This window comes from Schistocerca cancellata, chromosome 2 (assembly GCF_023864275.1).
Source record: "Schistocerca cancellata isolate TAMUIC-IGC-003103 chromosome 2, iqSchCanc2.1, whole genome shotgun sequence".
Classification (NCBI taxonomy): Eukaryota; Metazoa; Arthropoda; class Insecta; order Orthoptera; family Acrididae; genus Schistocerca; species Schistocerca cancellata.
Window position 1 is genome coordinate 193880940 of NC_064627.1, and position 144179 is coordinate 194025118.

Below are 144179 nucleotides of genomic sequence, written 5' to 3' on the forward strand. Positions count from 1 at the left end.
CGAAACAGTCGCAGAAGCGTCGAAACGAAATCCTGTGACACATCCAAAGATACTGAGACTTCGGCCTCTGGCCTGCTTCCAGGTGGCCGATATGCTATCCTGCCAAACAGGGTTCAGATGGCGTCTTTACAGCATTACGTTTTCAACTTCTCCAAGAGAGTACTCTGTGCTCACTATGATCGGACAAACAAGACTGACGTTAGTGGTTTCATGATTACTCCTTTCCTATATAGAGCGAACAAGTAGGGTTTGTAGGTAAATACATTAAGGAAAAACATATGTATGCGGTATACTCTCTCAGGAAAAAAAAAACACCACGAAGGAATTACCCAAATGAGACAAAAATCGGTGAATGTCGCGTACACGTACAGGAAAACAAATGATTACAATTTCAGAAAAATTGGATGATAGAGAAAGAGCTCCACAAATTAAGAAAATTATTAACGCGTTGGTCCATCTCTCGCTCTTATGCATGCAGTTATTCAGCTTAGCATTGACTGATAGAGTTTTTGCATGTCTTCCTGAAGAATATCGCGCCAAATGCTGTACCATTGACTTGTCAGATCATCAAAATCCCCAGCGTTTCCTTCCAACACCGCTATATCCAAGCACGGGTACTCACTGTCAGCAACTACCCAACTGTTAGCAACAAATAACGTCATTGACCTATCTAGTGCACTTCTCTTTCATCGTTAATAGATTTGCTTACATACGCTTTCTATTTTATATTACTCTCTGTAGTATTTGCTAATTGCGAGGGTTGGAACTTCAATAGTGGCAACTATTTATTTACAGCTCGTACAAAATAGATACGTGTTTCAAAGTTTTACTGACCTTCAGAGTAGTCACCAGCATCGTGTATAACCCGCTGCCAGCGGTGTGGAAGTCGCAGGATACTCTTAGCAGTGCCAGTTGTGTTGACCGTTCGAGCGGCTCGGTCTATTGCCCGACGAATTTGTAGCAGTTCTGAAGAGAATGCCGTGAAGTCCTTCCTTCAGTTTAGAAATCGAGTTACGAGGGCTTAAGTCAAGGGAGTACAGTAGGTGGTATAGCACTTAGCAGCCCAATCAGTCAAAAGAAAAAAATCAGTAGCAGCTTGCACTGTACTTGCTTGAGGATTGTCCTGCAAAATGGTGGTCAGGTCCTGCAGAAAGTGTCATCACTTCTATCTCTATGCTGTTCATTGTTGGAACATGACCTACGACCAGCTTAGAGACAGAAGTGATGATACTTCCTACAGGACCTGATCATCGTTTTGCAGGACAATTCTCAAGCAAGTACAGTGCAAGCTGTTACTGATTTGTTTGACTGGTGGGGCTGCTAAGTGCTAAAGCACCTACTGCACTCCCCTCACTTAAGACCCCGCAAGTTCAATTCGATTTCTAAACTGAAGGAAACACTTGAAGGCATTTGCTTCAGAACTGCTACAAATTCGTCGGGCAATAGACCGAGTCGCTCGAACTGTCAACACAACTGGTACTGCTAAGAGTATCCTACGACTTCCATATCGCTGGCAACGGGTTATACATAATGCTGGTGCTTACTTTGAAGGTTATTAAAACTTTGAAACACGTATCTATTTTGTACGAGCTGTAAATAAATAGTTTCCACTATTAAAATTTCCACCCTCGCATTTAAGCCTTTAAAAATAATAGGAAATAAAATTAGAACTTTGCATCAACAAGAGTAAAAATATTTACGAAAATAGTTCTAAATGGTTTAAACGGCTCTGAGCACTATGGGACTCAACTTCTGAGGTCATTAGCCCCCTAGAACTTAGAACTTCTTAAACCTAACTAACCTAAGGACATCACACACATCCATGCCCGAGGCAGGATTCGAACCTGCGACCGTAGCGGTCTCGCGGTTCCAGACTGCAGCGCCTAGAACCGCACGGCCACTTCGGCCGGCACGAAAATAGTTCCCACGTCACTACTTCATGTGTTTACAAAACATTGACATACATATTAAGATATATCAAACTGAATTTATAAATAAAAGAAAGACAATTCTGCTGTCTATTAAGCCCTTAATGACGAATGTCGCGAATTCACATCACAACAACATTGTGCTAATAATTCGAAGATTAACTGTTTTTCGTGCCCGTATGAGCTGAATATTCATGAAGCTACCAACGCTTCTGACAAGGGCTGTACTCTTCTGAATGTTTCAGGTACATCTGAAGTTCCTTAATTTTTTGCTTTTGTCTTTCGTCTAGACGTCCATTGAGTTATTAAGAGGTTAATTTTCTGAATTTGTGTGTGTGTTGAATGTGTGTTATTGTCTTGCATTTACTGTCATAACGGAGTCCATGAGCGACGTACCCGTCAGAGTAACTTGGCGGTACAGCTACAGTTAAAGAGGCAGGGCAGATCTATCACCATCTGAGGAGAAATCTCGCAAGGCTAACGTATCGTAATTGGTTCACTTTTAATCCTAGGGACGGAGATCAGTTTTTGAAGCTGCCTGTCGTGACAGCTTTTCCGGGAATCAATAAAACACACAAGTCAAAGGAAGCACTTCCGAGAACGACGCAGAATGAAAAAATTATTGTATTCGAAATCGCAAGCACCCTTTCCGTTCTCTTACATTTTATTTCGCTCTTCATTTACTAAGACTTCCGAATGATTCATTACAATAGGTGCATCCTCCGCTACGTGCGTCGTTTGCTACGACGAACGAGGCGAAGCGTATCGTTAATTTTCTCCGTTCATTGACAGCTAGCAACAATAGTTATTGGTCTTTAACATTTCTTCGCCGACGACCGCTCTACGCTCACTTTAGAATTCGTAAATATTTCTTGGAGAGAACATTTAACTTTCAGGAATGTGGGAATCGCCATCGGTAAAATTGCGTGACTGAAAAGTGGAGTCACGTTTCGTTCTAATTATCTATTCTGCTTAGCACGGCGTCGCCGACGAACGAATACTGAATCTTCAATCAAAAGTGCAGCGGAGAACATTTCGGTTGCGCGACAGACAAATTCGTTATGAACTTAACTTATTTTTCGCTCCGGTGATAATCACAGGCGACAGGCAAATACTTCCAAATATTTTTCCTCCTGACGAAAAGCTAAGTGAATTAATAAAATCTAGGGATCATCGCACTCCTACCACTTTTTCATTGGTGGACTGAGAAGCGCTGTGCACCAAGTTCCTCGATACAGTACCTTTTTAGATCTCGTGACGTCACGCACCACAAAGATCTATGCCCCCTGTAAAGCATTTAATGAAAGTAATGGCGACACAATTTCTCTGCCGCTTTCGGGTAGTTCACACGGGCTGGAGTACAAAGTGAAGTTCTGGAAATAACGGCCGGACGTGAAAAATGTTCTAAGACATTGTCTGTTCCTTTCCCTTTGCTAGCTTGAAATATAAATACCTTTTAATTAAGCCTCGTTATTTTTCGATTTCTTATTATGTGTTACTTACAAACCACTAAAGTTTCTTTCACTCGAGCAAAAAGCAAAGAAAAATGCACGAATCGAGAAATTATGGCGTGACCGACGATCTGACAATTCAGCGGAGAAAACAGTACTCTGATAAAGTTTTCTGGCTGTGATTTGGGGTCGGATCGAAGTAAGCTTTGCGTGGCGTATTTATGACTAATGGCAATGATTAAAGAACAGCTTGTTGCCCATTATGCGTAACATATACGTAATGCTCGTAAGCATCTATGACAGTGGGATGAGGAGTCTACCCACGGTCACAGTTTCATGTCTCATCTATCTACATAGTCACCAGTTTCTAGGGTTACGTGCCTCAGTCTGTAAAAACGGAACAGGTATATGGACGCTTTGTTGTCCGTCTGTCTGTACGTCCATCTGTTAAAAACTCTTTTTCTCAGTAACGGGTAGACGTATCAAATACAAATTCTTGTCGCTAAGGTCTATGTTCTCCTGTCGGTGTAAGACTTTTAAGCATGTGAGTTAGTGCAACCAAAAAAAATACACCCATTTATGTCAAATATTTTGACACTCGTAAACTCATTCATCAAAACGTACAGGGTATTTCCCGGTGACCGAGAATCATAAAATTTGACAAGAAGCAAGGTTTCACATTGCAAGTAAAGGAAAATTTCCGAAAATTGTTGATTTGTAACTATATCACACGAAAAAATATTTCTTTTGTCATTTGTTATCCGACGTCAAACTCGAAATTAAAACAATCAGTAGTTCTGCATTCAGGCTGACTGGATCGCAGTGATAAAAGTCAAACATCAAACAAGGGATGACTTTATTGCTCGAACGACGTGTTTCGGAATTTATCCATGATCATATTTCCAGGACCGACTGTTGCACGTAAATGTAGTGTTTCAAGCTGTATGTGAAACAAACATGGGACTGCTACGGTCGCAGGTTCGAATCCTGCCTCGGGCATGGGTGTGTGTGTGATGTCCTTAGGTTAGTTAGGTTTAAGTAGTTCTAAGTTCTAGGGGACTTATGACCTAAGATGTTGAGTCCCATAGTGCTCAGAGCCATTTTGAAACAAACATTCGCAGACTATTCTGTGAACAAGAAAGTCATTCCTTGTCTGATCTTCGACTTTTATCATTGCGACAGAGTCGGACTGAATTCAGAACTACTGATTACTATAGTAAAGGTCGCCTGTGTTCTGCATGACATTATTTCACATGTATATTACTGAAATTAAAACTTTATGGAAAATCTTGGGATCCCTGAACCGATATCTTGCCAGTATCCGTGTCGATAACAGGCAAACATTGTCTAGATGATCGATCCTCGGAATAGATGAACTGTTTATATACATAATTAAGATTGTATGGTACCGTCAGCGCGACAGTCTTACTCGCACCTGGCCATTTTTTTAAACTGTTGCCACTCAGACAAAAATGTTCAAATGAGTGTGAATTCCTAAGGGACCAAACTGCTTAGGTCACAGGTCCCTAGACTTACACACTACTTAAACTAACTTATACTATGAACAACACACACATCCATGCCCGAGGGAGGACTCGAACCTCCGGCGGGATGGCCGCGCAGTCCGTGACATGACTCCTCAAATCGCACGGCCACTCCGCGCGGAACTTCATTCCAGATAAACGCGTTGCCTCGAAGTGTTTCTTTCCAGTGATCGGTGAAATTACAATACTACGTTAAAAAATCTGTAGCAATGACACTAAGACAACAGCTTCCACATAATAACACATATGACTTATTAAGACTCGAAGGAACTTTCGACACTCTAAACAAACTGGCAAACGAGGTGTCACGAAAAGTATTGACGGCATACTTGAGTGATTTTCATGATTAACGACATATACCAAATGTGTCCCATTACGGGATACATGAGGGTCTTTCATGATTAACGACATTTACCGAATGTGTTCAATTACCCTCATCCTATAGCGCCTGTGCCTGGACAGGTCGACTTTTCAGTTGCAATCCACCACGTGCAGGACTAGGGGGATCAGGGTACACCAATGAAGACTAAAGCACCGGAATTGACGTAGGTTAGCACAGTAGTTGTAGCTTTAGATATAGATATTAAGTTAGGAACCTGCAGCGACAAACAATCTTGGCCAGCCCAGTGTCAGGGGATACGCTCATCTGGATTAGCTCGATGAGCAGGGCCTAAAGCAGTAGGTTTATATCTATGCTGGCACTCCTGTAACGCTGCAGGCAGTTAGGAATTAATACGTAGGAAGATACTAACAATTAGCAAATAGAATAGAATAATAGCTGTAGTCTGCCTATTATCTTGTAGTATCCTGTCTGTAGCTTACAATAATTAACATAGTACCATATAATAATAAATAGAAATAGTTGCTGAACATCTAATATTGTAGATCAGTTATGACCCACTAATCACTAAGGTGGTGGGTTCCTTTGTATAAATATTGATGTTGAATAAAGAATATTTTTTAACAAAAATTATCAACAAGTCATAACGATTTTTTCTGCTGTATTGTTATCGTATGCCTCACAATATATTCTAATAACGGTTCAAAATGTAGTTTTCCATATAGTAAGCATTTTCCTGATGTGCCTTATTTTAATGAATAAAAACTTCGTCTTTTTTTAAACGGCGTAATATATTTATGTTTTAATTGCGTAGTTCAAAAATGGCTCTGAGCACTACGGGACTTAACTTCTAAGGTCATCAGTCCCCTAGAACTTAGAACTACTTAAACCTAACTAACCTAAGGACATCACACACATCCATGCCCGAGGCAGGATTCGAACCTGCGACCGTAGTGGTCGCGTGGTTCCAGACTGTAGCGCCTAGAACCGCTCGGCCATTCCGGCCGGCTTCTGTAGTTCACTTGAGTTTAGCTACAGATGTGTAAAATAATACGTAGGGGGAATCTCCTGCAATCCTACGTAACCGCCTCACAATACCGTCGTTTTGTTTTCACAGAGGTAAATCACGGAAAGTTCTTACTAAATGACAGTCACGTGGCATAGCATCATTGATTAAACAAATATTCGTATCAAGTCTGTCGTTTTAAGGAAGTATAGAAATTTCTGCTGATGATATCGTAGATCAGAACGTGGTTGCTGTATTTAGAACACAGATCTGATTGCTGCCTTATGAGGAAGTCTCTGACGATTTACGACACTGCTAGGTTTCTACAGCTTGATGCTGCTAAGTGTGGCTGATTACAGATTCAGCACAACGGGGAAAAGATTTAAAAGTTACTAATCACTCTTGATTACGTCAGGTTGGCCCGACTCACCAGCTGAAAGGCAAAAAACGCGTCACCTGGAGACGCCAGTCAGCCGCGGTTACAGCGCTGCATTCGTTTCTGTAAAAGGATTGAAAGATGAATGGCACAAACTCAATCGATACGTAAAACAGGGAATCATGTTGTGAATGTTTAATAATTTCACTATAATTGGTATACAATTTACATTTACAGCGTTATGTTTCCATTAGCGACTACAACTAAAGGGAAATCCCCTCCTCCCCCCAAAAAATGGTTCTGAGCACTATGGGACTTAGCTTCTAAAGTCACCAGTCCCCTAGAAATTAGAACTACTTAAACCTAACTAACCTAAGGACATCACACACATCCATGCCCGAGGCAGGATTCGAACCTGCGACCGTAGCGGTCGCGCGGTTCCATATTGAAGCGCCTAGAACCGCTCGGCCACGTTACAGCTTGAGACGCCCTAGTTTTTCACGCATTTCAGTGTTTATGACATGTCTTGTGCACCGTAAGTCATAGAATAACAATTTGCACATACTCTGGGTGTCATTTGTGGACAATACTTGCAAAATGTATTGCGGATAGTAAAGAAGTAACAAAGTGAAAGATCATGCCTGATGCTAAAGTTTTACTGCATGAACAGTGAAAATGCAGTAAGCAATAAACTGTTTTTCCTTGCAGTAATTTGTGGGGCGGCGGTGTAAAGTTTGTTGGCAGTCGCTAAATGATCTCATTCTCAAATATTGCAAGAATATAATCTGCAATTTGCAGTCTGTGCATTACGCTGCCTCAAGATACGTACACATCTCTTCATACTTTCATACTTCATTTTATCGGGTGAAATCTTTAACGTAAGATTATATCACTTAATGAGTAGATTATGACAGCGTTTTAATTTTTTTAATTTGATCAATAATTACAAGTGCTACTGAAAATCAAATTTTTAATGCCCTTGGAAGCCGTTAGATACACAACCTGCATCTAGGATTTGGTAAGCAGGTGACCTCTTTATCCGTTTAGCAATACACATTCTGCATTGATTCGATCTCCTCTTTGGTTGTTTGCTATTTTTACGTCTTAGTGTTTAGATCCATCCACTCATTACAAAAATATAGCCATTTGCCGTGACCAGGATTCGAACCTGGGTTCTTGCGGCCACAACGCAATGTCCTAACCACTAGACTATCACGGCTGGTCGGCGAGCCGTGGCGTGTGGGCGAACTTTGCTCCGTCACCGCAGCCCAGCTACAGAGCTGCTGACGTATTGCCTACGTCACCCTGCACCGCTACGTCCCTGCTACAGCTGCCTGTGTCCGCACGTCAGACAACATCGTTACAAGTTTATCGTGCAACCTGTGTTGTTGTTGTTGTTTCTTAGGTCTGGTCCCGGTTTTCTGCATCTCCGACGCTAGTCAGTCATGTGCAAATCTTCACGTATTTGGATAGTCATTGCACCCTACAGTAATGTTAATGTGCTTACTGTATTCAAGTGTTGGGCGCTCTAAAATATTAGCTCTCTGTCCCCCACCACACATCGATAATTCTCTCCATTACAAAACTAACTATTCCTTTATCCCTCAGTATGGGTTCTATCAATCTGCCGTCAAGTTGTGCCACATACCCCATTTCCCTCCAATTCAAAATGGTTCAAATGGCTCTGAGCACTATGGGACTTAACTTCTGAGGTCATCAGTCCCCTAGAACTTAGAACTACTTAAACCTAACTAACCTAAGGACATCACACACATCCATGTCCGAGGCAGGATTCGAACCTGCGACCGTAGCGGTCGCGCGGTTCCAGACTGTAGCGCTTAGAACCGCTCGGCCCTCCAATTCGAATCAGTCTCTCTTCATCAGTTATATTCGATGTAGCCTATAAAGCTTCAGCAGTCCTCAGTAACACTACATTAAAGAACTTCATTGTGTTGTCTGTACCGCTCATCGTCCACATTTCTCTTGGATATAAATCTGACCTCAAAACAATTACTTTTAGAAAATGCTTCCCTACACTTAGATCTGTATCCAGTATAAATATAGTCTCCGTTTCCGGGAAAGCTTTCCTTGCTATTGGCAGTCTGCATTTTGTATCCGCTCTACTTCAGCCGTAATCGATTACATTTTTGCCCAAAAAATCAAGCTTACCTTTAGAGCTTCACTTCCTAATCATGTTCACGCTACATCGCCTGCTTTGACTCCACAATTATTCTTTACTTTTTTAGATATTCGAATTAAAGCTCATTTCAAGGCACTATCCATTCCTTTCAAGTTCTCTGACAAATAACAAACATTAAAGTTTTTATTACGTCTCGCTGAACTTCAAATCTGTTTCGAAATTTCCCGTTGGTTTCTTTACTGCTTGGTCGATGTACAGATTGAATAAAATGGGGGACACACAACAACACTCAACATAATCTCTTCACTCCTGAGGTTAAAAAGATTGACAGAAAAGTTCTTTGCATATTTTCCAACAAACCAATTCACAACCATGACACCAATGCAGAAGAAATTTTTTTTTTTTGTTATTCAGTAAGGTATAAATGGAAGTTCACGTGTGTGGACCTACCATCTCACTTATCGTGAAAATGTACTAAACTTTGCTTTGTATTTTCTTTTAATGTTACAGTAAAATATTTACTTTATTCGAAAAAGTCAACTGTGTATTGAAATGTACATAGAAAATAGGTTTCTTAATGCTTACATTTTAGAAATATATGATTTCCAAAAGCAGTTTTTGCTGATCCTCTGAAGTAGCTTCATAAATGAAAAGAAATAAGAATCAAGCGATAATTTCAGGCAAGTAATAATTTGATGCTGCCAGTAAAAAAAAATTGCTTTTTAGTATATGCTTCAAAACTATTTTCCACATAACACAAATAAATATCACATTTGACTCAAATGACTCTTGTCTAGGAATTGCAGCTAGGCTTCCTGCATTTTGAAACATTTTTTCCTTCAAGACATTTTGGTAGATTTTCAACATTGTCAAACCTAATTTCTGCAGTTTGTTGGAAGACAGCTCTTCTTGACTATTTATTCACATTTTCTACATCATTTTCGCTGTCAGATAAATTCACTGTACAAGGATGCCCTCCTCTCCTACCAACTATAGTGAATTATTTGTAATTAATTATAATTTTGTCAAAATGTATTTTGTAGTCTGTCACTGCTGGTATTTTCTCTTTAGGTATTTGAGTGGTCCATAAAATGATTAATGCCGGCCAATTTACTCAGCGAAGGTAATGTCTGTAATATGATAAGAATTTCTCACGAAGATCAGCATCTCCCATGATTTCACTGTAGAGTTTCACTATCATTGGTTGTGGAACATTAACTTTTTTTCCTCTTATCTGCATTATGACCTGAGGTCCAGGTACGAGGACGCTCAGACATGTGTAATTTATAGTATGAACTAAATAAAATGTGAACTAATTCCCGCCATCCTGTCTGGAGGAGCAGCCATTTTCAGCGTACAACCAACACTAAACCAAATACGAATCGTCCTTTAGAAGATTCGGCGATTTAATTTTAACACTAATAATAACTAGGTGGTCCACACTTGGGGACCATAGTTCTACAAGCGGAAAAATCTGCGTATTTGTGGAGGAAAAAAATATCAACGAGGGTCCACATTTGTGGACAGAGAAAACGAAGAAGTTGTAAGTTTTGTGTGAGCTATTGTCATAAAAGGAAAATTTTTAACGTTCACTATAATGTGTTATTCCGTGATATTTTCTGAATTTTTTTGTGTGATCTGTTTGAAGTTCATTTAAGTAATGAAGCAAATCTGTATTCTGAGAAAATACACCGTTGATAAATGAAACCGTGTTCTTCAGTCTTTATAATTTACAACCGCTATGGACCTAGACTACGTAAAAAGAACAAGAAAATTTTTTTCTGTAAAAAATTGATTTAGTCCAGTGTGTGCTGGCAGAAGAATTTTTTATTGAAACGAGTTTTAAGATAAGAACATGGCTACAGATGGAGATTATAAAGTTAATACCGATAAACTTGAAGGGCCTGACGAATGGGCAAATTGAATGGCACCTGTCTATGGTGCTCCGTTCATATGGACGCAAAGATATTGTTGTCAGTATGCGCGCGAATCTATTGTGTTGCCTCGAGGTCCTACTATTGAACAGAAGGCAGCGTATGCAGAATGGCAAAAAAATGACGCGAAAGCAGCAATTCTAGTAACTAATGCGCTAAGCAAACCATTTGGTGCACTTGTGTTGACGTGCAAAACTATGTGGGAGAAACTAGTACCCGATTTGAACGTCGCAGCATGCAACGTTTGAACATGTTAACTGAAAACTTTTTTCGGGCTAAACGCGATGAAACAGAAGATATTAGCATACATGTGGCTAAGCTGCAGAAGTTTTCTGTAGATCTAAATGATGAATTAACGGAGCATGAAGAGAACATGTTGTCTGAAAGAATATTAAATGGTCGAATTTTATCTACCCAAGAAAAGGCGTATGATAACTTTAAAGATCTTTTGGAGACAATAACAGCGGAAAATCAGAGTTCGAATTTACACAAATGGTTCAATTGACTCTAAACACTATGGGGCTTAACTTCTGAGCTCATCAGTCCCCTAGACAACTAAGTAAACCTAACTACCCTAAGGACATCACACACATCCATGCCCGAGGCAGGATTCGAACCTGCGAACGTAGCAGCCGCGTGGTTCCGGACTGAAGCGCCTAGAACCGCTCTGCCACAGCGGCCGGCTGAATTTACACTTTGAAAAACTTTGTACCATTGAACTGCGTGAACGAAATGCACCGGACGTAACTGTATCTGTCGTTTCTAACGAACAGAAAAAGAAGATGTCGAAAGATGGAGTAAAAAAAAATTTCCGTGCAATAAATGTAAACAACTAGGTCACTGTGCAGAGGAGTGTCCACTGAATGCTCCTGAATAAAATAGAGCGTGGCAAGAGGAAAATGTGAGTGGTGACATTGTATTTACTTTATGTGGCACAGGTTCGTCTAGTAGAAATTGTATTGACGTTAATAAATGGTATTGTGATAGTGGTGCTACGAAGCATATCACGCCGAATAAACAGTACTTCGTTTTGTTCAGCGAATATGATGTTCCTGAAGCTGTTTCATAAGGAAAGCAAGGTACAAATATGTTTGCATTTGGTCAAAGAACTATCCGTATCGAAATAAGACGAAACAACAAATGTTTTATATGCCCCAGATGCAAGGGCTCATTTGTCCTCAGCCAGAGCAGCTGCATGTAACGGCTACGAGACAACGTTTGATAGCGAAAGCGTTAGGATTCGGGGAAAAAGCCAACGGTGACATCGTCACGACAGTCTATGTGGAAGATGAGCTCCACATGCTGAATACGCGTGTTGTTAGGCCAGAAAAAGGTAATCAGGTGAGCTTAGTGACATCTTCTGAAACATTACAAATGTACCACTAAAGATTAGGTCAGCAGAATAAATAACAAACAAAGAACATCTTACAGAAACTTAAAATCAATGTAGAAGGTTGTGAGGATGAATTTTGTGATGATTGTGCATTGGGAAAGATGCACAGACTACCCTTCAGACAACGAGTAAATTGCTCCATCGTTACTGCCGAATTGATCCATGCGGATGTCAGTATACAATGAGTACAGAGTATCTTCGAGGTGCTGGATATTATGCACATTTTAAAGACGATTCCAGTAAATTTCGTCGAATTTTCTTTTTGTAGCAAAAAATGAGGTGTACAATATGCTTTAACAATTTTTAAATGAAGCTCAAACCGAAGGTCACGCTGTTGAACGGTTCAGATGTAATAGACGCAAAGAATTTAATAACTGCAGAGTTAAGGAATGCTCATAGATAAAGGAACAATCACTGATTCCTCCACCCTATACTCCTGAACTAAATGGTTTGGCCGAATGTGAAAATAAAACAATTGTTGAAGCTGCACGTTCGATGCTGAATGCAAGCAATCTGGTAAAGCGGACTGTGGGCAGAAGCTTGCAGTTGAGCAGTTTATATTTTAAAGCGTTCCAGAAAAAATTCCTTATGAGCTGTGGGTACAATCAACCAGTAGGAAAACTTGATCACCTTGGAATTATTGGTACAGGTTACTATGCTCACATAAACAAACATTTTCGTACAAAGTTTTATGATAAATTTGTTTTTGGTCAATTTGTTGGGTATCTCAATGACAAAGATGGATTTAGAGTCTGGATTCCTTCCATAAAGAAAGTGGTTTTGAGTCGTAATGTAAAATTTAAGCCAGAAATAGTTCGTAATTTACGTAGCGGTCATATCACATTTGACATTCCTTGGCATTCTGCTTCTGGAGGAAGTCAAAGTGAACAAAACGCACTTGATTCAGAAGGAAGTCGTGTATCAGATGACAATAATATATAGTCAACGGAATTCCTGAAAGCTGAAACACAGGAATTTCTTGATGAAGATAAATTGGAAAGTAGAAGACGATTAAGAAAATCAACCTCGATAGAAAGTGGCGAGTTCTTGAAGCTAGCAAAAGTTAGTGTTGACGAACATAAGGATCAAAACTGTCTTACTAACGTTTTGCAGTCAAGTGAAAAGGAAAAATGGATGCAAGCTATTAATGAAGAAAAAGCACCACTAAACAGAAACAATACATGGATATTAGTAGGATGTCCCACGAATGCCGAAGTATTGCAAAATCGCTGGGTTCGACGTTGAAAAGTAGCAGCTGATAGAAGCACTCACTTCAAACCCCTATTGGTTGCTAAAGGGTATATTCAGCAAGAAGGAATTTATAGTGAAGGTGCATATAGGCCTGTTGCACGTTATGAAACAATTCGAGTTTTGCTAGCGGTAGCTGCTTCAAAGAAGATGTTGTTGAAACAATTTGATGTGAAGGCGGCCTTTCTTGAATGGAATACTTCAAGATGAAGTGTATATTGAACAACCAGAAGGCTTCGAAGATAATGCGCATCGAGTGCGTCTCTTGAAACGGAGTCTCTACGGACTCAGACAAGCACCGTGCCGCTGGAACAAACGTTTTATGGGAGTTATGAACAAAGCTGGTTTGCAAAACACTACTGCAGATCCTTGTTTGTTTTACCGTAAATACAATGGAAACAAACTTTATTTATCAATTTACATTGATGATAGTCTAATTGCTGGCAATGACAGAAGTAGTTACAGCTTTTCTGGACACTTTTAATATGGAGCGATTACGATAGATCAAGAAAAATACACGAAACAAGTATTGAAAAGATTCCGAATGGCAGAATCCAACATGATTTCAACTCCCGTTGTATATGAAGAAAATGGTCAAAATGAAGCAGTTTCGTCCTCTGTCCCCTATGTTTAATGTATCTCTCAATAGCAACTCGTCCAGACACAGCTTTTGCAGTGAACAAAGCTGCTCGAGCTATGGAAAAACCAACCACTGAGAAATGGAATCGAGTGAAATGCATAATTTGGTATCTCAAAGGTACATTTAATTATGGAATAATCTAAGATACGGAAGAAAATATGAGAATTTACAGTGATATTGATTTCGCTGGGGACAAGTGGGCAATACGTTCAACAACCGGCATTGTGGCAAAGTACTATGATGGGACAATATCATGGACAAGCCAGCTACGGAAAGCTGTGGCTACATCTACAACTGAAACAAATTATTTCAGCAAGTGAAGGAGCCAAAGAATTAATTTGGTTACGTCGTTTGTTAAGCGGACTGGTTGAAATGATGGGACAATCTCCAGCACTTTATATTGACTATGCCAGTACATTGAAATTATTAAAAAGCTCTGAATATCATCGTCAATAAAAACATGTTGACGTCCGCCACTTTCATGTTCTTGAATGATTTCTGAATGGTGAAATTATGGTGGAACATATTTAAGGAATTTGGAAATTTGTGGTAAGGTCTTATGGGACCAAACTGCTGAGTTCATCGGTCCCTAAGGTTACGCACTGATTAATATAACTTAAAAAAACTTACGGTAAGGACAACACACACACGCATGCCCGAGGGAGGACTCGAACCTCCGACGAAGTTAGCTGCGCGGACCGTCACAAGGCGCCCGAGACCGCGCGGCTACCCCACGCGGCCATATTTAAGGAAAGAACCTGTTGGTTAATCTTCTGGCGAAGCTACTTTAGCGAGTTCGCTTTAATTTGCTGCGTGCCGAATTTGGTGTGCAGAAAGTCAAGCCGTAACTCGTTATTTATTTGACTGATTTTTCATTTTTGCTCTTGGAGAAAGTGTTGATATAAAAGGAAAAATGTTTTAGCGTTCACACCTTGATATTTTCTGAAATATTCTCGTTTTTATATAATCTCTTTAAAGTTCGTTTAAGTTATGATTTAAAGCAGTACTCTGAGAAAATATACCGTTCATAAATAAAACTGTGTTGTTCAGACTTTATAATTTAGAATACGAGCAAACGCAGCTTAATCTACGCATATTTTAAAAAAATCAGAAATTTATGGTAAAACATTCCAAAAAATTGTGGTGTCCGATTATAGCTGCTAATCCTCGTTTATTGTAGAATCAAGGTACAACTGGTTTCACGGTAATGAATCGCGTATTCAGGTTCAGTCTGCAGCAAAAAACATACGAATTAGAGACCGTTAAGTGAACAGACTATTAATGCTTACTTATGAAGGAGATAAAGAAATATTCACCCGGCTGGATCACATTAAGCCATTAAACCAATACGATTTCCCATCGTTCTATAAGGCACATATCCTGTCATCATCAAATTCAATCGATGTTGAAAAATCTAATTATCTTAGTTCTTTCAACAATCATTGCATTTGATGATGCCAGGATATGTGCCTTATAGAACGTTGGGAGATTGTATTGATTTAGTGGCGTAATGTAATCAAGTCAAGTGAGAACTTTCCTATATCCTTCATAGTAGGCCCTATTAGTCTGTCACGTAACGGCCACCAATTCGTACGTACATTTAACCTTAAGATGCGATTCATTATCGTGAAACCGGTTGTACTTTGATTCCACAATAAACGAGGATCAGCATCTAGACGTGGACTCTACAGTTCTTTGGATTTTAGCACAATTTTTGTCTCAGTTACTAACTTTCACATTCTTTAATTAATAATGACTGCAGCTTGACTTCTGATCGAGTTATGGTTTACGATTTGCCCATTGTATTTCATCCCTTTAAGTTTCGGAATTTCGAAGATGTATTTCAGTCACCAATGTCAAAATTTTTCTCTAAATCTACCCATGTCATTAAAACATAGGTTTTCCTCTCTTCAGTCTACCTTGTAAAATAGGTTCAATATTTTATACACTCTTAGTTTGTACACGACTTGTCAGACACACACATTAGCTCCAACATAACATTGGCAGTCGCATTGTAGAAGGAAATACGTAAACGACGCCCACCTCCTCGTCCTCGTATACTTTACGCGGCAGGCACTGTCATACGGGCTGAGGCAATATTAGTGGTAGGCTGTCGCCGAGGGATACAATCCTGATGCCGCCACTCACCCCCTCCCCCTTTTCCCGTCCCCACTCGGGACAGAACCAGTGTACCCGATCTGTCTGCGTCTAGAGCAAATTTGATTTTCGAGTTTGAGAAAATGTCTTAAACGTTTGCGTTGCGTTTATCTGGAGCGAACAAGCCGGAATTCACTTATATGTGTGAAATGACGTTAAAACTAGCCAGCACACCAGCCCTTGTCGTTAATCGGCGAGACGGATTGGATGAGGAGATGGGTCGCCTCCCTTTATCCCAGAAGCGGCGCATTAATGCGCTCTGTTATTCCGGTGGATTGCTGAAAACAAAATAACACACGTATTACTGAAAGGATCACTCCAGAAGAACCCTTCAGTTAAAATAAGTGACATCAAACGAGCGTATGTAGCACGCTATCTTGTGATGCACGTAGATCAGAAAATGAATTTCCACGAACACATAAGCTAGTAACAGACGAAGCAGAAAAAGTACTACAAAAACTGTTGAGGCTAAATTAAAAACAGTACAAACTACCTGTACCAATAGTACGGACGTACCACCGCACGCTCTTCGAATTAGTACTCAGTTTAGCAGCTAGTACGTGGACACGCAGACTGAACATGGTCACCAACAAAGCACCAGTCAGACGAGGGCAGAGATGTGTGCCACTTAGGATATCTGGAGCCTTCGGCACCACCTCAGATGATGCACTGTCTGTGGTGCTCTGAATATGCCCCGTAGATGTCACGATCAAATACAGAGTACAACGTACTGGATAAGGATGGTGACACACAAGGTATACACAATAATTGGTGTACCGGTATAGACGACACGTCATCTTAAAAAATGGTTCAATTGGCTCTAAGCACAATGGGACTTAACATCTGAGGTCATCAGTCCCCTAGACTCAGAAGTATTTAAACCTAACTAACCTAAGTACATCACACACATCCATGCCCTAGGCAGGATTCGAACCTGCGACCGTAGCAGCAGTGCGGTTCCGGACTGAAGAGCCTAGAACCGCTCGGTCACAACGACCGGCACACGTCATTTTAAAATTTGGTGTTTAGATACATTGCAATGTTAGTGGGATGTAACTGATAACGGACATAGACTGTACGACTTCCACTCTGATACGAAGGAGCGGTTAAGATTGAACCCTATCGACCCCGTCCGCCGTATGGTACATTTCTTAACTCGACACGGATCTTATCCCACACGCATAAACCGCTTGTGTTTGAGACAGGTACCTACTTACACATGCGGGAGAGAGGGTTTCCCGATATACCGTCTTCTTCTGCGGGCAGTACGCATACAACATACTTACAGTATACTTAGACTAGACAGAAAATGAAATACGTAGGGTAAACCTATCTAATGTTGTTATAATAAGGTTCGAGAAGAACAGCAAAACAAATAGTCAATCTAGAAATTATATATTTTACATGTAAGAGACCAGTGCGTTGATCTACAAACCCGTAATGAAGAACATTTAAGAAATGAAAAACTGTCGAAGTAATAAAATGTAGCAAACAAGACGTGCATAGCAATTCTGTGACGATATATACTTAATTTCTTGATAATGTGCTTAATTTCGTGACAGTTTTCTGCTACATTGTTAATGTGGTGTCACCGCAAGATACCACACTTGCTAGATGGTAGTCTTTAAATCGGCCGTGGTCCGTTAGTATACGTCGGACCCGCCTGTCGCCACTATCAGTGATTGCAGACCGAGCGCCGCCACACGGCAGGTCTAGTCTAGAGAGACTCCCTAGCACAGGCCCAGTTGTACAGGCGACTTTGCTAGCGATGGTTCACTGTCTACATACGTTCTCATTTGCAGAGACGACAGTTTAGCATAGCCTTCAGCTACGTCATTTGCTACGACCTAGCAAGGCGCCATGTTCAGTTCCTATAATTACTTCAAGAATGTATTCTGAACAGATCATATTGTGAATCATGTAGCGTCAAGATCGACGTTCATCATTAATGTATTAAAGTTAAGTATCAAACTAATTACGTCCGCTTTCTGAATTCTCATTCCATGTTCCAGATCTCACGTCAGTATAGTTCTTCGTAACACGGTGTTGGCTCTTCTTAATGTTCACTTAACGCATTTTTCTCACATTTTCAGCATAGATGTCACTGTCACTAGTACTTGCACAAATATTACACACAAATACGGTAGAATCAGGTGAATTAATGGACTGACGACTTTCACGGAACCGTCGCAGACAAAAGACAACACTGAATCCACGCGCTTTTAATCTTTCCACAGTTGCGGCTCTCTTTATTACTGGCGCAGATACTTGTTTTTGTTCTATGACCTCTGTCTTCCCTTAGACACTGATATCACTGTGCTGCAAAGGTTACCGGATTATCCAATTAAAGTCCAGGCTTTGGATTATGAAATTGGCTTCCAGTTCACTCGTAAGAGCAAATGGTCTATCAATTTTTTCGATTGTCACATTGTCTGTCACCACCATCGCGGTCTACATGGTTTTTTTAAGTTCCCCATGGAATAGACAAAAGGTTTAGCTGCTTTGTATTCGATCCCTTTTCTTGCAGAACATTCTCATGTGTTCCACGAAAGTTATCAGTTGAACAGGATTGTTTTTAATTTAGCCTTCACACCTTTTCTTAGAAATGGAGCCATTGTTTCTGAAATGGACACAAAACTCAAGCGTTGTTGTCGCTTTCCTAAGCGAATGATTCCGTAATGAGGCATTAAATCCAATTACGACGACTAATATTATAAATATTTTCCATTGGTTATAGAACTGCATATAAGAGTCTGACTAATTAGTTGAACAACTTACTGAATGAACTTCTATTACAGGACCAACTCAGCAAACGACGTACTGGCCTCCGAAAAACAAATAATAAACTACCTGTTCCGCAGATAGCGTTTATTCCCTTTCCCGTAGAAGACATTCCTGCCATTTTTTGTGACGCTTGGAATTGTGTGTAGAAGGCCTGCCATACTTAGGGACAAGAAATGTTTGTGTTTCATGAAATGAAGAAAAATGTCACGGAGTGATGTAGATTTTCATACAGACTTGAACAAGAGACCAAGAACAGTGGGCGCACTTTAAAGCATTAACAGACAGTATTTCAAAAACACCACATGATGAGTTCCTCCGGACACGACATAACAGACATGCCTATATGGCTTGGTTCAAATGGCTCTGAGCACTATGCGACTTAACTTCTGAGGTCATCAGTCGCCTAGAACTTAGAACTAATTAAACGTAACTAACCTAACGACATCACACACATCCATGCCCGAGGCAGGATTCGAACCTGCGACCGTAACAGTCGCTCGGTTCCAGACTGTAGCGCCTAGAACCGCACGGCCACTCCGGCCGGCTGACAACACTGACACTGAAGTGGATGATGACGACGACGACGAAGACGAGGAGGAGGAAGATGAGATGTAAAAGTAAATAAGAGACCTGGAATTATGAATCAAACATACCAAAATGCAATGGAATTGTACGTATCTGTCAAATAATAGTTAAGGATCGTAATTTCGAAGCATAGCATTAGCAGTACCATTTCTCTACTAGTAACTATACAGTATTTTGTTGCGAGTGGCGATCAACAGCTAAAAGAAAACATTACGAGGTATTCACCGCCAGTCACAATGAGTGATGGCACTAACAACTCTCTCTTTTGTCCTGTCATATTTTTTGTATTCTCAAAACAACAAAATTTTATTTATATTTCAATCTCAAATTCTTTACTATTTTAAAAATTTATTTATTCTGCGTTAAATGTTGCAGATAAAAACAAAACAAAAAACTGCGAAAAAGGTAACAAACGGAAACTGTAAAACAGACGATCCGTTTTAAAACATAAAGCAACAGGTCTTTGAATTTGTAGTGCATAAAAATAAAATATTCTGGTGGATCAAACATGTAAAGAAAATCTCTCGGAGAGAAATAGAAGACTAATCTGAGACAGTCGTTACAAGGAGTGTGCCTACAATAATGTTGCTTATCAATTTAAGACTTAAAAGCCCCTGCGCTGAATGTTTGCGTCTAGCTAATAGCGAGCAGGGCGACGAGTCAAAGAAACCTGGGTAACCCCCTCCGCTGTAAGTTGTTCTTTCCAGTCAGCCGCGACGCAGAACGAGTTCCAACCCTTACCCGGGGCTGCGCAGTCAACGCACTGATCCGAGATACCGCTCGCAGGCAGAGGGCGTGGATCAGCAGCGATCGTCAGCTGCTTGTAGAGTTACTCGCCGGCGCGCGCTGAATGTGTGTCAGAGTGCGACCTAAAGCCTGTGTTCGCTCCCCTCCGAGCGCAGAGCTTTTAGCTGCAGCTGTGAAGCTGTACGTAGCTCGCTCTCTTTCACACAGCAGGGCACTATTCTTCGCGTTAATCTTCGACGCTAGAGGTGGGAGAAGAGACGAGACGAGACGACACGACACGGCGAGCCGGCGGTCGGATTTCTGTCGCCGGAAGGCGCTTATCGCCGAGTTCAACTAGTAGGTACTAGACATTGCCGGTCGACTCGTTGGATGGAGCACTAACGTGAATCAAAATCGCATACCTTTAAAATGGACATTTAGTGCATTGGAATGGGTGTAAATCAAGGATTTTCGTTGTCACGAGACTTCGTAACCGGTCACACAGCTACTAAAATTATTGCATTTATTCATTACTATTAGTCCCTTCTTTTAATGAATCCCACATGCACGTTAGTCTTTTCTTTTTAATTAAGCCCCCACGCATGGTGCATTGTCAAACGATAGTACATGTTCCGGGTTTCCCGCAGACAGAGTTATGCTGTGGTACGGATAACAGTTGCACCACTGTGTGACAGCGACAAGAGGCAGTTACGGGAAACCAAAGTTGAAGTATGTGAGAGAGTAAGATTCTTACAGACAGACGTCTAAGTTGCACACAGGTTCGCCGTGACACTCTGGTAGTTGGTTGGTTGGTTGTTTGGGGAAGGAGACCAGACAGCGTGGTCATCGGTCTCATCGGATTAGGGAAGGATGGGGAAGGAAGTCGGCCGTGCCCTTTCGGAGGAACCATCCCGGCATTTGCCTGGAATGATTTAGGGAAATCACGGAAAACCTAAATCAGGATGGCCGGACCCGGGATTGAACCACTCTGGTAGTATCTAGAACATATGCAAAGTCATGTCCAGCCGTACTGAAATGGTGGCAACAATTTGACCAAGGCTCCACTGGCTTTCATAACGCTGACGGGGAAGGAAATTGTCCCCGATGCAAACGTTCCCACAGCCGTCCTCTAATGGCACCGTGACCGAGAGCGGATTTGTGTCGTTGAGGAATTGATCGATTCGCAGAACGCTCTGACGGTTGTTTACAGAGACTTAGCGACTATGTTGACAAATTTTGTTGTGTATCAATGTCACTTTGAAGTGTAGAGCAGCATTCAGTAAGGGTTACTTGGTCTGCCTTAATAATGTGTAACTTACTTTTCGAAGTACCTGTCGTATTAGAAATTAACATTTCACTGGGGAATAAAAAAAATCGTATGTAATTGTACCGCTGCAACTTTCGGAAAAATATTGGGAACGAAGAGATTCAATAAAAAGGGAAAGAAATTCTGAGAAATTATGAATTTCCTTTAACACGGGATACTTATAGCTGCGTTTGCGAGCGTCGGTCCACGTGGATTGGTTTACAGACTGACTGGATATACACTGAAGATCCAGAGAAACTCGTACACCTGCCTAATGTCGTGTAGGGCCCCCTCGAGCACGCAGAAGTGCCGCAACACGACGTGGCTTGGACTCGACTAATGCCTAAAGTAGCGCTGGAGGGAATTATCATGAATCCTGCAGGGCTGTCCATAAATCCGTAAGAGTACCAGCGGGTGGAGATTTCATCTGAACAGCACGTTGCAAGGCATTCCAGATATGCTCAATAATGTTTAAACTCAGAAGAGTATCTGGAGCCACTCCGTAGCAATTCTGGACGTACGAGGTGCCGCATTGTCCTGCTGGAAATGCACAATGAACATGAATGCATGCGGGTGATCAGACAGGATGTTTACGTACGTGTCACCTGTCAGAGTCGTATCTAGACGTATCAGGGGTAGCATGTCACTCCAGCTGCACACGCCTCACAACATTAGACAGCCTCCACCTGCTTCACAGTCCCCTGCTGACACGCAGGGCCCATGGTTTCATTACGTTGTCTCCATACCCGTACACGTGCATCCGAGTGTTACAATCTGGAGAGAGACTCGTCCGACTAGCCAACATGCTCCCAGTCATCAACAGTCCAATGTCGGTGTTGATGGGCCCAGGCAAGGTGGAAAGCTTTGTGTCGTGCAGTCATCAAGGATACACCCCTTCGGCTCAAAGCCCATTTCGATGATGTTTCGCTGAATGGTTCGCACGCTGTCAGTTGCTGACGGCTCAGCATTGAAATCTGAAGCAATTTGCGGAAAGGTTGCACTTCTGTCACGTTGAACGTTGGTCCCGTTCATGCAGGATCTTTTCCGGCCACAGCGATGTTGCAGATTTCACGTGTTACCGGATTCCTGATATTCACGGTACACTCGTGAAATGGTCGTACGGGAAAATCCCCACTTCATCGCTACCTCGGAGATTCTGTGTACCGTCGCTCGTGCACCGACTATAACACCACGTTCAAACTCACTTGAATCTTGATGACCTGCCATTGTAGCAGCAGTGACCGATATGACAACTGCGCCAGACACTTGTTGTTTTATATAGGTATTGCCACCCGCAGCGTCGTATTCTGCCAGTTTACATATCTCTGTATTTAAATACGCATGCCTATGCCAGTTTCTATAGCGCTTCAGTGTAGAAAGTATTCCAGACAGGAAAAGTAAGCTCTACATAGGCTTACTACACCTATCAACAACAAACACCGCTTCGGGGGTTCACCAACCGGCATAGCATAGGAAGTAGAAAGAAGGATACAAGGGGAGAGATGCTCCACCATAAAAAAAACCAAGCTTGCTTTCCCTAAACACGGGTGGAATCGACAGAAATACAGCGTTCCTCCCATTTGTATGCTCTCACAGCCGTAATATGCTGAGCTGTCTGTGCAGCCCTGGAGCTAAGTAAAAGATGGACAATTCTGAACGCACACTTCGGTTTCACATGGTGTGAATTTTGATGCAGATGAAACTGCGACAGTTTGTTGCTATTATAGTTCCTAATACAATTGCAAGACACAGGTACTTCTCAATTTTTTGGACATATGCTTTTCGTATCACGTGTAAAATATTAGGTCCTATCAAGAACAAAGGTGTCAACTATGTTTTGAGGCCAAATGAGGAAATATACTCAAACTGCCGTAAAATAACAGACTACATCAGGAAATACATGCTACACTTTATGGACGCCTATAGAGAATGAAACAAAACGTATTAACGAAGAATATACACACATTCTTCCAAAATAGGAAACAGAAAAAAAAGTGGGCAGTCAAGACAAATGAAGGACTTGAAAGGAATTCAGTTGAACAGGAGACCTAACTCACCGCAAAAATTCAGACTGTAATTCAAGAAATTTAAAGGTTTATGTGAAAACTAGAACAAACTGATAAACAACTTGAGTTTAATGGTCAGATGAAAGGAAAAGATATCATTTCGAGAAAGTGAAATAGTTTCTAAATAGGGGTGAAGCAAAAGAGAAATACTTAATTACCTTGACTTGTCTCCCAGTTGGTTTGAAACGATTTAAAAAATAATATTATATGGAGCAGTCAAATGAATGTGAGACGGACGGAAAAAGTAAGCAATCCTTTTATTGTTTCAAAAGTAATCGCTGTAGCTGTTAATACTCATAAGGTTATTCCATTATGAGACAAGACGCTTAATGCCTTCATGGAAAAAAGTTTGCGTCGCCAGCGGAACCAAGATTCTATACGGTCTCAAATATCATTCTTCATGGTTCCAAAGGTATGGAAATCGGATGGCGAGAGATGACATTGATGTGGGTCCTCCCTCATGTTGCCAAGCTTGTTTCTTGTTTCGGCTGTACTGCAGAAGTTTCACTGGGGAACCCTTACACATACTCCAAACAGTCCCTGATCTCTCCCCATGCGATTTCCATATTTTTGGACCCCAATAACACAGACATTCGTGGCCGTCGATTTGCTTCGACAAAGACGTACACAGCTGTATACAATCGTGAAACTTCCTGGCAGATTAAAACTGTGTGCCAGACCGAGACTCGAACTTGGGGCTCTGCCAACTGAGCTACCCAAGCACGACTCACGCCCCGTCCTCACACCTCTACTTCTGCCAGTACCTCGTCTCCTACCTTCCAAACTTTACAGAAGCTCTCCTGCGAACCTTTCTTTCAGGAGTGCCAGTTCTGCAAGGTTCGTATGCGTAAAATAAATCAAAGGAGGACTATCATTTACATGATTCTAACAGCATTAGCGCTAGATACGTTGAAAAGTGGGAAAGGAGTACGTCGGAATACCATGGCGACAACTAATAATAGAACAGAGAAACCGCCTAGGTGAAGAGCCATGGTATAAGATAAAAACCAGAACACTTACGGGCTGGTCGGTCTTATGCTATTCGCTTCCAGCCGTCTTCAACAGATGGCCGTAGTATCGACACACCGATGTTTACCAACTTAGCCTCCTCTTTTGCGTGCGTCACTCCGTGCTCTGCGCTCTCTTGCTGTCTCCGCCCTAACCGTTCTCGCGGCACTAGGGGTCGCAGCACTCACGTAAATGATTTGGCTCTTATACCACGTCTCTTCATCTAGGCCGTTTCTCTGTTTCATTATGAGTTATCGCCTTAGTATTGAGACTTATTAGTTTCTTACTTTTTGCTGTATCTATCTCGACCGCTGTTGGAATCATTAATGACTGTCATCATATGCTTAATTTTTTGCACACAAGCGTATATAGAGGCCACTAACAGCATCAATTTATTTATTGGCCGGACGAGCGACCGACCAGTCAACCAAGCAAGCAATCGATCGACCGACCAATTCGAGCCAGTGTACACATATTCCGACCGACTGCACTCCGCAATTACAACGTCGCTCTGTTGTGATTTGTTTATATTTTAGTTAATTGAGTTTATGTTCTACAAGATTACACATAGTTTTACATATAGACAAAAACATTGATTTGCCTTGGCTGTTTTAGAGGGAACAATGGCAAAAATGCCGACAGAAAGATTTGGGCAAAGAAGTGGCTAATGCAAGGAAAGAAAATCACTCACGTTCTGTTACTGCAGCCGGGAGCCGATGATTTTCGTAACTATCTAAGAATGGATGAACCGTACATTTCGGAATTGCTAAACATGATCAAGCCATTCTTAACGAAAAAGAATACAGTCATTAGAGAGGCTGTTAGCCATATTACGATTTCCAGCCACTGGCAGGTGTTAAAAGGATCTCAGATTCAGTGGATTTGCCGTCGCAGCCCTTCGTTAGGGTGATCCCCGTCCGTGTTTGCTGCGCTTAAATACTTTTGTTACCGCGTCACGAATCCGCAGCGCCACAAAACGGCATCCAGTCTCGCAGTGGACAGTGGTCATAATGTTTTGGCTTATCAGAGTATGTGATGTTTGCGTGCGTGGTATTCAAGCTCTCTTGCCCTGCAGTTGTCTTTTTGTGGTTTGACTTCCAGAAATCACATACAGTGAAAATAATGGAGCTCCAAATTTCTGTGTATCACAAAAAGCGAGGAGGAAAAATTATCTACAATATAACAGGTAGTGAATCGATTAATTTCTTCAGATATTTCCCTTGCGTATAATAACTATAGCAAATCCATATATGTTCTGCCTTTCATACATTTTGCAACAAAACAGCAAAGATAAAATATAAAGGACAATCGATATTAAAATCGTCACTAGAGTTATGGGGGAAGTTGTAAGCGACAGCTTAATGTAAATAATGCAGTCTACGAAAACTTAACACCTTTGACTGCATCCAAACACTTTGAGAAGCCATTACTGTCGTAATATCTTTATACCATATTTTAATTTCACGTAAAGAAAGCCCCATAATTATTAACTAAAATCATTCCTGAAAGCTGCAAAGGGATTTATAGTTGACTGAAGAAGTACACCACGGTAAAGCAAAATAAATAACACATAAGACATTCGTATGAATGTTATTAATTTATGTATGTAGCATAAAATATGACCTGTAAGTTTAAGAAACTCATTTCAGATTCGAAGAAGAAAGACTACTCATGGTGATTGGCACACACCATCTAATACATACAACAGACAGATAAGAAATGAAGTATTCCGCAACTGTCAGAAGTATCTTTTCTTTTTTTTTTTTTTTTAAAAAAAAACGCACTTCATTCTCCATAGCCGAGGGCTTGGATATAGTCTGACCTCCTTTAACGCTTACTACAATGAACCATGTTTGTTTTAGGAATTAACGTCCATGGAATGTCGATATTTCGATTTTCAGATTTCATTTCCGATAAGCATCTGAAATAAAACCTGAAAACAGAAGTGCAGAAAGCCGACGGCCTTTTATGTTATCCCTGTGCCACACGAAACCATTATGGATTAGTTAAAAAAAAGTAATAAAGTGCTTCATTTCTTGCATCTATATTACTATAATCCTCGTACGATGTGTCGTACAAAGATCTGCAGTTACTGTCTTTCATGTTCCGTCCACGTAGCACCCTGTCATGTGTATTCGAACAGCATTCACACGTTAGCGCTACATACGGCGCAATTTGTTGGATGGAGGGAAAAATGGGTGGGGGGTGTCAGCAAGGAAAGTTCGTTGCTCGGACTGTCAGAATGCCTACACATGTCCAGTTCGACGGTCGATTGGTTCCTGTATTAGGCCCTTTGGAATTACTTTTTAGCGCACTTGGTTTCAGTACTAGCACCTGATGATGGGCATTTGTTAGCCCTAGGCAGGACGTTAATTTTAAATATTCTAGCCTCATAACTGAAGGATTTTTCACATCATAAGGTCTCATACTTCATAGACTTAACCAACTGAAGCACAAATATTAAAATTTCAGTCAACATCTATATCGTAATTATTAGATTAGTGCAGTGTCTACATTTGACAGTGTCTGTAAAGTTCGATGCGCTGTTTCTTCGGCGATACGTGCATGCATGTCCGAACGAACAGACACTGCGAACGGAAAATGTTTTCGAAAACTGTGAATACATTTCATGATCCATAATTTTTGTTTTATTTTTGTGTGGATAAATTACACTGAGGTTGACAAGTCACGGGATACCTCCTAATATCGTGTCAGATCTTTTACCAGCCGTAGTGCAGCAATTCGAAGCAGCACGGACGCAACACGTTGCTGAAGTCCCCTGCAGAAATACTGACCCATGCTGCCTCTGTAGCTGTCCACAACTGTGAGAGTTTCCGGTACAGCATTTTGCGCACGAACTGACCTCTTCCATACATGTTCGATGGGATTCGTGTCGGGCGTTCTGGGAGGCAAAACCACTCTTTCGAATTGTACAGCATGTCCTTCAAACCAGTAGCTGACAATTGTGGCCCGCTGATACGACGCGTTGCCGTGGGAACAGGAAGTCCATGAAGGGCTGCAAATGGCCTCCAAGCAGCCGACGATAACCGTTCAATGGTCGGTACAGTGGGACAAGAAGAACCAGTCCATTTCATCTGAACAAAGCTCACGCCATTACGACTATAGAACCGCAACCAACTTGCACAGTGCGTTGTTGACGACTCGGGTCCGTGACTTCGAGGAGTCTGCGTCACATTCCAACACTTCAATGCGCTCTTATCAACTGAAGTTGGGACACATCTGTCCAGGCGACAGTTTCCCAGTCGTCTACTGTCCAACCGACATGGCCACGAGCCCAGGGCAGGCGCTGCAGGCTACGTCGTGCTGTCAGCATCCCTTGACACTGTGCATCTCGAAATATTTAATTCCCTAACGATTTTCGAAATGGGCTGTCCCATGTGTCTAGCTCCAACTGCCATCCCTCCTTCAAAGTTTCAATTCCCGTCGTGCGGCCATAATCACGTCGGAAACCTCTTCATAAGAATCACCTGAGAACAAACGACAGCTCCGTCAATGCACTGCCCTTTTATACTTTGTGTACGTGATACTACCGCTACCAGTACGTGTGCACATCGCTGTCCCATGACTTCTGTCACATCAGTGTAAAGATATTTTAAAAACATCTCTCGACAACATTCAGTACTGTTCAGTTATTGTCAAATTTTCTCTTTCTTATGTTGTGGTAGAATTTTCGCCTTTGCGTCCATCTTCAACGACAAACAGTGGTCGGCCATAACACTTTCATTCCATCTCTCTTGGTACTTCTTCTCCATCTCATTAATGTCCTTGTGCAAGCGTTCTTCTTGCTCTTCGCTATCATGATACAAATTTTTTAAGCAATTTTCAAGATTTGAGTGTAGATAGCAGAACTGAAATTTTTCACAACGTTGTTGTTGCTGGAACGTGTTTATACCCTAGAACGTTTTCAGTAACAGACCTAAGAGTAATCCGTTTGTATTTCTCACTGTTACATTGTATTCTCAGATTCGTGATCCTGAACTACATTGTGAGCTTGGGAAGAAATAAAAATTCCAGCTTTGAGTTTTTATTGACTGATGAAGGGAATTTCATAGAGAGTTACTTCAACCATCATCCACTCTGTGGAGGACCCCTAATAAAGTGTTTTGTCAAGCTCATTTTGGTGTGTACTGGAGAAAAAGAGACTTCTATGGTCTACAAGCACATTATGCAAGATTTTTTTAGTATCATGAACAAAATGTCTCCAATTTTATCAAACCTTTACACTCCAACGCTTTTGCTTTGCTCAGCTACCATGCTCACATTTTCGTGTACTTCGTTTCCTGACCTAATAATTTTCCTATGGAAATACGTAAACTTTAAATCATAAGCTTTACTCAATTTCTACGTGACAGAAGGAAACTAAGAATAGTTTTAAAATCAGTACGAAAAAGTTATGAACACACTTCTGGTATCATACAGACTGGTGTTATCTAGAGGATGTGTCAAACCAAATTATATAGACTATAGATTCTCAATTGAGAATACTTCCATAGGATATCAATAACCAGATGTTAGGAAGGAGCATTAGCATATAATGGGCGTCGAGGTCACAAGAGACGGAACACAAGCTCATATTAGCTATAGATGAGCAGTTAAACCTCTCCTGTCCTTTTCAAATGAACCATACTGGTCATTAGCGCTCAGGGGACAGCAAGGAGGTATAATTAGTCAACAGCTGTCAAGGAAAAACCCAGAGGCTGCACTGAAGTGGTTCCTGGCAGGTTGAAATCTTCAGATTTTCGATTTTTGTTTTTTTCTTTGTTCTTAATCTATGGAATTTCAAATATATATATATATATATATATATATATATATATATATATATATATATATATATATATATATATATAATAAAAATGGAAGTTGCTACTCACCATATAGTGGATACGCTGAGTCGCAGATAGGCTCAACGAAAAGGCTGTCACAAATAAGCTTTCGGCCAACAAGGCCTTTGTCAAAAATAGACGACAAATGCGTGCACACGAGCACACACAAAAAATGCATGCCCTGCCGGCGTGATCATGTACACTTAACAGTTCTGACTTATTTGATTTTTCAGTCATCCGCCTCCGAGGGCAATTATTTAGGACATAGGTATTCAAGAGCTTTCAAAACAGCTGAGGAAGAGAAGCCATGTGGAGAAAATGTAATTATCACTAAACTGGAGTGCATAGGTCATGAAGAAAAGCGAATGGGTATGAGACTGTGTCGACTGAAAACTGCGTTCAGGGCGAGAAATTAGAAGTTTCCGGAAGATTAAATGGTAAGAAAATACTCACAGAATATGTCGTAGATGAAATTCAAGAATATTCCGGACTGGCTCTCAGGGAAAATGTCAGCAGCGTAGGCGACATGAGAAAAGCTGTATGTGCAATCTTGTTTCCTCTCTCTTCAACAGACGGTAAACTCACCCATGGCCTGTGCCCTCTACGAAGTGATTCATGGCGCAGATACGACAGAGAAGAGCAAAATGTCAAGAAATGTATTCACAAGCCAGCTTTCAACCATAGTGGATGTCTTGAAAGAAACCTTTGAAGATTTGTCAGATGGAAGACTATTGAAGAAATGTCTTCATGGCTGCATCCAGAATCCTAATGAGTTCATCAACAGCATAAATTGGGTCATAATTCCCAAGACAGTGTTTGGCTCAATTAGTATACTGCATTTTCGTCTCTTTGATGCAGTGGCAACATTTAGTAAAGAAATGTTGCAAGATGTGAAGTCCTGAAAAGACTGCTACAAACTTTTCGTCGTTTCACAATGAAACAAATTTATATAAATAAGGACCTAGAGCATGAGAGAGCTGTTATAGAGCTTGCAAGTTGATGTGGAAGAGGATGAAGGCAACCCGTCATGTAGAGCAGGCATGCGGAGACTACTTTAATGGCTGTCTCCCGTAGCTTCTAACTGTCAGGATTTGTTCAAAATTACGGAGTATACTTACTGAGGTACTGTGTATTTTATATCACAGGAGTTTTCTTATTTTGTAGATCTGAGAGAAGTTAGGGCTTCGCATATGCGGAAAAATGTGGACAGATTATTTTTATGTATATATTTTACAAAAATAATTGTTGTCTCAAAAGTAACTCGTATTTTCAGACACTCTGTTAAAGCGGTTAGAAATGTGCAAACCAAAAGTCATATAGTTTTGATAGTTTTGCTACCAAAAGTTTTTGAGAAAAGGCACCTTTCATACGAATAAATTTTATGTTGGTTACGCCAGCGATTCGCCTACCTGTTCGGATTCCCTCAAAGTCGACAGCATCCTGGATGGATAGAACAAAACTAAGAGCAGCTTTGAAATCAGTGTAGAAAACTTACGGAAGTCACGGGATGGCTGGACGGGGATCAGAATCGACGTCCTCTCGGATTGCGAGTTTAATGAAAGGTCGATCGGGTTCTCCTTTTCAGAGATGCTCGTTACCAGACGCTGGACCGTTATTATCTGCCCTTTGAGGAAGTTGCCTATGTCAGAGGATCTCATTTGCGGCATGTGTCGTTACTACAATGACTCCCCGTTAGTCTCTGTTCCATTAATATACTGTCCGCAGCTCGTGGTCATGCGGTAGCGTTCACGCTTCCCGCGCCCGGGTTCCCGGGTTCGATTCCCGGCGGGGTCAGGGATTTTCTCTGCCTCGTGATGACTGGGTGTTGTGTGATGTCCTTAGGTTAGTTAAGTTTAAGTAGTTCTAAGTTCTAGGGGACTGATGACCATAGATGTTAAGTCCCATAGTGCTCAGAGCCATTAGAACCATTAATATACTATACATACCATGTCATGTGCATGCGAAATCAGATGACATTTTATATACGCAGGGTGTCTGCATCAAACGTGTAGGGATGTTACATCAGGTCGTAGGGAACAACTTCTGTTACAGACAAAATGTTCGCTGATTCTTTCCTTTGGCTCTAGGTGTTGTTCTGTATTGGTTATGCCTCTGAAATGTGGCAGGACATCGTACTCTGCTTTGTGCGTATGCAGTGTGTGTTGCCTATAATCCAGTCATCTGCTCCACGTGAAACGGGCTGGGGAGCAAAAACAAAGTTACTGATTCCGGTCTGAAGTGTCATTCTCCACCTAGAAATATTCTTATCGTTTTCTTGTTGAAGTAGGAAGTATGGCTCTGAGCAGTATGGGAATAAACATCTATGGTCATCATTCCCCTGGAACTTAGAACTACTTAAACCTAACTAACCTAAGGATATCACACAACACCCAGTCATCACGAGGCAGAGAAAACCCCTGACCCCGCCGGGAATCGAACCCGGGCGTGGGAAGCGAGAACGCAACCGCACGACCACGAGCTGCGGACCAGGAAGTATGTTGGAGTAGGAAGTATGCAGCACACCTACTTACTAGACCCTACTATTTCTGTGAAATATCGTAGTCCGAGAACCTGCAAATACTAAACGAACCTTAGCGTCAATGGGATATCGTTAAATCAGAGAGTTATGATTGCCACTGCAACCCCAGATTTATGCGTTGCACACGACTGTAGCGGAGGTTCCATCTTCTATTCACGACAGTTCCTGCAGAATCGACAACAAGTAAAACTGGTTCACAATCGATAGTCTTGGTTCTATAAATAGGTCCGCCCGTGACAGTTTTAGTAAGCTTGGCGTGGCTGGCATAAATCTGTTGAAGATACTAAGCTCCTAATTGCTGTAAAACTAAATCATTACCGATTCAAAATACTTATTTTTTTACAACATTTCATAATTAACAGTGAAATAAAATATTTCGTACGGAAAAACACTGGCTTCTGAGAAGAACCACTTCAATTCCCTGTTGTAAATCCTGGTATTAATACCGATCATATGTAACGGAAAAGCACTAATTATAAAACAATATAGAACGTTAATTATGCGTACGATCTATTATTACTAACACGGATGTCTTTTTTTTTAAGAATGAATAAAAAAACAAATGTTTTCCGTGATTTTCAAACAAGCCTATGTCTATTAACTGAAACAACCGGAGCGTCAGTAAGTTTAGTGTTTGTCTTCCCGTCGAAGTCCAGCTCGTCAGAGGAGGAGCACAATTTCGAATTGGGGAAGCACATCGTCCTTGTTTTCAAAGTAACCATCCCGGAAATTACTTTACCACTGTAAATGTCATTGGTTAATACATATTTCACTGGACTTCAATATTGTTTACTTTGTTTACTACAAATTCCATTAAAATGTTATACCTCAAATATTGTATTGCGTGGATATACCGTGTGCCGGCCGATGTGGCCGAGCGGTTCTAAGCGCTTGAGTCTGGAACCGCACGACCGCTATGGTCGCAGGTTGGAATCCTGCCTCGGGCATGGATGTGTGTGATGTCCTTAGGTTAGTTAGGTTTAAGTAGTTCTAAGTTCTAGGGGACTGGTGACCTCAGATGTTAAGTCCCATAGTGCTCAGAGCCATCTGATATACCGTGTATCATCGTTGAAGGTAATTCCTAAACAATGCAATCCTTACGTGAAATAAATTAATTTCTCAGTTTTACACTCAGCTGCAAGATGAACTTTCTGTTGAACTTGAGACAAACATGCCACACTATATTACACGCATGACGCTGCAGACAAAGAAGCCGAAAATTTAACATGCATTCTAAATTCATCTCTTTCACAAACTGTAGTAATAAAATACCATAGCAAAAGAAATATATTTTCTAATACTGGCTTCTCTAATGTTATGCATCTTTGATAAAAAAAACTGTGATGTCCTAGTGTTATAGGCAAGAGTAATGCATTCTCAAACCATGGTGTGAAAATACTCTCCACGTTCAAGTTTGGTTAACCGTCGCAATACCAAGGGGGTGACGTTGCATGACGCCCACGTTTTGAATTATTGTAAACAAGTCAGGTACTTTATATTTTGAAATAATATTTACCGGTTTTCATGAAATTTGTAGCAGAATCTACGAATGTTTTAAAGTTTTGGCTTAAACCAAAATTTAAATGTTGGAAGTAGATGTGACTTTTCACAATGAGTATCTCTCAATATATTCAGGTTCAGGGCCCTACTTACTCAGCAATATTTCTTTAAAAAGTATATTATGAGTTAGTCAGCAGTTAACTACGTTTTAATTTTTGGTGGTGGTGAAGTATTCCCCCACCCCCTTCCTTTGGCAAAACACGTCGCTGAAAATGCGTTAGTATAGCGGAAGGAAACCTCACGAACGACAACGATAGGGTTGCTACGGAGTGTAGCTGACTGCTAATTGCTTTTTGTTAGGCCTGTTGCAACTGAGACGCCGTAGAGACCAGATGAGCTACTTTAATTAACTCAGTGATTGGGTTGTAATTATTTCTCCCTACGAGGATTGTAGTTTGGCTTTGAGATCCCAGCAGTCCGTCATCAAGTTCCACTTTTAATTCGTTCCCGATCCAAGCCCCTGGGGAAACTCGAGTCGTGCAGCGCCGCTCCGGTTGACAATACCGACAATCAATTGACCTGTTCGCCATCAGTTTTGCCACGCTGCACTCCGGTAGCGCCGGCGCCCACCCCTTTTCACGAACCCCCCCGCATCTGGCAGCCACGGGGGCTGCTGACTCGACGTCGTAATTGAAGCCCCGGCCGCTGACCGACGCCCGTCAACGCGCACAAATCGCAAATCCGCCGGCGACCCTCTCGGACAAACTGGCTCTGCCTATTCTTCCTGCCGGGCGACGCCACATGCAGGCGAGGGGGGTCGCGAACGAGTCCCGCGGGCCCATTTCTCCCATTGTCGGCGGCGATGCAAATGTCCGTAAGCCAGCGGCGTCCCGTCGCCGGCGTCAAGTGCGGCGCGGCCAATGGGCGCCACAAAGCGGGGAAGCACAAAGGGCGGCTGGGGGTGCGCGCGCAGGGCGGGGCTCCCGCCGGCCAATGGCGTGCCGCGCTGCGGCCGGCCACCCCGGGTCGCGCCGCCGCCGGGGGAGCCCCGGCCCCCGGTCCGCAGCCCCCGCAGTCAGTCAGTCAGTCACGCAGTCAGCCAGCAGGAGCAGGGCGCGGGCACCGCGAGATGCAGCAGCCGCAGCAGGAGTCGCCCCAGCCACTGGCCGCGATGCACCACTTCGACCCCAGGGTGTCGCCCAAGATATCGCCCGGCGCCTCCAGTAAGTTATTTTCATCTTTCGTGCACTGTTCCGTGTGTAGTTGCTGGGTCACAGATCCATTAGAAACTGAAGTTAATGTTCGTCAACATTTATTTTTCATTTCGTTCTTAACCGACTCTCTGGGCCACCGATAGACAACTTCGACCGTAGAGGCAATCGACAAAACATCAGCGAGAATTTCTACGTGTAAATTACGAAGAGTATTATTTCCAAAAATGTTTGTGTATCCGTACACAAACATTCAGTATATCCCCACACAATATTTCTTGTTTTGGACCACTGTCAAACTGAAACGTTGCAGTTCGGTGTTTTTTGTGGCCCAATAGAACACTGAGTTTACGAATTTATAGCCATGTGTTTACAGACTAAGACATTCAGCTCATCATTACAGAACATTACCTCTTTTGTACCCACGTAAACCGTCGCAATCCATTTCTTCGTTTTTCATATAGATGCATGACATTTAATTGTCACATATCTACGGAAATAATGGTTTTGCAGCTGGAAATTCTTGCTGATGCGCAATGTCTGTGTTCAGTTTTATGCTGACTGACGACCTAGATAACTGAAAGCCGGTTAACGGCAAAAAATAAAATATTATTGTCGAGCATTAATGCCGTTATATCAGTTTTAATGTACTTTTATCTGCTTCTTAACTTTTTTTACTCGATTTCGGCCTCTGCTACAGATTGTTAAAAAAGACTTTACGATTTCGCTTGCAGTTTTCGCAATAATTTTTCATTCGATCGGGGTGTTGCTGTTTCCGACACTTTATACCAGTTTTCATTTTGGTTGCCTGTGGAGATGGGGATCAAAAAATCTTGTTTCGAGATTTGTCTCTCTCCAAAATTTCTTCATCTCCCACCTTTATCTTCTTCGAATCACTTCGTATGTCTTGAAACCATTTGCACCAGCCGACATGTTCAAAAATTCTCCTACATTGTTTATTATTATATTTTGAATTTTTGTGTGTGCGCACCACAGTCTCGATCAATTTGACTACCGACATCTTTAGTACCAGGTTGTTTTAAAATAGTAATGCATTTTAAGCACTGCTACATACTTTGGAGTGTTGTTCAAGCTCAAGACCATAGTATGTGTGGATACAACTTATGAGGATAATATATCCACATTTATTAAGTGCTTGAAAAGAAAAAAATCGAACTAGGTAATAGTGCTTAGTACAGTACTACTATTTTGAAACAGGCTGGTAGAAACGATGTCCTATCTTAAATTTTACTAGTTCCCTACTCGTGAGAACTGGGCTGACTGGCTTAGAACTTTCTTCATTGCAGTCAGATATCCCAACAGGCTGGAATGCCCAAGCGCATGGAACCCATACCACACAGGATATTTGGCCGGTTCAGTTGATTAACAGCAGAACTTCGCAGAAATGCTTCAAAGCCTAAACTGGAAAATGTTGGAAGAAAGATGCCCAGCATCTTCTTTTCTTTCGAATTCGCTACAGTTTTACACGGCAAAGGGGACAGTGAAGAATATACATCTTATAAATAAAAGTTCGTCGATCGTCTGTATTTAGATTTGTTAGGTTTCTGTAAATACTTAAAAGACGTACTATACAAACAAAATGTAGCCTATTTTCCGTGAAATCTGTACTAAAGCACTTCTACAGCACGTCTGACAGCGACATCGTTTCGTTTCATCAGTCGAGTGACAGCATTGTTCTGAAACGACATTTCGACTGTTCGCATACGCTTCATCTTCGAGACAAAATATTAAATTCGTTTGTATGTGGCTTAGTACGAAGCTATTAGAACTATTGACACTAGGCGGAAATGAAATATCGCATCATTGTAGAGTCGGGCCATCCGAGGACAAAGTTCTCGATTCCAGCGTTTCCTCGCTGTTCCCGAGAACTGCTCTCCAGTGTTTGAATACCATACCCCCGAACAAGACGGCCTCTTTCACACAGCGAATAGACTCATGTCGCCAGCACTAGGTTGACGGTTGTCACCGTATTTGTTTTGTATTCTCGGTTGTGCATCCGTTTCCGTTTGCCTCTAGCGATTAAATTTTTCACTGCATATTCTTCGAAATATAACAATGAATGAGAGTACGAAAGAGCATTTTTTTACATATCAGTGGTTTATTTTTACGGTAAAATGTTATTCAAAATACTAAATGTAGAAACAGATGTGGTCTTGCTCCACGTACGTAAAACTGCCTTGTTTAGAGGAAAACACAACAAGAAATCACTCATTGTGGGTGTAGGCACAGTAGACAAAGACCCTTGAACTTAACGAATACGTATGTCTTTCCAGGTGCGTGTTCGAATAATTTTGATTGTCGGCAACTGCATGGTCTTATTTTCCCCTAAAGAACATAGTTTTATCTAATTGAAGCAAAGCCTTCCTCCAAACTGTCGATTTTGTGGATCACTGAATCACGAAACGATGTCCCGACAAACCGCAGTTTCCTCGCACCGGACGGAACATCTCTGCCACGCCACAGTAAGAGTGCTGAACGGCGAAGTCGTGTTACGAGAGTTCGTCCGCTTTGCAAGAATAGCCTCATTACTAAACAACTTGCAACGAAATTAGATAAGAAGCAAAAGCAAAAATTTATCGTGGATCCCTTGCTAAAACTGGAATCGTGAACAATAAACACTGCAAGTACCTGTCGGAAGAAGAAAAGTGTTCGTATAAACATAAATCATATAGTTTTTTCTATAAAATGATTATATACAAAGTACCTCAAGAAGAAGAACTTTTGCTTTGCTCTTTGTTTTATCAATTTCCTAATTGTTAAATATGGTCAAAAAACTTCTGCTTACGTATTATAGTTTAATGTTACTGTGGTCCATGTATTCTAAAAGGCACAAAATATCCTTTCGTGCCCTGCTTCACGATCTCGAGGAAAAATTTAACTCCCGGTGTAACCATCGTAAGCAGCAAGAGAAACACACGCTATCAGTCAACAGAAGGACACATTTATCAACAGAAATAACCACGGCGAGAATCCGTGTAAAAATAACTTCAGATAGCATCGGAAATGGATCAGAAGGCCATTTGACACCGCCGTCCCCTAGCTTCAAACCATTTTCAAAGAGAATCCCAGACGCGATATGTATTTCTGGAACGGCAGTAACGGATGTTTTACTGCCGTTTCAATTATATGTTTTGAAGTGACATGTTCTGACGTGTCATTTACCGCAAATATATCGTTACTGCGTTGGAAAATGTCGAATCGTACCATCAGGACAAATCTGTTTCTACTCAGCTGATAATCCGGTAATATTTCGTCGTGGATATTAGCACAGAAAGCCTACATTCGCAGCGTACCGACCCTAGTGTTCATTGTTATTGTTTCGCCTTAAACTCTCCAGCCAACAACTAGCAGTGGTGCAGTAGTTACTTGCTAAAATAAAAAAAAAAATGAAATGAAAATCGGGAAACAGAAAAATTGATTTCTCTGTAGCAGATGTCAAAAGCGCAGCAGTTCCGATCGTTTGCGCCAACGCGCAGCTATTGGCTGGGTCATGCGCTACGCTAATGTGCACACATACGCTTGTCGTGGGGTAATGATAGAGCATCCAAAAGACCACGAAAATATTCAGCTGAAAGGTACACTTACTATTGCAACCAATCCTTTTGCCACGCTGCTCCTAAGCGATTTTAATTTCACAGTAAACGTACGCCATGAGCCAGGATAGGCCTACTGTTCGTAACAAGGTGCTTCACATATTCTTAAAGAATCATATTCTCACACAGTGAAAAGACTTTTTTATGCAACGCGGCCAGAAACTTGCAAGAGAAGGAGAGATTATTTCCTCCCATACTTAAAAACAGCGTCACTGAAATGAGTTACTGCGTTAATACTATGGTGCATATAAATCCCAAACACGCGTGGGCCGATTGCGTCAATAAGCAACACTAATCTAAAAAGAATAGTTCATTAGATAATACTGTCTGTTTAATGAACTGGCAATACAATATATAAACAAATATAAGTTTCTATGGACGATCTTTTCTATCATGTAACATTTAGGCTTATGACAATAAAAAGACATTCTACGAAATAGATTGTTACGCAGTTCTGTAGTGTCTGCATCTGTGTGTACGACGAAAGTTAAAGCAGAGCGAGGGATTAGCAGAGGTAGGTGCGGGGGGGGGGGGGGGGGGGAGCGAGAACTTCACGCTGTAGGTCACCTATATTGAAACACCCTCTCGGTTCCTCCTGTGCCTCCAACAACTCGACCAATCCATGCATTCATTATTTTCTCCCCTTTGAAGTATGCGGACTTCCATATTCATCATTTACGTTCCACGTTCTTATGAAGCAAGCTGAGTCAGCTATGAGTTTCTGTTCAATTCACAAACGAACAATCAATAAGAACTTTATAGCACACCTAGTGCTCTCAGCAGATGCTTTTGGCAATCTTCTGATATATTACCATCTGTCATACCATTTAGTAGTCCCACACACAGTGACGTTTTGCGTTGGTCGGAATGCTGACTTAAATTCACTCCTTCAGTCCCTTCGAAGAAATCAACGTGTGCACTAGAAAAGAATGATGGAAAAAGGAAGGAAGATTAAGGTTTATCGTGTAGCCAATGACGAAGTTATTATAGACGGAGCGCAAGCTCTGGTTTGACGGTGTGGATCAACAAGCCTTGCAGAGGAACCATCGCATCATACGACGGGAATGATTTTAGGGAACACACGAAGGACTTAAATTCTGACTGTACAAAGTTCACTTAAAACTTGAATTACCTAAATACTAGTCCAGATATAGAATTTGTTACGTTAACAGAAATCGCTCTTTTCAACGACGAGTTATTAGCACCCAATGTCTGAAATGTTATTTCTTTACTTTCATCGGAACCAACTGTCAGACATGTCGGCTAAATCTTCGTTGAGGTCTTAGCATTATCTATCGGCAGTAATTCTGTGCACCGTACTGATATTTCGCAACCGGTCTGTGATCCACAATCCAACACCTAGCTGTTCCTCACTTACGCGTCTCCGCTTGCACTGATTAACAGTTATAGTGGAGGAGGAACCGTCAGCAAGCAAATTCAACGGGATATCCCAGTACTCACTCGCAGACATCAATGTTCCAAAAGTTTTTACAAAGATAAACGAGCGCCCGCCATGTTGGATTCCGTTAAGCAAACAATACTTTGTCTCCCTTCATTTTTTTTCACATTCACTAGAAATCGCAACGAGTCGACTGGCCACAATATCTAAACATTTCCATTATAGATATGGCTTATTATTGTACTAATAATTAAACGAGGTAAAATAACTGCTGCTTCTGTTGTTCTGACCGCAAATAAAATACTTTTAACTTCATCTGTGTCTCGACAAAATAGGATAGGGGTAACAGAACACTTGTGCGATCTATTCTTGAGTAGTGCTCCAGTGTTCGGGATACTCACCAGATCAGATGGAAAGTAGACATCGAAGCAAATCAGAGGCGTGCTGTTAGATTTGTTACCGGTGGGTTCGACCAACACGCACGTGTTACGGTAACACTCCGCAAATTCAAATAGGAGTCGCTGGAGGGAAGACTATTTTCTTTTTCCGCAACTGTTCAGAAGTTTAGAGAACCGCCATTTGTGACTCACTGCAGAATGATTTTACTGACACCGACGTGCATCTTGTGTAAGGAATGGGAAGACAAGTCAAATTAGGGCCCATAAAGTATATAGATAGTCGTTTTTCCGTCACTCCATGCGCGACTGGAACAGAGAAGTGAATCATTAGCAATGGTAAAAGGAACCCTCCATTGTGACCCGTATGCTGCCTTTCTGTCTATGTATATGGATTTAGTATGGAGAAAAATGGTTTATAGGCCTCTAAAATATAAGACTGACAGGAAGTCAGAAACTGTTGACCTGTCTCTAGCGTCAGATACGTTGTTTGCTTTATACGTAGCAAGTGAAGCAACGAGATCGCGCAATTTTAATGCCTTTGCCTTTGAATGTTCGTTGAATGACAACTGTTCGTCAGAATATCTTGACTGCTACCATCACGCTAAGTATAACGTAACTTTGAGGCGAAGTGACGAAAGTTTAATGCCCACCAGCGATCAGTAACTGATTTGCACATCGTGTTTCATCTATGAAGTCTTCTGGTATCATGGGCGAAGAATGTGATACGTTCTCCTCCTGTACGTGATGTAATGCCGCCATTTTACAGCTTATAATTTAATGTGCGCAATGGAATTCATAATACAGAGCTTCCTGACAACACTATTATTAAGTTGTCGTGGCCTCCGTCAGAATAGTACCTGTTTGCCCAAGACAAATGTTGATACGCCTTTGATGTGCTGTTTTACGGACGGCATAATCGGAAGGGAGTGCCGGTCGCCTGTGATGAATGCTTTAACCGCAGTGGGGTAGGTTTCGGCAGCGCGCGTATCGCTGGAGCTGGAGTCGACAACGCCGCTCTGGAGTCCGCCATGACGCAGCCGGCAAGCGCCCTCCATGTTGTCGGCGTGATTCACGCACAAGCGCGTCGCCCCAACAGCAAACCGCAGCCCGGCATCGATCCACGGGGAAGATTCACGACGCACAGCAGTGGTCGCTTCCGGATGGCCGACCAACGGATCCGTGGGAACCGTTTGCAATTTTTGTGCTTCCACATTCGCCTAAAACATCGGACAGAGGACCAACTCTTATCCAGCTAAAAAATAGAAAATGTAATATATATGCATACTCTCAGTAATTCGAACTTCAAGGGACATAACAAAAAGTTCGAATAACTGATACTTCGAATCTACGGAAGATAGACTGATCAAGATAGAATCAGGAAAAAGTCGAAATACGAGTAGGCTCTAGGTCAAGAAATGGTATTCTACTTTCAACAATTTACGTATTTCTTTACAAAAGCAGGCAGAAAATAACAATTAGATCTCAAATTTAAAATTTAATTTTTTGCCTACTTGTTTTTATTTATTTAACAAACTAAATATAAAAGTATCCGAGAATGCATAAGAAAATTTCACTTTTATTCATTTTTGCATGTTGAACAAAATTTTAAAAATGCTTTTAAGTAGTAAATGAGTTTTGCTATTTGGGGAGCAAAATAACTGAAGATGGTCGAAGTAGAGAGGATATAAAATGTAGACTGGCAATGCTAAGGGAAGCGTTCCTGAACAAGAGAAATTTGTTAACATCGAGTATAGATTTAAGCGTCAGGAAGTCGTTTCTGAAAGTATTTGTATGGAGTGTAGCTATGTATGGAAGTGAAACATTGACGATAAATAGTTTGGACAAGAAGAGAATAGAAGCTTTCGAAATGTGGTGCTACAGCAGAATGGTTCAAATGGTTCAAATGGCTCTGAGCACTATGGGACTCAACATCTTAGGTCATAAGTCCCCTAGAACTTAGAACTACTTAAACCTAACTAACCTAAGGACATCACACAGACCCATGCCCGAGGCAGGATTCGAACCTGCGACCGTAGCAGTCCCGCGGTTCCGGACTGCAGCGCCAGAAGCGCTAGACCACCGCGTCCGGCTACAGCAGAATGCTCAGGATTAGATGGGTACATCACATAACTAATGAGGAGGTATTGGCTAGAACTGGAGAGAAGAGAAAATTGTGGCACAACTTCACTAGAAGAAGGGATCGGTTGGTAGGGCATATTCCGAGGCATCAAGAGATCACCAATTTAGTATTGGAGGGCAGCGTGGAGGGTAACAATCGTAGAGGGAGACCAAGAGATGAATACAGTAAACAGATTCAGAAGGATGTTGGTTGCATTAGGTACTGGGAAATGAAGAACCTTGCACGGGATAGAGTACCATGGAGAGCTGCATCAAACCAGTCTCTGGACTAAAGACCACAACAACAACGAACAAAATCTGTCAACATACGCATTTTCTCTTCCCAAAAACGGAGTTATATCTTTTTATTAAATTAGTCTTATCCTCTATGCCAAGACCAACAGGGACACGTACACTATTTGATCAGTAGTATCCGGACACTTATCAGTGGACATTTTATGGGTGTGGCCACACTTCGCCTTTATGACGGCTTGAACTCTCCTGGGGGCATTCAGTGAGGTGTCTGTGTCCGTAGAGGAATGGCAGTCAATTCTTTAAGATCGGAAACCATAGACAATGGTGGTTGGCGAGTTGAGATCTGAAGCGAAGTCTGCCTTCTGACTCATCCCAAAGGTTTTCCATGTGGTTCACCTCTGGACTCTGGGCAGGCTAGTCAAGTTCAAGAATGTTATTGTCGAAAAACCGTTGACTCACATACTTTGCTTTATGATACGGTGCTCTGTCATGCCGACACAAACAGCATCGTCTCCCAAAGTAAGTGAACGATACGCAGTACACAATCCTGTTAAAGGTGAAATTTGATAGGATTGGTAATAACTGCCAACCAATTGCAACCCTTTACCATTGTTTCGACAAACATAAATTCGTCTTTTTCGGAAGAAAAATGGACTCTTAAACTGATGTTGATACTGTAATGCTTTTTGTCTAGTACAATGTGCGTGCCACCCACAAATATGCACGTTGTACTAGGCCTTATGGCTCCAACATCCGTTTTTGTTAGTATGTGATTTTACTAGTGCATTTTCCTTCTGAAGAAGACGAATTTATATTTGTCGAAACTATGGTAAAGGGCTAATAAATCTTTACTTCTGCAACAAGATGGCTATTAGTTCCAATCCTATCAGGTTTCTAAGTGCAGCGATGCTGAAGCGCAGCCATACTAAAAATTTTAGCTGTAAAATGTCTTCATATCCTTCAACATTTACCTATTTATTACGCACAATAAGGGGACGACTCGGACATCCATAGGGTACAGCGCGACTGATCTATTGAAAACCGTAGTTTAAAGTCATCTTCTGTGCGGTGGCATCGCTATTTACAGTATCTCGAGTGTCGCTTATCATTGACTACGGAAATGTGCGGCTTATGAGGAGCTGCTCAATCATTGTACCCATTCTTTGTACGAGGTGCATTCAAGTTCTAAGGCTTCCGATTTTTTCTCTCCGGACTGGAAAGAGATAGAAACATGCGCATTGTTTTAAAATGAGGCCGCGTTCATTGTCAATACGTCCCAGAGATGGCGGCACCGTACGGCAGATGGAATTTTACCGCCAGCGGCGAGAATGAGAACTGTTTTAAGTACTTAAAATGGCGACGTTTTCCTTACTTGAACAGCGTGCAATCATTCGTTTTCTGAATGTGCGTGGTGTGAAACCAACTGAAATTCATCGACAGTTGAAGGAGACATGTGGTGATGGAGTTATGGATGTGTCGAAAGTGCGTTCGTGGGTGCGACAGTTTAATGAAGGCAGAACATCGTGTGACAACAAACCGAAACAACGTCGGGCTCGCACAAGCCGGTCTGACGATATGATCGAGAAAGTGGAGAGAATTGTTTCGGGGGATCGCCGAATGACTGTTGAACAGATCGCCTCCAGAGCTGGCATTTCTGTGGGTTCTGTGCACACAATCCTGCATGACGACCTGAAAATGCGAAAAGTGTCATCCAGGTGGGTGCCACGAATGCTGGCGGACGACCACATGGCTGCCCGTGTGGCATGTTGCCAAGCAATGTTGACGCGCAACGACAGCATGAATGGGACTTTCTTTTCGTCGGTTGTGACAATGGATGAGACGTGTATGCCATTTTTCAATCCAGAAACAAAGCGCCAGTCAGCTCAATGGAAGCAAACAGATTCACCGCCACCAAAAAAATTTTGGGTAACCGCCAGTGCTGAAAAAATGATGCTGTCCATGTTCAGGGACAGCGAGGGCGTAATCCTTACCCATTGCGTTCCAAAGGGCACTACGGTAACAGGTGCATCCTACGAAAATGTTTTGAGGAACAAATTCCTTCCTGCACTGCAACAAAAACGTCCGGGAAGGGCTGCGCGTGTGCTGTTTCACCAAGACAACGCACCCGCACATCGAGCTAAAGTTACGCAACAGTTTCTTCGTGATAACAACTTTGAAGTGATTCCTCATGCTCCCTACTCACCTGACCTGGCTCCTAGTACTTTTGGCCTTTTCCAACAATGAAAGACATTCTCCGTGGCTGCACATTCACCAGCCGTGCTGCTATTGCCTCAGCGATTTTCCAGCGGTCAAAGCAGACTCCTAAAGAAGTCTTCGCCGCTGCCATGGAATCATGGCGTCAGCGTTGTGAAAAATGTGTACGTCTGCAGGGCGATTACGTCGAGAAGTAACGCCAGTTTCATCGATTTCGGGTGAGTAGTTAATTAGAAAAAAAATCGGAGGCCTTAGAACTTTAATGCACCTCGTAACTCCCTACGCACAATATTTGTGCCACCTAGCGTGCTCTTATTACTTTGGAACTCAAGAGAGTGATTCCTTCCGCTGATTTCATGCTTTTTTTATTTTATTTTATTTTTGAACATCCACCCTCCGCGGTGTTCGACGGTCCCTGGTATCAGCACATACGGTCTTGTTTTAGCTGTGGCTATTCGCGTTTACATTTCACAATTACATCACTGACGGTTGACTTGGCCGGCTTTAGAAGTGTTAAAATGGTGCTGACAGTTTTTTACTCGGGTGACATCCAATGGTTAGTCCACGTACGAAATCACTGAGCGCTCCCGAATGACCCATTCCGCAGTTACTGCTTCTGTAATGACAGCCGGCCGGACTGGCGGAGCGGTTCTCGGCGCTACAGTCTGGAACCGCTCGACTGCTACGGTCGCAAGTTCGAATCCTGCCTCGGGCATGGATGTGTGTGATGTCCTTAGGTTAATTAACTAGTTATAAGTTCTAGGGAACTGATGACCTCAGAATTAAGCCCCATAGTGCTCAGAGCCATTTGAACCATTTTTTGTATTGACAGCGCATATACTCACCGCCTCCTTTTATACTGGCAGGTCCGCTTATCGTCGTCAGTTCCACATTACGTGTAGGTGTTCGGATACTTTGCTCAGAAGTGTGTATTTTTGACATTTCAGTAAGCATTTTGTAAGACACGGAACCTCACCTCCCGCGTACGCTTGCTCCATGAATACGCGACGTTTTCAGCAACCTTCTCTTTACGCTTCAGGATTTTCTACTACAATGATGATTGATGACGCAACCCTGAAACTTTTCGCTACATCCTTCTTGCTCACCTCACATTCCACGGCCTCAATTACCTGCTTAATTTCTACAACGTCAAACAATCAAAGCTATACGGGATCCACAAACCACCGTTGTGCCTCAAATAAGACTCACAGTTACCACACACGTTCTCAGAGAGACCAAAGGAGAATTCAATCGGGATTAAGTTGTGTATGAGACTAGTCCTGCAGTCAAATCACGTTATCAGAATCGACACGGGAATTCAGAGATGAGTCTGTCTCTGGGGATAATCCCGTAATTGTTAATTAAAATAAAACATACACAGGCTGCACAAGTGTGTCTCGAACGAGTATTTTATTCTCTCGTGAGTTTATGCAGCTAATTGGCAAGATTTGCGTACAAAATTGCGTAATATCCCTTTAAGAAAATATTAGCAGATGATAATATTAATAATAATTCGATGATTTTCTCCATCATAAATGGTCTTTTTGAAAACCTGCAAATGTGAAGATACTGGGTTTGTTTACATACAATTTTCTGCAACCAGACACGATTTTCTTTTATTCATATTTTACACAACTCGTTTCGAGAAATGCACACTTGAAAATGGGAATCATTTCACGAAACGCGTCCTGTAAAACTGGAATAAAAGAAAATTGTGGCTGGTAGCTGAAAAGTTATTGATTAACTAACGAAATAACAATACGCATTTGCGTTTCTCAGTTTCTGCGTCACCTTACACAAGAAACAGTTCTTTTTAAATGTTCTGCATTATGCATTTACCTGTATTTCGTTAATACTGATTTATGTTCTCCATAAACCGCGCTGTAATTTTGAGGTACTGGTTCTCTGACATCAGCTGCTACTTTTCCGCGTGACGTACTCAGAGTTAAATTTTATCTAATATCTGTACAATTAGACTACACTGATCGTTACTGAATTCAGTAACCATGGATAAGAAATTGTGCTAACAGCTTCTATGTTTTCAGAAGAGCTAACTAGAACAGTGGAATCCAAACGTAGATAAAAATTAACTTCTTGCAGCCAACAAAGAAATTCTGCTTATTATTCTACATAGCTACATAATATACAAAAGAGAGAACGTTGTCTCGATAAATACTTTTTAGAGCTCTTGAAGATGAGAATTAGAATTAATGCGAGGAAAGTACTGTTCCCTGACCTCTGAAACTGCCGTGTTTACACTTTCCAACGAAAGTGTACTCTATACATACAGCAAGGATGTACTTTATTCGATACTCAATAAATTTCAGGCTGTTGGTACATTTTTCGGTCTATCAAAGGTATTTGATATGTGAATCACAGTACCCTTTTAGTAAATTAGAGTATAACGGCGTAGTAGGAAACGCTGCAGAAAGGTTCAGATCCTGCAATAAAAGGTGTCAGTAGGAAAGAGACGCGTATTAAGTAAGTTATTAGGCATCATCCAACCGCGACTGTGACCTCTGTACAGATTCAGTGCAGGTATGCCATCATTGTAGAGAGGTACTGTAAAATGATTTTTCTAGTTGATGATGCTTGGCTGCAGTAAACTAAGAATTATGCGCTCCTCTGCGGATTGAATATTTACATGTTCTATCAGAAATTTGCTATCATCTTGTTAATTAAAATATAGGCCTATAGAAGAGTTCTTGAAAACGCACATCCATGAGAACCATTTCACTTCTGCTCTGAGGGAGGTACAATAGCATTCTGTTTTTCTGAGCACGTATTTATTGTGCATTCTTGTTTTCTGACGGTCTATATCCTGGAAAGCCGGCCGTTGTGGTCGAGCGGTTGTAGGCGCTTCAGTCTGGAACCACGCGACCGCTACGGTCGCAGGTTCGAATCCTGCCTCGGACATGGATGTGTGTCATGTCCTTAGGTTAGTTAAGTTTAAGTAGTTTTAAGTTCTAGGGGACTGATGACCTCAGATGTTAAGTCCCATAGTGCTCAGAGCCATTTATATCCTGGAAAATCAACCATGGCCATATTGGAAAAGAAAGTACATCTAATCTACCAACAGATTAGAATTTTCAGTAATGCCTGTATATTCACCCAAAGTAAACGATACAGTAAAGTGCATTGTAATCTAGAGAAATATTCATCGTAAAACATGGTATGTCTGCAGAGAGGATGTCGAACGGTTAAAACCTTAATGTTCCACTACAAGAAATTATTTTCTGTATCAATATGTTAATTCCTTTCTTTCTAGTTCTAGTCGTTCAATAACCATTTGGGGCATAACCAGAAATTATAAGGAATAACTACGTCTTAGTGTCGTTAGCATACATTATCATGCTGCTACCAACAGGCTACATATAATTCTGTTCCCTTCTACCACTGAAATTTTTCACGTTTGAAGAAAAGAAGTACAATTTCGAAATCAACAGAAGAAAAGGGAGGTACTACGAAATAAACCCAAAAGTAGGGCAATGTATGGGCAGCAGTCCTGTACAGACCAAACGAATATAGCAATCTATTACTTATACCTTTACTCAAAATTACACCAGACGACGGAGAAAAATTGATGAGTACGGATATACCTTGGAACTTCCTGGTAGATTAAAACTGTGTGCCGGACAGAGACTCGAACTCGGGACCTTTACCTTTCGCGGGCAAGTGCTCTGCCAACATTTAATTTAATTAATTAATTAATTTTTTTTTTTTCAGAGGCCAACCAGCTCTCTGACCGAACACACTGAGCTACCTTGCCGGCATTTCAAATTGAACTTCATTCCTATTTATGACGTACGTTTATAGATCTACCTCATTGGACAAAGGTTTTATCGGCAATTGACGTGAGTGTGTTCCATGTTCATGAAGTTCGCCTAGGGCATGGGGACACTTCGAATTACTGTGTCGGACAGAAGAACAAGGAGTTACTCCTCACTCCTGCTCCGCTGGTATGACCAGGTTCACTGAGCGTTCCACACTTCCCAATGCTCAGTATAACATTGTTAGATAAATTACGCATTAAGCTGTATTGGTATCTTTGCTTGACAGGCATATCAGCTTCCAAATGTTAACTTTAAATCCCGACATTTTGCCTTTGGCATAACCGCGGCCATTATGAGTAACGGAACATACTAATCTTTAATCAAAGACGTCGTGGTTCTTCGCTTATGAAAATTATTTATTCTCTGGCACCTAAATCCATGAATTTTATCTATGTCTACCTTAGAAATTTATTTTTATATTGGTTTCGTGCATAAAATGGAGAGCTGATGTTCGAACTACTGAAAAAAGTGTATTGTCCACATCAATAAAAGTGACTTGTGAGACCTCTTTGTCGTGGTTTATTTTGCTGGGTTGGATTCACAGTCGATTAAAACTTTTTTAAAAAATATTGTCGACCTTAGCGTGAAAATTATTTATTTTTAAAATCCGCAGTTGCTATTTCGATCTCCATCCATTTTTATGATGTAGCACTAGTCAAAATTTAAAAATATTAGACACGTAGACCTATATGTCATTATCACACGGCTCGTATTTTAAAGTTTTTTTGTGTGCTGAAGCAAGTAATCTTCTCAGTGTTCCATTTGAAGATGAAAGCGGAAATTTCTGTTGTGGGTTTTAAAAATTAATTTTTCCATTTAAGCTGACAACAAGATATTGAAAAAGTTTTAATCGACTGCGGACGTCCCTCAAGGAAAAAATTCCGTCCCAAAAAGCTGTAACATGGCACTCCTCTATATCTGTACACCATACTTTCTTTAATGGTCGAACATGTACACGTACATAAAACCAATAAGAAAACAAATCTCTGAGAACGAAATACGTAGAGTAAGTGAGCTGCATTGAGGTGCTATGGTCGGAAACGAAAAGTTTCTCTGGCGAACGATACACCATAATATTTTCTGTCTGCTGGGCAATATGGTTCAGAATTTAAAGGCTAGTCTATGTACAGGTCTCGCAGGACGATAGTCTGAACGCATTTAAGGTTAAAGCGTCTCGTTCTCTCTACGTGACACGAACAAAAGGTACAGTAAAAAAATCAGCAGCTTTCTTGGGCTAAAATTACGAGAAAATAGGTATTAAGGCTTTCGGAAATGGGCAGCAAAGTTCCTTCCCTTTCGCTGTGCAACAAAATCCTTAGATTATCACAGTCTCAAAGAATTTCTCTCATAGGTTAAGCTGGCATATTTGAACTGTTAGCAAACTCAGCACAGTTTACGTTAGATCGTGCAATTGTATTTTTGCTGTATTTTCGGAAGTTACAAAGGAGACTACCAATACAGCACCACACTGATGTTGGAGTTGTCGAGACATTACCATTGCTTTCGTTCTAAAGCCAGATGTTCAGCCATCTTAGACACATGGACGACCTTAGCTGACTGAAGTCAGTCAAAGGAATCAGAGGGAGGGATCCTAACTTCCATCTCCGCTTGTCACAGATAGAATAACACGCCCAGCTTCACAGGTAACGGAACCTTGCAACGCCAAAACTGTGGTGAGATCAAACTGTCTAGAATCACTCGTGTCTAGTGACAGACCAGCCACTGAGCCGCTCTGAGCAGACACCGTTAGTGGTTACTGTTGTTAAATCTAACAAGGCGTTCTAACTGTAGAAAACAATTTTGAAAATAATAGTATTTATGAACAACAGAAATAAAAATCTGGGAGAAATATTCTCGGCATACGATAAGAACAAATAATGTCTCAGTGATTCTTACACCAGGATAAGTAGGTAATAATAAGGGACAACCCTAGAGGAAGGAAAACCTCGAATGCGGAGTTACCCTATATAGGCCCCGTCAAAATTGTGCTCATTTGAGACACAGTATTAGTTCAGACTGGCTAAGTTTACGGCAAGTGTTCGACCAGTATATCTTGACACCTGATGAAAATATTTATTCACTTTCAAGGAAACCACTGAAAACCTAAATCAGACTCTGAGCAGACGTTAAGTCCACTCCACCCCAATTTTAACTCAGTGTCATAACCACTACACCAAGCTCGCTGCGTCAGAAAAAAAATTTCTTGAAGTGATTTGTTTGAAAGATGGTTTCACGGTGAAGCCTACAGTTGCCGAGAGGTAAAACAAACTTATTTAAACAAATACGGTAACTTATTTCGTCGGGAATGTTGATGGCCGTTAACAGATTTTTATTATGCCATACGCATAAATGCCTTTTGGGGGTTGAACCCAAATAAATAGTACAGTGTTGAAGGAAAATTTGTGCGGCTGGTCCAGGCGGAGGTTCGATTCCTCCCTCGGGCATGTGTGTGTGTGTTTGTCCTTAGGATAATTTAGGTTAAGTAGTGTGTAGGCTTAAGGACTGATGACCTTAGCAGTTAAGTTCCATAAGATTTCACACACGTTTGAACATTTTTTGAAGGAAAATTTAATATGACGATTATATCACGTACAAGTAATTACGTACTTTGTCTCATAACGACGGGAAATTACATTTTCAGACTGCGTGTTCTAGCGCTACTTGAAACTGTGCACATATTAGACGTCTCTCCTAGGTTATCACGCGGTAGAAAACTGTCAAAACCAATTTTTAAGATAAAAGAGCACTTGCAGTACCCGCGTCTTTTCCGTTGGGTGCTGCAGTTAGTGATCGGTGATTAAGTGTCACGTCATAAGATGAGTTTTAGTATACCATCACGTTGCTCCGTAATTTACTGTTTCGTAAAAGGAGTTGGCTGCTATTTTGTTTCACACGCATTAATTTCAGCTGTAGTATTAGGTCCCACCCTAGGCACAACCTCGAGTATCGATCGTCACATATTCGGAAAAAAATGTTTGTGAATGACAAACTGATATAAACAGGTGTTGGTGAAGTAGTAACTAGAAGGAAGAAAGTGGAACAGAACTGAAACTTTGCAAATAGCTTCCATATTGTAAAGAAAAGTAATATCTTCGTACCTTCCACCGAAAGAAATCATATTCAGCTATTCTCATTGGCTAACGTATAGTATTATCCGACAGGCTACGAACGAAGTTAACGAATTGGCAACAGTGGAATTGAATGGAAGAGTCGCGGACACCGTAAGTGTACGTTGCCGAAATTTTTTTCTTTTCTTTCTAAGAATTTAAAAGCCAGCCTTCTTAGAACAACTGCGTTAACAAATTTGGTTGGCTTTTCAGAAAAGTCGGTTATGTAACTGTATACCAGTTCATTGGAAAAGAAACAGAAAATCGAACCTTCTAACATCTCTGCAGTTTCAATCAAATCTGACATTTACTAAGTCGCTGTCGTTTCAAGTTACATTTAGGTCTTGTTGGTGAATGTACGAAAGAGTAGACCCTATCACCTAAATTATTTTAAAGCCTTTGTATAAATTTTATCAGCCAGAACAGCAGTGCCTACATACAATTTGCCAGTCGTCTAGCAAAGAGAGAATAAATGCGTCTACGAGGTAAGGTCGACGACTATGCAAGGAAATTTAGTTCAGGAGTAAGTTTATATAAAGGAAAATGCGCGAAGTCTGATAAGTTCTACATAGGACAGACGAGACGCAGTTTCCATACTTCACTCAAGGAACTCACATGTGTAAATATCAAAACAGCGTTCGATGCACACGCACATGCACACATCATACGAAACGCAAGACACAGCACTTTGAAGTACTTGTTCGAACTTTCCAAAGACACTTCCAGAGGCACATACCGCAACATACGCGCTGAAAGAGTTGGCCACTACAACGCTTGCGCCAGCCGACGAGACCAGCCCAGGAGCGGAAGCGAACTGCACGCTGTACCTAGTGTGTTCCAGAGCAACGGAAAATAACACCCTCTCTTGGAATACTCGCAAAAAGAACCACCTGGTGTGCAAGACTGAAGACAATATGTTCGAGATGCGAACTGCTGGAATCTCTTCCATTGGATATCAGCTGCAGACACTGGCCAGGATTTTAGTTTACCTTCGTAACTGTTATGTTTCAACACGTGTGACACGTCCTATCAAACTTACCCTCTCCACTTTAAGGGCCCTACAAACACACCGACCGACCGACAAATTGGACGAGTTCAGGCCTTTTGACCGACCGAACGGCGATCGTTCCTTGTCGGTACGTCGGGTGGCTAGGACAGTTCAACAACCGTCCCCACCCCACCCACGAGCCCAAGAACTTATTACCTCTAAAACAGCCAAGGCAAACCCTAATGTTTGGGTCTGTGTAAAACCATGCACGATCTCGTAGAACATTAATTCGGTGACTCAGTGAACTAAGGATAAACAAATGCCAACCGCCTGACAAATGTTCGTCTTTTCTCGCAGCTCACAAGAGTAAATGCTGTTCTAATACACATGACAGTATGCGAGACGGGCGAAACTTTGACAAAGTTTCTGGAGAAATGGAAATGCCGTGTGTCTAGGGCCTCCCGTCGGGTACACCGTTTGCCTGGTGCAAATTTTTCGAGTTGACGCCGCTTCGGTGACTTGCATGTGGACGGAGATGAAATGATGATGCTTAGGACAACACTACACCCAGTTCCTGAGCGGAGAAAATCTCCGACCCATCCGAGAATCGAACCCGTCGCGCTGACCACTAAAAAAAATGGTTCAAATGGCTCTGAGCACTATGGGATTTAACTGCTGAGTTCATCAGGTCCCTAGAACGTAGAACTACTTAAACCTAACTAACCTAAGGACAGTACACACATCCATGCCCGAGGCAGGATTCGAACCTGCGACCGTAGCAGCAGTGCGGTTCCAGACTGTAGCGCCTAGAACCGCTCAGCCACTCCGGCCGGCCGCTGACCACTCAGCTACCAGGGACGGAATCTGGAGAAATATAAAGACTACGGATGTTTGTGGCATGTGGTGCGAGGGGTAGAGCAATATACGAGTAGGGATCGATGACCGTAGTAGTCTGGTCCCTTTCATCCCACAAACCAGCCAATATACGAGTAGATGCAAGAAATGAAGCACTTTTTTATTGTTTTACGAATCCGTAATAGATCCATGTGGCACATAGACCGAATAAAAATCCTCTGCTCTTCTGTAGATCTGTTTTCAGAGTTTATTTCCAATACTTACCGAAAATGAAATCTAAAAACCGAAAAACTGAAATTAAATGGACGTTAACTGATAAAATACACTTGCTTCATTCTTACAAGCGTTAAGAAAGTCCAGCCTATGGTTATAGGTTTGTTTATGGAAAGCAAAGTGGGTGACTTATTTATAGTTCCAACGGTCACTAAATGCTTCATTTTTAGGTATCTATGGTATCTATTGGATGATGTGCATCACCACCATGTCTAGCCTTTCTTCTTCGAATTTTAAATGAATTTCTTAAACTTACAGGACCTCTTCTATGTTACGTACATAAATAAATTTAAAAATGGTTCAAATGGCTCTGAGCACTATGGGACTCAACTGCTGTGGTCATAAGTCCCTTGCATTGCCTTTTCTTTGCCCAGAGCTTTCTTTCGGCATTTTTTTCTGTTACCTCTAAAACAGCCAACCCAAAACCCCCATCTTTGTTTCTGTGTAAAACCAAGCGGTATCTCGTAGAACATTAACTACGTGACTCGACGAGGTGGCGCTGTAATTTCTGAATGCAGTCGGGAGGGTCGTGTCTTGGTTGGTCGGTGCACCGACAGTGGGTATCGTATACTACGAGATACAGGACGATCCAGCTGTCACAACATTTGGGTTTTATGGAACCCGCAACGCCTTCAGAAACCAGGTGCGAGATTTTCATATTCTCTCGCTCGCTACGCGAAAACTATTATTCTTGCAGGAAAAAAAAGAACAGGACCTTCTCGTAGGAAGTTTAATGGAGTTACATTTTGTACTGTGATACGTTTTTGCTGGAGGCCACTGTTTTGGAGTTGAAAGCGTTTGAAGCTCAAAAAAATTGTTTATATGGCTCTGAGCACTAAGGGACTTAACATCTGAGGTCGTCAGTCCCCTAGAACTTAGAACTACTTAAACCTAACTAACCTAAGGACATGACACACATCCATGCCTGAGGCAAGATTCGAACCTGCGACCGCAGCAGTAGCGCGGTTCCAAACTGAAGCGCCTAGAACCGCTCGGCCACACTGGCCGGCGTTTGGAGCTCACTTTTGTACGTTGTTCTTAAATAATTCGAAAATTACGGCCTATAGCGAAAACGTATCCCAGTACAAGATTTAATTGCATTAAATTTCTCACAAAAAGTTCCCATTCATTTTCTTCTGTAGGACTAATAATTTACGCGTAGCGAGTGAGAGAATATGAAAATTCTGTGTGAGGTATGCGAAGGCGTCGTGTCTTGCGTTAAACCCTTAGCCACGGACAGGTGAATCACCCTGTATTTATAATATTTGTGTTTGATATTAACAGTGTTGGATCAAATTTCGTATGTCCCTTTTTTACAGAGCTGGGGACGTTCAGTACTGGTAATCATTGTGAAGACGAATGCGGCAATAGACTGAAATAAAAAATTTAAAAAAAAATATTAGAATAAAATACATGTACCTTTGGTGCCGCGTTCACAAACAATCGTCCAACCGGGTAGAATCGCGCTAATTGTAGCCCGTCGCGCGTGATCGCTTATAAAGAATGCGCTGTAGCGAGCCCTTCGCCAGAGGGCCGGATGCTCGGACAACGCCAGACGGTAAAGCACCACGAATAATCCGCCGGTGTGAGCTTCCGCCGCACCTGTAAGGCCCTATAGCTGTACCATATGCTGTGCGTGGGAATTCTGGGCCCGCGGCGGCATATGCGGGAGGACCGGAGCGCGCCATATGGCCCTGGCTGGCTGGTGCGATGTTCGCAGACTCCCCGTGTATCCATCCGCTGGTCCGTGACCCGCGCCCGTCTGGCGCTTCCGCGGCGATAGCCACTCCCACCCCACCCAACCCCTCGACTGGCGCTCTACAACTTGTTTAACAGCCGTAGGATAAAGTGGTACTGGGTTTCGATAACTTAGGGTACGTTTATGCTGCAGCCTCGCTGTTAGTACGTAGCTTGGCCTACTGGGTCTTACCTGATGCATTTAGCATGAACCGTCGCCGCTCGCTTGGATCCTCGCCAGTCGAGGAAATGAAGTTATTTTGTATTTGGAGCAGCACCGTGCGTCCTGAAACTTTAGCTGCAGTTGGCTGCTTTAAATCGCTACAGTGGCGCTATTTTTGAGAGGGCTGCTCCTCGTTTACGCAATTTCTTGAACACCGCACACCTACATCTACATCCATACACCGCATACTACAGTAACTTTTACGGCAGAAGGCTCTTACCATTGCACAGCATCCTAGAATTTCTCCCGTTACATTTGAGTACGGAGCGAGAGATTGTTAGCGTCTGTCTTTAGACGTCTGCCAGTTCGCGTTTCTCAGCGTTTTCGTGATGCTCTGCCGTTGACCGTGGATCAAACGAAGCTGTGACTCTTCGGGCGACCCTTCTTTGTAAACATTCAATGCCCGCTGATATTTTCATGACGTATCCAGCTTCTTGAACGATAGGGTGTGTAGCACACGTGTTTTGTAAATAATCTACTTCTTAAAGAGACTTCATTTTCTCAGTATCGTATCAAGAAAACCGCCATACGCAGCCACTAATGTTAAGTTGTGAGCTTAGGAAGTAATTTCAAGATAGGTAGCTACAAATGTCAATTTTCAACAGGCACCTATTTCAACGTTTTTACGCAAAGAGCTGGTACCAATGTCATACAGATCACTACTTCACTACTGGATAAGTTTCAGAAATTTTCTTTCACGAATTATCATTTATATTCGGTAAGATATCAAGGCAAAAATCTGCATGCCAGCTCTAGTCTACAGGGGAGACGTGCAGAAAACCTGACGAAGTGTTACCTCTACCTACTGCTCTACCGTAGAAATTTCATTACCAGTACTGGCCCGAATCTTTAGTTGAACTATTTCAGAAATTTTCTTTCACGAATTATCATTTATATTCGGTAAGATATCAAGGCGAAAATCTGCATGCCAGCTCTAATCTACAGGGGAGACGTGCAGAAAACCTGACGAAGTGTTACCTCTACCTACTGCTCTACCGTAGAAATTTCATTACCAGTACTGGCCCGTATCTTTTTAAGTTGAACTATTTCTCGCTCAGTAATGTTTAAAATAAACTGGAAAATTTGTTGCGACTTATAGAAATTTCCGAAAAAGTGCTCCGGATAGTTTTTGAGCTGTTTTTACAACGGGTGAAAGAGCTGCAGTGCAGACGTTCTGCATTCAAAGAATGCCGCTCTCCTATAGTACTCAGCAGGATCGAAGACACTTGAGAAACACATCGTGATAGAGCAGCTTGTGTACTACGGAGGTTTTCTCTGCCTCGTGATGACTGGGTGTTGTGTGCTGTCCTTTAGGTTAGTTAGGTTTAAGTAGTTCTAAGTTCTAGGGGACTGATGACCTCAGATGTTAAGTCCCATAGTGCTCAGAGCCATTTGAACCATTTTTTTTTACTACGGAGGTGCACTCGTTGGGTGAATGATTCCCTTAGAAGACTGGTGCTACTGAGGCCACGTGAATGTTCACTTAGGCGTCACAAAAAGGAGGTGTTATTTCATGAGCAAAGAGACTCGCGAGATAACGAAAGCCCGCCGATGTATAGAGAAATTACTTACCCGTAATAGATTTGAGATATTATTTGCTCAACAGAAGTTCGTAAAAGTGCTAAGTTGTAACCAGTTTATATAACGTACGATCCCACAGCTTCGATGTATTTCGTAAAAAAAATGTTGTTCGTTGTAGGCTATAAAATTGATTTATTTGTTTCATTATTAGCCAGCTGTGCTTGAGAATGACTTCACAGTCGAAACTGGCCGATAGCGCAACAAATAAACGATAGCTTTTACAGTCTGCAGCGGTCAATTTTTCCTTTTCTAGTGTGTATAAAACAGAAATTGTGCCATTTAATTTTTCTATTTTTTGGAAAATCTATGTGCCACAGTTTCGTGTTACAAGCGACGATTTTTTTTTTAATGGTGCCACAGTTCGAACGCTGGGGAGTCTTCCCTGTGCGGCAGATACCGAGTACTTCCGTCATCTTGTTCACATTGGTCAGTTTATTGGCGACGAGACACTGACAGGGCAACAGCAGAGCGTTTCCGTAAACTGAAGACGGGAAGAACATTGGCATCAAAGACACAAACCATGTTCCACGGCCTGCCTTCTCTGAAATGCTGTCCGCCTCCCACCCACCCCTTTGTAGTGCCACATTCTGGGTATGGATGTTTACCCTTCGAACCCATTATCCTTTGTGCTGCGGCGGGGACGGGGATTTCCTGAAAGCGCGCCGCGTGCTGTTGTTTGCCGCCGGCCGCTACTCCACGCGACACCGGACTCCGGGCTTTGCCACGGCGAAAGGCCGTGCCGCGGCGATTGCGGCAGCGATAGCGCGTCGTGAGTCAGCAGCGCTGACCGGGCGGAACACTTCTTGGCTTTCTGCCGCGGTTCCTGACACCAGCCGTGATAGTCTAGTGGTTAGGACATTGCGTTGTGGCCGCAAGAACCCAGGTTCGAATCCTGGTCACGGCAAGCGGAAATTTTTTATGTCATCCGGCAGAAAGCAATGCTTACCGCCGATTCTGTATTGTTTTCATGTGTGGAGCGTAGTAGGATATAGAACAAAATTTGTGCAGAAGAGGCCACCAATGCTGTAGCTCTTGTGACATTTAGAGGTATCTGGTAAATGTTTCTGTCATACTGGCGCCAACTGTACAAAAGAGTGTATTGTAAATATGAATATTTTACAAAAATGTATATACAGTATTTACAGATTACATTTTAGCTAACATTTCGGTAAGTTAAAATGCGAGGTCCAGTGCTTTCAGCCAATTCGCTACATCACTTTTGGCACTTTGTACATCTCGCATACTTCCCAAATCTCCTCCTTGGACGCTCCGTGGCCATGTTCTGAATGATCCGTGTGACATTTGTCACAGTACCAGAACAGGTTTCAGTTTTCCGCCACTGATCAAGCCATAATCTACGTCTTCCACGATTTGCCCTAGTTCTATTTAATGGTACCCATTCGTTTCTTGGTAAATTAAAACCAGGCCAATGTCCACTTCGATTAAACTTAGGTAATCGCGATTTTCAGACGTCCATTCTTCATGCAAGGTCTAATCAGCCTCGATAATATCATTTGATGAGTTTCTTATCAGGTTTCCATGAAGGGTTTCTGGATTTAAATCTGGTTTTATCTGGCGACTGCAGTCCTGATGCAACGTCAGCTGAGGCTTACTGCGACATTTGTACCAGTCTCTTAGCAGAGTCGCTTGTCTTCGGATATGAGGAAGATGCGTGTTAGATAGCGGTGACAAAAGAGTAGAAACGGAATGGTGGATGTCCGTTAATTCTCTATGGAACTGTAACTATGCGGGCGAAGTATACTTCATCCAATTGCATTTTAATCGAATAACGACTTATGTAGCTGTGATATCTTTCGACTCCAAACCAATCTACGAAGACGTACTGAAAAGTAATGGATCCGAATTTTTTATGTGAATACTCTCACAGGTTTTTAAATAAAACAAACGTTGTTACCATCATAAATCTTCATTCTTTAGCCGCGCGGGGTACCCGTGAGGTATAGGGCGTCTTGTCTCGGTTCGCGTGGCTCCCCCCGTCGGAGGCTCAAGTCCTCCCTCGGGCATGTGTGTGTGTGTGTGTGTGTGTGTGTGTGTGTGTGTTGTTCTTAGCATAATTTAATTTAAATGTGTGTTGTCCTTAGTGAAGGATAGATTAAGTGGTGGGTAAGTCTAGGGACCTATGACCTCAGCAGTTCGATCCCATATTCCTTACCACAAATTTCTAAATTTTTCTTAATTTATATACATTTATTTCTCAGTTCAGTCATCCTGCTGGCGATGAACGTCTTCCAACGATATACCAGTTGGTCGATACCGTCACTGTAGAATGTTTGACTTTGTTGACGGAGCACAACCTCACCTCTGCCTGCAACGCTTCATTCCTAGCAACGTGAAATCCTCGAAGGTGATTTTAAGTTTAGAAAACAGATGAAAATGGAATGAGGCCAAGTCGGGACTGCATGCAGGACGATCGGATTGTTGCAGATGTCGCAGCGGTCGTTTGTGACTTGGTGTTGTCATTCTGAAGGAGAAGGTATTCCATTTGTGGATGAACACTTTCAATTCGAAACTCGATTACAGCAGGATGTGTCTCACGCATTGACAGTTCGGTTATTCACCGCCATGTTATACGCTACAATTCGGAACCCTTTAGCGGCAAAGTGCTGCCAGTATAAAGACACGAGGAATAAAGACGTACAATGTTAATAACGTTTGTTTTATTTAAAATGTTTTAAGAGTTTTCAGATAAAATATTAGGAGAGATTATTTTTCGGCATGCCCTTGTACATTTCATCTCGCAAATTAACATTATGCATGGAAGGTATTCCATTAATATTTTAGGAAATCTCCTCTTGAGAGAACTCTTAATTAGCACAATAAGCGCACGTCTTCGTCTGAGGGTCAGATCAGGTTTGAAACTTCGGTCGAAACGAGATTAAACACTGCGGCACTACGCTCGATGCAAAGTAGTTACCGAATTTGAGATTCAGGAATTTGTTACAATCACTTTTAATAACGTCTGCGCTCTGCTGTCCTCTGTAAGATTCTGATCAACATCTATATAAATACTTCGTAAGCCACTGCACAGTGCATGGCGTGGCGTACGTCGCTCCAGTGTTATCAATTCTCTTTCCTATTCCTTTCGTGTATTGATTCAGAAAAAGTGACGGACTATATACCTCAATATGCACCCTAATCTCTCTCACATTATCATCATAATGCCTACACGAGGTATGCGATGATAGCAACATAACGAGGGTCTCACATTCTTCTTCCGATATAGGTTTTCTGAATTTACCCAAAAGGTTTTCACAAGAGCTACATCGTCTTTCTTACAAGGATTCCTATTCAAGTTCCCAGAGAACTTCTATCAGACATTATCGTGCGCTAGTCCGACCTCTAGCAAATCCAAGCGGCGGATCTCAGAATTAGACCATTTTATGAAAATTGATTGTTTGCGGACGGGAACTAAGGAGGGAAAGGAATTCATGACGTCAGCTGCACTGGAATTTTATGCAGAGTCAGCGGCGAGGAGTGAAAATGTCTGCCGGACTGGAATTCGAACCTGGGATCTCCCACTTACTAGGCAGTTGCGTTAACCATTGTACTACCTGGACAAAGTGTTTACCCCAAGTGCGTGGACCATTTCGGTACGCACCTCGACCGAACCAAATTCCCGCCTAGCCACACAGTTTCCGCCCATGTCCACGTCGCACGCTACTTCGAGATTCGCTCAGGAGGTCGAATTTGATTGCCCATTCGCAATGAAGGTGGTGGATTCATAGCCCATCGAGGTGAATCAATTACATGAACGCGTGGTATCTGTTTTTTCAGCGTTCATGTAATAGATGCTTCTGGTCACGCCTGCTTAATGAGGCCCCCAACAATGTAAAAACAGAATTTGTCACTCTAGTGTCTTGTAGGCGATTTCATTTACAGACGCATTCCACTTTCGCAGATGCATTCTAACAAATCTGTCTTTCATACGCATACCTAATGCTGATTTTACGTGATCGTCGCATGTCATACCTCTTGTCACTATTACTATCGCGTCCTCTCTCATTGTTATAGACATTGTAGTGGATTTATCCACAGTTACAGAGAGCTGTCATTTGTCGCACCAAACGCAAATTTTGACCAGTTCATTCTGTATTTGATCACGATCGCAGACTAAAGCACTGTTAACGAATAATCAATCTTACACTGTTGCTAATCCTACACTATCCCGTCAAATGTATCCGGACATCTATTAGTGGACATTAATGTGATGGTGTGTCCACACTTCGCCTTTGTGAGGACCTGAACTCTGCTAGTGACGGTTTCAATGACGTGCCTGAATATGTGTGGAGGAATGTTTGCCCATTCTCCCTCAAGAGCCAAAACTGGCGAAGGTAGCAATGTTAGCCACTGGGTTCTGGAGCGAAGCCTACTTTCTAGCGCCCATCTCATAACAAAAATGTTCCAATAGGTTCAGATCGGGCCATTTCAGAAATGTTATTCTCCAAAAGCCATTGTATTAAAGATGCTGCTTTCTTGACAGGATGTATTGTCATGCTCACACAATCATCGTCTTCGAACTGTTCCTCTGCTCTTTGCATTACACAATGCCGTAAAATGTTCAAATGGTTCAAATGGCTCTGAGCACTAACGGACTTAACGTCTAAGGTCATCAGTCCCGTAGACTTAGAACTACTTAAACCTAACTAACCTAAGGACATCACACACATCCATGCCCGAGGCAGGATTCGAACCTGCGACCGTAGCAGTAGCGCGGTTCCAGACTGCAGCGCCTAGAACCGCTCGGCCAAAACGGCCGGCCAGTAAAATATATTGACAGGTTTTCGTATTTAGTGTTTTCATAGCCACAATAACAGTACCACACCCTAACCACGAAGAACACGCTTCCCCTCCCGAAAGAAAAAGACAATCTCCTCTGTACTTCACTGTTGACACTCCGCCACCCACCTTACGGTGATTTGCGGAGTATCGATGTAGATGTAGGCACAATACATGATGACAGGCAACTGTCTCAAGGCATTCGCCAACCCCAAACGCATCCATCGGATTGCCACGTGGTATAGCATGATTCACCACTCCACATCACATGTTTCCAGTCGTCCAATGTCCAGGGTCGTCGCTTAGCACTGACTACAGAAATACGTGGCTTATAAACAACTGCTCGACCAATTTTTTTAAGTCCCTACCCTGAAGCATTGTGCTAGCTATACTGCTGGCAGCACTCGGGATTTATACGTGTAACAACGACCCAGCGCAACGCTGGACGGTCCCTGTCTGTCAGTACACGAGTTCTGTCTGGTCTTGGTTCAGCTTTAGTTGTTCCTTCACGCTTCCACTTCACAGTCACATCACGACCAGTCGAATTGGCCACCTTCAGAGGTTTCTAATTGTCTCAGCTGGATTTGTTACACAGGTGACATCCAATGACTAGTCCACATTGAAAGTCACTCAGCTCTCCCGACGAATACGCTTCTCTACTGACAATAGTACCTGCCTCCTTTTATATTGGCGAGTCAGCCTGTCGTTACAGTTAGTGATCAATTCCGCATTACGTGGCGGTGTCCGGTTAGTTTTGACCACAATTGAGAACATTACAGGTCCTATTAAGATTCCTTGGGACTAGTCCGATGTTACTTTCATTTCTGCAGAACGTTCGCCGTCCAGTGCAGCGTTCTATAAGTCAAATATTCATTGAAGAAGCAACGTGGTGGAAACAAAAGTGACATAATCATAGCAGAGCGCCCCATCATGAAAATAACCTCCGTATTTCATGCGCTCAACAGAACGCTGCACACTCAGAGAGAGGAAGGACAAAAACAAGCATTCTCATCCACAGACAATCAGCTATGACGTGTCGAGATACCCATTGCACCGGAAAAAAGTTTTCTCTCGCTTACCCCAGTTTAACGAATATCACGCAATCGACACGCATCAGCGTGACGCTGCGTAGTCGGCAGCTCAGGGCGTTCATTAGAGAACAATAGCAGGGGAAGCGCGGCCGACTGATTAACGAGGCGGAGGTGGGCCAGCAGTAACAAACAGCAGCAGCAGTGGCGCTGTTATCTCGGCGGTGGGCGGATGTGGTGTGCGGGCGTACCGACGCCGTGCCACGCGACAGATGCGCGGCATTCCCACGGGCGCCGGTGGGTTCCCACAGGATGTGCGGCGCCGACATGTGTGGCCGGCCACCCCGGCGTCCGTGAGCTCCCAGCTCAGGGGGCGCCCCTGTAGCTGGACCACGAGCGCGGGGGCGGCGGAGCGTGGCGGGGGCGGAAAGGGGCGTGGCGCAGCCACACGGCGACAGCTCTCCTGCCCATTGCGTCACTGCCTTTCACTCAGTTTCACATGCTATTAGAAGTGACTCAACGTAGCCAGTACTTGGTACATGCTGATGAAAAGACACCGACGTACTTGCTTTATTTTTCGGAATTTTCCTGGCTGGACTCTAACCAGATTTAGTACGATACATTTAACTGAAATGTCAACTACAAAATCGACGGCACAGTGGAATGACTCACTTTAAACCAGACTTAGCCAAAATTCGTGCTCCCATGCTGCAATCGCGCTTCCCCCCATCACTGCGTTGTTCCGAGCAGGTATGTGCGAGAGAGACGGCTATATGCTGAAGGCTGTACAAACAGGAAAGATGTGTTTGAAACACAGTGCGACTACTTCCAAAAGGTGAATATTGCAGTATACATTTATAAACAGAATTTTATCACTTGTTCATTTTCTCCTTTATAATTTTCTCGCTACTGACTAGCGAGCCAGCGGGTGTGTTGGCCCTTCCATCGAGCTACAGACCCCCTTGAAGATGTCTCCCGCAGACGGGGACGAAACGTTGGGAATTGAGACAAAATTCATCAACCAACCACGGCATAACAGCCTCGATAATCATAATGGACATGACATTTCCGGCCGTGGAAGTCTACATTTTAGTGTCAAGAATTTCACTGAATAATCGCTCTTTCAATTGCGATGTTGTTTCTCTGTGTTCAGTTATATCCTCATTAACGAACAGCGTGTACATTTTGCTCATTCCCAAAATTTCTATTTATAGTCACATGTCTTCTCTTTCCTGCATAGTATCGTCTCCACTGCTTATACTCTACTGCCATGTTTCTTTTTAATTATCCAACTCTGGCTTCCATACAACTGTAACGGAATCAGCACAGTTATAAATCTTTGTTTTGCGGATGAGCTAAGTGAAAACCGGTTGTCCCAGAGCAGAGACCATGCCTACCATTCGGTACAAGATTTCCTTCCGGCAGGAAACATCTCTGCCACTCAGGGCGTTGTTTACGTCGCGCAAAATGTTATCGCAGTACAGTGTAACGTGATATGTTTTCGTAGCACGTCTTCCGCTACCGCATCCCGATCGGCTTCCGCTGGCACCGGAAAGAGAGCGCTGTCACGGACCGCTGCGTGTCCCACCGGCGGCTACGTAAGTGGAGCCGCGGACCCCGAGAGACGAGCGAGTAGTCTTTAAACGGCGCGGCGCTCCCTGGGTGGACCTGCAGCTTCCGGCCCACAATGGCACCTTCCGCTTCCCTCTTGCGTCCCGGAAGCGAGGACTTTGCTGTCGGTAGCCGCGCGCCTCTCGCAGCCCATTGAGGCAGGCAGCAGGAAGTGCCATAATGGACCGCCTCGCGGCAGCGCGCCGCTCGCCATTTCGTCGCGGCGGCTACGCCCACCCAGACACGGAGCGCGGGCCGGCCGCGCCCACTTGTTGCTGCTCGCCCTTCGGCTGCCGGGGGAGCCTCAAGACCCTCCCAGCTACCTGCAACGCCCTCGCCAGGCGCCCTTCTACCCAAAGGCGAGCGCATCTTGGCCTAAAGGCGTGAGTTCAATAGCAAACCTCTCCTGATTCCACAAAAGCGTACTTCAGAGCAGACAAATAGTGCGCATCGCAGATTCTCAAACTGACACATTGAGAATGGATTCGAGGCAAGAAGAATCATTGGGGCTGTGTTCATAGAATTATCATATCTTTATAGCACAGCCAACCACAGACTGCAATAATGGAGACTATGTAACTTTAACTACTGGCCATTAAAAATGCTACACCTGGAAGAAATGCAGATGATAAACGGATATTCATTGGACAAATATATTATAAAAGAACTGACATGTGATTACATTTTCACGCAATTTGGGGGCATAGATCCTGAGAAATCAGTACCCAGAACAACCATCTCTGGCCGTAATAACGGTCTTGATACGCCTTGGCATTGAGTCAAACGGAGCTTGGATGGCATGTACAGGTACACCTGCCGATGCAGCTTCAACACGATACCACAGTTCATCAAGAGTAGTGACTGGCGTATTGTGACGAGTCAGTTGCTATGCCACCATTGACCAGACGTTTTCAATTGGTGAGAGATCTGGAGAATGTGCTGGCCAGGGCAGCAGTCGAACATTTTCTGTATCCAGAATGGCCCGTACAGGACCTGCAACATGCGGTCGTGCATTATACTGCTGAAATGTAGGGTTTCGCAGGGATCCAATGAAGGGTAGAGCCACGGGTCGTAACACATCTGAAATGTAACGTCCACTGTTCAAAGTGCCGTCAATGTGAACAAGAGGTGAGCGAGGCGTGTAACCAATGGCACCCCATACCATCACGCCGGGGTGATACGCCAGTATGGCGATGACGAATACACGCTTCCAATGTGCGTTCACCGCGAGGTCGCCAAACACGGATGCGACTATCATGACCCTGTAAAGAGAACCTGGATTCATCCGAAAAAATGACATTTTGCTATTCGTGTACCCAGGTTCGTCGTTGAGTACACCATCGCAGGCGTTCCTGTCTGGAAAGCAGTTGTTGGAGGTACTAACCAACCTAAGAAGACACTACTCCTAATAGGCGTAATTGTTTATCTGTAAATGTAATATTGTTTAGGACACTATCGTCTGCTTTCCAGACAGTGTAAGTTGTATGGAGATATGTTTGACAGAAATCGGTCAACAAGCTTCGCTGATAACATCATATATACGTTAGTATATTCACCCCTTCTTCGTTTCTTCTCATGTTTCGCCCGTGACATTCAGTCATCAGTAACAGTTAACTCTGCTTATGTTGCAGGCCGCATTCTGTACGACATTCCTTGCAAGGTGTGCCAGGACCACTCGTCGGGAAAACACTACGGGATCTTCGCGTGTGATGGGTGAGTTCCTCGTGCATTACGTTCCCATTCTCTCACTGCCTCACTGTTGCCAGGAAGAAGATAGTGCAAAATTACATTCGTATAAAATATCCAAAAATATCTAATGCTAAAACCTAAAGTTTAAGAGATAGAAAATAGTGATCCCAACTAATTAATTACTATCTGTTTTGCTGTTTATATCGTCACTTAGAGCCACCGCCAGACACAGGAAAAACGTGTATTCCTTCAGTCTTTATTTCTCGATCTGAACGATATTTTTGGAAGCAAAGGAACCTAAGAACAAAAGCTGCGAAAATGAAACGTTGCTTTGAACACTACAGTGTTTTACCGAGTACGCTTCTCATAAACATAAGACTCTAATCGGTTCATTATGCCAATTACGGGTTCACAAATAGTTTAACACGGAATTCCAGTTACAGATAAGCTTCGCACATTACACACACATAAAACACACAGCTCATAGAACACATCGCTTTGGTTTTGCAGTCTGAAACTTGGTGTTTGAGTCATCACACCTTCCTCCCTAACACCGTTAGCTATCGTCTGCCGTCTCACATAAATTCTCACAACTTTTGCTGCCCACGTCCCTAATAGATTTCCCCTATTTGTCTATTTTAAAAAAGCGATTTGCGTTACCGGTGAAACAGATTCTCAGCTACTTTCTGGACAAGTCCTTCATTGCTTTCTCCTTTTCACAAATGGCTGCTTTCTGAAAAATAATTTGTACAGTATTCACACAGATTCCTTAATATTCGTCTACTGATCTAGCACTTAAGCGAACCGTAGCCGTCTGACTGGTATACTTTCAGCCTGAAATTCTTGAACAAAACACAAGAAGACCAACAGCCTTTTTCAGTCCGTTCGTACACTCTGAGTTAAAGACCCTAGAGTCTTTGGGATGGCGCATTAACATACATAAATAGCCTTTCTGCAAACCTAATCTGCCGACCACTGAGTGGTGCTGTGGTCACAAGTTTTACCGTCCACGCTACTGCTGGCCGGTGATGACAGCTATGATCATTTTTCCAGTCAGACGTAAATTAATTCCTAATCTTAATACGACTGCGTTCCCACGTTTCATCAACGATGGGAAATTTGAATATATAATTACGTAACTGTCTTTTTCGAAGTGATAGCTAAAACTTCGACTATCCCTCTTTCAGCTGGTTTTTAACTCCACTTAAATGTCCGAGCCGGCCGATGTGGCCGAGCGGTTCTAGGCGCTACAGTCTGGAACCGCGCGACCGCTTCGGTCGCAGGTTCGAATCCTTTGTGTGTGATGTCCTTAGGTTAGTTAGGTTTAAGTAGTTCTAAGTCTAGGAGATTGATGACCTCAGATGTTAAGTCCCATAGTGCTTAGATCCATTTGAACCATGTCGGAGAAAGGAAAGGCTGTATCACCCCAATATAGCCATCCCTAGTAGAGTGCTTTGGTATTCCAACTAACATTCGGTGTGAGAGCAGTTTTACTTTAGATAATGTATGTAATCAAGAAGAAACCAGAAACGGTGGAGGACTTATCCGTGGTACACTTATTCTTTTTTTATACGTCAGCCTTATAATACCCAAATCACATTCTCTAGAGATACTCTGCATTTCTTTTTCTGGTGCGGAGATCATAGTTTTTCAGTGCAAACCTGGGCTGCGACAAACGTTTCCTTTCTTCGTAGAGACACATTACTGGGGCAGTTGTGAAATGTAGAGAAATGCTCCATATCTGAAATTTATCACAATCACGTCTGTCGTCGCGGTCATCTGCAAGGCACGATTTTATCAGATTTTTAAAAGTGTGTTTCAAGAGTGAAAACATGATACAAGTAGGCTGTAATCAGTTTATTATCTGTGCAATTAGACAGTTTCAACTGTGGATTGTTGTCAAGAACGTATTTTAAGCATGAAATGAAGTGTGACGCTTAAAATATGTGCTCGTAAATTACCCACGGCTGAAACTGGCTAATTGCACACATAATAAACAAATCACAGTCTACTCGGACCATGTTTTCATTCTCATAATATGAGGTTAGCCTTAACTGGTGCTGCGCCCGTTCCGATGCGGTTCAGGCCTCCCAAAGTTGTCGCAGGTGGTTAGCATCTGTACTAAAGGGTAGTCGTGTGGAGGCTCTGTGACTTCTTTGATCACGAAACTCTAGCCGGGTTTAAGCTTCCACAGAAATCTCCAAATAAGTTATGACGTTCATCGAAGGTATGATTTACCTTTTCAGTACGTTCGTAATGAGGTTTTTGGGAGATGGGGTACGTCCGGCCACTTTTTATAGTTTAATGATAGGCTTGGGTTTCATGCAAGCACTTTTTGTCGCCATGTTTCATTTAAGTATAAGCTGACACCTGCAGTATGACCAGATTTGGACCATACCGGGCAAGCATATTCTGCCGCCGAGAGGCACAGTGTCTGGGCTATGGCTCTCAGATTTTTTTTGAAGTAGCTTCCCATTTGCTGTTAGCTAATTTTCTCAGTAATTATTCCCTGCTGTGAGTTTATGGAGGCCGCGCGGGATTTGCCGAGTTGTCTAAGGTGCTGCAGTCATAGACTGTGCGGCTGGTCCCGATAGAGGTTCGAGTCCTCCCTCAGGCATGGGTACGTGTGTTTGTCTTTAGGATAATTTAGGTTAAGTAGTGTGTGAGCTTAGGGACTGATGACCTTAGCAAGTCCCATAAGATTTCACACACATTTGGACCTTTTTTTTTTGTGAAGTGGCCGTGCGGTTCTAGGCGCTGCAGTCTGGAACCGCGAGACCGCTACGGTCGCAGGTTCGAATCCTGCCTCGGGCATGGATGTGTGTGATGTCCTTAGGTTAGTTAGGTTTAACTAGTTCTAAGTTCTAGGGGACTAATGACCTCAGAAGTTGAGTCCCATAGTGCTCAGAGCCATTTGAACCATTTTTTTTAGTTTATGGTGAGTCTTCTCACAGTGATATTTGTTCGTGAACGACTCGTCCAGTGTGGCTTCCAGGTTTGTAAGTTTTCTTGTGAGTTGCGTGGTGATGCCATTCCAGGTTACATTCAGTTTCGATCTGTTTTGAGCGATGTCGAAGGTTCTGACTAGTGTGTTTGAGGGATTTGATTGACGGGAGTTTCTCCTGTAGTATTCTAAAATGGTGCTTAGAGCACGTAGCAGGTTTTATTTTACCCGCTTCAGTCCGGAACCGCGCTGCTGCTACGGTCGCAGGTTCGAATCCTGCCTCGGGCATGGATGTGTGTGATGTCATTAGGTTAGTTAGTTTAAGTAGTTCTACGTCTAGGGGACTGATGACCTCAGATGTCAAGTCCCGTAGTGTTCAGAGCCATTTGAACCAGGGTTTGTTCTACTTTCTAAAAACTCTTTCCTTGAGCTGTGATGGCCAGACTGTCGGCGTACTGAAAGTGGATCGTGTAACTTGATGTTCGGTTTCCATTGGTATTCGGGTTCAATAGGAGGGGAGCTTGTGTAACAAACGAGGCTTGTTATTAAAAGCGGTGGCTATTTCCAGAGGCAGCAGGACATGACCTTAGGACGCAAGCTGGGCCACCGGAGTATTTTAAGTATATATTTATGTATTTGTGTGTGTGTGTGTGTGCAGGTGCGCCGGTTTCTTCAAGCGGTCGATCCGGCGCGCGCGGCAGTACGTCTGCAAGGCGAAGGCGGAAGGTTCCTGCGTCGTGGATAAGACGCACCGCAACCAGTGCCGCGCCTGCCGACTCCACAAGTGTCTCCAGGCCGGCATGAACAAGGACGGTGAGTTTCCGCAACACGCACCTCAGCATGGGAGCTGTACTTACTGTTGTCCTAGTCATCTGTCTTGCGCAAGTTTCCCCGTATCTCCATAGCTACTGTCACCACCACACACGCCCTGTTGTTCCTGATACTGTATTCAAGCCTGTCTTTAAACACCCTACTCCCCCCGCCCTCTTCCCTGTCAGTTTACTGAATCACCTTTTATTGGATGTCTCAAGATGCGTCAAATTACTCCACCCCTCCGCCGTGCCAAAATTTTTCGCCGTATTATTTACTAAGTTACACGAACTACGCATCTAATCTCCTGCATTGTGTCGTGACACTACATTTCAACTGCTTCTACGATTTCTTATGGATACATAAAAGCTTTTCTTGCTGTTAACGGTGCACATTTTATATCCTACTTACTTCTTCCATTGTCAGTCACTTTGCTGCCCAAACAACGAAACTCGAATGTTACTTTCAGCCACTCATTTCGTAATCTGATTCCGTCACTCAGACTGCACTACATTACCCTTGTTTTAACGTGATTGGTGTTCTTACAGCATCTTTCCAAAACACTATCCACTCCGTTCTATTGATCTAGCATAAATACAATATTATCATCAAATTGTAGTGATCGTATTTCTATCCTCTACTTTTTCATTCCATTTCGAAATTTCTCCTGAATTTCCTTAATTAATTGCTCATTCTAGAGATTGAATAAGGTATCGATGTTAGCAAAGCTCGAATTTAATTATTTCCTTCTATTTTGTAACGCACTCACAGTTTTATACTACCCAATTTTTTGCTTTGAGGTCAGACCTCATCTCTAGGTTTAGCGGCATACTAATTTATGTTATTAAAAAGATATGAATTAATACTTATTGACAAACTGACATTGTGAGCCTTCCAATGGTAATTTCCTTACCAAATGAGCTATCCGAGAGCTTTTCTTAGTCTAACTTAAAATTTATTCTGGTAGTACCTTCCTCTTGCTGTTCCACATTCAACAGAAGCCCTCCTTTATGCCTGAATGTATCTCGATCCCTAGGAATGGGACATGATAATGAAGTTACACAACGCCCTATGTAAGAAAACTTTTACAGCATTTGGAAACGAAAAGGGAGGAATTATCAGTCCGGAGCTCCGAGTCATGGACTGAAGCGTCTGAGGGTGACTCACTTCCTAACGTTGTTGCGGCTAAACACATGAGTCCGACTTTCACCTATTCACCACAATATATTACTTACAATTATGTTTCCTTATATTAGTTGTAACTACTTCACAGAATTTATTCTTTTAGAAAAATACAGGATACATTTCAGGATTTTTCTACACAAGGATGCGTAGTACGAAACAACTGAAAGTATTCGCCTAGACAACATCTTTTCCGATCCGGAGGAGAACTGTCTTGTGAATGCCTTAGCTCCTCTTCGTTACAAAACGTTTAAACTAGCATGAACAGTTTATCATAGCGTTCCGATGACACTGATAACCAACTCCCTTTGTCTGTTGAGTGACATCGTCTTACCAAAACTTTCTTTTTTTTTAAGTTCTACATTACTTTTAATTTTTGTTGTATGAAATTTGAAACCTATGTATTTCTGTCTTCGTGACTCCGCGAACTGAGAAGAAACTTTTCTCCGGAATGGGATATCACATGGCAGATCACACTCTCACGGTAGAACATTCGGTACCTAAACTTTTATCTCTGGTACAGTGCGCTGATAAGACTACATCAGTAACCCGTAGACAATTACTTTCCTGGCATGTTACTTCCGTGTAAAACTGTATTGCTTCACTTTATTCAGACTGTAGGGAGCATCTGCATAGTTGCTCTCAGAAGCACGATACTACAACAATATAATTAAGTTGTAATATCTTTCGGAAACAATAACCATAGCTGACACTGTTTAAAAATTTGGAAAGAAAAACTAAATTTCTTTCAAATCATCGTGTAACTATTATGTGCGTCTTAGCTGTTCGAAGTAATGAGGATTACAACTTCATTCGGATGAGACAGTAAATGTGCCAAATGTGCTACTCATTTACAGTCTAGATAGTGAAACACTTTTAGCTTTTTCAAAGCTCAGAATAGAACTGAAACATATGCCCACCATTTCCCCTGCTGCTTGAACTACTTTACGTAGACCTTAAAACAAAGGATACCATGGACAGATAGTCACAAATGTAACGGTACTGTGGAGTACGGTCAAAGATTTAGAAATGGTCAATACCATCAACATTATAAAACTAGAATAATTTGGCCACATAATGCACAATGAAAAATACTTCCGGATAATTCAAGGAAAGACTGACAGCGGACGTGGTCTAGCACGTCGAATGTTACCCTGTCTAAAAAAACTTCAGCCAGTGGTTTAAACTGAGCACGGAATCATTCTTCAGAAAATCATGAACAGGCAGCAGGCCATGCTACTGATCGTCAATGTTTTGGAGGACGCAGTACTTGAAGAAGAAGAAGAAGAGGAGGAAAGTAGTTAAAACAACAAACCAAAAATATTAACTTATAATTAGTTGACAATGAAGTTTATCGTGGTAGTTTGTTTAAAATGTGATGTATCTAATATTTATCTTAATCGAAGATTTGCTGTTGGGGATACCATCTCCATAGTGAATATCCTGTGCGCGTCTTGACAGATCCTGTGTAGATCAGCAGCCTAAAACAGCAGACCAGACTGTCAACAGACGGTCGCACCATCGCGTTAACAAACTGATACTCCAGAAAACAAAGAAGTGTGGCAAAAGTTTTCGACTGACTGTAGTCCCAGCGCGCTTGGGTTAAAAGTTACCACTCGTACATCGTTAACTGGGTGCTGCAGACGTCATGCAGAGCTGATGCCTACTGACGTATCCTCAGTCACATACGACACTTTCATACTGCTGCGTAGTCCACTGAATGTGCACGTATTCCTCGAAAGGGATGACAGCCAACAGCAGTTACTAACCACTGGAAATGCACGTGGCACCAAAGTGTGGGACACCACGTAGACAGTGGTGAGAGACACTTAACGAGATTCCGGTGGCAGCTGGGTAGTACTTTGCGTGCCCCTGTGGCTCACGGGGTATCCAGACAATGGCTCGGCGGCTGCTGGCTGGCAGAGGCAATTCGGACAAAAGGACGATCCACTCCCCCCTGGCATACAACCCTGTTCTCCATTCGCTGCGAAGGCCGCGCACGCACGCTTATATATACGTTCGCTTAAGCAGCACCTCTTCCACGTTAGTATGTTGCTGTCATGGCGATGTTACTGATGTTACTGTAGTTGCTTTTTTTCTGTGACAGTTTCGGGAAAAACCAGACGCAATCTGCTACAAGATGTGACATTACTCCATTTGTATACTAAGATGGTATCTGTTAACGTGCCGCGAGTAATGAGTATAATGGGCGGGGGCACTACGAATGTAGTGCGGGACAATACGTTGAAAATGTGGGTTTCGCGGGAGGCGTGCCTGACATAAATCCCTGCAGTCGCGCTATCCTGTGTGTCCTCGGTGGCTCAGACGGATAGAGCGTCTGCCATGTAAGCAGGAGATCCCGGGTTTGAGTCCCCGTCAACGCCTGTAGGCAGCTAACGGTGTTCATTTGATTGTAATCACTCCATTTAACCAGGGACAATTTCAGATGACTGTAATCAGTCGTTTAAGTGTCTCGTTTAATACTATCGTCATTTACTTTACGGAAACCGAAGATAAAGTGACTAGTAATCCTGAGAGTTCGCAGCCCCGTTTGGGTGTTGCATTAAGGAAAAAAATTTGCTAAAGAATCGTCGACACTGACAGTATATTCCTTGTTACTAATCATATTCAAATGTTCTTACTAGCATTTCTCTATTTGCAGTGGCTCCAAAAGAAAACTGTTGATTTACTACACATTAGATAATTTTCGAAAATTTTAATTCCAGCCAAATGTTCGAAATAGTAACATGACCTTAAAGTAATGAAATAGCCCGGAATTTACCTACGTTCGGACATAATAAGTGTCGTCCTACCAAGACTATTACACAACAGGAGTAATGTATGTACAGAGTCTGTATGTGGCTTTTCAGCGAGCGTGAGCATGCATGTCCGATGCACTGTGTATGGCATTTTATATAATCACTGTTGTACTTTTGACTTGCCGATGTACTATCCCATGTATGTTCTCAGAATGTCTATTATGTGACTCAAATTATCGTAGAAATGGACGAGATTCTTTGAAGCGTAGTCCCGAAATCGAAGATGACAGCATAGTTTTCCCGAAACCGAAGATCTGAAAAACGCTCTTCCAAAGCGATTGTAGCATTTCGAAGTTTATTGCTTCTGTTTTCACCGAATTTTTTTTTCCATTCCCCTGCATATTACTCTTGCTAGCAACGTGTATGGATGAGCTGCTAAACTGAGCGTGCGATAGTTTTCGTACTTACCAGTGCTTGCTATTTTCAGGTTTGTGTGTATATTTTTTCTGGAAATCTGTGTATTAGTCTCATAGATTCTAAACACCCGCACACAGTAGGGCTACCACTTTCCCCAATGATTTTAGTTATTCCGAAGGAATGTTGTCTTTACATAAGTGGCACAGCAAAGCACTTCTATTTTGTTTAATGCACCTTAAGGGGGGGTAGGACGTCAAACGGGCCGACTTGGAGCAGGAGAGGCACCACAGGACATTTTAATTTCCACTGTCTATACTTTTACAAATAAATTCATAAAACTTTGTCAGCATGAGCAGGAAGGATTCAGGATTCACACTAGTAGCCGCGGAAGTTCAAAAACATAACAAAATATTTTTTTTTACATGTGAAATTTCATCATTTCTTCACTTACTATTGGCTGCATTTGTTGCTATAGGTACACTTTTCTTCATAAGTAAGAGAGACTGTTCGATGAATTTTGCACAGCATACAAACCATACTTACAGGTGTCTGAAACTCTAGAATCTATTTAATTTACGAAAAACTGAATGAGCTGTTACGTTTTAAATTTTATGTTTAGAAAAAAAAATCAAATTTTGTAGTTAATTATCTCAATTTTTACCACAGTTTTAATAGATTTGTAAAATTCTAGAGTTTCATACACCTGTAAGTATGGTTTGTATGCTGTGCAAAATTCATCAAAGAATCTCTCTCACTTGCGAAGAAAAATGTACCTATAGCAACAAATGCAGCCAACAGTAAGTGAAAAAAATGATGAAATTTCATATCTAAAAAAAAATATTTTATTATGTTTTTGCACTTCCACCGCTATGAGTGTGAATCCTGAATCCTTCCTGGTCATGCTGACAAAGTTTTATGAATTTATTTGTAAAAGTATAGACAGTAGAAAATAAAATGTTCTGTGGTCCCTCTCCTGCTCTAAGTCGGCCCGTTTGACGTCCTACCCCCCCCCCCCCCCCCACCCCCTTCAGCTACACGAGCAGGTCTCGGTCGGAGACATTTACTGGTCGGCCGGAGAAGCTTCCATTTTTGCGCACGTACCAGCCTGAGACGATGCTGAGCTGACAGAAAGCTGAGTGTGAATGTGTGTGTGTCTGCCCGCAGCGGTGCAGCACGAGCGCGGGCCGCGCAACTCGACGCTGCGGCGCCAGCTGGCGCTCTACCTCAAGGAGCCGGCCCAGGGGCAGTGCTCGCCCCCGCCGCCCCCGCCTCCCGCCATGCCGGCAGCCGCCCACGCAGACATGGCCGCCGCCGCCGCTGCGGCCGCAGCCGCCGCCACCGCCGCTGCCCTCCATTCCTCCCACGTCGCGCCCATGAAGGTGAGGTGCTAACAGGCCGCCGCACGGCGCCCTTGTAAAGTAACTGCCAGCTTCTTTGATTGCTAACGTATCTTACTCTTTCTCACCCAGTTCCCCATTACACCCATTTACGAAGTCCAGTAGACAACGCCTTCGTGAAGCCCTCGTAACACGAGCGACTCCCTGTCCACACCAACTGCACGTGGCTGGAGTCGTGCCCGGTTCAAGTTGTAGCCAACCACTCCGTGTCTCTCAGCCCGCACAATACGGTACACAGCACACCCCTGTCGGCTCGCGAGACCACGCTAACCCAGCCGGGTTCTCGCGCCTCGCTGGCCCACGGCTTCCTGACTCAAAATGGCTCTGAGCACTATGGGACTTAACTTCTGAGGTCATCAGTCCCCCAGAACTTAGAACTACTTAAACCTACACATCCATGCTCGAGGCAGTATTCGAACCTGCGACCGTAGCGGTCGCGCGGTTCCAGACTGTAGCGCCTAGAACCGTTCGGCCAACCCTGCCGGCTTACGGCTTTCTCAGCCCGCCGGTTTATCGCTTACCGGGTCAATCTGTCTAAGAGAAATACTTAACCGCCTTTATTATTGTCAACATTATCATCAGCATCATCTACATTCAACGATTACTTCAAAAAACAATTTAAAAGTGTTGTGTTAAAATCTTGCAAAATATTGTAGAGTCCGCTCGATAATCCTCGTTTATTGCCGAATCCAGGTGCTAACCGTTTCGCGATAACAAATCGCATCTTCAGGTTAAATCTGACTGGATTACATTAAGCCATTAAACCAATACGATCTCCTCAGTTTCTATAAGGCACTTACACTGGTGCCGGCTGGTGTGGCCGAGCGGTTCTAGGCGCTTCAGTCTGGAACCGCGCGACCGCTATGGTCGTAGGTTCGAATCCTGCCTCGGGCATGGATGTGTGTGACGTCCTTAGGTTAGTTACGTTTAAGTAGTTCTAAGTTCTAGAGGACTGATGACCTCAGATGTTAAGTCCCATAGTGCTCAGAGCCATTTGACCCATTTGAAACACTTGCAGCCCGCATCTCGTGGTCGTGCGGTAGCGTTCTCGCTTCCCACGCCTGGGTTCCCGGGTTCGATTCCCGGCGGGGTCAGGGATTTTCTCTGCCTCGTGATGGCTGGGTGTTGTGTGCTGTCCTTAGTTAGATTTAAGTAGTTCTAAGTTCTAGGGGACTGATTACCATAGATGTTAAGTCCCATAGTACTCAGAGCCATTTGAACCATTTTTTTTAACACTTACACTAGTATCATCAGATTCAGTGGATGCTGAAAGATCCACCAATACTATTAGATAATTACGACTCATCACTGAGGGATATTCTAATTTGGACCAGTGATGGACTACTGATGGTACTTAGAAAAACAGCAATCACGGCTGCGATGAGGAAATAATATCGTGTGCAGATGCAGCCACAAGTAAGCATTAACAACTACAACCGGACTCTACATTTCTTTTTAGATTTTACCATAATTGTTTTAAAAAAAAAGATTTAGCTGTGCTTAAATTAAATTACCCTCTAGGAAACACTTCTGGTTTCTGTTGGTTAGCTCCGTAGTTCCCTGCGCCAATCTACATCGGGTATACAGGGCGTTAGAGGTACATGTGCAGATATTTTTAGTACTGATTGACGATAGTGTCCTAAACAATATTACATTTACAGATAAACAATTACGCCTGTTAGGAGTAGTGTCTTCTTAGGTTGGTTAGTACCTCCAACAACATGGGTAAAGAGAAAACCATTAAAGATTATTTTTCCCTGGGCAGCACGTCAGGTGTTGAAGTATGCACTTCAGGACGCAAAACTGTTAGTCTATACTGACAGGCGTTGTCCAGTTAATAGTGCAGTTACGGAAATTCAGAAAATATCAAGTAGTGACATGTGTTGGGGGAAGAGTGTTATATGCAGAGAAATAACTAATACATTGATATGCGTACATATTAAGAAACCGATGATCAAATACCTGCGCTTATACATCTCAGACACCGTATACTGCAAATTTTTTTAGAAGATCTGCCCTGTTGCTTTATTAGCATTTTAATTAAATAAATGGGTGTCTTTGCGGGTGAATGGTAAAGCACGATACTAGGATCTGGAAGGTATCGGGTTCGATATCCGATCTATCCAAGTGTTTTTAATGTCACGTACCACTTCTTTGGTAACTGGCTGAATAAATCTATGCAAAACTAGGAGGAAGTCCACTGCATAACAGCTTCAATAGACCCATAAAATGTACGACAAAGGTGTGGCCGGCCAGGGTGGCCGAGCGGTTCTAGGCACTACAGTCTGGAACCGCGCGACCGCTACGGTCGTAGGTTCGAATCCTGCCTCGGGCATGGATGTGCGTGATGTCCTTAGGTTAGTTAGGTTTAAGTACTAAGTTCTAGGGGACTGATGACCTCAGAAGTTAAGTCGCATAGTGCTCAGAGCCATTTGAATCATTTGAACAAAGCTGCGTAAAGGTCCTTTGGGTTGATGGCAGCTTTACGTTTTATATAAGGTACAGGGCAGCGGTTTCATTGAATGCTTCAGCTTGCTTGCTTCCTTAACTAGACTCCCAGTTTATACATTTTGTTTACCTCCAGTTAGTTACAGCATTTGCACAGGTGATAAAACGAGTGTATGGCCCAGCAACAAATCAACACCAGTAACATCCATCCTCTATATCCCGCACAACACAGCATTAAACGTCTGAGTACTGCTAAATAACTAACGTTAAACTTGCAACGTTTCGGATGATTTAGACTAATGGAAATGTCAAAACCAAAACTGGATGATTATAGTCTGGGTAATATGCGCTACGAGAGCTACGCTCCCTCATGACATGTACACATTTCCTAATTTTTGTACTTGTAAAAGCGAACGCGGGATTGTTTCGTAATTTCTAAATTTGTATGGAAATTGGATATCCCCACCTTCCCTTCTCGCTGCGCACCTTGTGCGCCCCCCCTTCCAAATGTCAGTCCCCTCTACCTCCCTCCCCGCTCTTTGTATGTCAGCTCCTCCCCCAGTCTACCATCTTCTTCTCTCCCTATCTATATCCATTTCATCCCGTCTGCCCCCTCCTCCCTCTGCCTTTTAACCCTTCTCTCTAACTTTCAACCCTGATTGGGAATTGAAGTTGCTTGAAATGAATGAGGAAATCGGTTGAGATCATTGGTACACGAGGTATGAGAGAGATCTTTGCAGCTCCTAGGTCTTTGAGGATAGTAACTTTAATGAGAGTATTTTGCATACTTTTAATCTCTTACGGGTAGAATTACGAACTTTCAGAGGATTCAGATTCCATAGTAGTATTCTAATTATAAACCAATAAGCAATAAATAAAAGTCGCTTGTTTACCGTAAAACCGACAGCGGGGAAGAAAACGAAACAGCTCATTGTTGTGTGTAAAATTTTTGTTCCAAATTACGTATCGGAGAAACAATTTTCTGTAGTAGTTGAAACTGACTGAGATAATAAAATAAAACTGTAAATTTTCTCAGCACAGCATTTTCTTTCTATCAGTGGGTTTCAAAGCAAAATCTTTACATTGCCATTCAAGAGAAATACATATAGCCTAAAGTTTGTTAGGTACAGTGATAAAAATCAAAATCGGCCAACAACTTTTTGACATTTTTGGGAACAACCTTACCTTTCTACACATGTACGAGGGGCGCAAAATGAGTAATGCAGCACATTTTTTTTTTTTTTTTCTGGAAGCATGTTGATTGTATACAGGATTCCAATACACCTCATTAGTCCCCAATCTTTTGGCTACAAAACCGTATTTATCAACATAATCTCCGTTCAATGCGATGACTTTACGGCACCTTACTGGGAGTGCCTATATATCCGAATGGTACCATTCTACTGTTCGACGTCGAAACCCAACCTCTTCCTGCATCAATGACCTTCCCGCCATCGACAAAAATTGTCACGACCAGTCTACTCATCATCCACGTACTAGTTACCGCACAGCAACTCCACACAGATGGTTCTTCGCTGCTCTTTATGGTCTTCTCTTAGGTGGCCAGAACCCATCGGGCACACGCATTTGAGTACCCGAACTGACGGACGGGTTTGTCGGAACTACCAACAGAGACGTCCAGTTGAGCAGCGAGGTGTTTGATTGTGACCCGTCGATCACCGCGAATGAGAGTGTACGCACGTTCCAGCACTGCAAGAGTAATAGCTGTGTGCGGCCGGCCGGTACGCAGGGGATGGGACAAGTTTGCGCGACCTTGTGCGACGATAACAGACGCCTCGCGCAACGACTCACCGTACTTTTGTCACTGTCAGATCTCTGTAGACATCCTGCAAACGCCTATGAATCTCTGCGATACTCTGGTTTTGTTCCAAAAGAAAATCACTGAGAGACCTACGCCACATATTGGAACTTCATGAAACTATTACAACAAATTCTGCGTTTTTTCAGCTGAAATTGGCTGAGCAGAAGGTGTTGCATTACTTGTTGAAGGTCCCTCGTATTTTACACGTTAAAAAAATATGTAGCCTATGTCCTTTGCAATGGTGATACGAGTGATGATGATGAGGTCCCGCCGGCCGGTGTGGCCGTGCGGTTCTAGGCGCTTCAGTCTGGAACCACGTGACCGCTACGGTCGCAGGTTCGAATCCTGCCTCGGGCATGGATGTGTGTGATGTCCTTACGTTAGTTAGGTTTAAGTAGTTCTAAGTTCTAGGGAACTGATGACCATAGATATTAAGTCCCATAGTGCTCAGAGCCATTTGAACCATTTTTGATGAGGTCCCATACTCCGAGAAGCGTAGGGGACGACTCGGGAGACCCGCACCGCTGATTAGCCAAGGTCCTAGCGGAGATGGTTTGCCGTTGCCTTCCTCCGACCGTAATGGGGATGAATGATGATGAAGACGACACAACACCCAGTCACTGGGCAGGGAAAATCCCTGACCCCGCCGGAAGTCGAACCCGGGACCCCGTACGAGAGGAAGCGAGAACGCTACCGCAATACCACGTGCTGCTGAGCTGATAACAGTATGGTGTCAAAATTTGAATTAAGTGGATCAGGTACTTTTGCAGAATTTTGGTAACAATGGTAAATAACCTGTCTTTATAGAACAGATTATTTTACCGAATCTTCAACGTAAGATTATAGCTCTTAGTGAGTATATTACGACAGTATTTTAAATTTTAAAATTCAGTCAATAATTATATGAAATATTGAAAATCAGATTTTTTGTTGCATGTGGAGATACTCTGCCACTAGGAAGTATCTCGTTTTAGCCGTTTGGCCGCGCGGGGTTGCTGCGTGGTCTGAAGCGCCTTGCCACGGTTCATATGACTCCCCCCGTTGGAGGTCCGAGTCCGCCCTCGGGCATGGGTGTTTGTGTTGTCCTTAGCGTAAGTTAGTTTAACTTGGATTAAGTAGTGTGTAATCCTAGGGACCGATGGCCTCAGCAGTTTGGTCCAATAGGAGCTTACCACAAATTTCCAAAATTTTAGCCGTCTATTAATACAAACAATGCCAATATTCCGGTCCCAGTCCAAATTTTTGAGAGGTTAGCCTATATTCTGAGGTAGATGCTGAAGCTACATATCCGTTCACCATCTTCCTCTACCGCTAGAATTGATCTCGTTCGTCTCGTGAGCTCCAGACCATTGAGACGCCCCCTTTTCGTTGTGTGTTGCTCAGCTGTTGCCGCCGACGTTCCCCCTGCGCTCTGTGGAGGCTGTCTGCGAGTCCGCGGCGCGTCTGCTCTTCATGAACGTTCAGTGGGCCAAGAGCGTCACCGCCTTCACTGCCCTGCCCATGAATGACCAGGTAAGAGATACAGCTAGTGGTTTCCCAGTCAGTATACTGCTCGGTCCACCCATATTTGGACTGAAGACTGCGTCAACAACACTTCAGATTTGAAAGTCCTGTGTTATTCACACGGTTTTTATGGGTTCTCCATTATACCTGTACGTATCAATAGTCTTGTGAGCATAATAAAATGATGAAAATGAAAGGTTTTTTAAGGTATTTAAGAAGTTCTGGAGGCTTATATTGCCGGTAAACCTTAATAATACACTTAGCTGCCCGGCATCTAGACACTCAACGTTTCAGGTCCAGTGCTTCCACAAGAGTCACTATTCTTTGGACGGCTGAACACTGATTAGTCCAGCGATACTGCGTCTGAAGAGCAGTGGCTCCTGAACAAGTTACTGACTTGAAAGTGAAATGTTCTGTGACCTTCCTCGGAAGTCACTATTCTTCAGGTGGCTGAGCCCAGTGCTTAACCCTCTGAAGAACAGCGACGCCTGAGGATAATACAAAGAGGTTCGTAGTAGACAGCTTCCTCAGGAATCACCAATCTTCAAATGGCTGAAACTGAGTCTGGCGCTACGCTTATCAGCCTGAAGAACATCAACTCCAGAAGAAGACATCACTTGAGGAAATGCCACGTTCAGGTCCAGTTTTGTGATATTCCTCAGCAATCACATTTCTTCACATGGATGGATGTTGTGATAGCCCAGTGCTTCTTTCAGTGAAGAAGTAACTGTCAACAAAATGCCAACCTCACGAGTGAATTATTTCTGGTTCCACAAGCTGCGACATTGTCGCGAATAAAACAGTGACCCGTATATACAATAAGTTTCGTTTAATTTACGTCTACGGGCACAAACGTTTTGTTAAGAGATTACCGGTTTCCCGGTTTCGCTCTATAATGACCATCATCAGATCTGTTTTGTAAATTTTAGGACTTAGTTTTTACAAAACAGATCTAATGATGGTCATTATAGACCAAAACCGGTAATCTGTAACAAAAAGTTTGTGATCGTAGACGTAAATTAAACGAAACTTACATTTCTGCTTCAGTGTTTGGATCTTTTTTCGTGATGCTACTCAGATGGCTCAGTGTTTGACAGGCCTAGCATTTATCTATCTGTGGACCGATGATACCACATCTGAAACGTTTCAGATCAAGTGCTGGGGATATCCTCAGGAGCCATCACTCTCCAGATGGCTAAATAATGTTATAGGTTCTGGGTTATCCATCTCAGTAATAGCGATTCCTCGGGAAAATGCCAATTACAGGAGAGAATAGTTTCAGGTCCAATGCTGGTATTTTCCTCAAGTGTCACTGTTCTTTAGCGGCAACGGCCTTCCCGCAGTTGATACACCGGTTCCAGTGAGATCACCTAAGTTAAGCGCTGTCGGGCGTTGTCGGCACTTGGATGGGTGACCATCCAGGCCGCCATGTGCTGTTGCCATTTTTCGGGGTGCACTCAACCTCGTGATGCCATTTGAGGAGCTACTCGACCGAGTAGTAGCAGCTTCAGTCTAGAATACTATCATTACGACCGGGAGAGCGGTGTGCTGACCCCACGCCCCTCGTATCTGCATCCTCCTCTGAAGATGACGCGGAGGTCGAATGGTTCCGATGGGCCACTTGTGGCCTGTAGACGGAGTGGAGTGGTCACTGATCTTTAGACGAGTGAATACTGTGGCAGGTCCAGTGGTTATGACTGAAGAACAGTAACTCCTAAGAATGGTAGCAGTTTCTTCCTCTTCTTATTATTATTATTATTATTGTTATTATTCTTAGCACATTCTCATTGGAGTAGGGTGCGCTTTTCGGTAAGTGCACACAATTTCTTACACTGTAACTCTTTCAGTGAGCTTAGACTTCTTGATCTTATATCAGCATTCATAGTGTCAAGCCATCGTAGTTCAGATCTCCCGCGGTGTCTCTGGTCTTCGACAGAGTGGTAGGCTGAGCTGATGAATGAAGTAGGTGGTAATAATACAGAGTGTCCATACTATCAAAGTCTCCATTCTCGCATCTGATCTTGATCAGAGCCACTCCATCCAGATGTCAGATCCTTATATTGTTGATATGGTTGAGCATGAAAAAGCCAGATAATCTTCTCAGCATATGCATTTCCATGGCATGTAGTGAGTCTTCAACAGCTCTAGGTATGGGCCAGCACTCGGTACCATATAATGCAACTGCTCTTACCATTAAGTAGTAGGTCTTCAATTTCAGGTGGGGTACCACAAAGAGTGCCAGTGGTGCCTCTGAATCTCATTCAGGACGCTTTGACTTTGGCTCGCACATCCTTATTTACATAGACGTCACTCACTTGTCGAGAACCTAGTTATTTGGATGTAACCTGGGCTCTTGACCCAAGGCGGTGAGGCGGGCAGTAATTCTGAGACGCGTTCTGTGGTGTGTCGACAGCTGCTGCTGCTGGAGGAGAGCTGGCGAGACCTGTTCGTGGTGGGCGCGGCGCAGCTGATGCTGCCTCTGGACGTGTCGCAGCTCGCGGCGCTGCTGGGCTCCAGCAGGTCCCTGGCGCTGCTGCACCAGCTCAGGCTCTTCCAGGAGGCTCTCCTCAGGTTCGCCCACATGGCCGTCGACGCGCACGAGTACGCCTGCCTCAGGACCATCGTCCTCTTCAAGACAGGTCAGCCACTTGACGCTCTCGCGTTCGTAATAAATTAGTCAATACTGTTGTTGTGTCCAGTCCGGCTTCCTCCCTGAATGCAGATTTATCCCTTCGAGGTCGCGTTAGAACCTAGGGCACAGGGTCAATAATATATAGACTGAGAAAGAAGGAAAGAAGGAAGATTGGGTTTAATGTCACATCGATACTCATGGAGCCAAAGCTCGGAATGGGGAAGGATCGAGAAGGAAGTCAGCCACGTCTTCCTGAAATGGACAATCCCGACGATTGCCTTAATACCCCACTGGCCATTAAAATTGCTACACCACGAAGATGACGTGCTACAGACGCGAAATTTAACAGACAGGAAGAACATGCTGTGATATGGAAATGCTTTTCAGAGCATTCACACAAGGTTGGCGCCGGTGGCGACACCTACAATGTGCTAACATGAGGAAAGTTTCCAACCGATTCCTCATACACAAACACCAGTTGACCGGCGTTGCCTGGTGAAACGTTGTTGTGATGCCTCGTGTAAGGAGGAGAAATGCGTACCATCACGTTTCCGACTTTGATCAAGGTCGGACTGTAGCCTATCGCGATTGCGGTTTATCGTATCGCGACATAGCTGTTCGCGTTGGTCGAGATCCAATGACTGTTAGTAGAATATGGAATCGGTGGGTCCAGGAGGTTAATACGGAACGCCGTGCTGGATCCCAACGGCCTCGTATCACTAGCAGTCGAGATGACTGGCATCTTATCCACATGACTGGAACGGATCGTGCAGCCACGTCTCGATTCCTGAGTCAACAGATGGGGACGTTTGCAAGACAACAACCATCTGCACGAACAGTTCGACGACGCTTGGGGCAGCATGGGCTATCAGCTCGGAGACCATGGCTGCTGTAACCCATGACGCTACACCACCGAAAGGAGCGCCTGCGATGGTGTACTCGACGACGAACCTGGGTGCACGAATGGCAAAACGTCATTTTTTCGGATTAATCCAGATTCTGTTTACAGCATCATGATAGTCGCATCCGTGTTTGGCGACATAGCGGTGAACGCACATTGGAAGTGTGTATTCGTCATCGCCATACTGGCGTATCGCCCGGCGTGATGGTATGGGGTGCCATTGGTTACGCGTCTCGGTCACCTCTTGTTCGCATTGACGGCACTTTGAACAGTGGACGTTACATTTCAGATATGTTACGACCCGTGGCTCTGCCCTTTATTCGATCCCTGCGAAACCTTACATTTCAGCAGGATAATGCATGACCGCATGTATCAGTTCCTGTACGGGCCTTTCTGGATACAGAAAATGTTCGACTGCTGCCCTGGCCAGCACATTCCCCAGATCTCTCACCAATTGAAAACGTCCGGTCAATGGTGGCCGAGCAACTGGCTCATCACAATACGTCAGTCACTACTCTTGATGAACTGTGGTATCGTGTTGAAGCTGCATGGGCAGCTGTACACGCCATGCAAGCTCTGTTTGACTCAATACCCAGGCGTATCAAGGCCGTCATTACGGCCAGAGGTGGTTGTTCTGGGTACTGATTTCTCAGGATCTATGCACCCAAATTGCGTGAAAATGTAATCACATGTCAGTTCTAGTATAATATATTTTTCCAATGAATATCCATTTATCATCTGCATTTCTTCTTGGTGTATCAATTTTAATACCCAGTAGTGAATATTTTGGAAGAAAATGGAAACCTACATCTGGATTGCCAAGCGGGGATGGAATCACTGACTTTGCAAATTAGAGTCTAGTGTTTTAACTTGACCTTAGCGTAAGTTTTGGTGGGCGTTAAGACATTTATCCTACTAGGACAAGAGACGATCAATTCCTATTTCGTAGAAAGTGGTCAGCTACTAACAGATTCACAACCGCATCCATAATTGTACTTCCTCGCCCGACTGAGACCGACCTCCATGCATATCCATCTGCAGATCACGAAAGATTTGAAAATCACACGGTGAAAGATCCCGGGTGTACGGATGATGCTGCAGTGTTTCCCAACCCAATGGCTGAAGCGCAGCCTTTGTTCGATTGACAGTGTGGGGTGGGCGTGATCGTGCTGTATACGGACAGCATTCCCGGGCATTTTCACTTTGTGGTGCGTCGCAGTTTCTGCAAAGTGTCTTCATGGCGCCGTGCACTGATTGCGGTTCCATGCTCTAGAACTCGACAACCAGAGCGCGCCTCTGTAGTAGAAGGATGTCATCGTGACCTTACGGGAACTTGTGCAAATAACTTCGTATTTCTTTGGGGTGCAGATGTGGGATGTTTCCACTATTGGCTTTGCCGTTCGCCCTCAGGCTGTCGGAATGCTGTCGGCTTTTAGTACCCGTAAGTCCATTAACTGAACACACTTACACAGACTATTTATTATGCACGTCAGGAACAGCTAATGAAATCCCCGACTCCTTTCAATACACAGATCCGGTAAGACATAATTTTTAGCTCTTCGACTTTTCCGACATTTCACGAAGTACAGCGAATTTGACAATCAACATTTTTCCATAGGTACTGCGGTTTTTTAAGTGGAATACCGATCCCTTAACCTACGCAGGGAAAGAATCACGTAAGTGCCACACCTGACACGTTCTGAGTCAGTGACTATAGAAATACACAGCGGTTACCGTTTTCCTCGGAACCGTACCGATTATAACGCCATTTTCTCGGTAACTGCCAAGAGTAAGGACGCAAATTGATTAAAAGTAAATTTTCCGTGCGTGTTCCGACAACCAGAACGAGGGTCCGGGAAGAATTAATGCGCGGCCACAGAACGATGCGGTCCGGCAATTTCAAAGAACCACTACCGGCCAGGCCGAAGGTCTTCGCCGAACTAATGGTCTGGTTTGAAATTCATGAGACGACCGAGCCTTCGTAGCAGCGCCGCGGTACACCGAGAGGGGCGAGGAATCGCGTGTCTGCCACAGCTAGGGCGTTGTACGACCTCTCGGAGTACGAGAGAGCTTTGTTCCTCAACATTTTCCACCACCAAAAACAAAACAAAACACATGGGAATTACGTTTGTAGCTTCTGAAACAAAGAACACATCCACCCGTCATATTCATTCACAATAAATCACGAAACTGAGCTCTTCAATTTTTGATTCAAACTATTTTGTATTGCAGTTCGCTCTTCAGGTCGACTGTCCCAGTGACGGGAGTCGCACATTGTCCACACTAAAAATACTGAGTTATTTCCTTAGCGATTTCTGCTTCGATAGTTTGCATTCAACGGTTGTGACTTACTGTACAGTCGAATGATCGCGTTTAATGAAAGGGAAGGATACGTTAAAATCAGATACCGACACATTATTTACTACTGTCGAAGAGTGTTCACTTCTCTACGGAAGTGTTTCTAACTAAATATGGGACATCAACACCTCACGCTATAAAAATATATGACGTTCGGAGCTAAAGAACATCGTACAAAGAGAGTCCTTAAGAAAATTTCATACCTTACATCAGCTGCCGCAAAACTTGATAACATATCCTGTGTCTGTTTTTTTTTCAAGCTTCCTATTACAATCTGTGTGAGTATGGAAAGCAAAGACTGTCATCTTGCAAATCAAGCAACACTTCGGTTCAAGTCGGAAGAAGGGGTACTCGAAATGGATACTATACATAAGAAGTGTAAGAACACATGTGGAAGCTTCTCATCCGTCTATAACATTTGTGACCGAATGAAAGTGGCATACTGAAGTAGATGTAACACTCAAAAACGTCAATGTGGTCTTTGAAAGTGGAAAACGCGTTCAACTCAGGCAGAAAAATAAAATACAAGACTGAAGGCAAGAGTTAGCCTAGGGGCAGTATATGACGGAATGTCTCTTGATAACGTACCTGAAATAAATCTGAATCTTTTTCGCACCCATGTTGGTCAATGTGCACTAATAAAATCAATGTGCTCACTGTTAGGTATTGTAATAATGATTTTTCTAAGCGTATTAAAAAGACATTAAATGCCAACACCAGTTGATATTCAATATTGGAGGTTTTTGCTTATCCTACTTGTTGCGCCCGAAAAGTGGATAAAGACAAGTTCAGAAACTTGTATAATTTTTGAATGTTATTTCGATATTGTCAAACTGTTACCTTCCCTTAATGTTTGTTGTAAATGTTCATTTCCTAATATCAACTAGAATTACTTTGCGCATATCCGCACGTCTCGTGAGCAGCATGTCTCATAACAAAGACCCGAAGTTCTAAACTAGAAATAAATGGTCGCTACGATGATTTCACGAAGCAAGTAATCAAAAGTCGTTTACTAATTATTCCTTGAGGAAAGATGCATAATCCGTAACTACCTTCCACTTATTTACTTTTCACTCTTCAGTGCTGGTGCAGCGTTATGCGATAGCAAACTCGTAGCTGTTCGTGTCAGTGTTTTTTGTGTCCGGAGCTTAATTGGTTGTGAGTCTGGTGCACGGTGATAACCTTCTGATAGCATATACATGATATAAACTTGAAGTTCACAAACAAGGAGTATTAGGCAGAAGGATGGGAGGTTAAAATTCATGCTCCATCGGAACTGAGGTTATTATACATGTAATGGGAAAGGAAATCGGTTGGGATGTTTTTGCAGGGAAAGAATCAACGGCGACTTTCTTTGTACCACTCTAACCGACATTGCTTTTTTTGTGATCATCGAATTCTGGGCAGCAGTTCGGCCATAAAGAAATAAACGTGATTGCCCCCCGATGAATCATTTTATCACAGACCTCTGAATCTGAATTACGTTGGAAATCCTATGCGACAGTTGTCGAGGATGTCCGTGGAGTACGCTTTAAAGTTCCGTGGAACCTATCAAATATGTATGTACATCTTCCAGGGCGATGAATGCGTGCAGAGCTTCCGTATCGTTCCTTATTCACAAATATAGCGTGTGTTCTAAATGTAGCTCCTGTGCAGTGTCTGTTAGGGAATGCTCGAACCTGGGACCAACTACGGCCCGTTTCAACTCAGTTCTCACCTTTGATCCATACAGAAGACAGCTACAAAATACTGACGAACAGGAGATGCGTGCCGCTGGCGGCTGCATAGGCCAACGGCAACAAAACCCGTTCCTTGAGGCCTCAGGAGCTTCTTGTCTGCATAGTGTATCTGTCTCCTGGTTCACAGACCACACGAGCTTCTGCAACGTTGTCAATTCCTGACTTGCATTCGTTTTGCACCCTAGATAACATTAGGGATGTAGCCAACGTTTCGGCGTTAATCAGAGCAGTGCCAGGAAGTTCCAACACGAGACATTCACCTCGTTTCTCATGCTCGCATTGCTACTCAGACGCAGCTAACCAGAAAAAATAGATTAGAGACGCCGTTTAGGATTCTGCAAACTACATAATTCGTTCTCTACTTTCAGAAACAGCCCTTCCGATGTCCTTAATCACCATTTCCGAACTGAGGTGCTGCTCAGTTCCTAATGTCCACGACATCGATGTGGTATTTTTCCTTCAATTTTCATCACCATCCTTGTTCCTAAACGCAGCTTTACGTATTTACCGACGAATCAGAAACCGTCTATGGGCTACGTAAGGCCACCACAGCAAAAGTTTTGACTGTCGGTTGCTCCTTACGAAGACGATGGAGGTAATCGTCGAAAGTTCCTAGGTTTTACCCTAAAATGACGCGGGAAGAAGTCCGAGAATGTTTTATACAACAACCTGTCACAATATTTCTAAGAATCATTAATTCGCAGCAGCAATTATATGTGATGCAAGATTCGTTACGTGAGAGGGTCGTTGCCCTGTGACTCTATATGGCCACTAAAGTCAACTGACATTCCCAACGCTCGGAACTGGGCACGTACAGGTCATATCACCGCTGTGAACCCCACGTCTCCCTAGCGTATCTGTTATCAGTAACAAGTACGACACAGTTCGTGAGTCCACAGGTGTAACCGGCAAACCAGAGGAAGTTGAGTCAGAGAAGACATAAGGGAAAGACCCTCCAGCAAGAAAAGAGAAAGCTTACTTTATCAAACTCAGGAGGAAACGACTGAAGGGAACAGCGTTCCCATCATTTATAAGCTCGCATAGTTACTGTCTGCACGGCTGTGTTCACTCCTAGTGCTTAGTGGGCGATGACGGTTACACTATACTTCGATTTTATATGTTGTAAATCATAATAATGTCAATGTTGTGAGAGTTTTTTACTATTAAAGTTCTTAAATCAATAGCATGACAAGCTTCTCTCAAATTTTCGGCAGAATGCCTGTCAAATGATGTGTTTTTCTGAAACAGTTTCTTCGACATGATGGTAAAGCGATGCAGTAACCAGTCATGAAAACATTATTATTATTATCATATTAAATATTTAATATATTTTGTTTTTGTTCTTATTATTATTAAAATCGGAGAATCCTAAGCAGCTATAAGAGTGCCTAACAGGAAGTTGTATTAGCGTGTTTGGTGGAAGGAGGGCTTGATGGGGGGGGGGGGGGGGGAGAAGCAGCAAACGGTAACCCCCTGAAGCGAACCCTGGATCCACGCCTGAGCAGAAGACCGTTTAACTGATGGCCAGTGGTCTAAACGTTCTCCTCCGAAGCTCCCTGTGGACAAAAGTTGTGCAAACCGGCGGTCGTCATTACATACTCGCAGCGACTCTGACACAGGGGTTTTCCACTGCCGTTAGCCGCTAGCCTAATCGCTCGCTACCTGCGGCCGTTGTTCTCCATAAGACAGGAATCCAACTACGGTTTACCTTGAGGCATTCCTCCGTCTTGTTCAAGAGGTTATCGCACTTGTAGATCTACACGGCTTCTCAGAACGAACAAGTGAGGCCATTTCTTTCTGCAGATAGAATGGGGATTTTGGCCAACCTTATACAAAGGTGCTGAGGACGTCGTAGCCATTTGTTGACATATTACCTGCCGGCTATTGTCCCAAGATGTTCGGAGGATGTTTATTTATTTTTGCGGCATTCCATCAGCACAGCTGGCTGGCATTGTTGAAGAGTCCCTCTCCATTGCTGGTGACGGACTCTAGTCGAGTCCCCGAGCTGAGTGTGTGTCTGCATGTCACACCAAAGTCTCAGGGATTTTCCGTGGTCATTACCGCTGTGATTCTCCCCTTGTTACCTGCAACAATGGTTTCTTGCGATATGGGAATTCAGGATCCGTTTACCATGAGCTTTTCTTCTCCCTCGTTGAAACTATTGTCATGTTGGTGAATTTGTATGCCTTCCCTGAACAAACGGGAGTGATAGCTCTCATCCACAGCGAAATCCTGCGTATGAGCGAATATTACTATGTGGTCTGCTTCACAATGGGCATGCTCCGTCACGGCTTAATTCTGTCCCAGACTGCAAAAATGTTTATGAGCCTGGCACTGATAGAGCATTCCGTCATTCGAACACAGACTTTTCCATGTGTACGCGGTATGCGGTATATTCCCGACATTGCGAGTGGGTTCATTTCGCCTCTTACCGATCTGCGACACTTATTCATTTTCTCCTGTTTCTTGGAGATGATTTGAGGAATTGTACAATTATCTCCCCTTGTATCGATTTTCGATACAAGCTGTGGTCCAGATTCTCACCATCCCTTATGATCAGAAGGTCTAGAACCTTTGGTTGTTGACCGTTTTCTAGCAAATTTGATGTGGGCATGGAGACCGTTCGGATGTCTTAGGAAGACACTTACCTATTACCATGGTTCCACACGACGAGTGTGTCATCCATGTACCTGAGCCACTGTCGTTTTACGGAGTACTGAATATAGTGTCAGCTTTTCGAATTACTCCTTTAAAAAATTGGCAGTCGCTGGATTTGATAGACTTGCTATGCAGTTCCTTCCAGCTGTTCCTAGAAATTACCATTTCACATAAAAGTAATCTGACATGCTCCATGCATGGGAACAACTTGATTACTTCATCTGCGAAAAGGGGAAGAATGCGCTCTTGGTAGTGTAACCTTGTAAATAGCGAAACATCTGAAGTGACCAGGTTGTTGTTCGGCACAACTTTTCAGTTCATTCTGAACGCATTCGTCTCATCCTTGTGCGGTTGCAGCAGCTGCGCCAGATGTTCCGGGAGTTCGTGTTTCGGCTAGTGGTAGTTATGATTTATCGCGGAAGAAGCCCAGTAGACAAGGCCGGCAGGCGGCGGGATCCGAGCCGGATACATCGCACGATCAATTCAATTGACGTGAAAAGTTCTGATTTGGAGCAGCAGCTAAAGATGACATAGGGAAATGGACAATATGATTCCAGAGCACAGTCAACATTGTGTTCATTAGGCATAAAACAAAAGCGCAACCGCGGGAGGAAACCGTAGCCTTACGGAGGGAACCAAACCAATGTTCAGCTCAAATGGCTTAGGAAAGGAACAGAGAATTTAAATCGGAATTAGTAATTTGAGACTTCCCGTCTAATAACCTGCAGTGACAGATTACGGGAGCTGTACCTAAAATTGACTGTGGCCATTGTGATTACGTGTTGGTGCAGTGACTGCAGCAGAAAGTTGTTTATTTTTTAATGCTGCCAGTCACAATATTTATTTAACATGATATTATACCTTTCCAGAATGTGTTGCTGCTCACCAAGCGATTATTATTGCTTGCATACTAAAACAGTTACCAAATGGTTAATTTCAGAGTATTTCAGCAACTTTTGTTATCATATGTATGCAATAAAAAACATTTGATGAGCAGAAAGACATTCTAGAAACAGCGTTAATTCATTGTATCTATGCACGTTACACATCTTCTCTTAAACTACTGCCGGCCGGTGTGGCCGAGCGGTTCTAGGCGCTACAGTCTGGAACCGCGCGACCGCGACAGTCGAAGGTTCGAATCCTGCCTCGGGAATGGATGTGTGTGATGTCCTTATGTTAGTTAGGTTTAAGTAGTTCTAAATTCTAGGGGACTGATGACCTCAGAAGTTAAGTCCCATAGTGCTCAGAGCCATTTGAACCATTTTTGACGCCGGACGAAGTGGCCGTGCGGTTCTAGGCGCTGCAGTCTGGAACCGCGACACCGCTACGGTCGCAGGTTCGAATCCTGCCTCGGGCATGGATGTGTGTGATGTCCTTAGGTTAGTTAGGTTTAACTAGTTCTAAGTTCTAGGGGACTAATGACCTCAGAAGTTGAGTCCCATAGTGCTCAGAGCCATTTTTGAACCATTTTTGACACTGTGTACTACGTATCAGTAAATTGTATAGGAAGTCACAATCATTAATGGTGCCTACACTGGTACCTTTTAACATGGTTAAACAGAGTTTACAGTAATTAACAGCGAAAACTGATGCAGGTAAAAGTATACGATAACATAAGCAAAGGCCTCCCATTAAATATGCACTAACAAACGAGCCGTTAAGGAGAAATACGAGAAGTGTATTCAACCAAAGACGTCAGTATGAAATATTATCGTAGTTGGTTCAAATGTATTTGAAATGTAAACTTTTTAATCACATCCCCTTCTAATTAGGATCAAATATTACCCATGACCGCGGTTAAAAAGGAGTACACTACTGCGTCAACAAGTTACAAGTTACAATTTACTGCACACAGGTACCTATTAAAATGTTGCACGTGTGGTCCTCGTATTTTGATGCAATACTACCGTCGTGTCTGTAGCAAGTTACGAATTTTTTGAAACACAACCGAATCACGTCCTAATCTTGAAAGAACCGGATAATTCGCTACTCCAGTTATTCAACCGTTTCGACGGGATGCTGTACACCTTACCTGAGGAATGATTAGAGATAGATTAATCAAGAATTAAGTTCAGATGATCCTGCAAGCCGAAGTACAAGCACTAATAGACCCATCCGCATTGAACCGTATTGGTGGATGAGATGTCGTCTTACAGCAGTAGTAGTTAATTATTTCATACACTGTAAACTTGAAACTACTGAAGAAATGAAAATATAAAGCGATATGGACTGCTTTAAATGCAGTTTTTAAATCAGATTACCAAGGTGGATACTGAGCCTCATTGCTTTCGAATACGGTTTCGGAGTATTTACCACTGCTCCATCTAAATGCGAAAAGTATACAGACACGCCCAAAATTACCAAACACGTCGAAGAAAATGTTGTACTGAAACATAAGTAGCGCGGATTCAGAAAAAATCGTTCTTGTCGAGCATAACTCGCTCTTTATTCACAGGCCATCTCTAATTGATTCCATATTTCTAGGTTTCCAGGAGGCATTTGACACATTTCCTGACACGTGCTTCTAATGAATCTGCGTTCCTATGGAACACCGACTCAGTTCTTCTATGAATTCGTTATACTCTCTGAGAAACGTAGCAGTTCGCAGTAACTGACGGGAATCCTAGTGAAACCGAAGCAATATGTAGGTTTTTCCAGGGAAGTGTTATAGGTCCTCTTTTGTTCTTAATTAATGAAAATTATTTACGAGACAATCTGAGCAGCTCTCTTAGACTGTCTGCAGATGATACCGTCGTTTGGGGTCCAATAAAGTTATCTGAAGATGAAAACGAATTCAAACTGGTTTAGGCGAAATATCTGTATAGTATGAAAAGTGGCGATTGTCCTTGAAAGACTAAAAAGTATGCAGTGCAGCACACGATTACGAAAAAATCGGTATTACTATTACGAACAACTTAAAATGGAATTTTTGGAAATTTGTGGTAATGTCTTATGGGACCAAACTGCTGAGGTCATCGGTCCCTAAGCTTACACACTACTTAATCTAACTTTAACTTACGCTAAGGACAACACACGCACCATGCCCGAGGGAGGACTCGAATCTCCGGCGGGGGAAGCCGCGCGGACCGTGACAAGACTCCGCAGACCGCGCGGCTACTCCGCGTGGCAACTTAAACTGGAATAGTCACATAGAAAATGCTGTGGGGAAGATGAACCAAATACTGTCTACGGAAGAGACGGCCTACACTACGCTTGTGCGTCCTCTTCTGGACTATGGCTTCGCCGTGAGTGATCCCTAACGAATAGGATCGACAGAGGACATCGAAAAATTTCAAAGATGGTGGGCTCCTTTTGTATTATCACCAAATAACGGAGAGGGTGTCATGTATGCGATAAGAGAGTTAGGATGAAAATCTTCAAAACAAAGGCGTTTTTCGTTGCGGATGATATCTTTTCATGATAGTGCACTCATCAGTTTCCTTCTCCGAATGCACAATATTTTCTTGAGTCCTGGAGAAACCACCGTCGTAGCAAAATAACAGTAACTGGCGCTCTCTTGGAAAGATTTAGACGTTCATTTATCCCATTTGCTATTGGAGAGTAGAATGGTCGAGAAATAATATGAAACTGATTCTATGAACCCCTTCCCAGGCATTAATGCGTGAATTGCAGAGTAGTCATGTAGATGTAAGCTTCGTTACCTAAGTACTCAAACATTCGTATAGCTGCAAATTAAACGAATGGAAAAAAGAGTATTACTAGCTTTCGCTGCCAAGACTTCGGCGGCCATTACGTCATACTACCTTTTTGCCCCAGTCTTCACCTGCGTACGTTATGTCACATACATTGTACACACATGCCACAATTTCACACAAATTTGTACTCATATTTCTTCCGTATCTAGCGCATTTCGCCCTTTATTTTCGTCCGAATTTTGAGGCAAATTGTAATTCTGCCAGTAACTGACTGTTGTCTCGAGAAGAAGGACTGTCTTTGGCAACGGACTCTGCAGTGTTTTAGACCACGCTACTCGGTAGAGGACGTTATATGTATCTCTAGCATTGATCTTTGGCCCTGAAACACAATGTGGTTGATGTATTGAACAACTCAAATGAGACAGATTGCGCTTCATGCTTTCAAAGTACTTCAATTCAACTAATTACGAGAAAGAAATAGAAACAGGTAGTTTTCTGAAGTTTCTAGAAGTCACCGTTTGTCATCTTTAGCTGCACCCAACGCGGTAGCAGGCGTATCTTACTTCGAAAAGTGGTTTCAGGAAAATAATGAGTCATGAATATACAAAATTTCATTAAAATTTCTCCAGACATTCCCGAGTTACGTTTCTACGTCACCCTCTTTTTAACGCCACCATATAGGTGGTAGGTGGTTCTTACCGCACAGAAACCTTCGCACAGCAACTGAACAATGTTTCGTCATAATCGGATGAATGATATAGGAACGGGCAGAAGATGAACATTTTTTATACAAGACGGAAAAAAATCGGAAACTAAGGAGGCGTTGTGCGACAAAAACGAAAGTTGGTTGACATGTTTCAACATCTGAAAAATGACGTCTATTCCAATTTCGTGCCAGTCGAATAAGAGTGGCGCTAGTATATGCGGATGCATATCAGGTGTTCTTTAAATACAGGCTGTAACGGTTTTGAACGTTTTTAAGAATGTCTTTAAGACCACAAAGACGCCGTACCAACACCTCACTGAGTTTGAACGAGGTCGTTTAATAGGGTTACGAAATGTTAGATGTTCCTTCTCCGATACTGGAGAAGGACTTGGCAGGAATGAGTCACTGTAGATGGCTGCTGGCAGCGGTGGTCAATAGAATGTGCGGTCACAAGATCGCGTGTCCCCGGACGAGCACGTGGCGCTACCGAGAGGGTATACCTATTGTTCGGCGTATGGCTCTGACGCATCGTAGAGCATCTGCAGCAGCAATTTGAGCAGCAGTTGGCACCACAGCAACAAAACGAACTGTTACAAGTCAATTACTTCAAAAACAGCTCCGAGACAGACGCCCTGTAACAAGCATTCCACTGACCCCAAACGACCGCCATTTCAACTTCAATGGTGTCAGTCGTGAGCTCACTAGAGGGCAAGGTCTGTTGTGTTTTCTGATGAAAGCTGGTTCTGCCAGTGACGGCAGTGTGTTGGCTAGGAGGCAGCCGGTTGAAGGCCTACAACCAACCTGTCTGTGCGCTAGACAAGCTAGAGCTCCCCCTTGAGCTACGGTCTGGGGTATGATTTCGTCTGACAATAGCAATACTTTCATAGTTACCATACGCACCCTGACTGCGAAACTGTACGACAGTGTATTGGACCTGTTGTGCTGCCATTCATGAACAGCCTTCTGGGGGGTGTTTCCCAAAATGATAACGCCGGCTCACAAAATGGCTCTGAGCATTATGGGACTTAACTTCTGAGGCAGTCAGTCCACTAGAACTTAGCACTACTTAAACCTAACAAACCTAAGGACATCACAGACATCCATGCCCGAGGCAGGATTCGAACCTTCGACCGTAGCGGTCGCGCGGTTCCAGACTGTAGCGCCTAGAACCGCTCGGCCACTCCGGCCGGCGCCGGCTCACAAACCACTGTTATAACCCATCGTGCTCTAGAGTGTGTCGGCATGTTGCATTGGGCTGCTAGATCACCAGATCTGTCTACAATCGAGCACATATGCGACATCATCAAATGACAACTCACGGTCATCGACGAACAGCGTTAACCGTCCCTGTACTGACCACCAAGCGCTGCAGGCATGGAACGCTATCCCTCAAACTGACATCCTAAACCTTATGCGCAGTGCATGCACGTTTGCCTGCTTGCATTCAACATTCTGACTGCTACACCGGTTATTAATTTACCATAATTTCACATTAACAATGACTTATCTCACACTTACATTAACCTGTGATCTTGCAATGTTAATCAAATATATTTCAGCTACACAAATGTATTCAGAAAATTTTGTTGCTCTACATTAATTTTTTTAATGTTCCGATTTTTTTGTATCAGTGTATATGGTGTTAAGATGTAATGCCAGTGGGAAAGAGATATGAACGGACTGAGTGCCAAATAGGAGGTACAAAGTTAGAGCAGGTGGACGGTTTCAAGTGCTTAGGATGCATATTCTCACAGGATGGCAAAATAATGAGAGAACTGGAAGCGAGGTGTAGGAAAGTTAATGCAGTGAACGCTCAGCTACTGTCTACTCTCTTCTGCAAGAAGGAAGTCAGTACCAAGACTAAGTTGTCTGTGCACCGTTCAATCTTTCGACCATCTTTGTTGTATGGGAGCGAAATCTGGGTGGATTCATGTTACCTTGTCAACAAGGTTGAGGTTACGGATATGAAAGTAGCTAGGATGATTGCAGGTACTAGTAGATGGGAACAATGGCAGGAGGGTGTCCACAATGAGGGAATCAAAGAAAAACTGGGAATGAACTCTATAGATGTAGCAGTCAGGGCGAACAGGCTTAGATGGTGGGGTCATGTTACACGCATGGGAGAATCAAGGTTACCCAAGAGACTCATGGGTTCAGGAGTAGAGGGTAGGAGGAGTCGAGGTAGACCAAGGAGAAGGTACCTGGATTCGGTTAAGAATGATTTTGAAGTAATAGGCTTAACATCAGAAGAGGCACCAATGTTAGCACCGAATAGGGGATCATGGAGGAATTTTATAAGGGGGCTATGCTCCAGACTGAACGCTGAAAGGCATAATCAGGCATGATGAGTGTATATTAGATGATCATACTGTGCGAGATTGGGTTCTCGCGTTGGTTCAGTGGACACCCGCTGTGTGACCGCGCGGAGCCGTCATCGCGCGCCAGCTTATTTTGACACTCGGCACTGTCCTGACCGCGAGGAGGCCGGCCTGCCCCCTGCGGACCCTGACACACGCGTTCACAAAGCTAGCCGAGTGTCGGCGCAAGTAGGAGCCGAGAGCCAGCCAGCCAGACGTGGGTCCGTCGAGGGCATTCCGGGGCCCGCTGCCGGCGCTGCTTGTTTGCGAAAAACAGCGTCGGCGAGCCTTGTGCTGCGGGTCGGATTAGCAGACGCGTCGCTGGTCAAAGCCCCGCCCAAGGCCGCGGCCGACAGATCTGCCCGATCGCCGCTCTCGCTAATGGCCAGCCAGGGCCCTACCCGCCGCCTCGCCGCCAACTCCGGCCGTCTGCCCTGGAGCAACTCCGTGCCTCCACGTCACAGGGGGTCTGCACACGCACACACACACACACACACACACACACACGCACGCACACACACAGACGAATACAAAAATATTCCTCCAACCGACGACTTGTCACCTCATGGTACTTTGATGGGTCCGCCGCTGTTGGCGATATATCGGTATACATCAGCAGCGTTCGATAAATAATGAAACACCTTTTTTCGGCGAGTTTCGGTTTAAAAAAGGCAGAATTTGTTGTAAGATGTCGCGGAATATTCCCGCTTCAGCCCCTATAGTTTCATGAAGTTCACATGGGTGAGGATGCTACACTGCTGGTGATTAAAATTGCTACACCAGGAACAAATGAAGATGATAAACGGGTATTCATTGGACAGATATATTATACTAGAACTGACATGTGATTACATTTTCACGCAATTTGCGTGCATATATCCTGAGAAATTAGTATCCAGAACAACCAGCCCTGGCCGTAATAACGGACTTGATACGCCTGGGCATTGAGTCAAACAGATCTTGGATGGCGTGTACAGGTGCAGCAGCCCATGCACCTTCAACACGATACCTCAGTTCAAGAGTAGTGATTGGCGTGTTGTGACGAGCCAGTTGCTCAGCCACCATTGACCAGACATGTTCAATTGGTGACAGATCTGGAGAATGTGCTGGCCAGGGCAGCAGTCGAACATTTTCTGTATCCAGAAAGGCCCGTACAGGACCTGCAACATGCGGGCGTGCATTATCCTGCTGAAATGTAGGGTTTCGCAGGGATCGAATGAATGGTAGAGCCACATGTCGTAACACATCTGAAATGAAACATCCACTGTTCAAAGTGCCGTCAATGCGAACAAGAGGTGACCGAGACGTGTAACCAATGGCACCCCATACCATCACGCCGGGTGATACGCCAGTATGGCGATGACGAATACAAGCTTCCAATGTGCGTTCACCGCGATGTCGCCAAACACGGATGCGACCATCATGATGCTCTAAACAGAACCTGGATTCATCCGAAAAAATGACGTTTTGCCATTCGTGCACTCCGGTTCGTCGTTGAGTACACCATCGCAGGCGCTCCTGCCTGTGTTGCAGTGTAAAGGGTAACCGCAGCCATGGTCTCCGAGCTGATACTCCATGCTGCTGCAAACGTCGTCGAACTGTTCGTGCAGATCGTTGTTGTCTTGCAAACGTCTCCATCTGTTGACTCAGGGATCGAGAAGTGGCTGCACGATCCGTCACAGCCATGCGGATAAGATGCCTGTCACCTCGACTGCTAGTGATACGAGATCGATGGGATCCAGCACGGCTTTCCGTATTACCCTCCTGAACCCACTGATACCGTATTCTGCTAACAGTCATTGGATCTAAACCAACGCGAGCAGCAAAGTCGCGATACGATAAACCGCAATCGTGATAGGCTACAATCCGACCTTTATCAAAGTCGGAAAGTTGATGGTACGCATTTCTCCTCCTTACACTAGGTATCACAACAACGTTTCACCAGGCAACGCCGGTCAACTGCTGTTTTTGTATGAGAAATCGGTTGGAAACTTTCCTCATGTCGGCACGTTGTAGGTGTCGCCACCGGCGCCAACGTTGTGTGAATGCTCTGAAAAGCTAATCATTTGCATATCACAGCATCTTCTTCCTGTCGGTTAAATTTCGCGTCTGTAGCACGTCATCTTCGTGGTGTATCAATTTTAATGGCCAGTAGTGTATGTTTCGGAGATTTTAATTATGAATAGACGTAGGGAAGGTTTATTAAAACCTTCGAATTTGCAAGTGATTGGCTGTTTACTATTTCTACAAGAAGCTGTTTGCTATTTGTTTTATCTCTTCTACCTTCAGTATTTCAAAGACTGTAAACCGGGCGGAGTGGTTGAGCGGTTCTAGGCGCTACAGTCTGGAACCGCGGGACCGCTACGGTCGCAGGTTCGAATCCTGCCTCGGGCATGGATGTGCGTGTTGACCTTAGGTTAGTTAAGTTTAAGTACTAAGTTCTAGGGGACCGATGACGTCGGAAGTTGAGTCCCATAGTGCTCAAAGCCATTTGAACCATTTTGAAAGACTGTATTCCAGTCGGAACTTTCAAATGCTTTGTCTAATTTTACAAGTGCAGTAAATGTAGGTCTGACTTTCTTCAGACTGTTGTCTAGGGTAAGTCGTTGGGCTATAGCAACTCTAATGTTATCTGCAGTTTCGACTCACTCATGCGGTTGCTGACCGATTAAACTGCACGGCAGGCAGACCTGTGGCGCGTCGTTCGAAGCAGATATCGTTAGGCGGGCAGTGCACAGTGTAGCAGAGCGTGAGTGGGGCCCATTGTGTTTGCTGGCGGCGGGCACTTGTCTCAGGGGACCGTTACTCGCTACAGCCAGAGGCGGCTTGTTTCCTTGCTCTGAGAGCCCACCAGCTCACCAGCTGCCTCCTCTGTGCCAGGGAGGGTCCTCACCGCCGCCCGACAAGCACCGCGCCCGGAGCTACTCCAGGAGGGCACAAGTGGGACGTGACGCGATGCGGGCGACCATCTTACGACCTCCCGCCTCACACCAACACCGCGATTTTTACCTGCTCAACACACTAACACAGTCATGTGCCCAAAACAGCGTCCTGCAAACTACGCCCAGTGAAATTTGCGCCTAGAAAATGTCAAGGAAAGCTGCATTAACTCTTCCTGTTCTAGCTTCACAACTTGCTCCCCCCCCCCCCCTAACCCCCAGATAGAACAGACTAGGGATACACAGGGTGGTCAGAAACAGTATGACAACTTCCAAGGGTGTTGCAGCCTTGATTTTGCTAATAGTAATTCTTAAGAAAGAAATCTGATGCGTTGCGCCATTTCCGAGTTAATCAGGATTGAAGTTAGCCCGCCGAGCCGTTGCGCCCGAAAATTCGTCTGGCCTCCAGAGACGGTGTCGCCAAACTTGTTCTTCGTTCGGTTTTCTAAAACCATACAAGAGAGCGGTACAAAAACTGGCCATGAGATGGCACTAAGAATCGAGCTCGAGCCAAAGGCTGAGCAGTGTCATGTGCTATCAACAACGCTAAGATAATAACTGACACTGATTATTGTATCTGGCGAGCCGATTGAATTTGCGCGCGCAACGACCTGATTGTCTAACTTCGAAGCTAACTCGGAAACGGCCAAAGTATCGACTATTTTTTTAACAGTTATTTCTACGCACAACGTACCCTAAGGCACCAGTACAAGCTTTGCAGACTATTTCCGGCCACACTGTGTAACGGACGATCAAAAAGTTTTGGTTCAAATGGATCTGAGCACTATGGGACTTAACTTCTAAGGCCATCAGTCCCCTAGAACTTAGAACTACTTAAACCTAACTAACCTAAGGACATCACACACATCAATGCCTGAGGCAGGATTCGAACCTGCGACAGGGCGGTTCCAGACTGTAGCACCTAGAACCGCTCGCCCACTCCGGCCGGCCAAAGAAGTTTTAATTCAAAGAACATGCAGTCTACAGTCAGTAAGCCAATCTGGCAAAATACCTGTGAGCGTTGAGGCAATCATCCCGCAAACACCTCACGTTGAAGATACCTGCTTGGTAGAACACCATGCCCTTCTGCGTGAAGAAGACCGTAACTGCCTGCTAGACACCCTCGTCCGAGACGAATCGCCAACCGTTCAAGACCCTTTTCAAGGTAGCGAAGGCTTGACAGTCACATGGGGGGAGGTCAGGACTACAGGCCGGGTACACTCGAGTGTCTCCTACTCAAGTTACGACATTCGCGATATAGGAAGTGCGTTATCACGAAGCAGCAGCATTCCTTATGCAGTTTTCTCGAACGTTTCGCCTTAATTCCGGGCAGAGTTGCGCATTGCTGTTCGCCAGTGATTGCAGGTTTCTTGAATGGATGAGGCTACGCTCCCACATTGACCGGTGTCTTGTGTCGAATCGTGACCAGCACGGAAACAGGCATAACATTTCACAGCGATGGTTTTCGATAGACATGCTGAATCTTCATTCTCCGATGAAAGACTACGGGTGTCTGTCCTTCAGCAGAGCACGTTCGTCCTGTTTCGACGCATTTGGTAATAACTTCCCATTAGTTCACGTTCCCGCACAAATGCCGCACTGATCACTTACCTACATGTAGGTGGTTATATACCCGCATCGGAGTCGCGCTACGTCGCATGAACGCTACAGCAACACCCTCAAACGGAAACTTTTTGATCTCCCCTTGTGCTTTTAGAAATTCGACCTCTCTTACTTTATCGACCTCTTCTGCGGCTGAGTCAGTCCGACATTCTTTTAAGCGAGATTCATCCGGAGCTCCACAATAATCCTCTTTTGAACTAAGCACCTTTCAGTTTTTGGTCTTTAGCATTCCTCGGCAATATTTTTTTTTCTTTTTTGAACAGTGCCAAATCACAGTGGCGTCTACTCTGGTTCTCTTTAAAATACACGAGTAACTTACATCATTGTGGCCATGGCTTACTCGTTATTACTAAACTGTGATCTGAGTGTTTGTCCGATCCTGCGTACGCCTTACAATCGATTACGGCCTATTTTATTTCTAAATCTGTATCTGACCAAGATGTAATCAGCCGCAACCTTCCCGTGTCTCCAGGACTCTTACATCTCCTCTTCCTTCCCCTCCTCCTTCGCCTGCAGTTTTTGAACAGCTCAAATTTATTGCAGAACTCAATTATTCTTTCTCATCAAGCCTATATTCTCCGATATCTTTCTCTTCTTTTCCTTTCCCTACTACCGCCCGCGTTCCAATTCCCCACAATTACATGATTACCATCTCCTTTTATATCTCTTGAATTACTCGTTTAATGTCGTCATATTTTCCATCCTGTTTGTTCTGCTTCTGACGTCCGAATATATACCTTAACTACCGTTGTTGCGGTTCTAGGCGCTTCAGTCTGGAACCGCGCGACCGCTACGGTCGCAGGTTCGAATCCTACATCGGGCATGGGTGTGTGTGATGTCCTTAGGTCAGTTAGGTTTAAGTAGTTCTAAGTTCTAGGGGACCTTAGATGTTAAGTCCAATAGTGCTCAGAGCCTTTTACCGTTGTTGGCGTTCATTTGCTGTCGAATCGGACGAGAACAACCCAGTCACTAAACTGTTCACGTTACGTTGTTCTCAGCCCTGCCGTCTTATTCATAACGAATCCTACTTCCGTTTTATCACTTTGTCCTGCTGCTTATATTACCCTGCTTAAATCTAACCAAAAGTTCTTAACTTCCTTCCATTACATTTCAGTTTCGCCTTAATTCTGGGCAGAGTTGCGCCAGTGATAGAGACAGCAGGTTTCTTGAATGGATGAGGCTACGCTCCCTTTCCTGCTTTCCTAGATTCGCTACCACACTCTGCCCTTCGATTCATTGAATGTCACCCTTTTTCAATCTTTTTTCCATGTCTGCTGCCGGAGATCGGAGTCTTGGACTAATCGGAATCTTTTGCCAATTGAGAGATGATCACGAAAGTTTTTCAGTTACAGGACACATGTCCTCTAGACACACATCGTGTGTCTGTGCTACAGTGATTTCTACTGTCTTTTGTATCCGCATGCCGTTGAGCATTGCTGATTACCCGCCTTGTGGTGGAAGTTTCCTATCTTAGTCAGTTTTGTTGGCTACTAACTAGCTGGTTAACTGGCGTTGCCCGGTTATTCATTCACTACGATTTTAAATCAGGTAGGAAAGGGAATTAAATCTGTCTACTGTGCAAAAACATTGTTACTTTATTTGTATATTTCTGTAAAGAATAAATATAGTAAGCAAATTATAAAGTATCATAAATTACACATTCAACTTGGTACGGTACATATTTATTTACTTTCATTCTTAGCAGAGAGAAATCTTCAGACTTCGAGTGTATCCGAAGGAAGTAGTGCAGAACCGTTACTTTTCACAAGATACACACATATGTAAAAGATCTAAAGGACAACGTCGGATGTTCCATGAGGCCATTTGAAGATGATGGTTCTACGCAAATAGAAATCGCAACGGTAGAAAACCGCAGCGAAGTGAAGGAGATACACCAAAGATCGACACCTGGTGCAGGGACTGGCAGTTATCCTTCAGTATAAGCAAATATAATGTACTGCGCAACTACAGCTGCAAGCAGACACATCCATTCAATTTATGGGAGCATGTTTATGGAGCGATTTGAAATGGCATGATCACAAAATCGATCCAGGTAAGGGAGATGCCAGACTGATAATATTTGTATGAACCTTCAGGCGTTGTAGTCCGCCCATGAGATAGCTTACGAAACCATCATTCCAGTGATACCTGAATATCGCTCGTCAGTATGGATTCCATGCCAGAAGGGACTGACAGCGGAAATAAACAGCAGCGAGTTTTCTTACAGAAATCGTTTAGTAAGCGCGAAAGTGTCATGGAGATGGTTATACAGCTCCAGTTGTTTACGCAATAAGAGACATCAACAATAACAATGTGGTTAACTACTCAAATTCCGGGAGTAAGCGCTCCTAGAAGAGTCAAATAATATACTGCTTCTTCCTCCATACGTCTCACGTAAAGACCGTAATGGTAAAATCAGAGATTTTTGAGCTTGCATGGAGGGCACTAACAATCTTTCTTTCAGTGGACGGTTCATGACAAAAACAGGAAAGCGAAAACTGGGAGTGCTACACAAAGTACATTCCCCCCCCCCCCCCCACACACACACACACAATGATGGTTCGTGGAGTTCATATGTGCTTGTAAATGTAATGTCTGGAAAATTATTCTATTGGTATTGGACACTCCCTAGCATTCTGTGGGAGTGGGGTGGGAATGTGAAGGAAGCTGAAAGTAAAAATAATCGAAAGCTGACTACATTACTGTAAAATTCAGATTTCATCATTGCTGGGTTTATCGGTGACAATCACGAAGACGTTTAACTCGTAGGGGATTGGATCAGTTGGCATCACAACTGTCATCAGTCGGCCCAGGAATACCGGATATTATAGACACGACATTAATATTCGTCGTTTTGGAATTTTTACGTCAGACCCTTCCCACCTCCACCCCGATACAGCCCCGAGGGTCGACTGTCATTCCAGTTATCAGCAATCACCTTAACGACTGCAGAATTCATGAGGATTGATTCCGTGCAAATAATTCCATCCGAATAATTGAGCTCCACGACCGTGATGTAATCGAGGACAGAAAGGTGGTCAGCGTTGGTCGTAGTATCAGCTGTGTTTCATTACAGATCTATTTCAGCTAACAGAGCAGCTATCATCAGCGCTTTATACGAACTACCATTGTCACCCCCACCATAAATTGTTGTTCCACCATGTTGTATGAAGGTTGTTTCAACACGATGGCATTTAGTTTCCTGGCCGAAGTGGCCGTGCGGTTCTAGGCGCTGCAGTCTGGAACCGCGAGACCGCTACGGTCGCAGGTTCGAATCCTGCCTCGGGCATGGATGTGTGTGATGTCCTTAGGTTAGTTAGGTTTAACTAGTTCTAAGTTCTAGGGGACCAATGACCTCAGAAGTTGAGTCCCATAGTGCTCAGAGCCATTTGAACCATTTAGTTTCCTATACAGTAAAAAAATATTTGGTTAACATTGGTTTTTCATCTGTTAATTTTGTAGTCTGTAGCTGAAATTCTCCATTATTTTTAGCCGTATACGCAAACGCATTTTCACTCCGACAAAAATAAACAGAAGTAGCATACGAAATGTATGGAATCGAAGACTATAAGTTTTCCAGTCTAGCACCGTATAGGAAGCACGTGTCACTACTATGAAAATCGATAAAATTTCGATGGACGATTAATTTATCCCGTCCACTTTCCGAGGACGATATCTGCTGCAGAAAGCCCACTGAGATAGCTGGCACCTTGAACTATGTCGCGTTTAAGTCCGTTAAGTACTGCCCAATGACGATAACTGCCAAAGAAAGACACATCAGCGTGAACTGATCAAGGATGAGAAACCATGCACGGTAAACTTCATCACCATTCACTCCGTTCTCTTCTTCCAGTATTTACACAACAGTATGCTCTCGATGAACGCCCACCACTGTAAACGGCTGCGAGCAGAGATATCTGCCACCTTAAATTGTTTTAGCAGTCAATCAGCTGGTTGAGCCCCGCGCTTCCCGAGGACGACATTTCCTGAATGAACCACAAGGGTGAACAGAAAGAGTGACACGGCTGGAACTGCATCTCAACTCAGTCATTCTTCGTTTTCAGTGCCCAAGTGTTGTGACAGGTTGTCACAAATGAATTGACTTCTCTGCAGGTGATAAATGATATGATTACTGCATATGTAAACTTTAAGAATTGCAATATATTTACAGTCAACAGTTATCTTTTGTTATACAACTTCTTTGTTGTGACAATGGGTCAGAGCGTAGATACATTTATATACATTGATACAGCCAGTCTAGCACTTCTGACGTAATAGACTGTTCTAGGGAATACACGTCGAAGCACTGTTCAAATCTCGTAGCACTGTTCAAAGACAAAGTTCCCTGACATAAGCAAGGACTTGCAGATCAACTTTAAGAGTCTAATTGGTTGTCTGTAACTCTGTTGCCGCCGGACGCGGTACTTTTCTCGCTGCTGGCTGTGAACTAGGCGGTGACTAGAACGTAGCCTGGCGCTGAATCGACATCTCGTGTCTGTGTGTCGGACAAATTCTCGACAGGCCGCCGATGGTGACGCGGACAACTTCTGTAGGCGTGTGTTGCTACTTCCGTCGCACTGGTGTGACCAGCGATGCTCCGAGAGCAAGGACCATCTTCATGGTGTCGGCAGTACTCGCCAGTCTATCCACTACACAATAAAAAGGACGATATCTCCTGAACGAAGTGTGTACCGCTTTAGGGCGTGATCCCTGGCACATTACACTAAATTACCATTCAGTCTATTCCCGAAAGAAGCCCCATCCGAGAGAGATACCTGCCACTTTAAGCTACGTCACCACGCAGTCCTTTATCCGATTCCAGTGCTTTCCAAGGATGATACTATAACACCCCCCTGCTTCCCGGGATTTGCGAAAATACAAGTTGACAACGACCCTGAATTATGAATTTTGACCCACGTCGGGATAAGGCATTCGAATCCGAAGTAAATAATAATTATTCCGCGGGAAACAGGAGACGTTATAACTTGATCGTTATTGAATGAGTAATTTCATTCAATAACGATCGGTAAATGAAATAATTTGGAAATAAATTTTGCCAGTGGAAATTTTGCCGAAAGAAATGATTAAGTTGTAAAAGCAATTAAAAAATCGGTCGCCAGCTCAACAGATGAGCGACAATACTGTTAAGTACGTGAATAATTGTGTCAAAAATAAAGTTTACCTGTTTGTAGCGTAGCAAGTGGAACGTGAACTTTTACGTAAGTGCTGTGTCAGGCTCAGTAGTCATATAAAACAATGTCATAACAATCTAACTACACTTACTTTTTCTCATAATTTGTCAGCTAAGTGCAATGCTGACAACACAGATAATTGTCTATCGAGATTTTGAATAATGGACTGTCATTCTGTCTTTAAAATTAGGTACTTTGCACAGTTTAATCTACTTATAATGAAATATATTGCCAATAACTGATTAACTATGTTTTGAATGATAATAAGTCATTAATTGGGGGACTGTCAGGTGGAATAAGCTTTATAGTTTCATGAAATATCCTTGAATTAACTTCAGCTGAATATGCATTGAAATAAATCTTCATAATCAAATTTATTACTTCAATCTATTATTAAGTTACTACGGTTGGCGTAAGCTTATTAAGTGCAACAATTAACTACGAAAACCAGTCTGAAATTTACTCTTCACCGTCTATGCAAATAATTTGATAATTAACATATTTTCTCTTGATAATGGCGTGACACACTCGGTTCAGCAAGGTAAGGATTGGAAGGAACCTACTTGGTGTTATTGTCGGGTGGAATGTAACTGCAACACTTCGATTATAAAGTGCTTGTTATTCATTGTTCAACTTCAGAGAAAAGCACAGTCACTGGCAAGCCTTCTACAATTTTATCCTACGAAAATTTCGCAGATCTTACTTTCCTCGTTGTCGGTGGATCGACGGAAGTCCACGGCAGCGACACAATGTGGCATCGAGCTTTTACTGTTGCGACTTGGGCCCACAGTGCGCTTCACATTTAAGTCCTCGTTTCTTCAGCACTATGCTCATTAATCCATAATAACTTGCCCGGCCATACTTCCAGATATGCCGACCATTACTTTCCCGTCGTACTTAGATCCACACACTAGACGTTAGATGTAACACAGTTAGGACTAGCAGCACTCGAGTGTACGTCTTACTCCGAGCACGGCGTTACTGCTACTACTACCCGCTGGCGCGCTCCCGCGCCCAGAGGCACGATAAAACAATCTCTCTGACTTCAACGTTAACTAAATATGCCCCGACTTGCCAGTGTTAAATATTACATAATTTAAACATAGTATTGACAATACATATTTACACTAGACAATACATCGTATACAAGCAGTTTCATGTGTTAAGTAAGCGAAAAAATTCATAGCAAGGACTGAGTTGTAGCGTCACAATACCTCCTCAATAAAAGTCCACCGCGGTGACCAGTTTTAGGGTCAGAGACTTTAGGGTCAGAGACCTTGCATCTTTCAATTCGTTCTGCGATGCCGATCTACGACACCGCTGTGCCCCTGTCAGTTTAGGCATAAGCCACGAGTAGGCGATTGTGAGAGAGTGTAACCAGTCGTCCGTGTGTGTGTTGCAGTGCTGGAGACCCCGGGCCGGCGGCTGGAGGCTCCAGAGGCGGTGTGCGCGCAGCAGGAGGCGCAGCAGCGCGCGCTGGGCCGCTACACCGCCCTCGCCAGGCCCCAGCAGCCCTTCCGGCTGGGGAAGCTACTGCTGCTGCTGCCCGCCGTCCGCCAGGTGGCGCCCGACACCATCGAGGAGCTTTTCTTCCGCTCCACCATCGGCAACATCCCCATCCACCGCATCATCTGCGACATGTACCGCACCGGCGCCGACCCCGCCGTCTCACACACTCTGCCCGCAGCCTCTCCGGAGCTCTGACGTCAGCCGCCGCAGTGGAGAAGCCCGTACCACTTGCAGCGGCGCCACCACGGCGCTAGAGGCTAGCATCTCGCCTCCATCCCAAGACTGTAAATAGATCGGGCCTGCGGACCACAACGATACTACAGGACCTGCTTCGTTGGTAAACAGTTAACCCAGGTGCACTTTACCACCGCTACTTGGTATCATGTGTGAGGAAACTTTCCTCATGCGGTCATCAAACTACTAATGTTACGCGGATGTGCACTGCAATCGCAGTTCCAAGGAAGTATTAGCCGAACAATATATTTCTGAAGATAGTGCCTTCCAAGAACGACTTAATGAAAAAATGTTGTCTTTACATCTTATACTACTACAAAGAAAAACTCATACCGTCCGATTAACGCTCTCCTTTAGACAGAGTGAGGCGCCTAAATTCTTCGCATCAAGTAAATTTTGACTCGTTAAATTTGACGACGACATGTCATTTGGACAGGTCGGATATTGTGTAACACTACAAGTTGCACTTGAAAATGGGTGTAAAGTCGATGTCATGAGTGTGTGAAATATATGAATTGTAATTTATAATCAAATGGCGGAAATTTCTTTCAAAAAATGCTCTTTGATGATGATGATGATGATGATGTTTGGTTTGTGGGGCGCTCAACTGCGTGGTTATCAGCGCCCGTACAATTTCCCAAAAATGCTCTTTAAAGATTGCGATTTCTCTCCGTCCAGAGCGGCGTAAAACCAGTCTGCTCTTTATGTCGTGCATGTTTCGTCCTTTGTCCATTATCTGGATTCCAAGGCGATGCAAATCCTTAACTTTGTCTGGTTTGTGGTCCCCAGTTTTGATGTTAGATAGGTCGCTAATCACATTTTTGCTACCCGTCACAGCTTTCGTCTTCTTTCGATTTACTATTCTGTACTCGTAAGACTCTTCGTTCCAGTCAACACGCCCTGTAATTATTCTTCACTTTCACTGATGATAGCTATGTCATTAATGAATGTTATCATTGATATTCTTTGAGCCTGAATGTAAATCCCACACTGGAAGCTAATTTTTATTTATTTATTTATTTTTTGTTGTCATTGCTTCTTCGATGTATCGAACAATAGAAGTGAAAGACACTACCCTTACATCCTTTTCAATGTGACCACTTCGCTCTTGGTCTTCCTTTTTTATTACTCTCTCTTGGTTCTTGCAAGCTTACAATGTAAAATTGTAGACAGTTCCTAAAATGGCCTTCAGACTCAAAACCAAACGCCAAAGAAAAAGAAAAATACCCGTTCAACCTTCCAGATTTAATTTCCTTGTGATTTTCCTAAATCGCTTCAGACGAACTCTAGAATAGTTCCTTTGAAAGATCACGGCTGGTTTCTTCGTTTGTATCTATACTTTGCACTTCTCACTTCAGTGCCTGGCACAGGATTCACCGAAACATATACTTCTGAAATAACAGACACCATATCCATAGAAGTATATAGTTCTGGCAATACCGGCCATGACCTTCTTCTTCTGTGCAGATGCACACATATTCCCCGAACTCTTACAGGACTTGGAAGAATGTCTTCCACGAGTAATGAGTGTGTTGGGGTGGGACACTACGATTGTAGTGTGTGGACATACAAGGTGAGAATGAGGGTCTCGCGGGAGGCGTGCGCGAGATAGTCCCTGCAGTAGCACTATCCTCTGTGCCCTCGGTGGCTCAGGTGGATATAGCGTCGGCCATGCACGTAGGAGATCCCGGGTTCGAGTCCTGATCGGGGCACACATTTTCACCGGTCCCCGTTGATATATATCAACGCCCGTCAACAGCTGCAAGTATTAATATAATTCTAATTTCACCGAAACATGCCTCATTCTACTTCTCTACCGCTCCACTCTCAAATATCATGCGCAGACAACGAACACTTCAGTATTAGCGTGCGAGCTCTGATTTGTCCTACTACGACGATGATTTCTCCCCCTTTATGTTGGTATCAACAAAATATTTTTGCATCCGAAGGAGAAAATTCCAGATTTAAATTCCGTGAAAAAATGTCATCGCTGCGAAAAATGCCTTTGTTTTAACGATTGGCCGTCCATATCAGTGACATTTTCTACATCTACATCTACATCTACATCCACATGTATATAGATATTCCGGAAGCCACCGTACGATACGTGGCGCAGGATACATTTTACCACTAATTGTCATTTCCCTTCCTGTTCCACTCGAAAATAGAGCGGGGGAAAAACGACTGTCTGTACACCTCCGTATGAATCCTAATTTCTCATATCTTATCTTTGTGTGTTGGCGGCAGTCAGTTTCATAAGCCGGTTCTCCAAATTTTCTCAATAGCGTTTCCCGAAAAGAACGTGGCCTTCCCTTCGGGGATTCCCATTTTAGTTCCCGAAGCATCTCCGTAACATTTGTGTGTAGTTCGAACTCACTGGTAACAAATCTAGCAGCCCGCCTCTGAATTGCTTCAAAGTCTCCCTTCGATCCGACCTAGTACGGATCCCAAACACTCAACTAGAACTCAAGATTAGGTTACACCACCGTCCTATTTACGGTGTCCTTTACAGGTGGACTACACTTTCTTAAAATTCTCCCAATAAACCGAAGTTGACCATTTGTTTCCCTGTCAAAGTTTTCACATGCTCGTTCCACTTCTTATCGCTTTGCAACGTTACGCACAGATATTTAACTGACTTGACTGTGTCAAGCAGGATACTGGTAATACCGTATCCGAACGTTACAGGTTTTTTCTTCCTACTCATCCGCATTAACTTATATTTTTCCGGATTTAGAGCTAGTTGCCATTCACCACACCAACCGGATATTTTGTCTAAGTCGTCTTGTTCAAATGCGTGTGAAATCTTATGGGACTTAACTGCTAAGGTCATCAGTCCCTAAGCTTACACACTACTTAACCTAAATTATCCTAAGGACAAACACACACACACCCATGCCCGAGGGAGGAGTTGAACCTCCACCGGGACCAGCCGGGTCGTCTTGTATCTTCGTACAGTCACTCAAATTTGACACATTACCCTACACCACAGCATCATCAGCAAATGACCGCAGATTGCTGCCAACCCTGTCCGCTAAATCATTTATGTATACGGAGAACAACAGTGGTCCTGTCACACTTCCCTGGGGCACACCTGACGATACCCCAGGACAACATACTGGGTTCTATTATTTAAGAAGTCTTCGGGCCACTCACATATCTGTGAACTTATTCCATATGCTCGTACCTTCGTTAACAGCATGTAATGGGGCATCGTGTCAAATGTTTTCCGAAATCTAGAAATATGAAATCTACCTCTTCTAATAATTTCCGGGTATGCAGCCGGATCCCGTCGACATTCTGCCACGATATTTCGGCCCAGAGACGTCCGGCCATCATCAGGTGAGTACACAACTACTGAAGAGCCCAGGTGCAGTCGCGGTATTTATGCCGAATCTCGCGCATGTGAAATGTACTGGCATCCTACAGCGCATGCGTCAGGTGTTGACATGCGCAGCATAGCCGAGTTGTACGTGCTGCCCTCGGTGGTGGAAATAAAGGTTCATCTAGTCATTGAGTATCGAATGACACTGTCGATTGGAATCCTGTTATTAAAATTATACAATCACAGCGGAATCGACAGTGTCATTCGATACTCAATGACTAGATGAACCTTTATTTCCACCACCGAGGGCAGCACGTACAACTCGGCTATGCTGCGCATGTCAACACCTGACGCATGCGCTGTAGGATGCCAGTACATTTCACATGCGCGAGATTCGGCATAAATACCGCGACTGCACCTGGGCTCTTCAGTAGTTGTGTACTCACCTGATGATGGCCGGACGTCTCTGGGCCGAAATATCGTGGCAGAATGTCGACGGGATCCGGCTGCATACCCGGAAATTATTAGAAGAAGAAATACGCCGGGAAAATTTCAGAAGTCACATGAAATCTACCTGTTGCCGTTCATCCATAGTTTTAGTGTACCACGCGAGAAAAGGACAAGCTGAGTTGTGCACGAGCGATGTTTCTTAAAACCATGCTGATTCGTGGACATAAGCTTCTTAGTCTCAAAAGAGTTTATTATATTCGAAATGAGAATATGTTCAAAGATTCTGCAGCAAACAGAAGTTAGGGATATTGGTCTGTAATTTTTCGGGTCCGTTCTTTTTTACCTTTCTTATGTACTGGAGTCACCTTCGCTTCTTTTCCCTTGGGACTTTTATGTTGGGCGAGAGATTCACAATAAATGGAAGCTAGGTAAGGGGTCAGTGCCGTAGAATACTCTTTGTAAAATCGAACTGGGACCTGGTGATTTATTTGTTTTCAAATCTTTTCTTCCCTATATCGCGATAACACAAAACGTACTGCACTTCTTTGCACTTCTTCGATGTCCTCCGTCAGTCCTATATGGTAGAGGATCACATAACGCACGTCAATATTCTAGGTCTGTTGCATCGTCTAGGTGTTCTGCCAATAAAAGGCAGTCTTTGGTTCGCCTTCCCTACATCATCATCTACATCATCGTTCCAGTTCAAATTAATTGTAACTGTTATCCTTAGGTATTTGGTTGAATTGACAGCCGTTAGAATTGTGTAATTTAACTTGTAACCGAAATTTAACGGTCTCTTTTTAGTACTCGCGTGGACGTCTTTTCATTATTTAGGGTCAACTGTCACTTTTCCCAACATACAGATATTTTCTCTGAATCGCTTCCTTCCCTCTTCGACCACGTACTAACCTTGCAGTGAATAACAATAATAATAATAATAATAATAATAATAACTTTAATACTGCTGTCTGTACCTCAGTGATAAATGAAGCTGCGAAAGCGTTTCTAGACTTCCTCGTCAGTATTCGTACCGATAGAAAGAAATTAGAAAATATTTCAAACGAGTCAAGAATCATTTGAGGCGAAAAATTTAGGCCACTCAAACTTGTATGTGCAAGCTAATGGAGAGATCAAATGGTGCTAAATTTAATTCTGAAGTTCAGTTCCACGATTGAGCCGTCACTTTTTTCGTTGCTACGTCACGTTTACCATTGAGAAATAGGCCATAGAGAATTCTGTTGCCTTATGTTTGACACTAGTAGTATCAGTTATTTCTACCGCTAACAATAAGTAGTAAAGGGCGGATTTGACTTAAGTTAAAGTGAAAAAGATTCACATTTTCGCACAGTTAAGAGTAGCAGGTGATCTTAAAACGCCCAAGTGTTCCTCCATCCAGAATTACACTTTCGTTTTGTCAGCATCCATGGAGTGTACACCGATAGTTCGCTTTGATCTCCTGCGTAGTATGTTCTGAGAAAAGTTTGCGAGTTAGTAGTATCGAATAACAAATTCGCTTTCGTTCCTCCTTCACACATGAAATGAATGTTCCCAAAATGACCATGTCGCCTTCAAAAGTTTCTTAATGCAGTATTTGTAATAACGAATTTCTACAAAGATCTGCTATTCATACAAGTAGCTCGCTAAGAACTCCTTCAACCTCAGAACCGATAGGAATAGAAATATTATATTTTGTGTAATTATGTATATTACTGTATTTGAACGTAATGTGTCAGCACAAATAAGAAGCCACTATATTTTTTGTAAGTTATTGTGCACCGCAGTTTTGTGTGATAAATGCAATGTGCCTTCTTATATACAATATGCACTATCTACAGATTTTAATGTTTAGTATCACTGATGTAAGAAAATACTATATTTGGCACATATACACACATAAATATATATTTTATATGGATCTCTATTTTGTAAATAATATTACGTAAATTTTTAAATAAAGTATTGATACTTTTTTCTACGTTAATCTGTGTAAACATCTTTCTTTCCCCAAATAAACCTAAAGTAGTTTTGGTGAGGTAGCAAATTCTTGAGTACTTTAAGAAGGGACTTGCCTTTATAAAATTTGAAAAATCAAGTAGCCTAAACAGAACAGTCATACTGTAGGCAATACCAACTGATGTTCTTTAAACACAGAAGGAAAGGTAATCTCCTGCGTTCAAGGATCACATCATGACTAAATGTACTAGTAAGTGATAGCGTAATTTATGAGAGATGTCAAGAGGTAAAACTGACAGCATTTTACAGCCCTGAAACTAAATGAATCAATAATTCCATTTATAACCTGCTTTGCCTCGGATTGTTTCATTGATATTATCGCGAGTAATACATCAGTATGTCCAGAATTGATGCTGATTTTTATCATTTTTCTTAGGATTCATTTGTTTTGCTCTGTGAGTAATGTCATATGAATGTCTGGAATGAACTATGCATACAATGTACTGAATAAATTAGTAATTAGGTAAGCTGTCACCGACAACACAGATCCTTATTAAACATGCTCGTTTTGCAAGTAAGGAATACCCTTATCTACCTCTCACCTGAGAACTTGTCCAGCCTGCCAGTTACAGGTGGAGCTCAAATTCAACGCGAAATCTGAACCAGAATCATGAGAAATTAAGTCTGATAGTAATTACGGGACAAATACGAAGGGAGATTAATATGGAACGATATCGTGAACTATTTTTATTAACTTTGAGGGACTAGAATGTCGAAGTGAAAATAGTATTGTACTGGCCACTCTAAATCAACAAAAATCATCTAGATGAACCATCCAAGTAACGTATGTCTTAATTAACGAATTGGTGAGATATAGGACAGACAAGGGTGTATGTTAGTCACGGAAATACAAGGTATTTCCAAAGTCACTTAAATGTTCCACTTGAACTTGTTATGGATGATTAAAAACATGAGCATACTTTGAGACACGTCTTGATGCAAATTTACTAAATTTCAGTGTTATGTCCCTGCAGATGAAGGGCCTAAGCACCAAGTCCCATCATTGCAGTGTAGCCCGAAACACTCTCGCTAACGTAAGTAGTGTTATTTGTTCCACATATGGAAAACTGCGCTTTTTCAGTTGTTGAAAATTTATCTATTTTCACCCGATATACCTCGGACTCGATAAATTCCGAGATGAAAAAGTTCCTTGGGGTCAAATGGGGAGAGAGAAAAGCCCAAAGTTGGATATGCACGGCCAATCTATCTCCCAGCAAATGTAGTCCTGGACGCAATCTGTTAGTAACAGCTGTTTTTTTCTAATGTGCACATTCTTTTATATTACCTTCAAAAATTAGAAAAAACTTTGACTTTGAGACAGAAATGGTAAGAGACTTTATAAACACCCGGTAGTTTAATGTTAGGCCTCAAAGTGGCATTGAGCAACTGAAGCAGTGTACAAGGCCATCGAACACCATGTTGTCACAATACCAGTATCTTGTTTGAAAACTACTGAAAACTATTTCAACACTATCTTGTATTATTTCGTCATAACATGTGATTTTGTTCAGATAGTATCAGAATTGCGAATTCAGAAATTCATTTCCAATGCATTTTTTCCATATGACACATGCTCCATAATGTAGAGGAAAACATAATCGGACATGCTGCTCTGCTACAGTAGCGGCTAGTGAAACTAAAGATATCGCGGTCTTGTTGTGGAAGTAAATGTGCCATGGGATTTCTGCACTAAAAACTCCCCTGCGCCCGTTAGCACACTTGGTTTTATAAGCTGTTAGTACCAAATCTGACCTCACTGTAGATGTATTCTATGCAGAATCCACAGTTCTATTCAGAAACCACGGCAGTCGAAAATTAAATACATAACAGAGAGAGAATTTACAAATGTAGTGCGTTTTTAACAATATTCCTCCAAAACCTGAAAATTCTCAGCTACGAATATGTCCTGGCACGTTCATTCTGCTCTTTAAGGTAAAGGAATGGAAGTTATTTTTTTAACTATTGCTCCTTGTCGCGCAACTGCCTAACATTAGACATAATAGAGCTCGGTTCCGTTGGCCAAGTAACAACCACAAGTCAGGATTTTCGTGCGTGACATTAAAATAGAAGGCTAAAAGGATTATAGGATGCTTCAGCTGAATAGGAGTGACGCTCCTCTCCAACATCTTTCGATTATAAAATGAGGTCGAGGCGTAATGAAATGAAATGTAAATGTCGTGTAACTAGGGCCTCCCACGGGTAGACCGTTCGCCGGGTGCAAGTCTTTCGAGTTGACGCCACTTCGGCGACTTGAGCGTCGATGGGGATGAAATGATGATGATTAGGACAACACAACACCCAGTCCCTGAGCAGAGAAAATCTCCGACCCAGCAGGGAATCGAACCCGCCGCCCCCCCCCCCTTCCTTTTTTTTTTAATCTCATTTTGTTTGTTTTCGTTCGTTGTATCTGCTCGTGGCGGACGTCGCAAGACATGCGTTTCACTTCGTCGTTGATCCATTAACTCAACTTTTTTTTTTATTACAGAGCGTAGCTAACCCTCTGAACGAGCACGCTGAGTTACCGTGACGGCAATCCCTTAGGAGTGACATTTTGTCGCGCTGACCACTCAGCTACCGGGGACTGACATGAAATGAATGATCGTATGGCACTGTAGGCCGGAGCCCCGAGATGGGGAAGTACGGCTGCCGAGTTGCAAGTCTTTTCAGTTGAAGACACATTGGGCAACTTGCTTGTCGATGATGGTGTAATGATGACCAGGACAGCACAACACCCAGTCTACGAGTGGAGTAAATTTCAGACGCGGCCGGTAATTGTAAACTGGGGGATAAGGACTATGACACCAAACTGCTGAGGTCATCGGGCCCTAATTAAACTAACTTACGCTAAGGGGACACGCACACCCATGTCCGAGGCAGGACTCGAATCTTCGACGGGGGGGGGGGGGGGGGGGGGGAGCCGCGCGAACCGTGACAAGGCGCCCAAGACCGCACTGCTACCCAGAGCGGCCGTTAATCGTATACCCGGGACCATTGCATGGCAGTCAAACCCGCCGATCACCCAGGTAAGAGGATGGTTTCGAGGCTACTGATCAGTTCTTTGCCATCGGTGAGCACATAATCTTAACGCAGAGATTTCAACACCACCCAAGAACATAAAAATAACATCGATTCAATTTGCCTTATATTTGTGTAATATGCTTTGGTTGTTCTAAATGTTCAAATGTGTGTGAATTCCTAAGGAAACAAATCGCTGTGGTCATCAGTCCCTAGACTTACACACTACTTAAACTAACTTATGCTAAGAACAAAACACACACCCGTGGCCGAGGGAGAACTCGAAACTCCGGCGGGAGGAGCCGCGCAATCCGTGACATGACGCCTTAAACCGAGCGGCCACTCGGCGCGGCGGTTGTTCTAAGTATCAGCATGAAAAATCGTCAGTAGATTGCCAGTCACCCTGTGAGATAATAATGGAAATGAAGTGAGTTTGTTTTAGGGAGATCTGTTACCAAGGTAGTGCGGCTAGGCAGAGGGTGATGAGCTGTCGGCCTAGCACTGTCTACCACGGGATACCGAACTATATGTACACAAAAATTTTCCATTTACATCGACACCCACAAAAGGTAGTCTGAGATAAAGCTTGTCTTAATCTTAAACGTGGAGCGATGGTTAGAGATCTGAACCAAGAATCTACGGTGTGTATATGCAGACTCAAGTGCCAAATGAAAATTTGTATCAAGGCCAGGATTCGAACACGGGTCTGCTACAAACTAGGCAGATGCTGTAATCACTGACCCACCTTATTTGGCACAATGTCTTTGCACAGTTACCCTGGCTATACTACCATTCCTCCATCCTCAGTCCAAATTCCCATTCACAACTTAAGGCACTTGGTATTCCCGCTAAACTCCAATTGCATTGCAGAGGCTCTCCAACTGTACTGGAACATCATGTCAGCGTCGAACGAGAGAAGGAGGGAGACGTGTTGGGGTAGTCTGTGCAGTTGTGCAAAGCCACTGTGTACCATGGTGGCGTAGCTGTCAGCGCATCTAGTGAGCAGGAGGCTTTGGTTCGAATCCTGGGCTTGGCACAAATTTCCATTTGTCACTTCAGTCTGTATATATACACCACTGATGTTTGAGACTTGAAAAAGTCTCCAGAAACATATAGTTTCATTTTATTTAACGATCTAAGCGTTTCTTTAAAAATCTAATACTTGAACAGACGACATTCATTTTTCTCGATTTTCTTTGACTGTAACGTAATAGGTCTTGTGTACAGCTACCTCATCAGATGATTTGTTTCATTGGGTGATGCCACATTCTCCATTGGTGGCAAAGTATTACCACCACACTAAGCTTATTATTAAAAGTACGACTTATGGGGTGTCGGCGACATTCATGACTGGATTGAAGATATTTTGGTAGGGACAGTACAGCATGTTACCATGGATAGAGAGTCATCGACAGATGACTTCGGGTATGCCCTAGAGAAGCGTGTCGGTACCCTTGCTGTTCATATTGTATGTTAATTACCTTGGAGACAATATTGATAGTAACCTCAGACATTCTGCAGATCATGCAGTTACTCGCAGTGAAGTACTGTCTGAAAAAAGCTGCACCAACATTTAGTCAGATCTTGACAACATTTCAAAGTGGTGCAACGATTGGCGACTTGCTTTAAATGTTAGCAGATGTAAAATTGTCCACTTAGTAAAATGAAAAAGAACCTGGAATCAAATGAGTACAGTATCAACGACTCACATTTTGTGTTTATTGGTAGAATACCAAGATATGCAATTAGCCTATAAATGGAATTGCTTGCAAAACACTCGTGTGACTCGCCCTAGAATACTGCTGAAGTGTGTGTGACGCGGGAGAGTCTCAGAGCTGCTGAAGAAATTGAGCTAGCAGACGCTTGAATATAGACCTAAACTATTCCGAGGGGGCCTACTAACAAAGTTTCGAGAACCCGCTTTAACGGTAAGTACCGAACTGGTACCTACAGCACATTTCGCCTCAGTTACACGACTCGCAAACACTTCGAAAACGTTGTGACATTTCCGCGTGGATAACGCAAATAAATTGGGCACACGACTTCCACCTCTGTTGGCGCAAGGGGGCGTCATCTGGACACCCTAGGCGCGTTTATAATGAGAAACATGTTCTGCAACATCGGTTGTAACATTGTTCGCAGCTGGCACTGGACTAATGATGTACGCAACATGTTGGCAATACGGAACTAATGCTCCTCGGGTGTGTCGGGCAGATCAAAGGGACATTGTCGGTGACCTATCTACGCAGAGAGATTGTATGCTTATACTCTGTCTGTAGAGTTTTGTGTTCCCTTCCGTTGCGTTGTGTGATCCTTTACGAAATGGGGTGTATAAGTAGAAAAATTTTCGAACTTCTCATATTCTATGAGGTAGAGAAGTGCATCTGGAATTTTCGAAATCCTAGTTACAAAAATATTAGACAGAACCATGATTCACCACAATAAATTACTGCGTTGGGTGGTACCAGCAACAGTGATGCAGACAAAAAAAAATTAAGTCACTCATTTCTCAATACCAACGTGAGAAACGTAAAGTTGAAGACAGCTATAGATCTAGAAGTGGTTCGGATTTTGTAAATCGAGCCTTGTGGTTTGGTTTCAGCTGTCTATGCAAGAGCTAAAAGAAACGATTGATACAGTAGGCAAAGAGGTAAACGAAGTTATTCCTACTTCATTCGTATTCAGTACTATACAACAATATCCATCTGTAATTATTTTTCCAAGGTACTGTTTCTTGTCCGCTTACAAATTAATTTGCAAATTAGTCACGAATTCGTCTGTATGTATTTGAAGTTCTCCGTGGTGCATTTGGAGTAATAGATAACGCTGCAGCGTCTCGTCTCCATGCCACTGACATCACATAACCTGTATCTAAGCAAAAGGAACCGAAGCTTCTGTGTCACACTCATGTGAAGTGTGAATGACCCTGAAGCTGAAGAAGCTGTTTATTTAAAATCATAATTCGGATTAATTTTAATATGCGAATAAAAATAAATATATGAGTAATTAAATATGTTTCAACGCTATTAACATAAATGAACTACCTTTACATAATTCTGCAACTGAAGCTTAAATTGCAGGAACTATTTGAGATATATACAATATTACAGAGCCCTTGTTATTCCGAATTACGATATAACGCTCCTTTGCATGTGCATACACGTCCAGAGGAACATTACATCGTAATTCGGAATAAAACGTGCAAGCGACTTTCAACTAAAATGTTTCTCCTGTACGGGACACACATAATGGATGTGCAAGTACAGGTTGTAGACACATGGTTGACGATATATGGAACATAGGGTCTGGCCGAGCTTCGAGTATTCCCCGATTATACACTGCATATTTAATACACTAACCTATGTTCAATGCTGTTTCACAATTTGTTACACATCAAATGGTGTATTTATATTTAAGAGCTTCATAAAGTTTGCATATAACTCCACTGGCTATACTGTCTTCATAATGTTTTGTGGCGTTGCATGCACCTATTATCCGATAAATCCATCACTTCATATGATCTTCTACCTACATCAGCAGCTGGCTATGACATACAGCCTACTTATGTATTAATGGCTGATTACATATTGTATATCTAACTGCTTAGCTGTATGAGACAATTGTCCTTATTTTCATTTACAGGCGTTAATTATTAGCTAAGTTCCATATACAGGATTATTACAAATGATTGAAGCGATTTCACAGCTCTACAATAACTTTATTACACTCCTGGAAATGGAAAAAAGAACACATTGACACCGGTGTGTCAAACCCACCATACTTGCTCCGGACACTGTGAGAGGGCTGTACAAGCAATGATCACACGCACGGCACAGCGGACACACCAGGAACCGCGGTGTTGGCCGTCGAATGGCGCTAGCTGCGCAGCATTTGTGCACCGCCGCCGTCAGTGTCAGCCAGTTTGCCGTGGCATACGGAGCTCCATCGCAGTCTTTCACACTGGTAGCATGCCGCGACAGCGTGGACGTGAACCGTATGTGCAGTTGACGGACTTTGAGCGAGGGCGTATAGTGGGCATGCGGGAGGCCGGGTGGACGTACCGCCGAATTGCTCAACACGTGGGGCGTGAGGTCTCCACAGTACATCGATGTTGTCGCCAGTGGTCGGCGGAAGGTGCACGTGCCCGTCGACCTGGGACCGGACCGCAGCGACGCACGGATGCACGCCAAGACCGTAGGATCCTACGCAGTGCCGTAGGGGACCGCACCGCCACTTCCCAGCAAATTAGGGACACTGTTGCTCCTGGGGTATCGGCGAGGACCATTCGCAACCGTCTCCATGAAGCTGGGCTACGGTCCCGCACACCGTTAGGCCGTCTTCCGCTCACGCCCCAACATCGTGCAGCCCGCCTCCAGTGGTGTCGCGACAGGCGTGAATGGAGGGACGAATGGAGACGTGTCGTCGTCAGCGATGAGAGTCGCTTCTGCCTTGGTGCCAATGATAGTCGTATGCGTGTTTGGCGCCGTGCAGGTGAGCGCCACAATCAGGACTGCATACGACCGAGGCACACAGGGCCAACACCCGGCATCATGGTGTGGGGAGCGATTTCCTACACTGGCCGTACACCACTGGTGATCGTCGAGGGGAAACTGAATAGTGCACGGTACATCCAAACCGTCATCAAACCCATCGTTCTACCATTCCTAGACCGGCAAGGGAACTTGCTGTTCCAACAGGACAATGCACGTCCGCATGTATCCAGTGCCACCCAACGTGCTCTAGAAGGTGTAAGTCAACTACCCTGGCCAGCAAGATCTCCGGATCTGTCCCCCATTGAGCATGTTTGGGACTGGATGAAGCGTCGTCTCACGCGGTCTGCACGTCCAGCACGAACGCTGGTCCAACTGAGGCGCCAGGTGGAAATGGCATGGCAAGCCGTTCCACAGGACTACATCCAGCATCTCTACGATCGTCTCCATGGGAGAATAGCAGCCTGCATTGCTGCGAAAGGTGGATATACACTGTACTAGTGCCGACATTGTGCATGCTCTGTTGCCTGTGTCTATGTGCCTGTGGTTCTGTCAGTGTGATCATGTGATGTATCTGACCCCTTCCTGGGACAATGAATTCACGGTGTTCTTATTTCAATTTCCAGGAGTGTATTTGAGATATTTTCACAATGCTTTGCACACACATACAAAAACTCAAAAAGTTTTTTTACGCATTCACATATGTTCGATATGTGCCCCTTTAGTGATTCGGCAGACATCAAGCCGATAATCAAGTTCCTCCCATACTCGGCGCAGCATGTCCCCATCAATGAGTTCGAAAGCATCGTTGATGCGAGCTTGCAGTTCTGGCACGTTTCTTGGTAGAGGAGGTTTAAACACTGAATCTTTCACATAACCCCACAGATACAAATCGCATGGGGTTAAGTCGGGAGAGCGTGGAGGCCATGACATGAATTGCTGATCATGATCTCCACCACGACCGATCCATCGGTTTTCCAATCTCCTGTTTAAGAAATGCCGAACATCATGATGGAAGTGCGGTGGAGCACCATCCTGTTGAAAGATGAAGTCGGCGCTGTCGGTCTCCAGTTGTGGCATGAGCCAATTTTCCAGCATGTCCAGATACACGTGTTCAACCGTTTCTTCGCTCACTGCAGGCCGACCCGTTGATTTCCCCTTACAGAGGCATCCAGAAGCTTTAAACTGCGCATACAATCGCCGAATGGAGTTAGCAGTTGGTGGATCTTTGTTGAACTTCGTCCTGAAGTGTCGTTGCACTGTTATGACTGACTGATGTGAGTGCATTTCAAGCACGACATACGCTTTCTCTGCTCCTGTCGCCATTTTGTCTCACTGCGCTCTCGAGCGTTCTGGCGGCAGAAACCTGAAGTGCGGCTTCAGCCGAACAAAACTTTATGAGTTTTTCTACGTATCTGTAGTGTGTCGTGACCATATGTCAATGAATGGAGCTACAGTGAATTTATGAAATCGCTTCAATCATTTGTAATAGCCCTGTATTTCAGGCACTGTTAACCTTATGGCCTTTTCTTATTGAAAGGTTCCTTTACGCTACGTAATGTCATTTGCCTCTCATAGAACTGCACCTTCAGTTATTATGGTTTAATTCCCAGTAAAAATTTTAGCTGTTGTAACAAATAATTTTATCAATTAATGTTTATTCTTACTTATGTACAGTACACTTGCTATATGTCTTCTATCTTTTATAGAATAGTAATTTCAGTGACTTATGGTTTTAATGCCATTAATAGTCCGAACTAATGTAATAAACTGTTTTCCATCATAATCCTAGCTAACATTTACTGGTTTTAAGTCAGTATTTCTCCTGACGCACATGCGCGCGTCCACCAGCTGAGCGCACTGCGTCGCTGCCCGCGTCACCCAGTTACGATTCAGCGCCCGCGGCCCGCCTGTGTGGCCCGTAGGTGTGGCCTATCGGCAAAACATTAGTAGAAGTGACGAAGTCTTATGACTATGTACTGTGGTACTAACATTTTAAGTTTGACAAGGCCAATATGTAGCATGTTTTAATTTTATATTCTGACATTCCTGAAGAAGGCTACACTATTATACCCGAAACCTAGGTAAAGTCTCTTTGATTACGCAACTGGAGGCTGAAATTTAATATAAAATGGGAATTAAGCCCGGAGAGAAATGCATCAAAGCTTTGTCTGTGATAGACAGAGAACGTGTAGTGAAAGCAGATAAATCATTTTTGGAGGTGATAAAATCAAGAAGAGTGCACCTTAGGAATTTGAAAAGGAAGAAAACTTATTTGGAAAATGAAAAAGAACCTGTTTATGGTGCTGGACAGTTATAAAACAATGTCAAATACAAGCAGAACCTTAAGCAGTCATTTTCCGCAAAACACAAATTTCTGGACTTAAGTACATGTAACGTCCAAAATAAACATCCTATTACTATCAAACTTTGTATGCTTATCAAATACAAACCCCTTAATTCAAAATACCAAATCTATTAAAAACTGTGGTAAAATTGAGATAATGAACTATAAAATTTGAGTTCTTTCTAAACATGAAGTTTAAAATGTGATAGCTCAATCATTTTATCATAAATTAAATAAATTCTAGAGTTTCATACACCTGTAAGTATGATTTGTATGCTGTGCAAAATTCACCGAACAATCTCTCTTTCTTATGAAGAAAAGTGTACCTATAGCAACAAATACAGACAATAGTAAATGAAAAAAAATGATGAAATTTCACATGTAACAACAATTTATTTTGTTATGTTTTAGACCTTTCACTGCTATTAGTGTGAATCCTGAATCCTTCTTGCTCATTCTGAGAAAGTTTTATGAAATTATTTGTAAAAGTATAGACAGTCGATATAATTATTCGTAAAAGTATAGACAGTCAATATTAAAATGTCCTGTGGTGCCTCTCCGGCTCCAAGTCCCCCCCCCCCCCCCCCCCGCCCTCAGAACACGCATTTGTTAATTGTGGACACGCAAACATTCTTATCGAGGCAGCTTTCATACTTTTCCCAAAATCTGGTGTGGGTCAGGTCTCTTTGTGCCCTGACAATGGCTCAAGATTTAGAGACGTGAGCTTAACTGACATAGGGAACTGAACCACAGACAAGTCTGTATGATCACACACGATGCTACGGTAGAAGTAGACAGGTTTTTCTCGAGACCCTCTTGGGTCTTGAAAATAGCGTGTTCCACCTTGTCAAGATACTGTTCGCAAAAACCTAAGTCGTCTTATGCTCGTCGTCCGAAAGATGATTGTTTAAAGCATCATCAAATTGTGAGAGAAGTGACAACTCTTCTTCCGTGCGCTCCTTTCTGTATTTACTATCCTCTATGTCATCCTCTGTTGTCATCTGACAACTCTGTCACGATACTAGACACATGATAAGACTTCTCTGAAGAAATCGTTTTCTCATCAAACCTTATAACTCTTCACGAGACGCTGTTGTTCTTAGCTTCCAAATAATATGCTACGCACGCTTTCAAAGTATTGGTTGCTCGATTTGGGGGAGGTTACCAAACAGCGAGGTCATGGGTCCCACCGGATTAGGGAAAGATGAGGAAGGAAATCGGCCGTGCCCTGTTAAAGGAAACATCCCGGCATTTGCCTGAAGCGATTTAGGGAAATCACGGGAAACATAATTCAGGATGGCCGGATGCGGATTCGAACCATCGTCCTCCGGAATGCGAGTCCAGTGTGCTAGCCACTGATCCACCTCGCTCGGTGTCGAAGTGTTCCACTGTTCCAAGTAAGTAAAGAGTGACTACTTGCAGCAGCTCGTTACCGTTGCGACAATTGATGAGCAGTTTTAAATTAAATACCCACAACCATATGATCCTTTTTAATTCTTTGGGCTAGACAAGACACTTCCTAGTGTTTTTATAACGGCAACAATTGGCTCCACGGACCGTAATTATATTCTTATCAACCGCAAAAGCAGTGGGCAGTGTCAGTCATCCGTGTAGTGTGCCTACTCGACAGCGCGCAATTGCACCATACCTTTTAGTACGAGGTGCATTCAAGTTCTAAGGCCTCCGATTTTTTTTTAATTAACTACTCACCCGAAATCGATGAAACTGGCGTTACTTCTCGAAGTATTCGCCCTGCAGACGTACACACTTTTCACAACGCTGACGCCATGATTCCATGGCAGCGGCGAAGGCTTCTTTAGGAGTCTGTTTTGACCACTGGAAAATCGCTGAGGCAATAGCAGCACGGCTGGTGAATGTGCGGCCACGGAGAGTGTCTTTCATTGTTGGAAAAAGCCAAAAGTCACTAGGAGCCAGGTCAGGTGAGTAGGGAGCATGAGGAATCACTTCAAAGTTGTTATCACGAAGAAACTGTTGCGTAACGTTAGCTCGATGTGCGGGTGCGTTGTCTTGGTGAAACAGCACATGCGCAGCCCTTACCATACGTTTTTGTTGCAGTGCAGGAAGGAATTTGTTCTTCAAAACATTTTCGTAGTATGCACCTGTTACCGTAGTGCCTTTTGGAACGCAATGGGTAAGGATTAGCCCTCGCTGTCCCAGAACATGGACACCATCATTTTTTCAGCACTGGCGGTTACCCGACATTTTTTTGGTGGCGCTGAGTCTGTGTGCTTCCATTGAGCTGACTGGCGCTTTGTTTCTGGATTGAAAAATGACATCCACGTCTCATCCATTGTCACAACCGACGAAAAGAAAGTCCCATTCATGCTGTCGTTGCGCGTCAACATTGCTTGGCAACATGCCACACAGGCAGCCATGTGGTCGTCCGCCAGCATTCGTGGCACCCACCTGGATGACACTTTTCGCATTTTCAGGTCGTCATGCAGGATTGTGTGCACAGAACCCACAGAAATGCCAACTCTGGAGGCGATCTGTTCAACAGTCTCTCAGCGATCCCCCAAAACAATTCTCTCCACTTTCTCGATCATGTCGTCAGACCGGCTTGTGCGAGCCCGATGTTGTTTCGGTTTGTTATCACACGATGTTCTGCCTTCCTTAAACTGTCGCACCCACGAACGCACTTTTCACACATCCATAACTCCATCACCACATGTCTCCTCCAACTGTCGATGAAGTTCAATTGGTTTCACACCACGCAAATTCAGAAAACGAATGATTGCACGCTGTTCAAGTAAAGAAAACGTCGCCATTTTAAGTATTTAAAACAGTTCTCATTCTCGCCGCTGGAGGTAAAATTCCATCTGCCGTACGGTGCTGCCATCTCTGGGACGTATTGACAATGAACACGGCCTCATTTTAAAACAATGCGCACGTTTCTATCTCTTTCCAGTCCAGAGAAAAAAAAATCGGAGGCCTTAGAACTTGAATGCACCTCGTATTGTGGCAGCTTCGTCCTTCGTCAGGGAGAAGTAGGCGGCAGTGTATCGTTCAAGTCCACGAGCTTCCAGTTCCCGAGTTTCGGCACCAGAAAATGTCGCCGACGATTTCGGAAAGTAACGAAGTACACACCGATCATTTAATGGGGTGTTTATTTAAGTAACTATAGCAACAAGGGAGTCAGTGATATTATATAAACATAGGCACAAAGATAAAGTGCTCAGGACAACGATGTACAACGTCTTCGATCATCCAAACAACGAAAAATGTCGCCAGCATATTGCAAACAATGTTGCGAACTGAAATATCTTTTAAGCTCAGTGTAAATGCGGCGTACCACTAACTTCGCCAAATCTAGATTAACATGCCGACTCCGTGACAATACGGATAAGGACAGGAAAAAGACAACGATATATGTTGCAAGGGCGGACGAGAGGTAACAAATTGGCAGTAATGATACCTTGGTACACAGGTATTGTCCATAATTTTTGCTGGTTGTAATTACAATTAATTTAGAAGTTGGTAATTTTGGACAAGGTGATTTTTTCTACTAAGGAAGCCCTTTATGGTAAGTTTGAACAATTCTTCACACATAGGTACGCAAGAGAAGCGGTTCTGGTCGATAGATGAAGTCAGTGTCAGGTAACCTAACGTAACAAACCAGTCTACCCAAAAAGTGTGGAATTGAGCGAACTTAGGTCGCCTTTGAGAATTAGAGCCCTCTACGCACTCGACCATTTTCTTCGAAACCGACCGAGATTTTAAATAACCCTTGCAGCAAAAGCTCGGCCACGCTGGGATCGTTCTCCTGCCGTCGAGGCATACTTTCGGAGTCTGGTACAGCCAGCCTCCAGTCCGTGGGGACCTCCCGTTTGTCTTGTTGAAACAGTTTCAGTTCTACAGGCACCAGAAGGTTGATAAAATATTGCCGGTTCGTAGCTAGCTGCGACTTTCAGACCATTCTGAATTAAATGGCGAACCACCGACGCATGCGTGGGGCCTCTAATAACAATGCCACGCTCTACTATCATCTGCCGTCATTAGACTATCTTTATCGCTCGCCTTACGTCTGTCATTTTTTATTTGGTGTCGCCTGATTACTTAGGTGTGTGGTTTTCCTTGTTTCACCGAACGTTGTCTCCAAGTCCAGTAAATAACATGTATTCAGGCATTTTTGTCAACTGCTTCAGTGCCTGTTTGTCTTATTCAATCGTGTGAGCGTCATTATTAATTATTTTATGGATGTTTATGAAACTGTACATATTTCAGCATGCAGTCGACTCTTATTGATGTAGAGTTGTACTGTCCCCTTCCGTTGTTAATATCATCGCAATTCTGATATCTGCTAAGTTTAAATTCTGAATGTTTATATTCGTGAATGAAGTTCCATTGCCAACAATGTGCGATAGTGCACATAAAGGAATTATACTTAATTTCTGATATTTAATAACTTTAAATTACACTCCTGGAAATGGAAAAAAGAACACATTGACACCGGTGTGTCAGACCCACCATACTTGCTCCGGACACTGCGAGAGGGCTGTACAAGCAATGATCACACGCACGGCACAGCGGACACACCAGGAACCGCGGGTTCGATTCCCCGGCGGGGTCAGGGATTTTCACCTGCCTCGTGATGACTGGGTGTTTGTGTTGTCCTCATCATTTCATCATCATCCAAGAAAGTGGCGAAATTGGACTGAGCACAGGTTGGGAAATTGTACGGGCGCTGATAACCACGCAGTAGAGCGCCCCACAAACCAAACATCATCATCATCATCATCAGGAACCGCGGTGTTGGCCGTCGAATGGCGCTAGCTGCGCAGCATTTGTGCACCGCCGCCGTCAGTGTCAGCCAGTTTGCCGTGGCATACGGAGCTCCATCGCAGTCTTTCACACTGGTAGCATGCCGCGACAGCTTGGACGTGAACCGTATGTGCAGTTGACGGACTTTGAGCGAGGGCGTATAGTGGGCATGCGGGGGGCCGGGTGGACGTACCGCCGAATTGCTCAACACGTGGGGCGTGAGGTCTCCACAGTACATCGATGTTGTCGCCAGTGGTCGGCGGAAGGTGCACGTGCCCGTCGACCTGGGACCGGACCGCAGCGACGCACGGATGCACGCCAAGACCGTATGATCCTACGCAGTGCCGTAGGGGACCGCACCGTCACTTCCCAGCAAATTAGGGACACTGTTGCTCCTGGGGTATCGGCGAGGACCATTCGCAACCGTCTCCATGAAGCTGGGCTACGGTCCCGCACACCGTTAGGCCGTCTTCCGCTCACGCCCCAACATCGTGCAGCCCGCCTCCAGTGGTGTCGCGACAGGCGTGAATGGAGGGACGAATGGAGACGTGTCGTCTTCAGCGATGAGAGTCGCTTCTGCCTTGGTGCCAATGATGGTCGTATGCGTGTTTGGCGCCGTGCAGGTGAGCGCCACAATCAGGACTGCATACGACCGAGGCACACAGGGCCAACACCCGGCATCATGGTGTGGGGAGCGATTTCCTACACTGGCCGTACACCACTGGTGATCGTCGAGGGGACACTGAATAGTGCACGGTACATCCAAACCGTCATCGAACCCATCTTTCTACCATTCCTAGACCGGCAAGGGAACTTGCTGTTCCAACAGGACAATGCACGTCCGCATGTATCCCGTGCCACCCAACGTGTTCTAGAAGGTGAAAGTCAACTACCCTGGCCAGCAAGATCTCCGGATCTGTCCCCCATTGAGCATGTTTGGGACTGGATGAAGCGTCGTCTCACGCGGTCTGCACGTCCAGCACGAACGCTGGTCCAACTGAGGCGCCAGGTGGAAATGGCATAGCAAGCCGTTCCACAGGACTACATCCAGCTTCTCTACGATCGTCTCCATGGGAGAATAGCAGCCTGCATTGCTGCGGAAAGTGGATATACACTGTACTAGTGCCGACATTGTGCATGCTCTGTTGCCTGCGTCTATGTGCCTGTGGTTCTGTCAGTGTGATCATGTGATGTATCTGACCCCAGGAATGTGTCAACAAAGTTTCCCCTTCCTGGGACAATGAATTCAAGGTGTTCTTATTTCAATTTCCAGGAGTGTATTAATGTTTATAATTATGAATGGCGTCTACTGACTGCAGAGTGTTTGTAAACAATGAGCAATTATCCAAGGACCACCACAACACGGTAACGCAAATGCACCATAATTTCAACCTTTTTTTTTTTTTTTTAAAAAAAAAAATGGACTTGTAACCAATTATTTTTTTTTCATAAGGGACATTCGATGCTTTTTGACTGCAAGAGAGACGTTCTGAGCTGTGTGCAGCGCAGCGGTTCTTTCTGGATTTTACTAAGGAACTATTAACAAGCTATGTGAGAGACAAGCAAGATTTGTTACTTTAAAAGAAGAACATTTGAAACTACAACATTCTTTAGTTGTGAATTTGGTTTCCATTCCAAGTGATACTGCATATTTGAATCCCTACATGTTCGTCGCAACAGACCTTCGGACAGATGGCATTTGGTAGCAATTCAAGAGCCTGCGCACGAACTTTCCTGGGAGGCATTCATTCACCGCGAATGTGTAAGCCTCTTCTTTAATTTTTTCTAGGATGGAAAGTGCTTAGCAGAATTCAGCCTCGATTCTTGTCACTACAAGGACAAATTCCGAACAGTGTATCACGAGCATTCTAAGATATGACATATAGCATACGACGAACTAAGCAGCGAGAGATCGGGCAGCAGAAGAACATTTTCGCCGAGCTGCATGATCTTTGATACCAACTTTCAGCACCGGACAAGATTTCCACTTCACAAGCACACCGATTCATAAAATAAACTTAACATACAAGCTTCTCAACGAGTGGTTAAAACATTATCAGAATCATTCATGAGACATTTATTTCTTTAAGCAATGAGAACATAATCCAAATTAAGATTTCACATTTTGGAGTAAAGAGTAAAGTACCTTGCATTTTCAGGTAGATCAATTTGCAATATACAGATATAAAGAAATTTTATATTTCAAAATCTACAGTTCAAATAATAGAAAATCATAATAATTCTTTTGAATCAGACGGTTTAGTTATTAGTAGGTTCGATATTGCTAAGGAGCTTTGCATCGTAATCAGAATAACACAGGCACTGCAAGTCGTATTTATCGGCCGATCCGGGCCTATACGGGAACGTACATAATGGATGTACGAGTACAGGTTGTAGACGCATAGTTGGCGACATATGGACGCTTGGGTGTAGCCGTGAGTTGCGGGCGAATCCCCAGATGGTAAGCCGTTAACTGGCCTCTGTGATAGAAGAACTCAGTGAAGCGATCACCAACCTTCAGTGGATGTCATGTGACGGCGGCGAAGACCAAATATAACGAACAAAATGAAAAAAGAAATAAATGGAAAGGCTACGGCTTGTGACAAGCGGGAAATCCGGGTTCCAGTCCCGGTCCGGCACACATTTTCAGTGTCCTCTTTCCACTTTGCAGTTGATGGTTGTCCTTATTCGCAACAGCGAATGCATTTAATATAGTTTAGTCGGTAGCAGGTGTTTGTTATCAAGCACACAGCTTAGAACACACTTTCGCCTTTTTACAGTTGCCTGCAGCCGTAAGCGATATTATAGAACTGGACTATGGCAAAAGATTACCACTCGGTCTTGAGTTCAAAGATTTTGAGAATACTTTCGTCTAAATTAAAATAAATGTGTGCGGGTAGTACTCGGGAATCAAGCCGGAGTCATAACACAGCACACAGTCAAGCTAAAATTAAGTGAATTAAATAAGTAAATCACGTTAAGTGAGAATACTAATTAGCTAGCGTAGTCTGGAAAGTGGAGAAACAGGCGCAGGGATACGGAAAAAGCACCCGAAGTAAAAGTTCAGACGTAGTTTCCAGAGGCAGTCACTCCTTCACTCTGCACCCCGTGGACGAATCTAGAAGCGAACCCAGCCCAGGGGAAAAATAGTCAACTTTAACCATTAACTTGCGAGGTGACTTTTCTCTTACGTATACCACCTAGATTTAAGGTAAAAATCATCTGAAATTTTTAATTTATGCTATATAACATTTATTTTTACAACTAATTAAGTGTTGTTTAAATGCTTCTAGTTTATTTTACTGCCTATTCAAAGCATGCAGCATTTTACAATTTATCACAAAAAAGCACATAAGTTTGTGTGGTTCTTTTAAATAGTACACATAAATAGACTGTTAGAGTACTGAATTTTACATTCTGAAAAATTATACAATCTCTACCAAATAAATTTCCAAATAAAACTAAATTCCAGGGTTTAAATTTGCGCATAAAAATTCCACCCGATAAGAACAAAAAGAAAGTCTGTCAAATTGACATTCATTGCTGGGAACTACATTTTTGTCACCGCTCAGAACACATTCGATTTTAACAGGCACTTTAAGTATTTCATTGAAGAAATAGACAGATCCCCATCACAGCTTTCCTGAATTTCTTCCTCTGAATGATACTCTTGTTCGATAGAAGTACTGTGATCACAGGCTTATGTACAATCATCTTTTCGTTTATTTCTTGATCTATATCACTGACACATTCCTCCATAGACCACTAACAATTTCATCAAACTCGCGAAAGTTAAAAATGACACTTTCGTGCCAACGCATTTTGAGCTACGCGGAATCGTGCGGAAGAAAACAGTTACGTAGTTCACGAGGCGCGGTCTACGAGACTCCAACACCTATCAGTAACACGTGTCAACAATAAACACAGAAGGCGATAACGCAACCGACGCAACACCGTAGGCTTGGCAATTTGAGGAGATTAGGGAAAGTATAGAACCATTCCACCACAACTGGACTTAGGGAGTGAGTTCAAAAATTTTCGCACGGTCTGGGAGACCACACCTCGAGAGTTAAGGGTTAAAGTTTATTGTTATCATAGTAATGTTCAGAGTTTGCCTCCAAGTCAGTCGCCGGCCGCGGTGGCCGTGCGGTTCTAGGCGCTCCAGTCCGGAACCACCCGACTGCTACGGTCGCAGGTTCGGATCTTGCCTCGGATATGGATGTGTGTGATGTCCTTAGGTTAGTTATGTTTAAGTAGTTCTAAGTTCTAGGGGACGGATGACCTCAGATGTTAAGTCCCATAGTGCTCAGAGCCATTTGAACCATTTTTGAACCAAGTCAGTCAGTCGTAAAGAATGATATACGAGTAATTACAAGGAGAGTTAATATTTGGTAAGTAGTGGTGTCTGATCTCTATGCCACCCAGAATCGTGGATTGTGGGTCAACACCCTTTGTTAAGAGAGTGGTTGAACGCGTCTCGCTTTGCTCTGTCGTCAAATAACTTACAGGAACGCAGCCGGGTGACGTCGACAACCGCCGATCGTCGACAGGTGCACACCCTGTTATTTTCAAGGCAAAAGTGCAGCAAGTAAACACTGTGCAAGTGAATTTAAAATCTCGGTTTACGGAGCAGTTCCGGAAAGGTAACACACACACACACACACACACACACACACACACACACACACACAGACACTGTAAACACTAGTGCCACCACATAACCAGATGCGACTGGCATCAGAAATTAACGACAGTGAAAATAACTAAACAACGGATGAGGTAGCATTAACTCTCTTCCTATTTTTTTTGACAAGGGGGAGAATAGGATTCCACGCAGAATTTAAGCGAAAACCTCCATCTCTGTTTAGAAAATCACTTGCTGATTTAATTTCAGCTGTTTGCTGAATAGCACTATCCCATCTGTTGCTGAGACTTGACTGAACAACAAGCTTTGCTAATGCTCATACTGTACGAAAAGAATTATCGAAGTGTAGTCGCAAAGGCAGTGAACTTTGTGAATGTGTTTATATAGTATATTTCGGCTGATAGCAAACTGCTGAGGCTTACAGCTAGACGCAGGGATTTAATGAGCAAAGCTTATGTCGTGCGAGGTACAGCATCCCCGAGTATGAAGGTAGGCTGGCTGCGTCGTAGTATGAAGCTCTTAAGTACTCACGTGTTGTGATACTGTCGTCATCAGTCCCCTAGAACTTAGAACTACTTAAATCTAACTAAACTAATGACATCACACACATCCTTGCCCGAGGCAGGATTCGAACCTGCGACCGTAGCAGCAGCGCGGTTCCGGACTGAAGCGGCTAGAACCGCTCGTCCACAATGGCCGGCTACTTCTCAGTCAAGTAGCTTCTTTGTTGGTGTCGGCTTAGAGAGTGTCTAATTAATTATTTCCAGCTTTTCCAAACTATCCTGACGATGTGTGATGATGCCCGTGTGGCAAACAGCATTAACTGATCCTTCGCTACATAGGTTAGCTGTGTTGCGACTTTTATACAAGATAAACGCTTATGTGAGTGAAATTTTTTTGTGGCTTTTATGTCACTGGTATCAGCACACTCACATTTGAGCAATCTCCTTGAACTCTAGTAAGCGATTTAGCGGTTTTGAAAGTACAAATGTAGAAGTATTTATTGTGAGATACAGTGTGATGACTGGGTGTTGTGTGCCGCCCTTAGGTTAGTTAGGTTTAAGTAGTTCTAAGTTCTACGGGACTGATGACCATAGATGTTAAGTCCCATAGTGCTCAGGGCCATTTGAACCATTTGAGATACAGTGGGCCTCCACAATATAGATAACTTTTAGCAGAATTAGTTTCTGTTTATTTGTAGGTATCTGAAATTTCACAAATCGGGTTGTGCTGAAAAGTTAATTGGGTGGGATTCACATCTTTGAACACAGTGTACTGATAAGTGCTCTGGAGGTAAGGTCTGGTGAATTTGACAGCTTGAGGATGTGTGGCTCGCCTTCAAGGACGCAGTATTTGCAGGTAACCGGTGTTCATATAGTTTCATGCACCCTTGCAAACGACCACTTACTGTAACATTGCGATATATCCAACGTACGTTGTCAGTTACTATTTGACGATCTAGTTTCTCTCAGCGTCGGCCGACGGAATTTTGATGTGTTCGTCCGCACCATATTTGTGAGATTCAAAGTAAGAATTAATCTGAACTCACAGGATTTTAGAAATGTTTCACTGTGTTAGTGATATGTAACTTACAAAGGGTGGTCCATTGGTCGTGACCGGGCCAAATATCTCACGAAATAAGCGTCAAACCTAAAAACTACAAAGAAATAAAGTTGTCTAGCTTGAAGAGGGAAACCAGATGGCGCAATGGTTTGCCCGCTAGATGGCGCTGCCATAGGTCAAACGGATATCAACTGCGTTTCTTTTTTTTTTATAGGAACCCCCATTTTTATTGCATATTCGTGTAGTACGTAAAGAAATATGAATGTTTTAGTTGGACCACTTTTTTCGCTTTGTGATAGATGGCGCTGTAATAGTCACAAACATATGGTTCACAATTTTAGACGAACAGTTGCTAACGCCTAGGTTTTTTAAATTAAAATACTGAACGTAGGTAAGTTTGAACATTTTATTTCGGTTGTTCCAATGTGATACATGTACTTTTGTGAACTTATCATTTCTGAGATCGCATGCTGTTACAGCGTGATTACATGTAAATACCACATGAATGCAATAAATGCTCAAAATGATGTCAGTCAACCTCAATGCATTTGGCAATAGTGTAACTACATTCCACTCAACAGCGAGTAGTTCGCCTTCCGTAATGTTCGCACATGCATTGACAGTGCGCTGAGGCATGTTGTCAGGGTTGTCGGTGGATCACGATAGCAAATATCCTTCAATTTCCCCACACAAAGAAATCAGGGGACGTCAGATCCGGTGCTTCGACGACCAATCCAACTGTCATGAAATATGCTACTCAATGCCGCTTCAACCGCCCGCGAGGTATGTGCCGGACATCCATCATGTTGGAAGTACATCTCCATTCTGTCATGCAGTGAAACAACATGTAGTAACATCGGTAGAACATTACGTAGGAAATCAGCATACATTGCACCATTTAGATTGCCATCGATAAAATGGGGGCCAATTATCCTTCCTTCCATAATGCCACACCATACATTAACCCGCCAAGGTAGCTGATGTTCCACTTGTCGCAGCCATCGTGGATTTTCCGTTGTCCAGTAGTTCATACTATGCCGGTTTACGTTACCGCAGCTGGTGAATGGCGCTTCGTCGCTAAATAGAACCCGAGCAAAAAATCTGTCATCGTACCGTAATTTCTCTTGTGCCCAGTGGCAGAACTGTACACGACGTTCAAAGTCGTCGCCATGCAATTCCTGGTGCATAGAAATATGGTACGGGTGCAGTCGATGTTGATGTAGCATTATCAACACCGACGTTTTTGAGATTCCCGATTCTCGCGCAATTTGTCTGCTACTGATGTGTGGATTAGCCGCGACAGCAGCTAAAACACCTACTTGGGCATCATCATTCGCTGCAGGTCGTGGTTGACGTTTCACATGTGGCTGAACACTTCCTGTTTCCGTTGGGCGTTTTGATCACAATAGCCATACATCCTTATCCGCAATTGGTAAACGGTCCATTTTAAGACGGGTAATGTATCACGAAGCAAATACCGTCCGCACTGGCGGAATGTTACGTGATACCACGTACTTATATGTTTGTGACTACTACAGCGCAATCTATCACAAAGAGAAAAAAGTGGTCCAACTAAAACATTCATATTTCTTTACGTACTACACGAATATGTAATTAAAATTGGGGTTCCTATCTTTAAAAAAAAAACCGCAGTTGATATGCGTTTGTCCTATGGCAGCGCCATCTAGCGGGCCAACCATAGCGCCATCTGGTTTCCCCCTTCAAGCTAGACAATTTTCATTCTTTGTAGTTTTTTCGTTTGATTGGCAAGGATACACAACAACGAAAATCTGCAGCCTAATACTGGTGGAGGCTTATTTCGCGAGATATGTGGCCCGGTCACTATCAATGGACCACCCTGTATAAGTCATTTTACAGCATCCATCCGACTTAGTTACGATAGTGTGAAACTCAAATTTAAAAGAGGATTCAGGAGAGGACTTCTCTCTCTTCAGAACTATTCTCAATTGTCCCTGAAAGGGTTTTCAAAAAAAATGGTTCAAATGGCTCTGAGCACTATGGGACTTAACATCTATGGTCATCAGTCCCCTAGAACTTAGAACTACTTAAACCTAACTAACCTAAGGACAGCACACAACACCCAGCCATCACGAGGAAGAGAAAATCCCTGACCCCGCCGGGAATCGAACCCGGGAACCCGGGCGTGGGAAGCGAGAACGCTACCGCACGACCACGAGATGCGGGCAAAGGGTTTTCATTTCTTCAAACTTGGGGAAACAAAGAGGGAATACCTCTCTGTTAATAGAACGAATGAGAAGCGCAGCTGTTCTGCGTGTGATGTACTGCTTGACTCCACTACAGGTAAACTACAACAGCGGATGAAAATATTTAATTGCACAAAATTGAAAGTATTCTATAGTGAACTATGGAATCTATTACAGAAGAACCACAATAATAAAGTATCAGAACGGCCTTCACTGCTTTTCGTGAACTAGATAGAATTTCCAAAATGAACCTTTCATTACGTCTGAAAAGGTAGCTTGAGAATCACTGTGCATCGCCAGTTCTGCCTCAAGACAACTAAAGATCTAATCGTTGCTCGGTGAGATATCGAGAAAACCACGTTTCGATTAACTAGAAGAGTCAGGAAAACAAAGAAATAGGTTTGGGAATACACTAGAGTAGAAGGCGCAATTTTGACTGTAATTCTAATGAAACTGGAAACACTAATCACTGAAAATACTTACCAGTAACCATCTGGAGCGACCCAATGTTGAATGAACATATAAAAGAAATTGTAGAAAAACATGTATCAGGCTGAAACTGAACGGAAGAAAATAAAAAATTCAACTCAAATACGAAATAAATGGCTTACAAAACACTGGTTCGACTGTTTCTTGAATATGGGTTATCAGTCTGGAACCCTCACCGAGTAGGATATCACAGTCCAACGAAGAACGGCTTGTCTCGTCACGGAATCATTTACTCGGCTCGAGAGCATTACACAGAAGGTTAAGGAAATCCACTCCCAGACACTAAAGTAGTGGCATTGTACATACCAGGGTGGTTTTCATTATTTTGAAATTTCGTGAACGCACATTCCAAAAATAATCGAGTAGTATGTTAGTTCCTCTCAGGTACCTCTCCCAAAATGAGCACGACGAGAAAATAAGAGAAATTGCTCATACAGTACTTTACCGACAGTCATTCTTCCCACGTGCCATTCGTGAATGGAACATGGAAGGGAAAAAGCATAGTGGTGTCAAAATACATCTACAACTACACTCCGCGAGTCTCCTGTTGGTGCGCTGCGGAGGCACTTTGTATATCTATCCCCTACTCCTCGCCTGATCAGTCGCGAATAGTCAGCGGGTGGACCTCTGAGTTCATTCCGCGACACATACGTTCTAACAAAAAAGAAAACGACACATCGAATGCGATGGCAGTCTACATCTACAACATACTCCGCAAGCCACCGTACGGTGTGTGGCGGAGGGTACCCTGTACCACTATTAGTCGTCTCCTTTCCCGTTCCACTCACAGATAGAGGGAAGAGAAAACGACTATTTATATGCCTCCGAATGAGCCCTAATCTATCGTATATTATCTTCGTGGTCCTTAAGCGAAACGTATGTTGGTGACAGTAGGATCGTTCTGGAGTCATCTTCAAATTGCGGTTGTCTAAATTTCCTCACAGTGTTCCAAGAAAAGAACATCGCTTTCCCTCCAGAGATTCCCATTTGAGTTCCCGAAGCATCTTCATAACACGTGCGTGTTGTTCCAACCTACCGATAAAAGTCTAGCAGCCCGCCGTGAACTGCTTCGATGTCTTCCTTTAATCCGACCTTGTGGGGATCCCAAACACTCGAGCGGTACTCAAGCGTCCTACAACCCATCTCCTTTACAGATGAACCACACTTTCCTAAAACTCTCCTAATAAACCCTTGTCGACCTTTCTCCTTCCCTACCACTATCTCTCATGCTCTTTCCATTTTATACCGCCGAGATATTTAAACGACGTGACTGTGCCAAGCAGGACACTGCTAATGCTGTATTCGAACATACGGGTTTGTTTTCCTGCTCATCTGCATTAACTTACATTTTTCTACATTTAGAGCCACCTGCCATTTACCATAGAATCTAGAAATTTTGTCTAAGTCATATTGTACCATCCCAGAGTTACTCAACGAGAACATCTTACCGTACACCATAGCATCATGTGTAAAAAACCGCAGATTCCAGCTCAACCTGTCCGTCACATCATTTATGTACATAGAAAAAAATAGCGGTCCTATCACACTTCCGTAGGGCGCTCCTGATGATTCCCTTGTCTCTGATAAACACTCGCAGTCGAGGACATCGCAATGTGTTTTACTGCATTCTTCAGAGGACTTGGAGCCACTCATATTTCTGGGAACCTATTCGGTATGCTACTTCGTTAACAGTCTGCAGTGAGGTACTGTGTCAACTGCTTTTCGAAAATCTAGGAATATGAAATCTGCCTGTTGCCCTTCCTCCGTAGTTCTCAGTATATCACGTGAAGAAAAACAAGCTGAGTTTCACACAAGCGATGCTTTCTAAAACCGTGCTGATTCGTGGACGTAAGTTTTTCGCTCTCTAGGAAATTGATTATATTCGGACTCAGAATATGTTCCAGAATTCTGCAGCAAACCGATGTTAAGGATATTGGTCTGTAATTTTGCGGGTCCGTTCTTTTACCCTTCTTACAAATAGGAGTCTGCTGCTCTTGTTTCCAGTCGCTTGGGGCTCTGCGCTGGGCGAGAGATCTGTTATAAGTGTTATCATCGAGTTTCCGCTACCACGCCGGCCGCGGTGGTCTAGCGGTTCTAGGCGCTCAGTCCGGAACCGCGCGACTGCTACGGTCGCAGGTTCGAATCCTGCCTCGGGCATGGATGTGTGTGATGTCCTTAGGTTAGTTAGGTTTAATTAGTTCTAAGTTCTAGGGGACTGATGACCATAGATGTTAAGTCCCATAGTGCTCAGAGCCATTCCGTTACAAGCAAGCCACGAAAATTTGTTAGGGACAGTTACATTACAATCAAGATAATAAGATCGTTCACAGGTGTTGGAGTTCCAAATTACCAACAAGTTTAGTAGGTAAAATTCAGTTTAGATTACATTTCCTTCTCAGACTGATTTATTTTTAAAGTGGAGTGTAACATTCGCCTGTACATCATTTGGTGTTCGAATTTTATTTGCTCAGTTTGCTTACGTAAATCCACAGAACATTTTAAAAACATATTTTGCTTATTCATTATTTTAAAATTTGATTGGTAATTTTATGTTGCATTTTCACTTTACCCTGTGTGTTGCGAAAGTAAGTCACCCATTCTGACGTCATGCACTCTACCACCATCACTGCACTGCGGAATAAAATCTAACAGGACAGTTTTTTATTTTTTTTTTTAGTTTACAGCTCTATGTTTTCTAAATAATTTGGTTACAGTTAGCAGTTTCAAGTACTCCGGCGAGTCACTTTATCAGATAGCGTATCTAGATAGCGTCCACTTAAACATAGGAAACAAGTCCAGGTTTTGTCCATAACAAATAAATGTTTACACGTAATGTACCTCGATATCTGCGCTACACTGCAGTGCTTGAAGGGAAACTGATTGTTAGCCATCCCGTAGGCCAGTTATATTCGTTCAACCAGCAAAGGACGCTTCCCCCTCCAGAAGACAGTTTACAGACAGACTGTATCTCGAAGAGACTTTAAAATCGCATTGGCAAAGATACACAACAACGAAAATCTGCAGCCTAGTGCTGGGGGAGGTCATATTTATTACTGTGTCCTCTGCCTAGTTTTTTTTCAAACGTGCGGCAAGGCCAGGCCTGGCATAGTAGCACTAGACTTAATACGTCTTGTGTAGACTTTACACATCTCATCTGGACTATCACTGTTTTCGTAGTCAAGTATCTGTGTTTCTCGTTAAACAACGTAAAGGAATCTTCTTATCCTTGTTGAATTTTCTCTGTATAGTTACTGTGCCATCTGCCGTCTTAATTGAACAAATGTGATGTCTAAATAACGTTAAGTTTGGATTCCCTGTTATTTACTTATTTGTTTTAATTGTTTCCCTGGTCATACTTTCATTTTCATTGTATCTTTTCATATCCTGTCATACACTCAGGAAAACTGAAAATAGCGCACCAAAATTGGAATATTGGATCAAAATGAAATGTATTAGGCATAGTCATAGAGATGAGAGATTCACTTGGCCCCAGAATCAAGACAAGTAAACAAACACCGTGAGTTCAAGTAGAGAAATACAGTGCAATATCAATAGCGACGTCGACCATGTTTTACGGCACCGCATTCCCCAACACGGTCCGGCAATGAGTTGATTAGACATCTGATGTCATACTGTGCCAGATTGGCCCAAAAAGTTTGGACAGCCACCTCCAAATCATGTACAGAGTGACACGGCGGTATCTACATCTACGTGATTACTCTGCTATTCACAATAAACTGCCTGGCAGAGGGTTCAATGAACCACCTTCAAGCTGTCTCTCTACCGTTCCACTCTCGAACAGCACGCGGGAAAAACGAGCACTTAAATTTTTCTGTGCGAGCCATGACTTATTTTATCGTGATGATCATTTCTCCCTATGTAGGTGGGTGGCAACCGAATGTTTTCGCAATCGGAGGAGAAAACTGGTGATTGAAACACCGTCGCAACGAAAAACGCCTTTGTTTTAATGATTGCCACTCCAATTCACGTATCATGTCTGTGGCACTATCTCCCCTATTTCGCGATAATACAAAACGAGCTGCCCTTCTTTGTACTTTTTCGATATAATCCGTCACTCCCACCTGATGCAGATCCCACACCGCACAGCAGTACTCCAGAATATGGCGGACAAACGTGGTGTAAGCAGTCTCTTTAATAGACCTGTTGCACATCCTAAGTGTTCTTCCAATGAATCGCAGTCTCTGGTTTGCTCTGCCTACAATATTATCAATGTGATCGTTCCAATTTAGGTTATTTGTAATTGCAACCCCTAAATATTTAGCTGAATTTACAGCCTTCATATTAGTGTGACTTACCGCGTAATCGAAATTTAGCTGATTTCTTTTACTACTCTTGTGAATAACTTCACCATTTTCCTTATTCAAGATCAATTGCCACTTTTCGCACCATGCCGATATCTTATCTAAATAATTTTGCAAGTCGTTTTGATCATCTAATGACTTTACAAGACAGCAAATGACAGCACCATCTGCAAGCAATCTAAGACGGCTACTCAGATTGTCTCCTATGTCGTTAATATAGATCAGGAACAATAGAGGGCCTATAACACTTCCTTGGGGAACGGCGGATATTACTTCTG

The 144179-nt window shown here is 43.3% G+C and overlaps 1 protein-coding gene and 2 non-coding genes across 3 annotated transcripts; 2 read left to right on the plus strand and 1 right to left on the minus strand.

The window, feature by feature from the left end:
• Positions 1 to 7792: 7792 nt before the first annotated feature.
• Trnah-gug (transfer RNA histidin (anticodon GUG)) lies at positions 7793 to 7864 on the minus strand. Its single transcript has one exon. It is a non-coding gene; the product is annotated as a tRNA-His (tRNA).
• A 26799-nt stretch (positions 7865 to 34663) lies between these two features.
• LOC126152378 (nuclear receptor subfamily 2 group E member 1) lies at positions 34664 to 110196 on the plus strand. Its single transcript, XM_049916003.1, has 9 exons — positions 34664 to 34741; positions 66392 to 66473; positions 70052 to 70206; positions 75726 to 75796; positions 75860 to 75940; positions 81612 to 81740; positions 84145 to 84370; positions 98827 to 99165; positions 109895 to 110196. The coding sequence occupies exons 1-9, from the start codon at positions 34690 to 34692 to the stop codon at positions 110194 to 110196; spliced, it is 1437 nt and encodes a 478-aa protein (XP_049771960.1). The 5' UTR covers positions 34664 to 34689.
• Trnah-gug (transfer RNA histidin (anticodon GUG)) lies at positions 58157 to 58228 on the plus strand. Its single transcript has one exon. It is a non-coding gene; the product is annotated as a tRNA-His (tRNA).
• Positions 110197 to 144179: the final 33983 nt, after the last annotated feature.

What these genes read in the sequence shown, in the direction of transcription:
- LOC126152378 (XM_049916003.1), top strand. Translation starts at nt 34,690, where the DNA reads ATGCACCACTTCGACCCCAGGGTGTCGCCCAAGATATCGCCCGGCGCC. An exon ending in GATATCGCCCGGCGCCTCCA is followed by an intron (nt 34,742 to 66,391) that starts GTAAGTTATTTT and finishes CTTATGTTGCAG; the next exon opens with GCCGCATTCTGTACGACATT. An exon ending in CATCGTCCTCTTCAAGACAG is followed by an intron (nt 84,371 to 98,826) that starts GTCAGCCACTTG and finishes ATCGCGCGCCAG; the next exon opens with CTTATTTTGACACTCGGCAC.